At 36.4% G+C, this 128,868-nt stretch overlaps 4 protein-coding genes and 1 long non-coding RNA gene across 21 annotated transcripts; 3 read left to right on the top strand and 2 right to left on the bottom strand.

The window, feature by feature from the left end:
* Positions 1 to 13,016: 13,016 nt before the first annotated feature.
* On the bottom strand, positions 13,017 to 17,883 carry LOC119085042 (peroxiredoxin 1-like). Of its 4 annotated transcripts, none has more exons than XM_037195253.1 (5): positions 17,765 to 17,883; positions 17,580 to 17,645; positions 14,572 to 14,727; positions 13,461 to 13,808; positions 13,017 to 13,401 (listed from the first exon to the last, which is right to left on the bottom strand). In XM_037195253.1, the coding sequence occupies exons 3-5, from the start codon at positions 14,700 to 14,702 to the stop codon at positions 13,293 to 13,295; spliced, it is 588 nt and encodes a 195-aa protein (XP_037051148.1). In that variant the 5' UTR covers positions 14,703 to 14,727; positions 17,580 to 17,645; positions 17,765 to 17,883; the 3' UTR covers positions 13,017 to 13,292. The 4 variants fall into 4 exon arrangements, with proteins under 4 accessions (XP_037051148.1, XP_037051146.1, XP_037051147.1 ...); XM_037195251.1 differs by having other exon boundaries at positions 14,572 to 14,711; positions 17,765 to 17,882; XM_037195252.1 differs by having other exon boundaries at positions 14,572 to 14,711; positions 17,743 to 17,881.
* A 2,608-nt stretch (positions 17,884 to 20,491) lies between these two features.
* Positions 20,492 to 104,196, top strand: LOC119085040 (protein unc-13 homolog B). Of its 11 annotated transcripts, none has more exons than XM_037195248.1 (32): positions 20,493 to 22,463; positions 30,044 to 30,185; positions 30,254 to 30,495; positions 30,760 to 30,858; positions 33,921 to 34,191; positions 34,251 to 34,698; positions 34,993 to 36,676; positions 38,979 to 39,826; positions 62,908 to 62,948; positions 63,276 to 63,366; positions 67,741 to 67,749; positions 75,183 to 75,257; positions 75,579 to 75,798; positions 75,867 to 75,987; positions 76,312 to 76,418; positions 91,739 to 91,880; positions 91,950 to 92,274; positions 92,336 to 92,608; positions 92,743 to 92,901; positions 92,977 to 93,102; positions 93,524 to 93,691; positions 93,919 to 94,032; positions 96,186 to 96,353; positions 96,419 to 96,640; positions 96,706 to 96,872; positions 99,192 to 99,480; positions 99,546 to 99,903; positions 100,516 to 100,617; positions 103,061 to 103,156; positions 103,222 to 103,384; positions 103,452 to 103,578; positions 103,708 to 104,196. In XM_037195248.1, exons 1-32 carry the CDS (start codon positions 22,442 to 22,444, stop codon positions 103,870 to 103,872), a joined length of 7,584 nt encoding a protein of 2,527 aa, XP_037051143.1. In that variant the 5' UTR covers positions 20,493 to 22,441; the 3' UTR covers positions 103,873 to 104,196. The 11 variants fall into 11 exon arrangements, with proteins under 11 accessions (XP_037051144.1, XP_037051143.1, XP_037051142.1 ...); XM_037195247.1 differs by having other exon boundaries at positions 75,579 to 75,810; XM_037195249.1 differs by lacking the exons at positions 67,741 to 67,749; positions 76,312 to 76,418 and adding an exon at positions 82,505 to 82,611 and having other exon boundaries at positions 20,492 to 22,463.
* On the bottom strand, positions 37,123 to 38,519 carry LOC119085041. Its single transcript, XR_005089208.1, has 3 exons — positions 38,508 to 38,519; positions 38,112 to 38,113; positions 37,123 to 37,167 (listed from the first exon to the last, which is right to left on the bottom strand). It is a non-coding gene; the product is annotated as an uncharacterized LOC119085041 (long non-coding RNA).
* Positions 104,197 to 113,384: 9,188 nt separating the features above from the next.
* On the top strand, positions 113,385 to 122,874 carry LOC119085038 (dentin sialophosphoprotein-like). 4 transcript variants are annotated; one of them, XM_037195236.1, is made up of 3 exons: positions 113,433 to 113,940; positions 114,000 to 114,553; positions 122,824 to 122,874. In XM_037195236.1, exons 1-3 carry the CDS (start codon positions 113,579 to 113,581, stop codon positions 122,847 to 122,849), a joined length of 942 nt encoding a protein of 313 aa, XP_037051131.1. In that variant the 5' UTR covers positions 113,433 to 113,578; the 3' UTR covers positions 122,850 to 122,874. The 4 variants fall into 4 exon arrangements, with proteins under 4 accessions (XP_037051130.1, XP_037051131.1, XP_037051132.1 ...); XM_037195237.1 differs by having other exon boundaries at positions 113,433 to 113,942; positions 114,008 to 114,553; XM_037195235.1 differs by lacking the exon at positions 122,824 to 122,874 and having other exon boundaries at positions 113,385 to 113,942; positions 114,008 to 114,728.
* Positions 121,375 to 122,817, top strand: LOC119085039. Its single transcript, XM_037195238.1, has 4 exons — positions 121,375 to 121,777; positions 121,846 to 122,122; positions 122,189 to 122,452; positions 122,516 to 122,817. Exons 1-4 carry the CDS (start codon positions 121,623 to 121,625, stop codon positions 122,801 to 122,803), a joined length of 984 nt encoding a protein of 327 aa, XP_037051133.1. The 5' UTR covers positions 121,375 to 121,622; the 3' UTR covers positions 122,804 to 122,817.
* Positions 122,875 to 128,868: the final 5,994 nt, after the last annotated feature.

The raw sequence follows: 128,868 nt of genomic DNA, 5'->3' as shown, positions 1-128,868 counted from the left end.
ATTAGAATTGACTTTACGGGTAGCGTAAGGGGAACGTACCTGTGTTGCCTGTCCTAGAAGGAGAATTATATGGAAACTAGAATTGACAAGACGGTGCGTTCTGGGTAAAGGTGAAAAATGTGGAACTGAAGTGTGATTTTGCGGTAATTAGTGTAAAAGGAGTAACCCTATAGAACCTGCTAAAGGAAGGCCGATATGAGACCGTACAGTAAATGAAGATTTTCCTGGGCGCGGACATGTGAAGTTTTCCCCGCTAGATTTTAATGCTCAACGTTGTTTATATGCTTACCAATATCGTCCTATTTAGTGCAAAAGGAAGTAGAACATACTTGGAATGGATTGAAATACTGCGGAATGAGACCACTAAGCTACAAAGGGTGTAGGACTGTGAACAATCTGAAACATACGAGATGAGACTCAAGCTCCTGAAAGAAATGACATATCTGAAGAATGAATGATGTAAATGAAAAACAAAGGCAAGAATGAAATAATACAAAGCTTATATGAGAAGAATTGGACTCAAGTGATCACAAAAGGTATAAAGAACGACTGAAAATAAGGTAAGTACGAGAGTACAATTAATATAGCTATTTAATGAAGTGTCGATTCGAGGTGAGTGAATGACGAAAGCGAGATAGTAGAAAGTTGCGAGTTTAGAGAAGCGAAGCTTCATTTATTGAACGAATGTTGAATGATGATGTTGAGTGAGTAATGTCAAGACGGACCGCACTATTCTGATGAGTCTGTGTCTTCGGCATCGAAAGACTGAGTACAACGTGAGTTGTGAAAGCCTTTGTCGTGCAAGCCTGACTCCCAGTCTGTCTTGTCGATCCTTGAGCGCCGTATGCACCTGTCTAGTGAGTTGTGCCAAGTATAACAAGGACGCCCGTGTTTGAGCTTGCCTGTTGCACGATAGGCGAGAGCCCTGCGGAGGATATGATTAGCAGGTCGACGCATGATGTGTCCCCAATATCTTAGTCTGCCGACGCGGTGTGTCCGATCGATGGTGTGCCCCCGTAGTGCGGACATCGGAGTTCTTATGACTGGGGGATCCCGGGCCAATTTACATAGTTGCTCTACCATGTATTTTTCCATGCGTTGAGGGATTGCCGGTTCCGTTTTGTTAGTGTAGCGACTTTTAGGCCATATGTGACTGCAGGTATGATGACTGTAAGGTAAATCCGGCGCAACAAATCAAATGATAGCCGAATGGATTGGAAGAAAGGCAACAACATGTGAAATGAACGATGCGCTCCTTGTATGCGATGCGATACGGTGCTTCGGCGATCCAAGTCAGAAGAAATATAGATACCAAGATACTTCATGATATGCACGACGGGAACATTATGACCATTAATGATGACGAGATTGGATAACGGAATTTCTCTGCACAGCGGTCGCGTAATAACAAGCTACACTTGTTACTGTTTACTGCTAAACCAATACTGAGCAATTCAGTCTCGAGTTCCTTGAACATGTGACTTACGGAGTGCAAATTATCCGAAACCAGAACGATATCGTCGGCATACGCCAGGATGAAAGGCAACTGGAAGTTGGTCAGGTCCATGTCGATGTTTAAACGAGCACAAACTCTGCTGATGGCATAATGCATTACGATCACGAAAAGATAAGGAGAAATGGGACAGCCCTGCTTGATACCCATGTTCTTGCTGTATGTGTTAGTGCGCTTGCCTGACCAGAGAACGGAAGTACGATCTCGTATATTGCACCAATGATGCGGTTTATCAAGTAAGCGGGAACGTTGTATTCCAATAAAATGTGGCCAATCTTCTGAATGTTTACTGTGTCGAACGCTTTGCGGAGATCAATCGAAGCGATGTAAGTAGGCAATCCTCTCCTCCATCTCTCTTCGATTACTCTGCGTAGCACGAATATGTGGTCGTCAGTAGATCTGTTAGGTAAGAAACCGGCTTGGTAAGAAGGGATACTGACGTTGCAAGATCGGAGGCGCTGTAGTAGATATGTGGCATACACTTTATAAATGGTGTTTGTGATGGCCAGACGACGAAACTCGTCCACTGATTTTGGTGAACGCACTTTTGGTATGGGGACCTGAGTGGAATTGAGCCAACTGTCTGGTACGGAGTTTGTGACCCACACTTTTGATATCACGAGATGAATGAGTGATAACAACTCGGGAGGACCGCTCTTCAATAATTCGATGTTGATATGGTCTTGGCCTGCTGCGGTGCCGTTACGCATGCTACTGATGATGCTATGTATTTCCTCAACGCTCGGTGGAGGAGAAACTACCTCGTGGTCAGTCTCAGGGATATAAAGGGCCGGGGATCCAGTACAGTAATTTCTGAGCTCGGTGTCCCAGTTGTTGATTGAAATCTTTTGAGGCGCGCTGCTTGATGATTTCTTCTTCCGATAGCGCTTCAGGTGACGATACAGAAGTGACATACGCTTCTGTGGATGGGTGTTGCTGACCTGACTGAAGAATTCTTTGAACTGCTTCTCGGTGTGTTCCTGCTGGAGCCTCAAGTAGCTCTGATGATTAGCACTGACACTAGACTGGAGAGAATGGTCATGGGGTTTCTTACGTAGTGCAGCAACAGAGGCTCTCCATAAGGAATGAGCGCGCTTCCGAATAGGAGAAAGTGGTTCTATCTTGACTGGCAAAGTACTTGCAGCGCACAGTTTGATGGCTTTCTCGACTTTGGTCCAAAGAGATGAAACGTTACTGGATACAGCATTAACATCGTCTACAGATGCGAGAGAATGGATTGTGTTAGAAGCAATAGCCATCTGTTCATGATAAGCGCGTAGATGTTGCCCGTCGGACAGTAAAGAAGTATCCCAGCGTAGTGCTCGCTGACTGACGGAACTGGATTTTTTCGAAGGAGGACCCTGAATAGGATCGCCTTTGCGCTTGTGATTATGTGAGGCACTCATGTCGTCTAACAAGCGTAAGTTGGAAACAACCAACTTGTGATCGGATTTTATATTCTTTGCATTAACCCCGAACATGCCGCTGAACCGTACGGACGCTGAACCGTACGGACGCTGAATTGCATAAAATATGATCGATCTGGCTGTGAGATGTGGTGTTGGACCAAGTAGTAATAAGAGTCCTGGAACGAGACCAAGATGTACTTAAATGGAAATGTCCCAAATGCATCAACTGTTTCAGCTCGTCACCATTGTCGTTGCACACGCTATGATACAAATTGCTACCTATGAGCTTCTTATCATGACAAGTGAGGTCACGAAAACCGACGTGAGCATTAAAATCACCGAGTAAGATTATTGTAGAAGTAGGACTCTTGGAAATGTGACTCTTGAGTTCATTAAAGACGACTGGACCGCGATCGTCTTGAGGAATATGTACGTTTATGAAAGACACGTGACGCTTGTTCACTATCAGCTCACATAGCAATATGTCGTCAGCCAGAGGACGAACTGACTTGACGCTCAGCAAAACCCGTGTGGAAACAAGAAAAGCCAAACCTCTACCGTTACGATTATTGGAGCTAGATGAACCGAGAATCCATTTGTAATGACTTGTATCACGTACGCGACATGATAATTTGGTTTCTTGAATAGCCACAACGTCCATATCCAATGAACGAAGGAAATCGTCTATCTGGATCCGCTTAGAAAAATCATTACACCCACGAACGTTCCAAGTGCCGATACGCAGATGAATGTCAGAATTGAGAGATGAGGTAAAAACTTGGGAAAATTTGCTCTGTGACACTTGATGAGATGAAACGGCGGGCAGACCGGTGTCTGTGAAAAAAAGAAAAGAAAAAGAAAACGATCTAATATCTGAATCAACGAGATAAACTAAGATGAACAAATACCTGTGATGGAACTAGTCAAACAAGAACTATCTTGACTGGTAACAAGTCCCATGACACTGTCTGACACAGTAACCGTAGATTGATCCATGTGGGTACCGGTGATGTGGATAGGCGAACGAATGCTGTCCTGACTGGTAACGAGGTCCACGACGTTAGATCCAGAAGCAACTGGATGACTAAAGCTTGATACCATTGACCTGAAGCTGTCATAATGTATCCATCCGTTGCGAGAGCGCCTTAACACTAACTTGATGTTACGTCGAGAGGTGATAGCAGTACCACTTATGACAGTGGTCGGACCTTGCTCCCAATGGGTTACGATACTGCAGCTGAAGTAGTTCGCTAAGGCGGTGATACATTCGGTACCCCCCCAGGTACGAGGAGCTCTCAGCCTTTCCAAAACCAAAAGGAAAGAGTCCGTTAAGTTTGGTCGGACCAGCTCAGCAAAATCAGCTCTTAAACGATCGTCCAATAGGTTTTGGATGCGACGAACGCCTAGGTTCTCGCTCAAATACTGCACTGCTATTTCCCGGATGCGTAGAGTACTTTCGATGTGTTGACGCGATCCAATGACACATGGAAACAGTTGATGTGCAATCGATGCAAATAAACAATTACCATCGGGTTGAGTCCTAACTGCAGTACAAATTCCATCGCTGATATGCACGGTATCGAAAGGAAGGTGAACAGGAGAGTTGATGTCGATGGATCGGGCCTCCAAACTATCAAAACAGCGCCAACTACTATAATGATTCCAAGAACCATAAGGACCACTATAAATAAGACGTAAGGTCATTGCAGGAGGCACACAAGCTGCCTCGACGGTACTGGTGAAACCTCGTTCACGATGAATGATAATGTCACAATTGAAAATTCTGGATATTGCTAAACAGGACTCGGGTCCACCCCATGTTCCTTCCTGTGAGAGTGTGACAAGAAATGCATTCACACGATCAGCTGGACTTGAATGCATCAGAAATGAAAACTCATCCATCACTCTGGAAGTAATGGCGAACTGGACCTCGGCAACATCGCGATTATCTGACAAATACTTCACGACCATCTCACGAAGAACTAGCACCATGGCTTGATGCATGACACTACCGATAGCTAAATGAAACAACTGATGAGCAATTGATCCATACAAACAGTTGCCATCCCCTGGAACGACTTCAATGATACAGGCCTTGTCCTCGATCATTAAGATATCCAACGCGAGAGACGTATGCTATGACGAATATACAGATAATAGAATTGAACTAAGTTGAAATCACTGATGAACGTGTAAATACCTCAGACATTCTTGACAGAAACGTATGTCCACGAACAACTGCGTGAAAGTCTAGGAAGTACAACTGTGTATGAACGGAAGAAATGATAATTTAACAAAGTTCAAGTAAAATCCAAAGCACATTAAAGTACGGCTGACAACGAATAGAAATGAACACAGCAAATGACAAAATGCCAAGTGAACTAGATTATCAATGATGAAAAGACCTTACCCAGTAATAACAATAAAAGAAGAGAGTACGGCGAGGAATGATATATTTAAACAAACGGAAACTGAGCGCAAGTACGCAAAACTAACGAATGATATAAGAACAAAATGAAGTAAAATAACTGAAATGGCTGGTTTTGACTTGAGCCCAAACAAGCGAGGAGATGCGATGAAGTACGACTGACTAGCAATCGTACAAGAATTTCAATTCTTTCATGACCCTGTCATAGTCCTTCACCACCTCGTTAAAAGGACGGTCAGCATTGATGGTAAGGATCTGTGAATGTGAAATAACATTGATGCGTTACCAAGGTAAGGAAAATCAGACAAGAAAAATAGTACCGGAAGATCCTCCTCTTCAGCCATGTTGCGAGCCTGTAGACCACTTAACCATTCGTCGTGATATTGATCCAGCTCGGACAAGTACTCAAGGGTCACTCCACTCTCCTCTGACCGAGCACGTGAAAGCAAGCGACTGTATGAAACAGCTGGAGAAGCAGACAGATAAACTAAATCATGAAAAAAAAGTGGATAACGAGGACACTGATGAAAAGAAACAAACAAAGCTACCTATTATCTGAGGAATTGCTCTCCACTGATCACGGATAGTATCATGGAATTGGTTCAGGATCGCAGATGAAACGGAATCCAAATGACCATGTGCAAGCATACACCGCTGGAAACAATGACTAGAGAAACGTTTGATAAACATTGTGGTTACGGGAAATGTTGGCTGAAGGTTAGAAAGTAATTACCGAGCGCTCAACAGTGACCGCTCAACTAGCTTGATACGACGTGGTGAGATTCGCAGATAGCGATCAAGCAAAGTAATCATTACTTCCATTTGAAATGGGAATCCCCACTTCGCAGGATCCGAGTAAAATTGCTCCTGTAAAAGAGATAAAAAAGATGAGTGGTACAGGAGGAAGTAGAAAAGCTCTGTGTGACACGTACGAGCAAGTTGGTCCCACCGACATTAGACCAAGTGTCGACAGGCTCACTGAAAACGTCGAACGCTGGATCCTGTGAGCAGTAGGAGAGGAACGTGCTTTTCCCGCTTCCAACATTCCCCTCGACAGAAACGATTAGCTGGCCTCTGCTCTCGTAAGTTGGTTCGGCAATAACGGTGTCTACGGTCGACATACTGAATTGTGGGTATACGTGACAAGACGAAAATGGGAATAGAAAGTGTAGAATGCGTGGTGTGAGAAAAAGTGTACGATCTTAGTTTGAAGTAAATGTGAGAATGGCATGCTGATTGATAGTGGTAATGCGAACGTACCGGGTGTGATGAATGCTTACGCCTTGAGGTGTAAGGAGGATGATGAGTAATGCAGTAATAGAATAAGAATACTAAAATAAGAGTAACTTTAAAAGAAAAATGATGACGAAGCTAGTAAAAAGTCAAACCTAATCCTCCCCTTTTTACCACACTCAGAAAACAATACAAGTAATGAAGTGAACCATGGACGTAAAAATAAAGTAGATGACGAAGGAAGGACACTTGAAACAAAATGAATATGAAAGAACTAAAAAGGTACAGAGCGTGACAAAATAAGAAAAGGTAAAATCAAAGGGAAAAGGTAATTGATAAAAGATGATAAAGTAGCTAGTCCGACCACATAGATCGAGCGACGGTGGTTGAGTTAGTTACCACAGAAAGTACTCTGTGGTATATAAGAAAATAGTAAACCAGAGTGGTGTGCCCTACACTGATAGCATTCAGAACACACATTAAGTTCGAAAGGTGAAAGTTGAACGGGGAGAGTGGAGACATACTAATGTGTGCTTTGAATGTAATCAAGGAGAACGAAAAGGGGGGATTAGGGTCTGACTCACAATCAAACCAAAATCCTCACGTCCAATGTTCTCATGGGATCGCTCACAGGAGCACGTTTTGGTTACTCAAGTCAAGTCAAGTCAAGCGAATGGTTTGGAAAACTAGATCAGCTAATTTCAATTAATTGGCTGTGAAATTCAATTTTGCGTAACGACGCTGACAGCGTCACCTCTAGCGATATCACTTGTTTTAGAAGTTATCACACATATAGACTGTAGACTGCGTCCAACTTTGCTCTGAAAGAGTTTTTGCCGGGATATCAGTCGTTTTAGAAGTTAAGTCAGAAGTTGACGAAAGTTAGAGGTGTGTGCCGGTTTTAAAATAGTCGGCGGCGGTGCGCCGACTGGTAAGGGATGAGTTGCATAAAGTTGTTTTAGTAACACGCTAATACGTACCAATGATGAAATGGTCCATAATTGTGAACAAAAATAGTGTTGATAATCAAGGCTCCACATTTTGTCTCTTTTTATACACTTTAGGATATGCAAAAATTTCAAAAGTCTTTTTGTTACGCTAATTTTGCACATCTTTGATTTGAAATGTTTCAAGTATGTGCATGTTGTCAAAATTCGCAATAGTAAAGTCTACCTCTACACAGTAATCTTTGCATAAAATGCGTAATGTGCAGTGCCGCATCTAGTATACTCATACTCAGTGCTCCGGACCATTCTAACCTAGCGCACTAACGATCTATATCCATAGGATACCAATATTAGTTGTAAGACGCCGCTCAATGAAACCATATTTTACTTTGAAGTAAAAAAGTTGGTGCAATATTACGTCTTCTTGTGAAGATGTGACACTGTTAATTTTTTAAGTTATGGACTATGTATGCAAATGATTTTATTCTGCCGCTATTTTGAGCATAAAAATGTTTAGACTAATTATGCAAAAATAAAAGATATCAATAAATATCGTTTCATCTATAAATTGATTCATTACTTCATATGAAACCTTGAAATATGTTTATGAACATTGTAAGAGTAACATTTGAAGTCGTATTCCAAATTTTTATTAAAATCGTTGTAAATGTTGCACACATTACAAATGCAAATAATATGAAAACCTAAATTCTATATAACTTAACGTGTAGAAACGCTTTCATAGAAGAGAACATATACATTTTTAGCCAAACGTGGCCAACGTTTTGTCGTTAAGTTTGTATCATTGAGAAGGCGTCATTGATTCCGAATTGTAATGTAAGCTGTGTAGTGACCGCTATGTTGACTATTCCCTGAAAATTTGACGAAATTCGAAAATTTGACGAAATTTGAAAATTTGACAAAATTCGAAAATTTGACGAAATTTGAAAATTTGACGAAATTTGAAAATTTGACGAAAATCGAAAATTTGACGAAATTCGAAAATTTGACGAAATTCGAAAATTTGACGAAATTCGACGAAATTCGAAAATTTGACGAAATTTGACGAAATTCGAAAATTTGACGAAATTCGAAAATTTGACGAAATTTAAAAATTTAACGAAATTTGAAAATTTGACGAAATTCGAAAATTTGACGAAATTCGATTTGACGAAATTCGAAAATTTGACGAAATTTGAAAATTTGACGAAAATCGAAAATTTGACGAAAATCGAAAATTTGACGAAATTCGATTTGACGAAATTCGAAAATTTGACGAAATTTGAAAATTTGACGAAAATCGAAAATTTGACGAAAATCGAAAATTTGACGAAAATAAAAAAATTTGACGAAATTCGAAAATTTGACGAAATTTAACGAAAATCGAAAATTTGACGAAATTCGAAAATTTGAAGAAGAAAGTAATTCTCTATCTGCCATCATTCAAGAAATATCTCCAAAACCCCAATTGACCCACCCATTTCCAACTTTCGACATTTTTCGCAAATGCCCTTCTTTTCTACTCGTAAAACTCTGAGACTTTGCCGAAGAAAGTAACTCTCTATCTGCCACCATTCAAGAAATACCTCTAAAAACATAATTGACCCACCCATTTCCAACTTTCGACATTTTTCACATATGCCAATGTGTTCTACTCGTAAAACTCTGAGACTTTGCCGAAGAAAGTAAATCTCTATCTCTCATAAGCCAAAAAATATTAGTCCTTTCATCCTACGCTCGAGTAGCTCAAAATTTGGTCACTCTGACCACTCTAGCTCAACCAAATCTGCACCAATTTTTCTAATTATTTTTTTGTTCGATTCGTGTGGCGAATACCTTTCATTTGATGGGTCACACGCCCCTGCAGGTTTCAATACAGCTGAGCTACAGTTGAAAACGCGTTCCCGACCCTCGAAAACCACACTCAGAAACCACTTCGAGGCCAATAAAACAAAATTCTGGTTTTTCCTGGGGTAGTGGCGTATCACATTTTCATTTTTATGCCCACCCTGAGGTTCCTGCAAAATTTCATGGAGATTGGCTGACTAGTTTCCGAGATCGACCGTCGATAGATAGACAGATAGACAGATAGACAGATAGACAGATAGACAGATAGACAGATAGACAGATAGACAGATAGACAGATAGACAGATAGACAGATAGACAGATAGACAGATAGACAGATAGACAGATAGACAGATAGAAACATACAGAGTAAGTTGAAAGATTTTGATTGTTTGGAAAACGTTAATTTGGTGCATTTTCTATCAAAATGACCAACTTCAAAACGATGTATCTCCGGCAATTTAAAAGTTACATAGTCGAGTGATAGCTCGTTTTGCTCGTATTTGAAGCGCGAATAAGATAGAATAGGATTTGTGGTGATACAGGCCAAAGGAAAGAAACTTAAATTCTCGCCTATATATAGTTGCCGCGTCTCAAAAAATTTTCTTCGTTCTTTTTTTGGAAGTTAGACTGCGTCAAGTCCTCCGCTATCGCTCCGGACATGATTGCCGCGTCTCAAAAAACTTTCTTCGTTCTTTTTTTGGAAGTTAGACTGCGTCAAGTCCTCCGCTATCGCTCCGGACATGATGTTTTCATGCCTTGGGCTGGCAGATTTATATGCCGAAACATGACCCATTTTTCTTCATTTTTTAGTAGTGAGTCTAAACTGAAAGCTCGGAGCCTCTGTCTAAAAGATCTCATAGCAATTCGTAATTTTTCGTTTAGATTGTGTTACTTCTGCATGACGGTCTCAGGTTATTTAGTATAACAGAAAACAAGCTCAAACAACAAATATACAGTCTTCGACATTTCAAATGTCTCACTGTCACATTTTTCTGAGAATTTCATTGTGTCATTGCGAATTCACAATGACATTCTTTGAAAAAAAAGACAGTGAGACATTTGAAATGTTAAAGCCTGTAGTCATAAATTATTGCCAACAATTAACTAATTTTTTCTATTTTTCATCTTTTCTTAAGTTTGTTGTCAGAAGATGACGTATGACGTATAAATATTTGGCTTTAAAAGGTTTGACGTATAACACTAATACTTATAAGTTGGGAATTATTTGGGTAAACTGTCTAATAAAGCTGATAGACTTATAATTTACTTTAAATTTTCAAGATAGATTCTCTTTATGCAACTCAGACTCTGATACTCAGAGGCCTCGTGCCACAATTACACATCTATATTTTATAAATCAACTTATAAGTTGGAAATTATAAGTCACATCTTCCTTCATACAAGAAGTTCTAGAAGGTTACTTACGATTTCCTACTTATAAGTAGACGTATAATGTACCAGTCAACTTGTAAGTTAGAAATTATTATGTTGTCCAGAGTGAGGTGTTGTGCAGCTTCGGTACATACTCTTTCCTCGACTGTGTAATGTAAAATTAATTTTGGATTTTTCTTCGATCTATCGGTCTTGTCGAACGTAAACAAATTTATTGCGAGACGTTTCGCAGCTTATTGCTGCATCATCAGTCTTATCTAGAAACATACAAAATGAACTGTACAAGATCTAAATTTACAAATTTAGAGGCCAAAACTTACGAAAATGTTTATTTAATCAACACCGGTCCACCGACCACTGAGTGGCTGAGTGGCTCTAGGTCAAAAAAATAGTTATTTTGTCCGTTCGATATTTTTTTGGGGTTATTGTGCCGCAGGCCGTGTGTCATAATACGTAGACGTTAATTTCACCCATGAACAAGAACCACATTTTACAGAACACTTAATTTCAAAGCAATGAGCAAAAATCTATGTTATCAAATGTTAGAATATTTGGTAGTGCAAACCGGACGATCAACGAGTATCAATGTACAACTTCTGAATTTATGTTTTTAGTTACCTGTCCCATTAATTCGATTATTTTATCAACAATTGCTCTTTTAAATGCTCTAATTAAATATATATTCAGGCGAAGAATTCAGGCGAACTGTAAGACAAAGAACACCCTTTTGCCATCAGTTTTCAAGTTAAAAATTCTTCACAATTTACTCGTAAATTTAGAAGCAGCCAGCCCAAAATACTTAGATGTATTGTAGATAATTATGAAATGAATAGCTTGAATTGGATTGAAATGGCCAGTTCTTTTTCAGTTTCGATGGCTTTAGATATTGGCAGAGATCAATATCTCAATCCGAAGTTCGATGTATTCTTTGATATTTACTGTGTCTGAGGTAGACTTGATGCGTGTTAATTATTATTAAATGATGCGTGATAATACTACTCGTATCTAAAATAAACATTTTGGACGTTGGATCCCTCTAAAAAGTTTGAATCGCGCAGGCTGGCTACGTGCCTGTCTGTGTTCCCATTTTTTTATGATTTGGAGGATGATGGAAGTTAGGATCTTTCAGACTCAAAATTTTCTATTTCTATTTTTCCAAGGAAGCAATAACGAATTTGTTCGATTGATTTTGAACGTTCCTTTTTCTTTCCTTCAACACTGAGCTTATTATGCTGTCAATCGTTGTCTGTACGATAACAGGTGATTAACCGTATTTCAGTAATAATGATTTTCAATTGGAACTTCCTTATCATGTTTATGGTCTTTTTAATATTTTTTTTTTAAATTTGCTTCATAAAACTGTAATTTGTAACGAATATCAAACAAATTGGTAAATAATCTTCGCTTTTTGTCATCTCCAGTCCGTTTAGATAATAAATTGGAGTATAGTGTGCCATCTTCCAACAAAATAATTTCAAAAAAAAACTTCAGGCGAACACAAATCATTCACAATAAATTTTACCGTCATTCATTCTCTTTCCAAATATATCGCCAACAACTAGGCAATGTTAACCAGCTTACAATATTCCAGTTAAATAAATACAAAAATCAGACATAACTCGGAAACCGTGGAAGTTGTTATACAACCTATGCATTTATACGTTTCTGTCCGGAATAAATTCAAAGCGATGTGTTCGTCGATAATAATCAAAAAAAAATTCAGAAAGTTAAATTCATCTAAATTTCATGAATAGGGACGTCAAAAACAATTTAAATCCTGCTCATCTCTGTACTTACCTTTGCAAAAAGACACGGCAGTAGATGCATTTCGTCTCGGTGAGCTAGAGTATTACTTAGTGTTACATATGTTACCGATACCGACGACCAAAATAATGAAAAGCTCTGGATAATATAGTCCTTTATGTAGTAAAATGCATGTTAACAAAATTGAAGTACAAGATTTGAAATCAACCGATTAAAAATACTTTGATCGATGGAAGTAATAGACCAGATGTACTGGTCATATGCTTGCCGTCTGTAACAGGTTAAAACAAAATCTTGTATTTCATTAGTTTTAACATTCATTTGAGACCACATTTATCATAGACCATCGCTTCTGAAAGGTTACAGCCAAGAACTCGATGTACCGACTTAAATGTCGGATAGAGGATTGGTACATAATTTGCATAAATATTTGATAACTATTTCGATCATCGAATTAATTTGAATGAAACTTACATTTGGATCAAGGGGAAAACAAACATTTATTTGCCATTTAACTGATTGTTATGAGCCTGTTTTGGACACATTTTTTCTGAAATTTCTGTTAATTTCTATGCAAATTTAGAGAAATTTCAGTAAATTTCAACAACTTCATTCACCGAAAAAGGCTCTACAGATACACAAACGCACAATGTGGTTAATACTTCATCGATTGCTTTGCAAACAAAAAACAGGTAAATGATCAAAAAAAAGGGAATAATCAACAGGTGATGCGACAATGCCGATTAAGCCACGCAACTTAATTGGCCTGTCCAAAATATGCCTTAGACTTTTCCGGGTCAGGTATCATGGTCTTGCTGCCTGGCCTCCAATTGGCTGGACATACTTCTCCATGAACATCCGTGTACCTGTAATATCTCAGTTAAATATTCACTAGAAAAATTCAACTTAATCCAAATGCAATTACTGGAACGCCTGAACTAAGCGAAGAGTTTCATCCACACTGCGTCCGACAGGCAAATCGTTGACGGTAATTTGACGCAGGTTTTGTTCCTTATCAATGATGAATAGACCACGGAATGGTATTCCCGTTTCTTCATTCAAAACCCCGTAATTTCGGGCAATGTTCATATTTTTGTCGGCCAGCAGTGGATAGTTGAGTTTGCCTAATCCACCATTCTTGCGGTCAGTATTGATCCAGGCCAAATGAGTAAAGTGACTGTCGGTGGAACAACCGATCAATTGACAACCGATTGAAGCGAATTCAGCTGCTCGATCGGAATAGGCAATGATTTCAGTTGGACATACAAAGGTGCTGGAAGAGACAATGTTTTATGTAGTTCATGTTTATATTATGCATGGCCTAGCGCTAGTCATTTTCATCAGTGCCCGATTATCGTCTGTCAGTATCAGTAAACGTAAAATTTAAAACCTACAAACAAAACTAGACAAAAAACCCAACCGTTCCGCTATCATATCTCGCTTATTTGCTCATATTAAAAAAAAACCGCAAATCTATTGATCATCATTAACGTCAAATCAGACCTTTTAGCCCAACCACATCTATTTTAATCAAACAATGTCGTAACACTTGTTATAAAACTTATTTTGATTTTCCCGTTAGGAACACTGGAAATAGTTTTGTCTCTTATCTCTGACGTACTCGAGTGATACCGTGACCAGACCATACAGACGATTTCGAATCGTTCGACTTGTATAATTTGTATTTAAAGTAGAAAAGCACATTTAATAGTGACGATAAGATCTTAGGAAGTACGAATTGAAATTGTTATGACTAATTGATTTGAAGTTCAATAATTTTCGATAAGGCGTAATGGGCCGTTCATAATGTGTGTCGTGCACCTATATTTCATTGCCACACAGGACATCAATAATGTTAAAATGAATAAAATGTACACGCAAAGTCTATCCATTCAGCGATTCTTACCCCATACACACTGTCTTATTAAAGGTAGTCTTCATTATAACCATAAGAGCAAATAGTGAGTCTACTACTTCATTTGACTTGTGAATTTTGGTATGTATTTTCAAAAAGCTAGACTAATACTAATACTTACAAGTCCAATGGATAGAAAAATAGAACGACATATTGTCCAGCATAGTCTTTTAAGTCAATTGTCTTAAATTGTCCATCGACAACAGCTGTTCCAGCAAATCCTGGTGCTTTCTTTTGCAATTGTGGTGTCATCGTTTTAATCTAAAACCAATTAAAGCTGAATTTAGTTATCGTTTGGCTAAGCTATAAATTTGCGAATTCATAATATGAAGAACAAACACGCCTAGAAAGGGTCGACAAAGAAGTAACCAAAAATCAGGTTCAAATCCGACCCAGACTGCAGAGCCGCCAAATTTCAGCCGCCGAAAAACGGCGGCTAGGCCCAAAACGACCCGCCGCCGCCGCCGGAGATTTTGGTCGGCTAATTGCAGCTAGCCGCCGTTAGCCGCCGCCAGAGGTTTAAATTAAATTCATTTTTTGGGACAGTACCGTCACTTGAGAATGTACCCCTACTTTTAATGTCCCTTGCTATGTCTATCTTTAAGATATTTTCTACTTTGATTTTCGTAAGTTTTTTATTTTTTCTTCAAAACAACATTCCAAGAAAAATTGAGAAATTTAAGAAAATTTTCAAGAATTTGTAGAAAATATTGTCGATGGACATGGTCTTTTGTTTGTGAAAATCCCAAATTTTATGAAAATCGTAAAAATTCGTAAAAATTGGCCCAGTCGCCGCCTGAACTTTTTTAACGGCTAAGCCGTACTTAGCCGCCGCCGCCACACCTTTTTTGGGCGGCTAGACGCCGCCGGCGTTTATTTTTCGGCTCTCCACTCTGATCCGACCGCACAAAGACTTAAATATTTTCGTAATAATGGAAAAGTAACAATTTCTTGTGCTGATTTGTAAAACCATGCACGTGAGTTACGTGCGTCTTTATGTACGCGTCCATAAAGAATGTTCACAAGGATTTTTGTATTTTAGACTAATTTCTTCTCTACATCGACCCAAGCATTCGCAAACGGATCATAGATCCACTTGACTTCGTTGAAAATTTTTTAAATAAAACTTAACGAAGACATCATTAAGATGGAACGTAATTCTCCAAACCCCCGTGTAACTTTCACAAATGAACAATTTTTCTCATACACGATGATACGGCGATCATAATAGTCGCCGACACCATAATATTTTTGCAATATCATGCCTAAGAGTACCTATACATATTATCATCTAACAACTTAAATGTGAAACAAAAAAAAAAGATTTCGTTCACCACAGAGTTTTATGTGATTCACCACAACAATAGCAAAGAGCAATTTTTTGTTCAATTATTTTTGAATGAAAGGTTAACAAACTGTGGACGTTTTTTGTGGCTACACTTTCTTCAATAAATTCAAAAATTGCTGCGAGTTGCTTTGAAAACAATTTTGTCGGTTCAAATTTGAAATTTAGTTTCGGAGTTCTTACAGATGCCAAGGGTGTCGATTTTTACTGTTCGTTGATCCACTTAAATGTTTATGCCAAGTGCACCTGCCCTTTTGTAGGTGTATTTCGAAGATGTATGCCAAAACATTCTTTAACCAAAGTCACATTTCTATCGAACAAATTTACATTTGAGAGAAACACATGAGATCATACAACTAAGTTACACAAATACATCAACGGTTGCGCTATAAATTTCATTTTTTTTTTCTCTTCAATCAAAGACCCATATACAATTAACATTTGTGCCATGGATGGGCATCAGGTAAAAAAAGATGTAAGATGGTCGAATGAAAAAAAAATGGATTGGGTGATGAAGTAGGGAAAAAAAACAAATTCGAAAGTACAGCATATGTGCGTAGTGTTATTATGTACCTAAAAATTGTGTTCTGTTTGTATTGGTAAGTCAGGAATATTTGCAATTTCAACGGTTTTTTTTTAACGAACATCAGCACAATTAGGTTTCGGTGTGTTTATTACTGAAGCTTAACGATGATCGCACGTTGAAAGAAAAATTGATTACGTGCGCTTCATTCAAAGTAAGTTAAGTTTTATTGACGGCACAAATACAAAGGGCTTATCAGGCTGGTGAAAATCGAAAGTTTGATTGGTGAAGTATGCACTTGAAGAGATAATTACCAGACCCATTGACTGAGGGGTGTAACGCATATCACTATAATTCCACACCGAATTGGCGTTTAATTAGTTCCAAGCCAATTAAAGTGTTTATCTGAACAGAAGCTTTCTTAGCATGTAAGTTGGATATAAATTGTGATTGCGCCATTCATTGACAGTGTTGGCGATGTACAATCAATAAAATTGGGCGAGAAATGTTGAATTGTTTAGCATAATTCGTTAAATTATATCGAAAACAATGCGCTGGACTGTAGTATGTAGATCATACTCAGCTCATTATTTCGTTCGATTGTAAAATGTTATTCCCGACTAACAATTATTTTTCTAGCAACACAGCATAACAGACGGTCGAAATTACGAGAAGAAAATGTTTATGCTGCATAGTCATATCAACAACAACAATAAACTATTTACGTCCATAATATTCCAACATTTAAATTGCTGTTGAATAATATCGTGTTTCTCAAATTGAAAACGTTTTGTTTAATCCAGACTTTGTGAATAATTACTAAAACAATTTGGAAAATCTAATTGAACAATTGCATTGCGATTGATTGTTTGTACATTTTAAACGAATGATGAAATGAACAAGAAAAAAATATATTCCGGGACACGTCGATACAGCCTCAGTGTTAGGTAAATTGTTTTTTCGCAAATGATATTTCTGTACCACATCATCTTGAAGCACATGTCGCGAAACAGAACAGGAAACAACAAATAAAGGTAGCTCAATTAAACTGAATATTTAGCCGGCGTAACGCACACACTACAAAGGTAATAAAAATTGGTACGGAATTCGTTCATGTCACACAGATGTACGGATTGTGAAGGTCAAGAAATTTTTCAGACACAATTTTCATCAACAAATTCTTTCAATCATTCGTAATGAATTCAATTGTTTGAACACTCAACAGCTCCACCAAATGACTAATGAAATAATACAAAATTACCTTTCGCCTTCTTAAATCGATATTTTTAGACTATTGATTGAAACACCGTTCTTACGGGTAATGCACCTAAAATTGTGAAAAACAAAAGAAAATTAGAAAAACCACGCTAACTGTGACACCGAGTTTATCGGAATTTGTTTTTTTTTTACATTAATTCTAATACCTAACAAAAATGACAAACTTACAGAGATATCAATAAAATATGTAAATGAACACACGTAACCGGCGCAAAAACCCAATTGAAACTGAAAATATATCAACAACGAAACGAAAACGTACCGCTCAATATGAATTGCTTTTATAGCGTAAATATATATGTTGTTATAGTACAAGAGGAAACTCTAAAAACCTACCAATATTCTGATGTGCATATACGTACAAATATAAATATTGTGAATGAGAAAATTGTGTCTCTATAGTACGCTCTGAGCCGTCGTGTTACGTTATATCAATGTCGTTTCCCGTCAAGCATATTACGTGAATTTTGTTGTATGCGCGCGCTCCGAATCGTCCACATAAATCTCGTTTTATTGTGAATCACTTCCTTAGTCTTTTACAATACGCTCTCGATTTGTGAGTCACTACAGCAGCGTTAGATGTTCTCAGTTTCGGAAATCATCATATTGTTAACAAGGGCAAGATGATAGCTATTTAATATTAATACAATTCAAGCATTTAATGTACGATTAAACTACTTAATAATTAGTAACAGTGGCGCTGAGCATAAAGGGTATTGGTTTCCCATCGGAAAGTTTGTGAGACAATGCCACCCATCAAAATTGAAGGATATTTTTAACCTGCTACAGACGGCATGCATATGACCAGTATTATTATCTGGTCTATTACTTCCATCGATCAAAGTATTTTTAATCGGTTGATTTGAAATCTTGTACTTCAATTTTTGTTAACATGCATTTTACTATATAGGGGATCATAATTACCCTGCGATTGTCATTATTTTTTGTCGTCATGCCATCCATGGGAAAAATCACGCCTCCGCTCCGTTTAGGAACGTTTTTCCACAAGTTTTTTTCAAAGTTCTTCAAAACTCGAAACTCCACAAGCCAAAAGTTTGCTTGAGTTGTTGTGACTACTAGTGAGAAGTGCGTTCTACATTTTACTAAGAAACCGTTGAAAAATGTATCTCAAGTTTGTTTGCCACATTATGCTTACGATGTGTATTATGACACACGGCCTGTGTCCTCGTGTCATAAAAACACATTTAGAGCCTAATAAAGTACTTCGCACTCGATGTCATAAATAACTATTGAGTGAAATACATAGGTGAGCTATCTTGTCAAATTATGTAAATGGCTTCTTGTATGTTTACCGACCTCGGCCTTGGATCGGTACGCTTCGCAGAAGGAGCACTTTTACCTCCTCGAAATACTTCCCTAGTGGTTTTATGATTTTACGTGCCTAGGAATATAATATTCATTAACATGACAAAAGGTTAAAAGTTGAAAAGTCCAGTTTTTGCGTGAAGTTTATTGGTTACGCTACCCCAATATTTTCTCAAGCGAAAAATTCAGGGAAAAGGATACGCGAATACTGTATTTTCTGCATACTTCTCTATACTTTCATATACTTCCCATTCCATTGCTCACGTTGGTCGGCAAAAAATCGAAACAAGGATACCTCACTTTTCTTTATACTTTTCTCCCTAATTTCTATTTCTCTGTAGTGCTATTTATTAACCTATTAAAGACGGCAGTCATTTGGCCAGTATTATTATCGGGCCTATTACTTCTATCGATCAAAGTATTTTTAATCGGTTGATTTCAAATCTTGTACTTCAATTGTTTTAACCTGAATTTTACTTTATTTTACTTTTTTACCCAAAGCCTGCCATTATTTTTGTCGTCATTATCGATAACAGATGAATAATACAACATGATAACACCGTGTTAATACAACATACAGAACATTTTTGGACATTTTGATGGACTAAAGAAATTTGAAGAAAACATTTGTTGAGTCATCAATGAAGACAACCGAAACTTTCCTTGCGAAAAGACTATCAGAGAAACGATGACAAACACAAATGGAAACATTAAACACCCTCATTTATTTGCATAAAAGCATGAAAACGTTTTTAGTACACGAAATGCCTTTGTATGTTTTGCTATGAAAAATGAATAGACTTTTTTTCTCCAAAAATCGCATGCGTAACAAACCCTGCAACGTAATTTTATTATGATGTTTTCTGCGTATAGGGTAAACGAATGAGTTGTCGGTAGAATGAATTCTTACTCGAATGAATTTTTACTCGACTCCTTCATACCTCCTCAAAGTATTTATTTGATGAAGATTGAACGAATCCTTTGCACTGCACACAGTAATGTGGTTTCTATCACTCCCTCCCATTTAGCTTTTCTTTGACGTCGTTGATGTATTTTCTGTAAGATATGTCTTATGTAGAATTGACTCTTAATTTCAATGAGCTCTCATTTAAAACATGAAACTCTATTCGACGACTGGAAAACTTGAAGTACAAAAAAAGACATGGCAGTATGTTCTTGCGTACTGAAGGATTCTCGTGCGAGTATTTGTTCAATTGTCAAGCGAATGAGACATTGGTGAAATTCGTTTAGGTACAGCTTGCTTTACCTTATTATTCCTTTCACAATAATAATCTTCCAAGTTTTTACATCAAAAAATACATACAACGCAACTCCCAACATACTATCCATGCGCTGACACCAGCGATAAACGAACTCATACATTGAACGGAATTTCCACCCACCACTACATTTGCAAAAGAAAATTGCCCGATATAGGCATTGGTGGTGTCCTTTTCTCTTCCACACATTTCCCATACAAAACATAACAACAAAATGTTTCTGTAATGCTCACATTTTATCTGTATTTTATCTTATTTTATGTGCCGTGCATTTTATACATGACCATATATACACACAATATTTTCCGAGAACCCTAAGTGTCACTCACAGTGCCTCTTTCTAAAAATACGCGAAAATTCTATTTATAACAAAATGTTAATAATTTAGTCGAAACTATAACGAACAAATCGAAATGGAAGTGCGAATTCGTTAGCAAAATGCATCCCGGATTTGAATCGCGTTTCAAATTACACAATTAAACTTCTCGGTCAAGGATAATTTTTTGTGGAAAATCGTTTCACACTTTTTCCCATTTCGTTCGCATAGAAAATATGAAAATGTGACATTTTCCCAGTTTCATTTTATCGCGTCAATAAAAGACTGATAAGAAAATGTGAAAATTCGAAAAGTTTCGTTTTTCTGACTTTGATTTTCATCTGTGGACACTGGTTTCTGAGTTTATTTGGTTTGGAAAATGATAAGAGAGAAAAGAAGAAAAAAAAAAGTTGCCAGTGCATTGTGTGGGTTAAATGAAAAAGTGGATCAGTAGACCAACAATTTCCTTTCCCCTGCGTTGATCGTTATTCGCTTAAGAAATTTTCTATTTGCCAAATCGACTGAAACAAAATCGATGATTAACGCATCGGGATCAACCAGACGATGAGACGTGTAAATTGCCAGGCGAATATGGAAATGCCAGTGGTGGTGATTTAAACACGGAAATATGAAAACGCGTGTGATTGATATGACAAATGCCACAGTAAACATTCATTAAATATTCAATATGTTGTGCGAAAATGGTCAAACTAATTGCTGGCGTTAAATTAAAGCAAAGTGTATGACATCCGCGAACTTATTTCGAATAAATTTGGGAAATATAAAAACAGAATTTCCCATTCAATTTTCCGATTGATTGAAATCGACAAATCAATGAAAATATCAGAAATGTCTATCCGAATAGTAAGAATAGCATTTCGACTACTATAAGAACTATCGTGACATCGCAAAAAGGTTTTTTTTTCTATTCGGCATAAAGTGAAGTCGAGTTAAGTAACACAGCTAAAAAAAAACCTCCACCGAAGGCGGATGTGCTACTATATGCATCATCAAAACTGTGTTTATAGCAAATTATATGTGTATCTATGTAGTGTAGGATGTTATAACATTGTTGACGTATGTGAATAGCTATGATGAATATAATGTATGGCCGAACCGATATATAAATAACTATTACAGCATTGCAATATTGTAACCGAGAGTTTTTTGATATGACTATTTGAACAATGTATAAAGTTACGCAATGAATAATTCAACAAGGAAACGGTTTATTGAACGGAAAGCTCAACAATCTGTAATCGAAAACTAAAAATAATAAAAAAAGAAGAATAAGGAAAAAAAGAACAACCAACAGAAATACAATTCTCCGACATACACACGCTAAATGTCTACCGATATAAAATCGATTGAAGAACCTTTTCCAGATTTGTGTTCACTGATATTATGGCAGAGGACTTAAATATTCATAAAAGTTTTTATTCCGACTACAACCAAGTGTTGTGGATTGAATTAACAACGCACTTATTTCCGAAGAAGAAAATTAAATTTTCCCGTGTATGCAACATCGTTGGCGGATTGCTTGCAGGGGAATACTTAAATTTTTGGTTACAATCTTTAAATTAAATTCCAAAATCGTTTTTTTTTTTCTTTTCCTTTCGGTTCTCTCCTTTCGGAGTGTTTCGACACAATATATTCGAACGAAAATTCAGTGCTGGTAAAATATGAATATTAATCCGACATAAAAGGCCATACATGAACAATTAATATTGCCGCTCATTCAGTTTTTCGTATCGTAGCGTTATTTAAACAAACAAAAAAAAAAAAACAAACAAATTGTGAGTGCATTAGAAACTGATAAGCAATAAATTACAAAACATTTTCGCCGGAGTGATGAAAGAGTGGAACAACTCATTCGACAAATAGGAACACATTTGATTGAGAGCCGGATTTTTGAAGAAAATAATGTCCCTACTCAATGTTACAGGTTGGTATCGAACATTTTATTAAACATTTTGATTCTCCAGCAAACAGAGATTCTATTTCATGTGCCCTTCTATCATCAAGTCTAGTAGCAGGACTCAATTTTCGTCATTACAGTGAGAGGCAGTGAATTTTCAGCATGAATTTGCTTCAGCTGATCCACACTAACAATCAATACTGTTTATACGTGCTTATACGGTTTTACTACTATCACACGCAAGCTTATAGCAAGTATAAACAGTTTTGGTTTCATGCTGAAAATTCACTGTCAGTGCTAAAATTATATTAATTTTGACACTAGTGCTGAAATGATATCTGAAGAATTGGAAGGGTATAGGATGTTATATCCTATAAGTTACCATCTCATATTCTTTCCATTCTATACTTTTCTGCTCATTACCGCTGATAACCGGCGGTTATCTTTTAAATATATTCTAAAATGCTTCTCATACAGCGGTTATCCGAGGTAGTCAGCAGAAACGTGAAAATCTCGGCGGAAACAAAAACGAAATATGGAAAAGAACGTTATACCACAACAACACCGTTCACAGAACGTCTGAATTCGATCGTAATGTTTTATAATTCAATCAAAAGCCACAAACAGTCGAATCGAAATCGAAAAGTTTTCCTTTTTTTTTCATATTGTGTAAGGTCACTGGCCCTGAGGCATAAAATGGTGATTTACTTGTTCAGGATAATGATCTGTAATACAAAAAATGTTGATGATGTACACTCTAGGCGGAATAATATTGCTCGTTCTGCTGTCTCTGCAATTTCTTATGTGCTCTAATGCAAGCTCAGATAATTTTTCTAATTCGTTGGACGACACAAATAATCCTCAGTTTGGCATTCGCCTATTTCTTACAAATTGAACGTTTTCAAAATTAAAGTTGAGAATTTGACCAGTTCTCAGAAGGAAAGATACTAATTATGACTAGAGTAGAGAGTGAACATTTCGTAAACACCAGAAAAAAAGCTACATCCTAACCTGTCACATACGGCTATTCATCTGTTATCGATAACGACGACAAAAATAATGACAAGGTCTGGGTAATGTGGTTCTTTATATAGAAAATGCATGTTTAAAAAATTGAAGTACCAGATTTGAAATCAACCAATGAAAATCGATAGACCCGATAATAATACTGGTCAAATGTTTGCCGGCTGTAACAGGTTAAACCTAAGGCAAATGAAGTAACAGATTCAATGATATTATTCTGATACCCTTGTGAAACGTCTCAGGTTTCTTTTAAGATTCACTTCGATCTTCACGGATGGTTTATTTTTGGACATTTGAGGATTTGCAACTAAAAAAGTAATATTCCACTATCCAGTAATTCGCTTAAATCCAGGCTCAATAATCGCAGATTCGGTCTTACTGTCAGATTATATAAATGTGGCATTGTAGCAGTTATCGCATTTATCCATCGAAGACCTTAATGTTAGTTCGTTTTGCGTGTTTAAATTTCATGTCTTACTACTATTATTAGATTTAAATTACTTTTTTGTGCAAATGATTGGATTGTTATTGACAATGCAAACATTTTATACCTATGAAAGCGAATCAATTCATATTACTAGGCGAAATGATCTGATTTTCATGGTTAGCGAATGCAAAATCAGTACCTGACAATGAGTACCCATCACTTACCACTTATCTGTACTAATCTATTACTTCACTTCTTTAACGTAAGCCCTAGTGTTTGATAAAAACACGATTTCTTTGAAACATAAATCTTGCTATCCAAAGCTTATTTTCGTCATCGTCATCGATAAACCGATGACTCTGAAAGGTTAAAATGTCAAAATGTCTCGATTTGATTATCTCGTTTGTGTAAGGGCAGTCAGTGTGCACGTTACTTGAAAATGCAATTCGATATCTGTTCGGTTCCTACCGCCGTAGTAATAACGCTCATAATGCGTACGTTTAGTTTTGAACGTGATCACAACATCACTTGTTGCATGGCACCAACGAAAACCATTCCAAAATTATTGCAATCAATGCCACACCAATGTTAATATAATCCAAATTCCAAACATAAGCACATTTCCTGTATATGTACGTAAATTAGACAATGAAGTCCTCACCCGACATAATAATGGTATTTTCGTAGAAATTTTATCTGATACCGTTGTTATAAACATCGGTCATGAAATATGCCTCATGTGGTTGTATTATTTAAGTCGTTTCATTGTTTCATGCAAATTTTATTTTTCGTTTCGTTCAGTTTTGGGTGAAGTTAATGGTCTGGAATTAGCAAATAATATCACAAAGGGAACGTATTACCGGTGTTATCCTTTTAGAAACAACTAATCATCTGTTAGAGACAATGATTCCGGAAGTAAGCGAGGATAATCAATAGCTATTGTTACATTAACCTTTCACTGACGGCAACCATATCAGCAGTTTTACAGATCTATTTCTTCATTTGATCTAAATATTTTTAAGAGATTGACTTCAAATCTATTACTTCATTTTTTTAAACACACACTTTGCTTCATTACAGCGGTGCGCATTAGTTTATCCGTACGTAACAGGGTAAAACAGCTTAATTAATGAAGCACAAGATTCTTCATCTAGCACTAAAAAATAGTTTCAATAACGGAAGTAGCAGATTGATACTTTGTGATACTTTTTTCGTTTTTAAAAGGTTATTGAGAAATTTGAGGGTTCCGGCTGTCCAGAATAGTATAGAGTTGTATTAAGATGTCTGCTATTCGATCCACTTACTCGGATGCGTTTAATTTTCGATAACAGGCGTCCTGATACTGATATTAGCATACTAATGTATACATAAGGACATCTGGAGGCTCAATAGTATAAAAAAAACTATGAAAATCGACCTAATCCCGAACGCCACTTGTGCGGTCATATGACACAAATTTAATCCGCAGAATATCTGGGTAACTTTGTTCAGAAACTTTGTTATTACAGTCCGAATACCTCTACATATTTCTCATATTCCTGCATTTAATTGTAGTTTCGAATTGTTAGTACTTTGGTTGAATTACAAACATGTGACTCTATTGAGGAAAGTTTGCTCGTTTGAAGTTTTCAGTTCAGTTTAAAGAAATCTCCAGCTAATTCTGTGCAATAGGGTAAAAGTTAGACGTTCACAATAAATGTTAAATGCAGACCAGTGGGTATTTAGATTAAGCCCGACGGCCAATGTGTATGCTAAAATATTGCATCGCTGGTGGTCTAGTGTTCAAGAATTTAATTTTCGATTTCATGTTATATTCCATTGTCCTGTTTTATCTTCATACACATCAATTTCTGATAGTCAAATTCAGAAGGACACAAATTTTAATTGATGTCGAATTGAATCTTACTTTACATTATCTTGAAATTAAAGAAGAAAATTGAATTGTCGAGTCGACTGCATCTTTAAACAATCTATTTAATTCATGGAAGAGGGTTGTATTGCTCAGGGTTTATGCCAATTCAAATGAAAAAACTTAATTTCAAATAGCTCAGGACTGAACCATCTTCACTTCAGGGTCCTTATTCGAACAAAAAATAATCTTACATTGGTCGCTGTATTACAGCACTTATATCACTTGTATTTTACCAATACAATTCCTTATGAATGGAAAATCGTCAATTTTGATAAGTAGCGGGATCGCATGTAAACAGCGAATTTTCTTTTTTTTTATTTAATGTTGTTCAGACGGATTTCCGTTACTTCAAAAGAACTGTTGTTTTTCAACGACGCACAAAACTATTCTAAACATAAAGTTGACCATTTGTCAGCCACCAAAAGTTGGGCTAGACAGCATGCAGTCAGGAATTCCTGTTCACAATTTAAATCAATAAATTATCTTAATGTTTTGCACACGTAAACCCACTACTTTACCTAAGCTGTTCTTTCTCGTTTCTCCGATTTCTCTCGTTTGTCATTTAAAATTCGAAATCAGAGAAATGGAGAAGAACAGCAGTAAAAACTTTAATACAAAAGTGTGATTTTGTACGTGTGCAAAGCAGTAATGTCGTAGAAAATTAAAAATTCTTTGTCTATTTGGAAATGATGTTTTTAGGTGAATATCACATTGTAAAGTGATAGTCATTTGTGTACCTGTTTTGGACGATTGATTTTAGGCAATTTCGCGGATTGTTCAAGCGAAAGTGCCATAAATCAACGGTCCCAAACAAGTACACATGTGAATTTTCATGCAGAGGTCAGGAAACCCGAGAAAATTTGAAAAATTGCCCTCATCGTCGTTTGCTCCTTAATTCAGATCTATGAATCTCCATAAAAAAAATTGCTAACGCCGACCCGTACGAAACACCTATTTGTATCAAAAGCCTTTACTGTGAAACTCTTCATTACTTTTACTTCATTTTCTACTGAAAAGCTATTCGCCCTTTAAAATCACTTACATTATCCACTCTTTGCCTTGTTATCATATACAAATAAATTGCCGGAGGCAATATAGACAGCCCCGTACGAAGTCAACTTTCATAAATTCCTATTTAAACAGCTATATACCGCTATATTTACCTATATTTTCCTATAAATAAACATTTCACAGATAAATATATGCTATTATATAGCTCTATATGCCTGTATATAGCTGTATATGGGTATATATAGATGTCCATATATGTAATGCCTGAAGCACCCCACACACATAACAAATTATTTCCATGTTAACAGAAACTATCTAAGTACAAATTTTCCCACTTTATATCGTTTTTACTAAAATCCAATATGGCCGCCGGCAGCCATTTTGTTAGGAGACCGGAAATAGTACCGACGCTTTACATTCGTTAATACCTTTCAAACAAAAAACAATTCATGAAATTCGGTCAAAATTTACTCGAGATATTGACAAAATACTCCACGTTCACTGTACGGCCGAGTAGCCAGATAAGAGCTCACTCCAAGAGACCTAGCTCACGCTCCGGAGAACATAATTTCAAAAACTTTTTTTTCCCTGATTGGTACGGTCAATACCTATCTAATAAAGCTAAAACAGACGAAATATGTTCAAATGTGGCCGACCTACAAGCAAAAACTGCTTGCCGCCCTGTGCCTGTTTCACACCAAGCGGTCTAACTCACGAGTCGGTCATCCGATTTCCATAAACTTTTTTTTGTCGATCGGTATTGCAAATACCTTTTATTTGACGTATCATTTACAAGTGTAACGTTTTAATGTCCGGAGATATCTTCGAAAAACCGTAAAGCACTTATTGGGCCACAGCTCGGGAGGGGTCGATCCAAAATCACTCATCTTCCTGTCTTTTGACATTACGAAACGGGAAAAAAAAGAATTTTCAAAATCGGAAGCGTTTTACTCAAGTTATCGTGCAGACAGACGGACAGACGGACATTTTTTTTTCACTGATTTGGCATCTCTAGACAACCACAATAGGTTTCCCCTTACTCAGGGAGTCCAATTTGACGTGTTACAAACGTATGCGTAAACCTATAAGACCCCAGTACTTCGTACGGGTCTAAAAATTCATTATCGTTTGTTTTATCGTTAGCGTGTGCGGTCAATTATCGTCGGAAAAGCTAACGTTCTCTAATATAGGTCCTGTAGAGCCATACTTTTTTTGCTCAGAAGAATGTTATAACTACGTTCGATTAAAAACAGTGTGTCGAAATGCCCATCTTTAATTCATCAAATTATGGGAAACCATTCCTCTAGCTGATTAATACTGCATGACTGACACAGTTTTATTGCGCCAGATATGAGTTTCGAATTGAACAGTCTACCTACCTGGAAATGTGAATTATCCATGCTCATCTATGCGTATAAATATGGACTTGCGTAAAGTGCGCACGTTGTTTTTCACTGATAAAATTGCGTCGTCTTTTGTGGACAACCCCTTAGTAGTTATGCTATTTATATACAAACAAACTGAAAAACAATTTTCCTTCGTAGAACCGTTTCCATCACGTTTACGATAAAAATCCATTATATGCAAACTTATATGCACTATGAATGGGTATTGAAACTGCTCTGCTGGTGTTGTTCTATTATACGGTCGGTCATAAAGTTTAGATTTTTCTTTTCTCTTCCATAAAAATTGTGCTGTTCTGCCGCAGAGATTTCTTCAACATTGTGATATATATTGTCGATTGAGTGCATTCAGTTCCGGTGAAAACACAATCCAGCATCGTTTACATTTCCACTTTAGAAATTTATGGACTTTTTTATATTCGATATAGCTAATTGCTGGAAACCGGAAGCGGTGCAGAGTTTTTCAATAAAACCTTTGAAAGAAGGCTCCATAGATTACCGAGACAATGGGGACTAGTTGAGCCCGTAGGAAATCGGTGCGACATTAGCTCTGTACGAACACGTACACATATTCATATAGAGAGAATGTAAACGTGATGTTGTTCTAAATATAAAGCGACTCGTGTACCAAGGGCGAAACGCATACAGTCTATTCTATCCAAAGAGTACAAAGAGTGAAAATTGATTATTTGTTTTGTGATTGAAACGTTATTCTTGCTCGTAGAGTATATGACTTTCCGCACTCTCATCTTACAAATTCACAGTTTCATTTACATTGCAAATATCGAAAAACAAGAATAGACCGGCTAAAGCCTGGTGAGGTCTTTTTTTCTTTTTTTGTAGGCAAGGCGGAAGAATAGCTTCGTCAGTCGATATCCAGCTGTTGAAGAGTAAACATCTCCTCTAACGTTTGACCAATTTGGAATTCAACTACCAGTTTGGTAGTCAACTACCATAAATTAAACTCTAAATAGGCGAGCAGTTAGAATATTTTGTCAGTCGGTCCGTAGTTCTCGAATAGTAAACATCTTTCCCTCAAAAATTACGTTCAGTAGTCAATTATAACCTCGGTACTCAGCTACCAACTACCAAATTTTTGAATTGCAGTGTCAACTCTGAGCTATCGGTTATCAGATAACAAATAATTATTATTTGCCTGGTGTTGATATGCTCACGGTAGCTTTGCAATTTTGAATGTCAATCCAGCTCGCAACTACCATAACTACCAAAGCTACCGACTACTAAATTTCCGATTTATAAATAGCCGAGCATGTAGAATAATTTCGTCAGTCGGTGCGTAGTTCTCGAATAGTAAACATCTCTTCCCCAAAAATTACGTTTGGTAGTCAATTATAGCCTTGGTAGTCCAACTACCAACTACCAAATTTTCGAATTGTAATGTTAACTGTGATCTATCGGTGATCAGATAACAAATAATTATTATTTGCCTGGTGTCGATATGCTCATGGTGGCTTTGCAATTTTGAATGTCAATCCAGCTCGAAACTACCAACTACCAAAAATACCAACTACCGACTGAGAGCTACCAAAACTACCAACTACCGACTGAGAGCTACCAAAACTACCAAATTTGTGGAACAGACAGACGGACAGACAGACAGACAGACGGACAGACAGACAGACAGACAGACAGACAGACAGACAGACAGACAAACCGGCCATAATAGGGTATTTTTTCTAGAAGAAAAAAGACCTAAAAATTATGAAAACAGCACTCGAGGTACATGTAGATCTACTCTCACTCCAAGGGCTCCCTGTAGCTTTTGCTGTTGCTTGCGTCAACCGAAACTTCAACCATTTTCATTTTACAGTTAAACGAGCGAAATACATCGGTGTACAGGACATTCAAGCTGCTCAATTCAATACCTACGTCACACTCAAACTGCAACATGTCAAATCCACAACAGTAACAGTGAAAGGACCAGAGCCAGCATGGGAACAAGACTTTCTGTTGTAAGTGCTAATCGGAAAAGTGGCAAACTCATCAATTTAATGAATTTTCTCTTTAACTTTTGCTGCAGCGAAACTAACAATGTAAACAGCGGTTTACTGGTTGAGGTTTGGACGAAAGGAATGATCTGGGATCGAGCACTGGGTTATTGCTTAATAGCCTTGGACACAATATCGTATAATTCGGCAACATCACAGGAAAAATGGTATCAGTTAGATATGGAAGTAATATTAATGAATGGCGAAGTAGCTGGTACCAGAAATGCAACCGGTCATATGATATTGCTAGATTGTCGCTTCGAACTACCTTTCGGTGATTTTTCATTTGTAGTTTTATTTTGTAACATTTAGCAATTGACTAGTCATAATATCGTTTACATTAACACACACCATAGATCCGTCCAAACTGTAGTGACTAATTGTAATACCTCTTAAGTGTAAATGAAAAATTCCTCAATAATTCACCATATAAACACAACAATACGCAACGATAGTTTCGCCGAGACTTTTAAACTTGCCATTTAACTGTGTTGTTGAATTGTTGACATTCCACACTATAAAAGTATTTCTTGTTTAGATTCTGAAACTCAACCGGATTTACAGCGAAAACTTGAAATTCTTAATGGCATCATGACACATGATAGGCGTCATAGACAAGCTCAGTATTTTGGAAATTGTAAGTATTGCTGTCGAACGAGGGGATGGGGGGGATGTTTATCCGACGAAACGGGTTTATTATGTTGTTTATGCACTCCACGGTTCGATGCATAGTCAGGATAATAACGATCGAAATGTGATTGAGGGAACCAAATAGTCGCTTGATATTCGTTTATTAGGTCGATGTGACACCATAGTTGATGTTTTTCGTGCCATAATTGAATTGAGTCCTCCTTTCAAATCGAGAAAAACAAAATCTTTTTTCGGAATTTATATTTGTGTAACAGAGCCGGCACAATGTTTTTTTTTTATAAGTCCAATTGAGTCTATTGATCCTGTCCTTGATCCATCACCTCACCTCCTTTCATTCATTTCATTGTTAACGGTAAGTACGCTTAAGAATGTTAAGGAAATACGTCAACGTTACTCACGTTTGTTGCAATAATTACGCAGTAAAGGTATACTCAGTCCCGAGCTGGCCCATCCGGTGGTACAGTGAGACGAAACACGTGATCATACTGAAACATTCGAAGGGAAAACTGCTCCGGAGAAACATGGTACAGAGCCCAGACTTTGTAATACACGTAAAGTCACTGGCTCAGTTTGACTCTCAGCGTCATAAGAAGTCATGGTACAGTAGGGCGTATCGAATTTTTAGAATTTTAAGGGCCGCGATAGCCTGTGTGCGGAAAACGTAGATCATTGAAAACTAATTCCAGGCATATGGTTGATGGATCCGAAGGTGCCCGGGAAGAAGTCCCCCCGGACGACTTTAACTTTCAAATGGTCATAACTCGGAAAGTTGAGAGTATTTCTGAAAACAATGTTCTAGCAGGATGTAGAGCGTTAAAAACTCTACAAAACTGCCAAAGAAACCGATGGTCCAAAAGGTGTGTCTGTCGAGGTTTTCTAACATCGAAAGTTCGAAATTTTGGTTTTTGACTTTTATTTCCTGAGAGACAAATTATTAAGTTTAGCTTTTGGCATGAGGTTGTAGAGGAGGTCGAGTACTACCAGTACACTAGGCATTGTCCCGGTCGGCGATCCATCCGAAACCACTTTTTCAACATTAATGAATGAACTTTTTAAGTGTACCCACGTCGCCCACGAAGCCAGTGCAGACACTGTAACCGGTGTTGCTGAGTCGAGGTAACCTTGGCCAGTAAGTGCACATAATATTCCATAACAGTAGCTGAACTCTTTTTCAAAATATTTGGGATCTCGATGTAGCACATTATATTGACACGGTATACCACGAAGTTCAACCTTTTGTAAAAATATCGAAAAATGTGTATTTGCAACGAAATCGACTTCTTACTACTGTTCGTGGGTCAAATAACTAATTAAAACGATTATTTGTTGTTTTTCTCACAAATTTCACTTTCTCAGATTTTGTAGTACAAAATGTGCTACACCGAATTCTTAAATATTTTGTAAAAGAGTTCAGCTACTGTTATGGAATATGATGTGCACTTACTGGCCAAGGTTACCTCGACTCAGCAACACCGGTTACATTGTCTGCAATGGCTTCGTGGGCGACGTGGGTACACTTAAAAAGTCCATTCAAAAATGTTGAAAAAGTGGTTTCGGATGGATCGCCGACCGGGACAATGCCTAGTGTACTGGTAGTACTCGACCTCCTCTACAACCTCATGCCAAAAGCTAAAGTTAATAATTTGTCTCTCAGGAAATAAAAGTCAAAAACCAAAATGTCGAACTTTCGATGTTAGAAAACCTCGACAGACACACCTTTTGGACCATCGGTTTCTTTGGCAGTTTTGTAGAGTTTTTAACGCTCTACATCCTGCTAGAAAATTGTTTTCAAAAATACTCTTAACTTTCCGAGTTATGACCATTTGAAAGTTAAAGTCGTCCGGTGGGACTTCTTCCCGGTCACCTTCGGATCCATCAACCATATGCCTGGACTTAGTTTTCAATGATCTACGTTTTCCGCACACAGGCTATCGCGACCCTTAAAATTCTCAAAATTCGATACGCCCTATGGTACAGCGTTTTTCGAAGTAATTTTCCGCTCGGAAATACACTGACAAAAAATTGTTGAAAATCTTACCTGCAGCAGGTAGCTTTGTCTCCAGGTAATGTACATTATCTGCCACAGTTGTGTTTTTTGTATGAGGCACTACAGCTGTGGCAACTATTGTAGATTACCTGAAGGGAAAGTTACCTGCTACAGGTAAAATTTTCAACTCTTTTTTTTGTCGCTGTATTTCATCTCACACTCTCGCCCGATATGCCAGTCCGGAGCTGATTATACTCTGATATTGGTTCCGAATTCAGTCTGGTATCAAAATTCGTTTCATGTCAAAGTTTAGAAAAAGGCGAATTCTGTAATTCATAATATTGTCCAGCGTACTACATGACGCTTTTTAAGGTGTTCTAGAACTGTAAATGAAAAGAAAGAAAATGTTATGCCAAAGAGCAGTGCCTAATACTTCGCAGTACAATACTTCTGAACTCAACTCAACTCCACGTAGCCTGCAGCTACCTTCTGCATTTATAGCTCTAGAACTGAACTCAGGGAAGCTGGCTAGCACAGAGTTCAAAAGATATATGGTGCAAACGATTCGGTTCTGTTTCCATTTTTCGATGGCTTTGCCTTTCTTTTACAGTTTTACATGGACAAGTCAGTAATTAGCTGAAAAGGACCACGAGTTACAGTGTTCCCTAATATCCGCTTTTGTATACAAATTTTATTGACCAAACTAGAAATACAGAACTACTAATTCTACATGCACCCTCTGGTTTGGGTGCACCCAATGAAGGGTGTGACTGTGACACCCAACCGTATATTTTGGAATATTGTGTAAAATTGTGCAGTAAAACGAGACGTATATTCAACATGTAGATTAACTCTTTGAACAATAGAAAATCACTCAGAAAATTAACAAATTTTCTAGTTCTAAATACTCTGTGATGGCGAGCAAAAACGTCGTCAAATTAAATCTTTTTCCGATGTTTTTTTTTTGTATGTTCAAAGAGCTAGTCGTCGGTCAGTCGCTATGCTAATAAGAAATTGCTATCTGTCAATTCATGTTCAATAATTCGTTTCCATCTTTTCAGCTGGCTATTCCGAAGACAGTGACTACACGTCTGATCTCAACTATCCAATCGGACAAAATGCTAACTCATCTGCAAGCCAATATCGAAATCTCATGACGCCGCAACGATCGTTAGAAACGTCGCGAGAGAATTCATACGAAAAAGAGGATCGATATTATGATAGCTACGCTGTCGACCCAAAATCGAGTATTATGATGTACTCACCGATGGATGAATATCAGTACAAGGATGGCGAGAGTGATCCGTTGTCGTACAATAGTCGGCCGATGAAGTAGGTTTTGCTTTGAAATGTGCACTTAAGTATCACGTCTTGATCCCATACAATTTCAGCACCACATACGACACAAACTACGGTAACATTCTTCAAACCAATTTGGAGCGACAAGATACACTCTACGATGAGTACACTGATACGTATGCAACGGATCAACAGCAAATCTACTCCGAGGTGGATGATAAGTACAATTATTATGATGGCACCACAGATGGTCTGTCCGAAAATCGACAGTGGGACAGTGGGGGCAGAGGAACTTCAATGAGTAAAACATTGCCAAAAGTTCCCATTAAACATAGTTATAGTATTAGTGATGAGATTTACAATCGAGATGGAATTTCGTTACCGTCGACTCCGCCAAATGCTTCTAAAAAGACAAGATTGTTGCCACAACCACAGTCACGATCGCATGGAACTCCAGCGAGAATGTTACCAACGATGCCAATTAAATCGGGAAAATTCCGGTCACCGCTGAGACGCAGTGACACCGAATACAGTGATCAGGTAAAATACCAATGAGCTCACCTTTCCGATCATATCCGTACTTTAAAGGGGTGAAGGGATGGGGAATATTCTATGTAAAGTTCATCATGATTGACACAAAATTATCGTCAATTTTCGATTTTTCTGTTACAAAAACTAGAGCTAGATTTGAGACGCTAGTTGGCTAGTCACAGTCACAGTTCAGAAATTCGTCTTACACTTCCCATCATCAAACATTTTCAATTATTGTCTCTTCTTCGGAAGGGACATCGTCGAATGTCCACTCTTTTCAATGATTTTTTTATTATATTTTAGGACTCCCTCCACTCAGCGTATAGTTATCGGCCCGGTGCAGTATCAGCCATCCAATACAATGAGGACTACAATTATGCGTATCAAAGTACCGATAGTTTAAATCAAGCATTTTCGGATACTGGCCGTCGAAAAGGTGCGGCCCTTCCTTCCATTCCCGCCACCACCATGCCGAGACAGTATGCGGATATGATTCAGTCGATAGGTCCCGATTTCGATCAACTTGAACCGAACATTTCTCAAGATTTGTCAATGTACGATGACACATATGACTGCTACAGTGATCCATATGCCGCACAAGATGATTATTCATTGACAGAGATGTTTCAGCCGCCACCATCAAGAAAATCGAAGCGACTGCCAACGCCAGTTGTTGGTGGTAAAATTGGAGGAAGTAGACTTCCGCCAATTCCACAATCTACTGGGCTCAGTGACTTTGGTCAACGGAAACGACTTCCGTCAATTGTAAAAACGTCAGCAACGTCATCGCAATTCTATGGCGACCAGACTCCCTACGGTGGTTATGACGATACGTATTCGGATAGTAATTACTATCATTCGACAACAACCACAGCAGCTACGATAGCAACGTCCGATTTCAGTACAAAATACGTTAGTCCATATAGTTCGTATAGTTCTTATCCAACAACTTCAACTATAACTACAACAACCGCCACCACTTCATTTACATATTTCAATAATCAAGCAATACCGACAACTGCAATTGCCATCAGCAACACTTATAGTGATCATAGTTATACGAACAGCATTGCATCTAAATTAAGCAATAATCTACAACCGAAAAGTGTTCTATCATCAATATTGCCCTTAACCACCACATCGACGTCGTCACAAATGCACAGTTATGGATACGGCATAGGATCAACGATACAAACGGTCACAACGGCCCCAACCACAACCACACAATCGTCTGGGCTCGGCATCAATACAATAACCAAAACGTTGTCGTCGATATTCCAGTCGAAAACACCGCCGACAACGCAGTCGAAAACACAAGAACAATCTTCACTGAAATTCCAATTGCCAAATTTCACCGCGAAACTAACAACCCCAACCACAACAACAACAACATCATCATCAACCGTTCACAATAACGATTACGACAATAACTATTGTGATGATGCTTACTACAACAGTACACTACCACCAACAACAACCACAGTGCCATCCGTTACAGGTAGTGGCGTCGATGGCAGTGCAACAATAGCTAGTAATATTTACAATAATATCCATCAATTGACGAAAACCAATGATTACCCTTATGATGAGAAAATGACGACCACGACGGTAGATTATAGCAAAGATGATTACAAATATAATTATGACGACTTTAGCTACAGTGAGAATGATTATATCGCAACCGGTGATATCACGAACAATGTTCAAAATAATTATAATAATAATTACGACGATTACGCAGACGATGGTGGGCAGATGATCGACGACATTAATCATCTGCATCAGCAGACAAATGATAACGTTACAAATAATAAGAACTTTTATTGTGATAGTAGTTCTAATAGTTTATTGATAAATCAAGACAAGACTGGCGGTATGCATCATTTGAATCAGGAGCATGTTGCAAAGAACCAATTAGGACAGACGACTACGAGTAGTAACGGTGACTACGGTGTAACGATGACAACAACATCTGCTTCATCCATTGGTGAGTGTGGAGTGTGTTAATTTGGAATAATAATTTCGGAAGCCGGAAACCTGCTCACAGAACAGTGACACAACCTGAAACATTTGTCTAGTTTGGGAGATTTAGATTTAGGCAGGCGCGTCGACTTCAATATGTCGATTGGGACGATTGCCCCATACGAGTGAGTTCATATAGACCGAAGAACCTACGAGTAGACTACTGCCCTGCAGTAATTTGCATGAGGGACTTAGTGAAAAATGTAATTTTATTTTGTTTAAAAGTTTCACTAAGTCTCCTATGCAAATTACGGCATATTAGTACAGACACCTTTTGACCACGACTTTGCTGCATACGTCCTCTATTATTGATATAAATCACTATAAAAAGCAATAACCGCAATGGCCTAGAAATAGGTCCGGGTTGACTCGAAACGTGTTCTCGCCCTGAACCTGAAAATAAAATTTCATTTTCGGCATCGAATCTGAACCTGAAATGGTTTGACCTGAATCTGACTTGAACCTGAATCAAATATTTCGTGTTTGACCTGAACCCGAACTAAACCTGAATTAAGTCACCCTATTTGTTCTTCTTAATTTCCACTGTTGGCTATCCACGTTACATAATTTTCAAACTTTGATATCTTTAAATCCCAGCAGCTCCATCAGAGATTACACAACGTTTTTCATGCAACTCATATCTAAACAACATTTTAGAACATGAAAAAGCTCTAGGAAGCGAAGGAACAGAGAAAAACCTTGTGTGTGTTAGAGATGTGCGGGCCGCCCGAAAATGTCGGGCCGCCCGGGTTTTTATCCGGCCCGACCGGGCCTGAGCCGGGCGGGCTTCAAATCTGTCGGGCCGAGCTTGGACCGGACCTAAAAAATCAAATTTTTGGCCCGATTTTCAAAGTTTCGCGCACTTTTTTATATAAATTTGCTTTCGGGCCGCCCGAAAATGTCGGCCCGTCCGAGTTTTTATCCGGCCCGATCGGGCTTGGGCCGGACGGGCTATAAATACGTCGGGCCAGTTCGGGCCGGGCTTTAAAAATGAATTTCGGACCGGGCTTCGGGCCGGACGGGCTTCAAAAAAACATCGGCCCGCACACCTCTAGTGTGTGTACATCGTGAATTGCAATTTACACTTTTTGCTCTTATGGTCCTGCGACTCATGTACATGTCCTTGAAGGATTGTCCACTTTATACCAATCTCAGCTTTCGCACGCGGAAATTATGAGCTCCAAGATGAGGATCTACCATCATTAGATGTCAAGTGCCTTAATGACTTGTTATAGAAAACAGGGAAATTTCCCTGATAGAAGTAGTAAGATTAGGGAGTATGGAACAATGGACATTTGATCTGGGTTCCTGCTTCTTAATTGAAGAAGCCTCCCAAAAACTGTAATCTAAACTTGACATTCCTCAGGTCAGGTCAGGTACAGGTCAAATCCAAAATTAACAACTCAAATTCTGGTCAGGCTTAGGTCAGACATGGAATTCTAATTCAGTTTCAGTTTTCATTCAGGTCGAATCTGACATCGTAATTCAGGGTAAGATCAAAATCAGGTGGATTAAAATCAGGTTCGGTCTTTGGTCGGACTTGTTGCGAGCATCCAATGTGGTACTGTAAGGTAAAATGACAAACAATCCTGACCATACGCTTGCTGTTTCTAAAAGGTGAAGAGTGAAAGAAGCTGGTTGTGGTAAAAATTGTCAAACTTTTTGCCATCAGTAGACCAGCATTCGTTATTGTGGTAAGAGATCGAGATCCAAAATAGTTATTGAACATCTGATTCATTCAGATAGCTCAGTAAAATGTTTCAGGTTCTAGCGGTTCTAGTCAGGTTTTCTTTTACATTTTCGGGTAATCCTCACATCTCTATAGAACCAAAGACTCTTGAAGTCTTCTTACAGGGAGATAAAAGTGAAATTCGACATATTTTTTGATTGGGGAGATGCTGTGGTTTGTGTTGATTTCTCAAGAATTTCATTGAACAAATGAAAACCTAGATTTTAAATTCCTAAATTGTTGCGAGTACGCGTGCCTTCAAGAATAAAAAACTAAAAATAAAAAATCTAGATTTTCATTTGTTAAACAAATTTGTGTGGAATCATTTTTAAATCACAACAACTCCAGAATCAGAAAACATGTCGAATTTCACTTGGGTAAGAATTTCTCCCTAGGAAGAAAACCTTGCTGAGAATTTGTATTCCATAAGATCTGTTGGTATATGACTCATTAATAGGATTCAAATGTCTTCACATGTTCAACTCAATGAAAACTAAAATTCCTTCACAAAAACTCAATTTTCCATTTTGTCACGCAGGCGACAATCATCACTATATGGACTCAAACCTATCAGATCTGCCTACATCAACGGGTAAAATGAATGGCTACGGAAGTAATAAAGTGAAAAGTGGCTTACTGGTGAAACAACAAACGGAAATATACGAAGAAGACCTTGAAGACGAGGAATACAAGGAATACATTGAGGACGATCATTACAACAGCACTTCGAAATCGTCCATATTAACGACCACACATTCGACAGTGCCATCTTCCACAGTTACGACAACAGTTGATAACTACAATTCAAATGCAAATTCAAATTCGTCTTATTCATCATATCCACCAAATCAACCGTACTACAACTACCAGCACGACTACTTTGACGAAGAGGCCGAACTTGTGTATTTGGAAAATGAGCGCGAAGAAGCCGAAGAAGAAGAAGTGGAGGAGGAAGACGTTGTAGAAGAGGAGGAAGATGAATACGGCGATCAATTAGAAGAACTGCAAGATAACAGCAAATCGAAGTTGCTCAACAAAAAACCTAGACATTTAGCGGCCCAAGACTCAATCGACGATAATGAGTTTTTCCGAAAGCACAGCAAAAATATGCTGACCAGCAATAAACAGGACAGTATACAGGAGGAGGACGAAACCATTCAAACGCCTATTGATGAGCTCGGTTATCCGGTGGTGGGAAGTTCGACGAAAGGTAAGGATTTAGAGGGTAGTACGTTAGGCGGCGTTGGTGTGGAAGGTGGCGAGAAAGCAGACGATGACAAGAAGAAAGAAGAGACGGCGACGGGAATGTCTGCAACAAGGAAGAGTGAAATCACTGCCAAGCAAAGATGGAATTGGGCATACAATAAGATCATCATGCAGTTGAATGTGAGTACACCTACACCATTGATAAAATGTTACACAGGCTTATTTATGAGGCAAAAAAGTAGGTTGACCCATAATTTTCAAAGTTTTGATTTCATTCAAGTTAAGTCAGTTTATAAGAGAAACGAAGAATTTTAGAGGCAGACCGTAGAACGACCCTTTGCTTAGAATATTATTTTACAGGGGACGTCAGTTAAATAACGACATGGAAATGCTTCAGCTGTTTATCGGTTGGTCCACTAATCCAAACATAACTACTCACTCTAATCTGTACTATTTCATCCGTAGTGTTGTTTGTGCGATGAAAAACAGCTGAAGCAAATCCTAAGTCTAAATTTCAATGACGTCCCCTGTACACGTCGATCAAAAATAACTTGACGAAATTCCGGATTCCACATTGGTTATGAAGTGGAATGAACTAGTTATGACGAAAAAGAAGCCAAGGATCGTGAACTACTGTTTGTACTACTTCCTATTTGACTTGAGAAGCTTTTTAAGGTCTTATTACATACGCGAGATCACAAAGCCAAGCGAAACTTGCGTAACTTTAACCTTCTTGCTATTTCCATTTTAAATGATTCGCTGTCTTATAATCACATAATAACTGCGATTCAAATGTTTATTTTTAAATTTACAAACTTAACTGCTATTGCGCTGCTAACCTTACAGCGAAATAGTAAAACAAGAGACCCACATCGCCTCTTATCAACCATAATTTGCATAAAATATTTTTACATGACTGATAATGAACCCAGCTCATACACACGATGCATAACAACAATTTTTATACTATACCGTCAATGCATAGCAATGTACAAGGAAGGTCACCACTCGGTGTGTGTGCCTCAAAACAAAGAAAAAAAAAAATTGTGGAAAAATTTCAGAACCCCACAACATTCGATTTACAGTGGAAGCATCCGATATCCATGTGTGATACCATGCGACAATATTCGATTTAATCGAATTTTGCTTTTAGTGCCCGCTGAGCTATTCACTGTTAACAAATTGAAGAGAAGAGAAGAAGAAAAAAAATTATTGTTCAACTCTATTGATAAAATCTAAAAACTGGTGTGGTTGGGTTAGGGAAATAACAATTTTCAAATTATCCAATTTTCCATTGTTGTGTGTTTAAATTTAGCATTCGTGGTTGTCGATGGTGTGATGTGTTCGTAAGGACAGCGAAGAAATATCTTTGTGATTAGCATTTAGCTGGTGTCAGTAGACAGACGTTGTTGTTGAAAGGTTTTATCGAATAAATCGTGAAAATCGGTTATTGTGCTAGCAATAATTACACGTGTAATCGACATGGAAGCTGGGACTGCCGTTCGTAGGAAACCAATTACCTCGATTGAACGTACTAGAAAATTGAGCATACTATTGAGACATCAACGCCATGCAACGGTAAGACAGATTAATTTCAGTTAACAAGTTATGATCCAATCTCTGCCATCCAAAATGCCTCTTTTAGTCTTCAAATAAATTGTTTAAATTTCATGGTGTAATTAGTGCCTCACGATGAGACAGTATTTTAAGTTTTGTGAGACTTTTACCGAGAGGCCAATGGTGCGACTTTTTAGTGTTATTAAGCAAATGTTTCCTGTTTGAAGAAGTTTTCTTAAAAACTAAATTTCCTCTACAAAACCGTTAGTCCGTTTAAAAATTCATATTCACATTACGTTCTATAGGCTACATTGCGGCATCTAAAATTAACTTTTTTAACATACTGAGCACTGACGATACTACACTCTTGCTGACGACTGACACACTCTTGCTCTAAAAACTTTCTAAACTTTTTAAATGTTAATGCTAAATTGTTATTTTACCTTCTTCCGTCTGTGTGTAACAGTAAGAGCGCTCCTATTTGTTGAATTTATTTCTTATTTTATCTCTTTGTTCCATTGAGGTGTTCAATGTAACACGTTTCAGTCATCGAACGTGATTCTATTAAGGACCTTATTTAACCAATGAAAAAAAAAACGACACAACAACAGGAACTAACGTGTCTAACACACACTCGAAATGTGTTACTTAAGCAGATGTAGACGTAGAGTATTTTCAAATCTATTTTTCCATCAAAGAACGGGAGGTTGCAAAGAAAATTATATTTTATTGCTGCTCAGCTCACTTTTGAATTTTCTACCGACTCCGTTCCAAATTCCTAATATCGTACGACGTAGAACGGGCGACAAACACCGAAGTGGAGTAGGATCGACAAGATAGGAAGACATTACGACATCATAGACATTACGATAACAGTCAAGATAGAGAACGATGACAGGGTGGAAAGGCAGGAAAAATCAAACAGAAAACAAAGTAATTTTCCAACAAAAAAATTTCACTCTTTTATTGCGACAGTCTCTCAATAATGGCCGGTAAAAAATCGATCTTTTCAAAATTTGTATTACAAAAAAGGAAGCAAAAAATCTTCATCAACATTTTTTGTTTGTCTCATTTTTTCAGTACATTCGGTCCAAATGGTCCTGACGCCTCTACAATGCGATACCCTTTTTGTCTGCATATTTTTTAACGTTCCTTACCTCGCTCTCCATCATAAACCGAAATACGCCTGCCAGCTTTTGCAGGAGGAACGCGTGATGAGGAATTAATGCGCCGGTGCAATCGGGTACATTCGCTGTGTACGTAACTCCCATCGCTCGTCTGACAATTCCTTTCACCTTATCGGCCGTTGGTGTGCCACGACAATATATAAATGTCTGGTAGACACTAGAACAGATCATTTGATGTGCGGCAACCTTGCAATCTCGTACGCAACGGCATCCTTCTGTTTGTCCAATAAATTTGGGTCTGTTTATGCCACGATTGGCCTTATAGTTGGTTGCATATCTCACGATATTCATTTTTGTGGTAAAGTCAACCGTTGATGTCGTTGCGTACCATTTTTTTCGTATGGCACTACAACGATCTGTGCCACGTCCTTTGCATCACCATTATACCGCACAAATTGCACTTCATTTCCGACGGCTTCCCAGCAAACGAGTATGTTTTCGACCAAACGCTAATCCATGCGGGATGTAATGTGCTGATCCGAAGCGTCCTCATCGTCTGTCTCGTTGAACGAATCATAATAGTAGTCTCGATCGTACTCTCCAATGTAGAACGACTCCGCATCTCCTTCTTCATCCAGTGCACACCATTGCTGAACCGCTTCGTCCCATTCATTCTCGCCGTCATCACTAAAATCAAAATTGCCTAAACGTAGCGGGTTTCCTGTAGAATTTTAGAACAATTTAAACGTTAAAGTGTTATAACTGCGAGCAAAATCCTCTCTTCCTTTCGTCCACAATTTTGTGAATTTCTCTCACTCTCCTCGTTTTTTCGTTAAAGCTTTCATAGTAGTTCAAAAAGTCCTCGCAACTTCGCCCCAATATACATCGCGTAAAGGAAAATATTTCTACATTTTTGTGTGTTGCTCGTACAATTGATCAATATTTTGTATGTGATGCGCAAACGTCAGATATTCTTGTGTTTATTTTCCGTGTGTACTACATACACACTCTGTGTGTGTGTATAACAATGTAGGAACCGAATATGAAGCCATTGAATTGGTGTCGTACTTAGGACACAATTCTTGTCGGTAAATTTTTGATTTTTCAAATTATTTTTTTTAATGATTTCAGTGGCACTGAAAGACACAAAGCCATGGGTGGTACAGTTAAATCTTTCTGCTAATTAGCAAATTTCTCAGAAAATTTAATTTCCAATTGTCAAAATCGCTACGCCACCTCGTCCATACATTTTTTTTTTCATTCATATGGAAACGATAATCCGAATTACGACACTGCAAACAGTTTTCTTCATCATTGCAACGGTGTGAGTAAAATTTGCACACCATGAAAGCAGTATGTTGAATATTACACACAATTTGACTGAACAACTGACATTGGGTAGAAAAAGCACAAGAAAATTTGAACGAAGCTTTCCATATGCGCGTGACTGTGTTAAATGTGTGTTTAATCGGTATTTGTTCAGTGGGGCAATATGAAAATGCGAAGGCGCGGGAATATGTATATTCGGTTCAATGTGTGCTTATAAATAGATGTGTAATGGTTATAGCCGAACGTATTTCCCATATAAATGAATACATTGTGTACACATAGTATCGTTTATAGGACACTATGGTACATATCGTTGTACACAAGTAGAAAGTCTTTTTTTGGCGAGAAAAAAAATAATAATTGGAGAGCCGTACCTCCAGACAGTCTAGGAAAACAAGTGTAATACCGCGTACAACAGACATTTAACGGAATTATAAACCGCAAATCGTACCGTCTAAATGGACTAGCCGATTGTGTGAATCAGTTTCGAAAATATTTTGAACGGAAAAGAACCGACCATGATCTGAAGTGACTGAAAATTATTTTTTTTGATAAAAATCCTAACCCCAGAAAAATGGTCGTTTAGTGTGAGAATTTTCTTACCAAAATATATCTCGTGGGACAAAAATGTTAGTCGAAAGCTTCCCGAGAAAAGCTTCAATTGGTTTTTCGTTCAATATATATAAAGTTCAACTGAGAAAAGCCATCTCTCAAAACGGAAAAAATTTCAATGGCATTTTCTCATTCGATTGTGTGGTGTTGTTAAATGAAAAGTGTTTTCCAGGAATATAATCCTTGCGTGTTTTTTTTTCCTCCACAAAACCTTTTGAGAAAAATAGTTTTTTCTTTCACATTTTTACACACATTTTCCTCAGTGGCAACGTTTGCTGACATATAACAAAAAAAAAAGTTTTTCTTTTTCACTGTTTTACTACTATGTGTATACAAAGTTCTTTGACTTCTCTATCAATGATATGTAAATAGACTGTGTAAATATATAATTGTGGGTAAAAAGAATAATTGAATTCTTCTCCGGCAACATCCTATCAGGAATTAACAAAAATGGCGAATTTATAAATAAGTTAAAAGAAGAAAACTATAAAAAAAATCGAATCAAGCTGTGAGAACATTGAAAAGGAAGAAAAAAAAAGTTTTTTTTTCTCGTAAAAGCTCTATGGACTCCATTTACGAAACAAAATATTTGAAAATTACATTTTGCATAAATGAATGCTGAACTGCGTGTGTGAAATATTGATAAACTTTTTCCTATTCTTGTTCTTTTTTTCGTATATACACATATCACTCTCTCTCGGAATGAAATTCAAAACGGTATGAATTCTGTGTGCTAACGTTATATATACATATACTTATATATACGTTTAAAATCATTCTATAAACTTTTATCAACGGACAATCATGTCAAATAATGTTTTTTTCGAAATTACTTTATTTTGTGTTCTAACTTGAAACGATACTCGCATCAACTATCCATCTACATGTACAAGTGTTAAGTGTGGTAAAAAGGAAGAAGCAAACAAAAAAAAATGTAAAGAAACCGATAGTTGAAGTAGAGAATGCAAAAAAAAGGAAGATGATGAAGAAGAAAAAAAAAGTTTCACTAAAATATTGTGTTGATACCAAAAGAGTTTATTTTTTGTGCTGATTTAGCATTTTCTTCAGTTTTGTCCTTTTGTTCATTTTGTTTACTATGATCGAATATAGGAGCTTAATTGAGCTGACGAATGTTTACTATTCCAATATCTTGACTTCTCGTGTGTTAGTGGTTTATCGAGAGAAAACACACCCTAGCTAAAATGTAAGGCCTGAATAAAATAAAAAAAAAAAACTTTTATTCGATATTCGGATAAAAGGATGGGATGCTAAAAGGATAGGGAGAAATATTTTCTCTCCCGTAGAAAGATTTTCGGCTTTAAACTGAACTGAATTTATGGCACATTTATCATTAATTAAACAGAGGTTTATGTATTCCGTAATTAACAGAATCCCGTAATATTCCCATTGTCTGTTTAATGAAGGGCTGATTTAGTTTGCTAGAGGTAGATCAGTACGCAGATGGTCTCGTTTGTCGTAATTTATTTTCAGTAAAATTATCGAAAGGTTTTTTTGTGTTCGTTGTTCTCTCACTCCATTTTCATTACATGCCTCAATTGAAAATTGTTATGAAACATTCGCATACACTGTTGCTCGTTTCAATTTCTTTTGAGCTTTGAATCAACTCAAATTTATTGCAAGGATTTACGAAGATTGCAAAGATCGAAGAAGAAGACTAAAGAAGACAATAAAGCAGGAAATTGTGACGGATTTTTTTTATTGTTCCACAAATGGCGAAGATTTCTAACTTTTTGCATACACTTCACCCAATTTTAAACTTTGGTATTTACTCAAACCGATAATTCATTATATCAGGGACGAGCTGAGAGGAATAATAAATCCACCGTCTTCACAAATGTGTCCATATGTTTGGTATAGTACCCTTATCTGATTTCTTGTTTTTTTTCCTCTCCTCTGGGATCCATCTTGACAAACTTTTATTTTGTAACCGTACTCCATCGGTTTCGGGAGAATCCACACACCAACATAAAACGCTTTTACAAACCTAATACAACGTTTTTACTGCATGATAAAAACCATTGCAACTTCGTCGGCTATACCAATTGCTATTAACCAGGTTCTAAATGGATTTAAAGTTGCCAGCTTTGGCTCATTATTTATTTAAGAGCGGTGAAATTCATTAAAGGAAGTAGATTTGTGAGAATTGCACACAGCTTACAATATGATTACGACAAGTAGAAGCGCTGTGCAATGTATGAGCAGCACTTATGTTTCAAGAATTTAAATGCAGAATTTTTCAGAACTTTGCTGCTGGAGATGTGCGATAAGGAAACTCATCTTCTCGTTCATTTTATGTCTTATATACAGCCAGCGTATGTATGCTGTGTTGGAAAATCCTTGGCCGTCCTATATTCATAATCGCCGGTGTACCGACATTTTCCAACCTTTCTCTCAACAAAATTTCAACCATCTGCCAGTGCTACAGCACATATCGGAATAGAAATTATTTTCACTTATGTAATGGAGCTGCGTGTCAATTCAAGTTATTTGTGATGTTTAAACTAGTTCCATCATTCAGTCAATAGAAACAGGATAAAGACAATTTTCACGTCATGAACATCGTCGACAGATTTTCTTGTGATGTCATTTTTCGCACATAAAGCATTTGGCAATTGATTTGTCCGAATTAATATCCGTTCTATGCGAATGTAAATACGAAAACATCATCATAGACCGGGTCGTCGCTTACATCCTTTAAATAAATCAAATTTTCCGCGCAAAAAATAAGCTTTAACTTAGCACGCACAAGGACATTTAATCAAACATTTCCGTGGAAATTACAATTGATTGCCTTTCGACATCTTGATAGAATGCGAAATGTGAGTCTTCTTAAAATCACATTTTCATTCACCAAGGCATTTTACGGGTGTACATCCATCAATATATTGGATGAAATCGATAAAAAAAACCGACCTACATAGAGCTGTGTCTCTTAATTTACGATGTAATTGTACGCATGATATGTCTGCTTTTTCGATAAAGAAAAAGCTGCAAGAACCTTACATAATACCCACTAATACCCAAACTGTTTGCTAGTACAGTTAAGAAATCACGATGTTGATGTCACGTTGTAAAATTTTTTCCTCTCTCTTGTCTTGATATCGTTATTTATTATATCGATTCTAGATAAATAAAGTAGCCAGCAGCCACGTTTATGTGGTGTAGCCTGTGTGTGCCGAGTTATATGCTGTACGTATTCACATAATTGTTTGCTAACTGAATCAACAATTAGGATGATTCGACGTGGAGTCTCTTACAAAGTTTTTATTGGCATAGATTAATGGTGCAAATTCATTTATTGTGAGCTTGATAAAGACAAACTTAAAATGTTTGTACGTGGATTCCTATTTGTATTCTCGTAGCGTGGATTGTCTTTGCGGTGCATTTATTTCTGTACCTTGATTGAGAGTTTTTGTGTAGTGTAGGACATGCTATCTTAAACAATCGTTTCGATAAGAAGTCTCTACCAACATTCCAAGCATTCTGTGTCGATTGTAGACATAGGTGAAGGCTTTGCCAGTGAAGCTCTACATATTTTCTGTGTACAAGAACTAGTTGGCAGACAATGTTCTCAAAGTATCGTCTTCAAAAACGATATTTCCAACCCAACCCTCCCTCCCGTTCTCGTTGTCGCATTAAATTTTTTGAATTCTAATTTCTCACAATCAAAAGTCAAACTGTGTTTGTCACTTTAAAGAAAGGTCAAACGGAGACTAACGCAAATTCACACAACAATTTAGAGGTTTGTTAACCTTAAAGCATTTATGTTTGTATGAAAGATGGAAAATGAAATAACGAATTGAAGAAAATGGTACAATGAAACCTGGGGCAGTGTCTGTTCACAAAATTGTTTCATTCGTTAGATTGCATTAGAATCACTTGCCGCCAGTAAATTAGAATTTATTACAGCGTAGATGAACCCATAAAAATTGTCCCTTTGTAGCATAAAACGAGTGGGTGCTATTTCGTGCAGGAGGGTTTGTTCTCCGAAGGTCATTAGATTTGAATAGAATTAGGTAGTGGATAGATTCCTGTTTGGTCGGAAGACAAAATCTTCTGAAGTACTAATCTGTTAATGTAGACTACAAGATGGATGTTAAATCTGAACTTAACTGCAACAGTTTTGCTGCTAAAATTATTAAAAGCCCAGTCGAAATCAAATGGTTTCATCACAAACAACAACATTCCGATAGACAATTTCGATAAAATATCCTAACATTAACAGATTCTTCGTGTAAAGAAAAATAAAGGAGTTTTCTGACAGTCTGCAGAAAAAAAGGGTGGCATGGAAAGTCGCTGAAACGGACTGCTATCTTGGATGATAATGAACTTAATGTGGATGAATATTTAACTTAAACAACCGCACGCAAATTATCTTAATGAGAGATTTCTTGGTTTTCGTAAATGTTTTTGCGTAAATGGCTTGTTTACGAAAAGTATTATGAACAATTCCGAGAAGGAGTGTGACGCCTATTGTTTTTCGTGGACGTCAATAATTCCGTCAGCATTACACCCATCATCACCGGGGAACTGTTATTACAGCGAGCGAACTCGTTCGATTTTTCTTTTCCGAAAAGGACATTACATTGAAATGTAATCAACTAAAACATTTTCCCCATAATATTCAATTGTTGAAACCAGCTTATTATTTCGGATTTTTTGGTTCCAGAAATCAATAATTTCCATTTATACGTGTATAATATTCGTAGCGTGTGTAATGTGTATGTAGGGCGCGTGATTTTGTTTACAAACTTAGGTCGACAAAGAGAATGGAATGTGTGTACTTTTCCTCCATATACACCTATACGTACGTATATAAATCGGTGGATAAATATATCATTTGACACTAACTCGGTTCTTTCATATCAAATTTAGCAAAATCATGATATTTTGATATTTCCTCGGATATCTTTCTTTCTTCTTCGATTCTTTTTATATTTCGTTTGCTGTTCAATTATTATTGATTCATGTTATTCGATGTGCGTGTACACACATTTCGGAGACACTTGAAATTAATATGAAAATAGCGTATAACGTACATCGGTTGGATGGGAAAAGACTGAATGAACAGTCAAGCGAACAAACATGTTACCGATTTAACTGTGACATTTTCGTGGCTCAATTCCGACTTCTTTTCCTTTTCATCTAACTCAGATGATCTTAAGGGTCTTATTCACCAGTGTATCCAGGAAAAGATCAAAAGCAGTAAAAGATAGAGATGAGCAGGCTTCTCAAACTAAACCAGGACTGAGCTTAACCCAATCCACCCAACATTTACTTTTATCTCTGGGCTTATCTGGTCTCAAAAATTGGATTTCGGTCGGTTTCAGTTTCGTGGGGCTGCGGGTGACTCGACGTTCAGGTCAGGTAATTTCGTAGAGAAATGCCTGAGCCTGTACCCTAATTCTTAGGTTAATGTGTTTCAGATTAATTATCTGTCAAAATTGAAAGGATTTAGGCTAGTAGATAGTAGATAATGCAATCCCAAATGTATGCAGCAGGTCTTTTCCGCAAATTTGTTCGGAAACTAACAATAAGAATCATCTCCACCTACCTGTTCTTGTGGTCTGGTACCTGAGACCTGAGACTGATGTACATATATATATCTTTAGGGATTGTCACCTCTACACCAATCTCACGTTTCGCACCTTTTGGTATAATGAACTCCAAGAAACTGCGGAGGTTCTACCATCATCATTAGATGGCAAATGTCCCAAGTGTCTTAACGACTTCTTATCGAAAACATGGAAATTTCCCTGATAGAAGTAATACGGTCAAGGAGTAGGGAACAATTGAAGAAGCCTCCCAAAACTCTGATCTATCTGTCTAACAACGAACGATGAACGATATTTCAGTTTATATTTTATAAGACCGGCCATTTTAGTGGTCTGCATTCAATATTTTATGCTCGTTTCAGTGTGCAACAATTAACCGATGTAAAAATTGTCTGCTGGAAAATAATTCCTGAAATTTATATTCGAAAATTGTAACTTTTCTCGGAAGTTCTAAATTATTGCCTCTACATTGTGTATGAAAACTTCCCTGTTCTTTCAAAGTTTAAAATATTCATACCTTCAGTCACTGTGCTCTTTTTTTACCTTTATCCAAGCGATCACGAAGAACGAAAACATCCTCTCGTACATAAAATGTTCGTTCACCGTTCGCTGCATACGTGAAGCATACTGCGAGGGGCACACCAATCCATTTTCATCTCTTTTGTCAGCGCGCAACTCCGATGCAACTCTCTTTTGTGCAACTGAACTTTTTGATTTGGGTGACATACGAAGGGTCTTTTTTCACTGGAGGCTTCACTTTTTGTTACTCTGTCACCTAGTGACAAAAAGTAACTGGAGTCAACAGGCAGAAACTAATAAATTGATCGATAAAGAGAGGAATTTGTGAAGGGAGCGAAGCGAGATAAATGACTATTTAAACCGTGCAACTCTCTTTTTTCTCGCATTCAACTCTTTTGAGTAGTTTGCCCCCTCGATATACTGTAATGATACGGATATATATAGATACTAAATGTATGGATTACATTATAAAACGTTGACATTCATAACACTACAATTTGTGTATGATGTCAATATAAACCTAACACCGAGACAAGTCATTAAAAAGTTTTTGTTCGATCATAATGTACAAAATGGATTTTATTTGAAAGAAAAAAGTTTTTTTTTCTGAATTTTCATTTTTTTTTTTCGTTCAATTTTTAGCCTTTAACTTGTAATGCAATGAGTACAACGAATTTTGTTCAAAAGGAACCATTAAAATTCTGAGAATATATTAAGTGGACAGAAAACAAAACTTAAGAACCAAGACCAGATCCGTGAGAGGATATATTTATAGCAAATAATTCCAATTTTATCTAACAATCTCACAATAAGTGTGGTGTTCAAAGCAAAAAAAAAAGAAGAAGATTATTTTACGCAAACCAAGTAGAGTGAAATAACACTAAAAAATTTTTAAATTATTAAAGAAACAAAAAGTAAAAATTTAAAATTTCTATATTAAAACGTAGAACGTATATAAACTAATACTTATATACATTAAGTGTGGGTGTGTTATAATACTAATTACCAATAAAAACAAAAATTCCTAAGATTTATTCAAAAAAAGAATTAAAATTTAAAATAAAATTCATAAACGACCTATAACTAAGTGTAATTCTATTGCATAAAATAGATTAGAATCAAATTGTCGTCGCAAAAATAAACAAAACTAATCAATAAACATAAACATATCAAAGTAAAAAATAAAAATAAAAACTAAATCAACAATGGCCTCAGCAAACTATATGGGCCAGATGGCTAACAATAATAAACAATCCTCCGACAATGCAAAGACTCATTCACCGAAAATCCGAACGCACAGTCAAGTAGTGGCCGGCTCGTCGTCCAACCAACGCAGTCCACTAATGGCCAATCGTAATCAACATTCACAAGAACCGCCAAACTATCATCATATACAAAATCTTATGGGAACAAAAACATCATCGTCATCATCAATACAATCATCCATATCGGGAACAACGAATCCTCAACATCTGCAACAACAACAACAACAACAACAACTGCAACACAATCCTCCACCTCCATACAGTCATCATCAACAAATGATTTCATCTGAACGGTATGCATCCTCAGACAATAATTCGATCCATTCGCGTCAGCACGATATTATGGTGGATAGCAATTGTAGCAGTGATGGGAGTGTTATAACCAGTGCCACGGCCAGTGGTTTAAATAAAATTCATCCGGACGGTGGGTCAGTGAAGCACGAACAAGGAGCTGGTTTGACTAGTGTTAACAGCGAACAACAGCTCTGCATGATGTACAATGCTCAACAACATTCCGATTATATTATTTCGGACTACATGGACAAGATTGCCACACGAATCAATATACTGGAAACCGAATTGAAATTTGCTTGGCGCGCATTGGATTTATTGTCCAACGAGTACGGCAAAATGTGGAGTCGCTTGGAGAAGTTGGAGAATATAACGGTTGAACAACAGTCGGTCGTCGGCAACATAATGGAATTATATGGACGTGGCAGAGGAGCATCGGATCTGCTCAGCAACAATGGCAGCCAAATTGTTGTTGTTCATCCAGATGACGATCCTGCACACGTTGAAGCTTTGATGCAACAAAATTTTGACTATGACGAAGAGGACATTCAGCAAATGCAACAGATGCAACAAATGCAGCCTTTGGGTGTTGCACCACCATCGGCTCTTGAATTTAACGATATGCTCGAAGAACTGAAGAATGACGCTCTCGACACAAACTTATTGTTGATGGGAAGCTATTCTAAGATGATGGAACAGCAGCAGCAATCTAATCGCTCAAAATCTCCTGCTATCGTCGTCATAAATAACGAATTCAACAGAAACGATGGGTATGACGAAATTGCTGCTAGTGTCAACGAGGGAAATCTTATGGATTTTCGCAGAATGCGAGCGGCTGCAGCTGGTAAGGAATTCGAAGAGTTGATTCAGTACATGGAAAGAGATCAAAAAGGCAATGCTGTAATGATAAGAGAACTATTGGGTAATGGGGCCATTAAAGATGGACTTGAAGAAGGAATTGATCTCATGCAGCGCGAACGGTTACTGAAAATGTATCAAAATGACATGTACCAACGAATGAGTGGTAATATCGATCAACCGACTGCAGATGGAATTTTTAAAGCGCAAATAGACAACCGGATGCGTTCTGATACGGATTTTTTTCGGAGTGGCGAGCTAAACAGGGACATCTTTAGTAATATGTTCCAAACTAGGGACGTGCCAGGTGCCGGAAATGATGATTTTTTTCGGCAGACCACCGATAGCGGTGGAGGAGGAGGAGGAGGAGGAGGAGGAGGAAATGAAATGGCGATGATAGAAGGAAACGACGAAGAAATGAACGAAGAATTTTATCGTAGTTTGAATCAAGCATATCGTGACGATGGATTCAATAATGTATCGGCATCGAATGTGGAAATAATTCTGCCACACAAAGAATCTGGTGAGCATGTTGTACCATCGAGACCAGTTTCTTCACTGGGAATGATCTACGAAGACAACGAGGAGCTAGAACCGGATCATCAGAGTTCAGCTTCGGAAGTTGACGAATTTCTACATTTTGGCGAAGCAAATAAAAGACTTGAGCATAGCTCAAATGTATCAATAGCTCAAGGTATTTCTAGTCAAAGCGGCCAGTTAAACCAGTCGAAACATAAGCCTCGGCTGGAAAGTCATACCAAACGGTCGAAGAAAAAGAAGCACCACAAAAATGAAATGGAACTGTTGAATAATTTGAAAACAGCCATTGCCGGTGATCAAATCATCGATGGTGTAGCTACGTCGACATCGGCCCCTCAATCGGGAAACGAAAGCAGTAGCCCTCCGAAGCTAATGAGCAAAAATGAATTGATAGCCCATATAATGAGCGAAATAAATAAGGTGGAGGAGCTTACACAGTTCAGTCAGCAACAGTTCGATGACCTTCGAGCAATAATCGAACGGGAATATGGATTCTTTGAAAAGATTAAAAAAATTAACAAAAATCTCATCCTGTTGCTGCTGAATCCAATATCCAGATCAGATAGTTTTGATGACAGTGATCAGCGTTACAAACAACTGACTGAAAAGCTGCAGAAGAACATCGAAATTATTAAGAAATTATTGGGAAATGATTATCAAACGATGGGAGCAGTAGTTGATGCGAAGCCAACAACTGACATCGACTTAAATATTAAAAATGAAAATTTTTCTGAATTAGATAGTTTAAAGCAAAGATATGAAATGAAGAGCAACGTTGACAATGTTTACACCTCTGCTATATTCGATGGAAATAATAGCCGAAGTTCTAGCAATCGTAATCTGGCTCAACAAACAACCGACGATTATAGTCGCAATTTGCTGCAGAATAACAGTCAACTGAACGCTCAACTGAAGATACTTGAAAGCAAGGAACACGAAATCATTCGAAAGTCTCTTAGGAATATTAATCAAATGGACGAATATTATGCAATACAACAGCAGAAATCGTCCATCATTCCGCAGTTGGACAACATGTCTCGGAATAATTTGCTTGACAATTTCGACGAAAAGGCTATCATCAGTGAAAAGGTCATACTGGACGAAAAATTAGCGCAATTCAATCTTATCAATAACGACGAACGGAATGCTTTTTTAGGAGGAAATTTCGGCTCAGCCACCCATTACTCGAGTAACTCAAGTATTTACAGCAACGATGAGTATATCAAGTCGTTGAAGAAGTCCTTAGAACGTCACAATTCAATGCTGTTCCTATTACATTTGCAAAATCCTAACAATCGTGGTCCTGGTGGATCGACTGCAACCACTGAAGATTTTGCCATAGTCGATGATGATAGAATTAGTAACGGTTCGCACAGTCCTCCGCCGCCTGCTCCCAACGGTGAAGATCCGATGTCAAACGCTCAAAATCTACAGAAACAGCAGATTGTTAACCTACCCATGTCGGCAATGAATCCATTTCATGCCGATATAATGTCATTGAATGAGGAATTGCATCAACAACGATTAGATATAGAACATAATCAACAGCAAATGCTGCGCACTCACATCGAGTCATCGCCAAAGAAAACGAAAAGCGACTCTGGACTGTCGTCCATGAGTGGATTCTCAAGTTTAGAAAAATCACCGAATTCTCCAGGAAACAAGCAATTGCAACGGCAACAGCTGCACTACTCTAGTGGCAGTTGTACCGAGCTTCCGAAGCATATGGGATCAAATTTCAATGAAAATGACTTCATGTTTTCCGAGGAGAACTTGAACTACATTCGTGAGCTATCGAAAAATGTTCCGATCTGTTCCGTTTATGAGAACAAATCGATTTTCGATGAAGCCGAACATCAACGATCCCGTAAACACGGATCGTCATATCAACTGTCCTCGTCGACAGCAAGTCATTACGGTTCGCAAGGCAATTTTCCCGATCTCGTTCAAGATCAAAACAAGGACCTGAAATACTATGCGGATGGTCACAAAAGTCAGCAACTCGGTCCGTCTCCATCTCCATCACCTAGTCGACGTAGTTTGTCGCGCGGTCAATCGTACTACGATGAACCTCCGATCGAAGTGGATGATGAATACAAACGAACTCATTCGCACCAGCAAAAGCACAAGCAACTTACTGATCGGTTAGTTTTCTATCCGTCGTCTAGTAAGATCACCGACTATAATAGCAGCATGAATTTAGACTATACTGGTCGAATAGATGATATCAGAAGACATCAACAGCAGCAGCAGCAGCAGCAGCATCAACAGCAGTATAATCTGTCACAAGCCATGTCTCAGGATCCCAAAAATTTTACCAATTTAGATAGGCACCAACAAAATATTAAACATTACATGCAAACGCTGCAAACAATACAGGGCAGAAGCCAAGATTCACGTTCATATCCAAGAAATGGTGCCACAAATATGCGCTATGGATCTTTAGATAGTCAACAAGCGCCCGCATTACCTGCCCATCAAAATCAACAACATTCCTACATTCTGAACCAGTCCGGTTATGTCACCATCAGTTCCGATTTGAAGGAAAAAATGCAACCTCAACAATCCAATCATCATCAACAATCGGCGTCATTAACGTCGACCCACAATAACAGCAAATTGGTGAACAAATTTTCACATTGGCTTCCGGATTTAAAATTAAAGAAATTGAGCAAGAAACATCGATCCCATTCTCTGCCAGCCGGTGTTGAAATCGACGATGACTTACCTCAACCGAATGCCACCAGGCACCAATCAGCTACTTCAGCACAACAAAAATTACGAAAAGATTCGTCTTCCAGTTCGGGCGTGTCGACAAACGCATCGACGAAAAAGAAAAAGCGTTCGTTAGTTTCCACCATGTCCAACATAATGCAAAAAGCAAAATCAATAAATCGTCGTCACAGTTTCACGCATCATTCATTTACCAATCCATTCAGTCATCATAAACATGTGGGAGCTTACTCTAAACATCCACATTCGACCAGCCTATCGGATCCGGAAGGCGATGTTCATGGATTTTTCTCGGACAACGACGATACGACCAGTACTAGCGAATATGAGAAACAATCGCTACTGGATGAGTATGGAGGCTTCGGTGATTTGCAGCACGATCAGCAAGCTATGCTGTTTCCTACCATGAGTAACGTTCCTAAAATTAACGAACAAAAATCAGCTCCCGACCAGGCTCCTCGAGAATCACAAGCCAAAAAAGTGCAGCCACCACCCGTCTCAGATAGTGATGATAGTGGAGGTGAAATTTTCATAAATCCGATGTTTGCAACAGTTGGCGATGCAGTGAAACCCCACAGTGGCGGAGAGAACAGCGGAGAGGACAATGTTAATGAGCCGAAAGTAGCGACTGCCTCCATTACTGTTGTAACTCCATCACCGGATCCATCGTCTAGTAACACAACCAGTGGAGATCCGAACAATAAATTCATCTTCTCCAGCACTAGCATGGAATTTGCAGTAAGTCGTAAAATTGCGAAGTATCGCCAGAAAAATGTTAGTTCGGACGATATTAACGGACAAAAGCATAGTGACGATGGTGGAGAGGGTAGTGAACAACAGATTCCAGTTGCAGTGGTCGTTCCGCCTACGACAATGACAACACCAATCAGGCCTCCCGAACATCAAAAGTCAATATCTCACATAGGACAACTTCAAAAAACCCACTCCATTTTTGTCGAAGATGAGAACATCCCAGTCGAGAACTTTGGCAATGTACCAACATCTTCCGGATTCGATCTACAGCCTGCAACGCAAAGTATCAAAACGAATATCTTTGATACCATCCCATCCGAACCCGTGACCGTTCCATCTAGCAACGCAAGAAGTTTTAAATTTTCGCAAAAGAGTCAACAGAGCTTGGATATTCCATCGTCTCGCGATGATGAAGACAACCGTAGCCAACATTCGTATCGCACAATGTCATCGTCGCGACGGCAATCAACCGAAGATAGCATCGACACAGATGACGAGTATTTTGTCTATGAATTACGGAAATTGGAGGAGCTGGAACGGCGCAGTCATATGGAGTCGTCTACCTACTATGATGATGGAGTGCACGAAAGTGAACAATTACTAAATAAAATCGATCAACTGGCGATAGACGAAGATGACGAATATACTATGCTAAATGAACGTAAATCCTATCAGCCGGACGAGGATGTTAAAGAGAAAATGTCTTTCGTATTAAGCGAACTGAAAAATGTGGTTAAATTGCAGCCAGAGATTAAAGTGAACAACGTACGAAGGCGAAGTGAGGCAGAAAAGGGACAAGGGAAAAAGTCGAATGTCTACGAAAAGTTTTCCCATGCCAGCGACATATCCTGGCAGAATAAAACGTATGACGATGATGAGGAGAATTTCTTGGGTGAAATCGATCAGCTAGAAAAAGAAATTAAGAACCAGCGCTACGGCAAACAACAGAAACCTATAAAAATGCGGAAAAGGAGACGAAAAAGTCCTAACTACGGTGACTCCTACGACTCAGATGAACCCGATGAATATTCGTCAACACCATATTCGTCGGAAGAAGATGACAAAGACCCGAACAGACCACGTCCAATATCCAGAGACTCATCGGAAGCAACGTCTGGTCCGGATAGTCCATGTCATCTTACCGACGATGATTTGGATCATACGGAAGCTTTCCGAAAGATGGAAGACTACGATGACTTTAAGCAGCGCCAAAAAACTGAACTAACCGAGTCAAAAAACGACGTAGCTGTCTCCCCAAATGATGAAGTGATGCACGAAAGCGGTCAACTTGCCGTCGATTCGAACGATGAACGAAGAACATCAACGGATGAGAGAGAGTTGTCCGGCGATATGGGTGAATCGGATGTTGGGGAGATGGGTACGGAAATAATAAAATCAGTGCGTAAAATGCCAGGTGAAAAGATGCTGAGCCATGAATCGAGTCAGGATAGTCAAAATGGTGTCCTCGGTAGCAGTAAATGGAAGCTGCTGAAAACGTTGAAGGAGAAAAAGATCGAGGAGAAAAATAATCAGGAAAAGATAAAGGAAGAAGAGTGTACACAGAAAGACAAAGATAAGGTACGTTCCTCACATTTTGTACGGGATTAGAATGATCCCATAAATAATCGATTTATTGATGAGATAGAATTAAAAACTAGGTAAACTTGGGGGGGTCACAATGGACAGGACAGCTGTTATCTATTACTGTACTACTATTTGTCGTACGCGTCCTACTGTCCTACGAAGAATATAATTGTTTGATAGAAGACAGGCATGAGCGCCGCCGAAAATAAGCCGCCGATCAAGCCGCCGCCGGCCATTTTTGAGCAAGCCGCGCCGCAGCCGAGCCGGTGCCAAAAACACGGCTCAAGCCGGCTTGAAACGGCTGGAAAATGAAATAAAGATTTCGAAAGGTGAATGGGTGAAATAATTTTGAAAACCGAGATTCCTGTTGATCCTAAGCAGCTCAAGTACATTTTGAATTTTTTTTTTCAAAATTAAGAAAATTTTTAAAATTTTCTTGAATTTTCATGAATTTTCCAGAATGGTATATTACGTCCTCGCTTCTAAGTTTGTTGTTTTGGCAAGTATGACCTTTGCGGAACGAGCCGAAGGCGCACAATCAGTTAATTCACAAATTTGAGAAAACTTTATCGATCTTTGCGAATTTTCTCGATTTTTTTTCTTTTCAATTTTTACTTGATTTTCGTGAGCTTTCGATTTCTTCTCGAAAACCATTTTCTTAATGAGTTAAATGAGTGTACCGGAGCATGATTTTCCATTTAGTTCAAGTTTTGAGGCAATAAAACTTGACGTGTTAGTGAACCTTAGACTTAGAGACTTGCTTGTAACAAGACCAGTTCCACTTGCACTTTGAACAACCTAATCTACCTACATTTTCGCTTTCCGTACAATTTCATTTTCATGCTTACAGTTCATTTTCCATGAATTTATCTAAACGTTTTTATTTAAAAAAAAGTTAAAAGGAACCTCCAGCCGAGCCGTTTTAAGCCGGCTCAAGCCGATTTTTTCGCCGCCGCCGAGAAATTTTTTTCGGCTAGCCGCCGCCGAGGTTTCTCCGTCGGCGCTCATGCCTGATAGAAGAGAAGATTTGTTTTTCTTCGTAACATCATTCTGTGCAACCATTACTTTCACAAGCTACGAATCTTCGGAATCGCATGACATGATTTCGATTTTCAACAATTTTTTTTTGAGGTTTTCGAAGGATTTTTGTTTGAATTTCACTGAATAATATTCAGTGATTTTTCAAACACGATTTCCAAAGCCTCGTAATTTTAATGCAACATTCAGGCATCACTCTTGTTGTGAATGTAGCTGATTTAAGAGTACACTCCGTGAATTTGTGTTTTTTTAAAGAAATGCTGGGCCACCCAAACATTAGCTAGTTTTGCTTCAGTTCTCCAGATAGAACTCATACATACGTTGCACCAATTACTGCATAGAGTTATCCTCGAAACATCAATGTTAAATTTTCGTTCATCCAATCCAATCCCTTATCAATTTTCTCTGTTCCACTTCACCAACCACGACGTATGGAACAATATAATTTTGTGCGGCAGTAAATATCGGTTGCACATTACATTTGCATCATTAACCGATGACTAGAAGAAAACAAAATGATTAAAATTGAATGTAGTGGTGGCTTGTGAAAGTAGGGTAATAAATGCAACAGTAGAATACAATCAATAAGCATTCGTTTATTGAACGTAAAGTAAAACCTATAAAATTGTTTAAAAAAATTAAAATTTTATCAAAAGCAATGTGGAAGACAGATGCGCGCAAATGCATTACAAGCATCGCAGTAAAATGTTGGAAAAACATAAAATCATAGCAGCAACACTCATTAAATGAGTTTTTAATAAAAAATAAAACAAGGCATCAGAACAGGCGGAGCGTTTGCTGCGACTTAGCCCCGTACGACCTGTAATCCTATTTCGTCCGTAACCATAATACGAACGTAGCCGTAATACGCCCGGACCCCTAATACGTCTACAACCCTCTAATGCGTCTGTTACCAAAATGCAAGTCAAGTTGGGCATGGTCAAATTTACTGAAAGTGTTCATTTTTAAAATTGCGCTTAGCGCAATTACGAAAGCCCGTACGAAGTACCTCTCAAATAAAACCAACAATTTACGATATTATTTTAGAAACCCAAAATTTTTTGCCAACTTTCTATTGGGTATTCAATTACCTCTCAAATAAAACAAAAATTAGCAAAATCGGTTGAGATTTACTCGATTTATGTGCAAAGAGCACTTAGGGCCGAGTAGCGGCCTTAGTCCAAGGGCCCAAATTTAAAACTTTTTTCGTCATCATTCTATTCGACATTCAATTATCTCTCAAATGAAACAAAAACTAGCAAAATCGAATGAGATTTGCTCGAGTTATGTGCAAAAAACACTTAGGGCCGAGTAGCGGCCTTAGTCCAAGGGCCCAAATTTAAAACTTTTTTTGCCACCATTCTATTCGGCATTCAATTATCTCTCAAATAAAACAAAAACTAGCAAAATCGAATGAGATTTACTCAATTTATGTGCAAAAAACACTTAGGGCCGAGTAACGGCCTTAGACCAAGGGCCCAAATTTAAAACTTTTTTTTGCCACCATTCTATTCGGCATTCAATTATCTCTCAAATGAAACAAAAACTAGCAAAATCGGATGAGATTTACTCGATTTATGTGCAAAAAATACTTAGGGCCGAGTAGCGGCCTTAGTCCAAGGGCCCAAATTTAAAACTTTTTTTGCCACCATTCTATTCGGCATTCAATTATCTCTCAAATGAAACAAAAACTAGCAAAATCGGATGAGATTTACTCGATTTATGTGCAAAAAACACTTAGGGCCGAGTAGCGGCCTTAGTCCAAGGGCCCAAATTTGAAACTTTTTTCGACACGTTCTTTTCGGTATTCAATTACCTTCCATAAAAAACTAAATCTAGCAAAATCGGATGAGATTTACTCGATGTATGTGCAAAAAACACTTAGGGCCGAGTAACGACCTTTGAGCCCTCCCAACAAGCCCACGTTGCATCTTACCCAAAAAAAATGTTCAGCAACTTTGTTCTACTCGTCAGTACCTTTCATTTGATATATCACAAGCAGCTATTGCGTGCGTATTTCGGTAGATATCGTCGAAAGACTGAAAAACACCTATAGGGCCCTAGCTCTGGAAGGGCCGAGACCCTACCATGTCCATTTTCGAACTTGACCTTACTTTTGTCGATACCAATCGGGGAAAAAAAGAATTTTGAAAAAAGGTTGTGATTTACTCAAGCTAGAGGGGTCACGGACAGACGGACAGACGGACATTTTTTTTATTGCGGATTCGTTATCTATGAACATAGACAAATGCTTTGCCCTTACCGTCTGCTTCCAATTCAACATGTTACAAACGGCATATTAATCTTATAAGCCCCCAGTACTTCGTACGGGGCTAAAAAACAAAATCTAGGACAAGGATTCGATTACAATGCTTGTTACTTGTTTTTTTTTTCTGTATTGGTTCTGATGCAATCATATTTGCTTATAATTACCACGCATTCCAAACACATAGAAATTCATAGAATTGACTGGAGTTCCATGAATTGCAATTATATTTCATCAGTCGGCTTTTTATGTTTTGCAAATAAAATTTGATGATAAAGGATTTTGCCGTATGAATGGGATCCAATTTGCATTTTTCAAATATTTAATAACATTTCACTACATCTCGACGAACTACGCATATAGTAACGGAAAATGTACAAAAAAAATGAGGATAAATGACTTCGTATATTCATAATTCCATTTCACTTGAAAATGACTTCCGGAACACATTCAAAAGTTGAATAGTCAATCTTCCTTACCAAATGAACACAAAATGTTCCAATTAGTTGAAAATATATTCGAGAACTGCATTTGTGAAATTCACTCTCTGTTTATTATTCTAGTCATCCGAACTAGACCGGGCAGACATTGTAGTTGTTAAATATGTCATGTCATCGAATTGAATTTGCTGTGGTTTTACAGCACGACTTTCCAGAACTCTTTACATGCTTGCGGGTCGAAAATCGTTCTTTCGCCATTACAAAACTCGACTTTTCGTGTATCTATTTTCGGCTTCGCCTCGGATCAACACAATGCACAAGAAAACTGGATTTTTCAAAATGATGATCCCTTGTGATGTAAATGACTATTTTAGCATAAAAGTAGAGAACGACAGTCTCATTAGATAAGAGGATGTAAATAACAATGTTACAAAACTCAATTCATTAATTTTCAATTTTATTTACAAAAAAAAGCTTTCAACCGGATGATATTGCGTAACTTTTCATATAATTCAATTTCAATTCCATAAAATGCGAATTCACAAAACAGACGAAGACTTATGGTTGCCTTGAGTTTCATCGTAGGCCTTTTATATTTCTAAAGTATTCGGATATGGGATTTTTGTAGAAATAAAAATATAAAATCAAAGAAAACAAAGGAAATATTGAAATAACCGATGTAGACAGGATAATCTCGACCTACAATGCCTCATGAATAGCCAAAGTTCTGTAATTTCACATTCAAATCTCAATAAAAATTTATTTTTCCGCAGAATGGTACCGGTAATGGCGAAGGCAGCGGTAGAGGCAATGGGTAAGTAGATGTGAAAAATTGCTCTTATTTGCGTCTACAATGGTTACCAACCAATTTTACACTTTTCAATCCAATTCATCTTGCATGTGATGTCACCAGTACGTAATGAATGAATGAATGAACGTTGATAACACAGGTCGGATGAATTGTTGAGACGACCATTCAAAGATGGAACTTTGTTTGTGGCCATTGTAGATGAATTTATTTAAAAATATGACTGTAACCTTTCCGCTTTCATTAATTCGGAATTCTCTCATAACCCACATTATTAACGAAAAAAAAATAACAACGAAATTACAAAACAAACAATACACAAATTTTATATAGCCACCCTGGAGACAATCCATTCTATAGCAACATTGATAGCATGCCAGATATTCGACCCCGTCGGAAATCAATACCATTGGTATCTGAGCTCGTAAGTGTTTCGTTTTGTTTTTTATTCAATTTCTTTTTTTTTTTGTTGTTTTCATGTTGTTGGTCAGAGCAGAGCCAGATTGTATAAATGGCTGAGAAAATGACAAAATAATTGAAAATATTTCTGGCTCCGCTCTATTAATCATCCAACAGACAGGCATATAGTTTAGTGAATACTTATGTGATCCATGTTTTATTCCCTATCCTCAAAACAATATGTACCATTCATGAAATCATACTTTCGCAATGTTTACAGCGTCCATATGAAATGTCCACGGAATGTCAGTTGGCAGTCCTCACTGACCAACTTAACTGCTGATTTAGATAGCAATGCAAAGTTAACGAATTGAGTGTTAACGGAGAGCGTAGATCAATTAAATTTAAATGGCCTTGAGGGCAATGTCAACAATTTGTGAATGGAAAACAAATAGTAATTCAAGTAATTTTGTATGTATTTCGTCTCTCACATTGTCACTGCTATCAAGACCAGCTAAAGTGTAACTGAGCTAAAATCTCTCTCCGTTAACAGTCTTTAACTTCTTTTGTTTTCAACTATTTTCGCATCAAACGTCCAACTTGCATTTTCTGCTAAATTTTCACAATAGAAACTGTTACGATCAGATCGAGAAAGCCGAAGACCAGTTAATTATAACTAGCCTTGGGGAATATGTCATTGAATTTTGCATATATATTTTGACAGTCCCCTAAGGCAAGTTAATTTAACTTGTCTGAATTATATACAGTGTTAAAAGAGCGTAAAAACAGAGGAACAAGAATAGACCGGCTAAAGCCTGGTGAGGTCTTTTTTCTAATTTCTGTTTGGAACTACCAACTATCAACTATTTGACCTACCAAAACTACCACATTTTCGAATTGCAATGTTAACTGTGAACTATCGGTTATCAGATAATTATTATTTGCCTGGTGTTGATATGCTCATGGTGGCTTTGCAATTTTGAATGTCAATCCAGCTCACAACTACCAACTACCGAAGCTACCGACTACTAAATTTCCGATTTATAAATAGTCGAGCATGTAGAATAATATCGCCAGTCGGTGCGTAGTTGTCGAATAGTAAACATCTCTTCCCCAAAAATTACGTTTGGCAGTCAATTATAGCCTTGGTAGTCCAACTACCAACTACCAAATTTTCGAATTGCAATGTTAACTGTGAGCTATCGGTGATCAGATAACAAATAATTATTATTTGCCTGGTGTCGATATGCTCATGGTGGCTTTGTAATTTTGAATGTCAATCCATCTCGCAACTACCAACTACCAAAGCTACCGACTACCGACTGAGAGCTACCAAAACTACCAAATTTGTGGAACAGACAGACGGACAGACGGACAGACAGACAGACAGACAGACAGACAGACAGACAGACAGACAGACAGACAGACAGACAGACAGACAGACAGACAGACAGACAGACAGACAGACAGACAGACAGACAAACCGGCCATAATAGGGTATTTTTTCTAGAAGAAAAAAGACCTAAAAAGCCAGTTAATTCAACTGATCTCGATGGGAGATATGTCAAAATTTCGACTCTCTTTTAACACTGTATATCCTTCTCAATCATCATAACACTTTGTTGGAATGAAACAATCAAAGAAAATTGGTAGCAAATGCAAGTTTGACATTTTATGACAATGCGAGTAGAGCTGGAAACAAAAGGAATTTTTCGTTAAGTTTACATTGCTATGTAAATCGAGAGTTGACCAACTATTTGGCCTAAATAATTTCTTAAAAATGTAATATTTTTCCACCATCAACATTACATATGGATCGGAACAAATTGTAAAAAAAGTGAAAAGTTTGTCCGACTTATAATTTTGTACTACCATTTTCATGCCATCAAATCCATTAGAACCATTGAAATTCCTGTTAATTGTGTAAAATGTTCATCCAATTACGGTACATATGTGTCGAATCCATTAAACAATCAGATCGCAAAAAGAATGATTTCCTAATTGAGATGAATTAGACAAAATTAAGCAAAGCCAATTAATTATCGGCACATTTTTTCGGCCGCTTTTAACGTACCGAAATACATAAATTACAACAACAGCGTTTCTTTCCGACCCACTGTCGAAAGGTTTTGCCATTTCACCTTGGTTCTTTAAAAAGAGAAATGTTTTTCATCAATTAATTAATTAATTCCACCAAAATATCAGTTAAACGCGTCGATTACACGATATGGCTTAATTAAATTTTTTGTATTTGATTTGCTAAATTGCGTGTATGTGTTTCGCGAACAGCTCGAATATTAACATTTTTTTTGTTCGCTTCTCTCGCGGCAATATTGCTTTCACTTGACGCCTTTTTATGCGAATTATCCATAAAGCGTTGTCGATAAAAGTTTTCGAATTACGCTTTTCACACAAATAATAAATCGTTATCAACGTTCCGAAACATTTCGGTAACAAATTATGGAAATATTTCATTCTTTATGCGATCGACTCACTTGCCTATATAATGCGTTTCAAAGCCTCTGACTATATAAATAAAGGACATCCTCATATATATAAGCGAAAAAATCTCAATAAAGTTTTTAATAAAAATCGTTTATCGAATCATTCCATTTATGGGATATCCTATATTCAAATTGCAGCAGGAACATCATAAAATGTAAAAAAAATATTTTTTTTTTGTCAATTTGTATACGAAGACAGTATATATCTACTACCCCCCCCAATCATTAAATGGTTTTGTTTTTTAATTTACATTATGTAGAAGTTGACTTCAGTGTTGTTGTCTATTCTCTATTTTCTTCCAATCTACTTTCAACACCGGCAGATCTTCTATTCGACCTCCAAAGTTTTGATCCCCTGATTTTGTTTTTCTTTTTTTGGTTTTGTTTTGCGAACATTGTACATTGTACATACACAATGACTGTGTTGCACGTACGCCAATAATTGTACATTTTCATAAAGTGTGCAATCAAATAATTTGCTCCCCCAATAAATCCACACATTATGGAATGTTACTGGAAGAGTACCCACCGTCTGAAGAACCAACCCCGATTATACGGATCGCCGAAAGTGGTTTCACAGCATATAAAATTCCTGTTGATTCAATTTGTTTGCGGTTTAATCGGTTTAATGTAAACATATTTACTGCTTTTGAATCTTGTAATTAAAAATGTAATGAACCTTGCCCTAAGACACGTCAACATTCTCAACATTTCCATCCAGCCAGCCGGCGATATTAATCTCAAGAATGTTTAAAAGCGGATATAATGTAATGCGACCACCTCTCTCCGTTTTAATATCCCAAAACTGTACGTTCGGTCGTTACTTCTTCCTCATTTCCTCGGGAGCTGTATTAAAGAAAGATAAACATTAACTCTATAACGCCCGTGAATGTCGGGAATATCTTCTCTAATGACTTATTTATTGTGCTGCGGAAAGGTCGCTAAGGGTTTGTTATCTCATATTTGACGTCAATGTGATTGGAAAAGATTATCCGTGATTACGACAGGTTTCATTATACCTATTAAAGTGAATATAAATATTTTCTTGATACCATAACCAATACCGTTGCAAGCGATTTTCAATTTTTCAGTAATGGATCTTTGGATATTTGCCTGTACATTTATACGTACACATTCTGTATACTATGTGAATGGCTTGAATATAATGCCATGTTACATTGAATTGTAATCTGAAAATCAATCAATTGACGTCTCTTCGCTATTCCGGAAAGAAATATATCGGAACCATGTCAAGTGGATGTTTCACTTTGTTGATACATCATCGCTATCTCCTGTTATCCCTCCTCATTCCACATTCCTATTTAACCTTTTAGAAACGACGTTCAATCATTGAATCTGTTACTTCATTTGTCGACATTACTTTTCAGTGTTTGATAATCTGAATCTTTAAGTTCACTGACATACGTTCGGTTTATTTCAAGAGAACACAATGCAGCAGGGCCTCAAGTCTCATACGTTCATAACTTTGAGAATTCGTAACGTGACAGTTCTTATGAGATTTTATACACGCAACTGTCAAGTTACGAAAATATGAGAATCGTCGCCCAGAGTTAATTCACGCCATAATTGCGCCAAAAATTTAAATAGTTACAACTGACAGTTGGACAAATTACGCTGACGCCATATAATAAATGTCAAAAACTGAGCGTTAAATTGTTTTGAAATAAAACGCGCACTTACGGCATGAATTGCTTGTTTTTTTTGTCGTTGTTGTCGATAACAGATGACTACCCGTTTCTAAAAGGTTAATTTCATTCGCAGTTAATCATAATGTTGTAATTGTATTTAATCATTGTAATCATTCTCATCAAACTACATCCTAAAAATATTATAATTAATTGATTGTGTTTGTGTGTTTTTTCAATGGACCCAAGGTACTCAAGGTATACCCCAAAAATATTTTATCATTTTTTTTACAAATTAAGTTAGTTTTACTATGCTTTCGATTTGTTCACAAGCTATACAAATTTAGTATCTAATTAGCTTTGTAAAGTAAGCTTTTTTTCTGTTGCTTTGATTTTCGAAAATGAGGTAACGCTTACAGTTGGAGGCGTTTTTTCTCTCTAATCAAATGATTTACTACAAGTTTTAGATGCTTTGGTCGAAGTTATGAATTTCCTAGTTACTTTAACGTACAATTTACGTCGTACATACATGTTGTGTCAAAGTCGTCGGTTCTGTGGCACGAACTAATATTTTAGGTAACGTGTGTTTACGTACGTTAAATAACTAAGATATTGTAAATTCATAATTCCTATCTGCTAGCTGGGAGATAAAGTGCACAATCTGCAACTCCCAGCTTCATTAATACGATAAAACACGTACTCATACACAGAGTAGTACATTAAGCAGGTGAATGCTTCTGAATCACATGCTATGATTAGTAGGTAACCCTTGCCCTCGGCTCCTGTCACAAGCGTCTCACAAATGTTTTGAAGGAGACCCGTAATCTAGAATTAATTATTACGCCACGCGGTACACTAAGGATTTGGCTAAATTCAACTCGGTCCAAAAAAAATCGTTTTGTTTTTTGCTGATTTTCTCTTCGTAGACGAACAGACTGTGGTGTATTTACATACTTACACAGAAAACGAATTATTAATGTAGGGGAAATAAAAAAGTCAACATAAAATAGGAAAGGAAAACCCCACCACCTGTGGTATCAACCAAACGGATATTGTAGATCGGCATACAAGTTAAAGCACGCATATAACATGTTTCGTTAACCTGGAAGAACCTTTCCTCGAAAGGGCATATTGTTGTGTTTTGGTATCCGTTTTATACCGTCTCTACGTACTCAAAGGGCGACCGTTCCACTGTTGCCAAGTTTAAATGAAATTAGTTGTGAACGGAACATCTCGTTGTTCTTTCAAACCCCGGTTTCTCACCGAATTGGTATCCCATCCATTTTCGAAGAAAATCTAACGAGAATGTGTACATTAAGACGTAGTGTACGTTCATGTTGTACGAAATTACCGGAAGAATAATTAAAAGATTTTTTTTAGGTTACGCGAATGTGCTGTTAACCGTGTGTAGCGTGATCAAATGTAATAAAAGTCATTCGACGGTGTTTATATTTTGAGAAATTGAAGAAAATTTCGATTGTTTGAGAATGTTTTACACGGCGCTCAATTTTCTTTTCAATAATGAGTGGCAACATTTTCAATTAATAGATAGAATTCAGAGGTCACACCTGTCTTGAAATATTAGCAAATTATTCTAATTACATTGATGTGATGTCGTTGGATAAGAAGATGTAAAGAAAAATTAAAATATTTGTCGTAAATCAAAGGGCACGCAGGTTTTCCAGATTATGGTCCTTAAATTAGGTATAAAGTAGCGGTAGGTGTTTTATTGAAACAATGCCTGTACAGGGTTGCCATATTTTTACAGTCTAGAGTTACGACGTATCGAGAGTTATCGCTGCCCAAAATTTGTCGATTTTTTTATATCAAAAAACCGGAAAATTTCCATGAATTACAGAAGCAAGACAGGGAGTTGGAGACAATGGACCTTTAATCTTTGTTTCTGTTTCTCTAGTAAAAGCCTTCGCAAATTTCAAATCTAATCTAATCTATCGTCGTTCGAAACCTAATAGTTCTCGAGAGTTAAGAGGAATGTAGCCTACATTTAGGCTGAAAAATATTTTTTTGATTTCTTTGAATGAAGATCTTTTTTTGAAAAAGTAAAACCATTAAAGCACGAAAAAATGTGTGACTTTGACTTTTAAAGGAAAAATTGTTTGTCGGTGATAACGTATCCCACTTGGAGAAACCTGTGCGATTTACAAAAATTTATACAATCTGCAAAGGTTTTATACAAACAATTTTTTCTTCAAAAGAAACACATTTCAGCGCGCTTTAATAGTTTTACTTTTTCAAAAAAAAATATTTGAATCCAATAAATCATCAAAAAACGAATATTTTTCCGCCTAAATGTAGGCTACGAATTTGCAAGTGGTCTATTGCTCATATGAACCCTCAAGAACTTGAATTTGTAAAGAAATTTGCGTTTTACCATATTATTACAACGATCCTTACGGGTATAATTTAGCAGGCCATTTATCCATTTTCCGGCATTTTTCTTTTCATTTCTACTTTAATTATGCATAACCTTTTTAAGTAGGCTTTTTATTAGCTTTTAGTCCAAGAAACAATAAACAATATGATTAAATCACGTTAAGTTCTGCTCTACTCACACACATATACATGCATTCTATACACCAACAGTGTATAAAATACCTTACGATTATAGTAATGTGTGTAAACCTCATTCGATAGACATTTTTTCGTTCGTTTTCTTTTATTTGATTGAAACACAGAAACCATTAATTTGATTAATTAATTACACAAAAGCCTCAAAAGCTGGTAGAAAGCGCACGCTAAGTCAATATAATATTTATTTAAAGAGAAAAAAATGTATGAAAAAAAAACGAAACAATTTTTTTTAGAGAAACGTTCTTTATTCCAATATAGAGAGTGAATGTTATAGTTATATACTTATACTCACATCAAGAAATTACAATAACGTGCTATACAATAACGTTCAAAGCACACACCGTAGGAAATTGTAGGAAACTTTTTTTTTTAGAATTTTCATTTCTTAGAGCTATTTTACTTGTATAACTGTACAATCAACAGCTTTTAGCAAATTTTGCTACACAATTTGATTTTAATTGTTGCGTTGTTATGGCCTGAGTTCATCTTAATGCTCTTAATGTAGTTTTAGTACATTTTATAAAATCAATTTTTTCTTTTCTATAAAAATTATTTCATTTTTGTGAACAAAACATCAAAATTATGTGAACTCTACCCGAATCTATAACACATCGATCTGATACACAGTCGCACAGAGTGTATTGTATAATAAACATTGTTCATTACTCATGCAAATAAACATCATGTTTATGGATCAAAATTTTCGATATTATGTTAGCAGTTTGTGTAGACGAAAATGCTATTTTCAGCATCTGCCTGAATGGCAAATCGTAATTACTTTGAATAATTTATTTATTGATAAAAATGAAAACAGAAAGACATATTGGAATGTGTACGTGGTCTGCGTTTTTTTGTTTTATTTTATTTTATTTTAAATGAACTTGATAATTGGAGTACGTTGTTAGGTTGATAAATAAAAAGAAAAAAAAATTGATTCCTTTCAACGTAAACATTTTCTGGCCTCGAGGTATATTGTCAAAATAAAAATTCCAAAACAGAATATTCAACAGATAAGCGAATATCAAGGGTACGTATCCTATGATACGACATTTTAAATTCAAATCCATATCTCTGCGTATCGGGTATACAACATACACATGGAGAATTATCGTGTCATTGTACGCAATTCGGTTTCAAAGGAACTTTTTTTGGGGAAATTATTCATTTTTAACCATGCCATGCAGAGAAAACATCATAATTGTGTCATTGTTGATGAACATAAATTTTTCATACAAACCGTAATTATGATTTGTTATATCAGCTATTCAACGCACTTCATTAAAATGGACATTTTACCAAATTAGGAATTGAATACGTTCAAAAAAAGCTGAAGGAGCTGCGGGAATACGGTAAAAATTTATTCTTTTGTTAAATTGAAATTAGATAGTTCGTCGGTGTTAGCGAACCATTGTTGACATATCTTTAGCTTTAAAAAATGCTGATGGAGCTGCGGGAATTCGAAAAAAGTTGAATGCTTTGTGAAATTAGAGAGTTCGTCACTGTTTCGGAGCGATCCGTTAGCGAAGCATTTTCGACCAATCTTTTACTTCGTTTGAGTTATTGAATACGTACAAAAACAATCGGAGGGAGCTGCGGGAATACGGTAAAAATTCATTTTTTTGTTAAATTGAAATTAGATAGTTCGTCGGTGTTAGCGAACCATTGTTGACATATCTTTAGCTTTAAAAAATGCTGATGGAGCTGCGGGAATTCGAGAAAAGTTGAATGTTTTGTGAAATTAGAGAGTTCGTCACCGTTTAGGAGCGATCCGTTAGCGAAGCATTTTTGACCAATCTTTTACTTCGTTTGAGTTATTAAATACGTTCAAAAAAAGCTGAAGGAGCTGCGGGAATACGGTAAAAATTCATTTTTTTGTTAAATTGAAATTAGATAGTTCGTCGGTGTTAGCGAACCATTGTTGACATATCTTTAGCTTTAAAAAATGCTGATGGAGCTGCGGGAATTCGAAAAAAGTTGAATGCTTTGTGAAATTAGAGAGTTCGTCACTGTTTCGGAGCGATCCGTTAGCGAAGCATTTTCGACCAATCTTTTACTTCGTTTGAGTTATTGAATACGTACAAAAACAATCGGAGGGAGCTGCGGGAATACGGTAAAAATTCATTTTTTTGTTAAATTGAAATTAGATAGTTCGTCGGTGTTAGCGAACCATTGTTGACATATCTTTAGCTTTAAAAAATGCTGATGGAGCTGCGGGAATTCGAGAAAAGTTGAATGTTTTGTGAAATTAGAGAGTTCGTCACCGTTTAGGAGCGATCCGTTAGCGAAGCATTTTTGACCAATCTTTTACTTCGTTTGAGTTATTAAATACGTTCAAAAAAAGCTGAAGGAGCTGCGGGAATACGGTAAAAATTCATTTTTTTGTTAAATTGAAATTAGATAGTTCGTCGGTGTTAGCGAACCATTGTTGACATATCTTTAGCTTTAAAAAATGCTGATGGAGCTGCGGGAATTCGAGAAAAGTTGAATGTTTTGTGAAATTAGAGAGTTCGTCACTGTTTAGGAGCGATCCGTTAGCGAAGCATTTTCGACCAATCTTTTACTTCGTTTGAGTTATTGAATACGTACAAAAGCGATCGGAGGTAGCTGCGGGAATACGGTAAAAATTCATTTTTTTGTTAAATTGAAATTAGATAGTTCGTCGGTGTTAGCGAACCATTGTTGACATATCTTTAGCTTTAAAAAATGCTGATGGAGCTGCGGGAATTCGAAAAAAGTTGAATGCTTTGTGAAATTAGAGAGTTCGTCACTGTTTCGGAGCGATCCGTTAGCGAAGCATTTTCGACCAATCTTTTACTTCGTTTGAGTTATTGAATACGTACAAAAACAATCGGAGGGAGCTGCGGGAATACGGTAAAAATTCATTTTTTTGTTAAATTGAAATTAGATAGTTCGTCGGTGTTAGCGAACCATTGTTGACATATCTTTAGCTTTAAAAAATGCTGATGGAGCTGCGGGAATTCGAGAAAAGTTGAATGTTTTGTGAAATTAGAGAGTTCGTCACCGTTTAGGAGCGATCCGTTAGCGAAGCATTTTTGACCAATCTTTTACTTCGTTTGAGTTATTAAATACGTTCAAAAAAAGCTGAAGGAGCTGCGGGAATACGGTAAAAATTCATTTTTTTGTTAAATTGAAATTAGATAGTTCGTCGGTGTTAGCGAACCATTGTTGACATATCTTTAGCTTTAAAAAATGCTGATGGAGCTGCGGGAATTCGAGAAAAGTTGAATGTTTTGTGAAATTAGAGAGTTCGTCACTGTTTAGGAGCGATCCGTTAGCGAAGCATTTTCGACCAATCTTTTACTTCGTTTGAGTTATTGAATACGTACAAAAGCGATCGGAGGTAGCTGCGGGAATACGGTAAAAATTCAATTTTTTTTGTGAAATTAGAGAGTTCGTCAATGTTTAGAAGCGATGCGTTATCTAACCATTTTTGACAAATCTTTTACTTCCTTTGAGTGTTATTACTTAGTTATTGTATACATTTTGATGTATAAAAGCTCATTATTGTTGATTGTCTATGTGACAGACTGGTCTCCAACTTCAATTATTTAACTATCTCATCCATTGTAATAACGGTAATAAATTAGAGTTTATTTCCTTTGGTCCTTCAAAGCTTTTTAAATCGTTCATCGGGGAATTGCTAATTTAATTCATGAATAAAGTTGTTGATTCCATCTGTTCCGATAAAAAATAATCGCTGGAGCTTTAAAAACTACTTCCGCAGGCGATATTCGACAAAACGGTAATCCTCTAATTTCCAATTGCATGGGTTCATTACTTCCAATTATTTACCATTAATGTCGCTGTTCGTTTAAATCATTTTTTATAGCTGCTAGACAATCGTATTAACAACCCTTTTGAAGTAAATGAAACAATAATTTCAAATCAGAGAAAATTGTAACAAAATTTTCATTTTTTTTAATGCCAAGCTCTTGCTATAAAATGTGAATAACATTAATAATAATGGTTATTGCAAAACCAATTAGGGTCTTACTGTTAACCACAGCAGAAAATAATTAAATTTCAAATTTATATCAAATCGAATACGCTTGGAGGAAAAAAAAATAAAACTCCTGACCAACCGAGAACACTCTGTCGTTCCATATAATTTACTACTAAATGAACGCTGTTTACTATTCGATCGAAGCTATAACAATGTTTTAAGCTTGTTCATTACGTCAAATTCATTGAAACAAATGAAAGGATGTGTAATAGATGGACGACATTTAAAATTTGTTTCGATGGAATCTACTTGCAGCAGATTTAATGTTATAATCCCTCAGTCTTGATATCTAGAGTTTAACTCATTGACATCATGGTAGTTTATGTAAATGGAATTTTCGTGTTGAGGTCAGGTCAGTCCGCGGATTTTAGTTAACTTAGATGATATCGTGTTGGGGCATTCGAATATTTCCCTAACATTGTCCAAGGATTTCAGAGGATTTTTTACGAATTCACGAATTTTCTTCTTTTTATTTGATTTTCTTGAGAGTTTTAAAGTAATTTCAATGATTTGCTTGAGGATTTTCTATGTTTAAATTATGAAGAATTTTCCAAGGATTTTCTTTTGACTGATAAAAGATTTTCTGTGAATCTTTGCCCCTCGGGGCATTAGTGATACTATGTACAAAGAGTTAACAACAATTTTATAGTTGGAATGTAACGTACTATCGTACCGAGTGAGGTATGTAATGTAGGCCAGACCAGATGAATTTTGATTTTAAATAAAAAGAGGATGTGACCGTAGATCAGGGCCTATTTTAGGGAGAATTAAATGGTCAAAAATTCATCAATTTTTCTATCGGTTTTTGTCCTGTTCTCTAAAAACACGTACTGAACTGATTATGTCGGGATGGCCTTTTAATTCCATAAAATTGTCACTGCCCTAGACATATTTTGATGCAGTTTTGTTCACAGAATGAGTTTACACACCAAATATTTGCTAATGTAAAAAAAACAAAAAAAAAATTTAGAAAATTTATACAAATTGTAATGCAAAGCGTATTTCATCGCACCTTTTTTTACAATTTCCGACTTTAAACGGATTATTTTGTTAACATTTCGTTCATTCGTCCCAGACAATGGCCGCTACGAAACGTAATGCCGGATTAACTTCAGCCGTGCCGCGAGCAACTCTTAATGACGAAGAACTGGTATGTTAAGTGTGTCTAATAAACAATGTGTGTGGCGGGCTTTTGATTGACTTGACAGTGATTTCATTGACCATTTCATTAACCAAACCATTGTGTCATCGTAAGTTCATTAAATAAATTTTTACTTTTCGCTGGGAATGGAACAGGTAATGTAAAAAATAGTAATATTGAACCGACCAAGTCAATCAAAATGAACAAACCGCCGCACATCGCCTCGTTAACGTAATGACGAGAACAATCATTACATTGTTTAACAAAACCTTTAACACTCACAACTTAACAAAATGCTCATATCACGGCCGAACTATGTGTAATTGACAGAAAATGCATGTCTACAAGAAGTCGCTGCAAGCTCTTATCTATCCAATATCGTCCACAACGCCGCATAATTTTGTCCTATGGACAGCAACATCACCGACATACTGCTACGAATGTGAAGGTCTGCTATGGGGCATTGCCCGCCAGGGGGTCCGATGCACTGAGTGTGGCGTAAAATGTCACGAAAAGTGTAAAGACCTCTTGAACGCAGACTGCTTACAAAGTATGCTTTTAAGTAACGTAATCCATAGATTGTAATTACAATATTATTTTGTTTGACCTCAATTCTAGGGGCCGCCGAGAAAAGCAGCAAACATGGTGCCGAGGACAAGGCAAATTCAATTATAACAGCCATGAAAGAACGAATGAAACAGAGGGAACGTGAAAAGCCGGAAATTTTTGAACTAATCAGGTATGCCATTTGTGATAAAGAGAAATTGTTTTTTTTTTTGTTTTTAAATTGGACGAAAAACTAAACACCAAACTATAAAATTAAGAAACTTAAAATTAACAAAATGGAAATAAAATGTGTAGAATACCGACCGGTTGATTGTAAACGAAGAAATTGTCGTGAAAATGTACTGAGTACGTTGTACGTACCGAATAAGTTTACTTAGAGTTAGGCTTTATATTTGTAATGTTCGAAGAAAATGTTTTTTTTTTAAATGTTTTCGAAGAAAGGCTTGTGCAAAAATGAACTTTAAAATTATCCCTCGGGATCCCAAAAATGTTTTAGAGCGGTTTTCAGCGTCGAAGAGAAATCTCATTCAGGCCATATGAAGGCGATCAAACAGAGTGTATTGGATGGAACTAGCAAATGGTCGGCGAAAATTGCAATTACAGGTTTGCATTTATTCCAAAAAAAAAACAGAACAAAAACAAACAAATCACAAACCAAACGACCGATAAATCGTTTTAATATTTGTTGTGTTTACTCGATATTTTACATTTTAATTTGATTGTCGATCCAACATTTATTTACAAACTTTATATTATATCGATATTGTATTCGGACTGTGATTATATATATTTCAAAACATTTTTTAATGTGACACACATAGACAAGAGATATTTTTCATTTTGTTTTGTCGGATTTGTGCGACGTCTTTGATTTGGACGGGTTTTGTTATGCCACAACACCGACGAATGGTTTTTTTGTGTCATCGATGATTTAAATGGTGACCCTTCCATATATTGTGTGGATCAAGACGATTAGTTGAGCATGATTGTCCTGAAAATCACAAGAATAAAAGAAAAACGAACGAAAGGAGTGTCCCAGATCGTGCATTTGAGATTTATTTACGGAGGTTGTCGCTCGGAGAGCTATAAAAACTTTGTGCGACATTAAACCGCTTTCTGGTGTTACATGACACCTATAACGCTACTGATAGACTCAGTTCTCTCTGGTGACCACATCCTACAACTTTCAATTATTTTCAACCAAAACTGAATTACACTTTTCATACTGAAACGTCTGGAATGTACAGTAAAAGCCACACTTGTGTGGTCGAGTAGCAAACGCAGATTGGAGTGCCTTTATAAATGAAAAATTATAATTTTGCTTGCTGCACTCAAGAGCGTATTCTGTGAAATTGCATTCCGACAGGCCAGTGATTGTAGAACTTAGAAAGGAAGAAATAAACAGACTTATGAAAAAGAAAAACTTTTTATCGAAATCCAGACAATCAAGGCTATAAGCTCCAAACTGTCTTTTCCGTTTGGTGAGATTTTCCATGGCTTTCGTGTAAGTAAATTAAATTTATGAAAAATGCTGCAATTCATTCGCATCTCGCATTTACTTGGTGTGAATAATGAACGCGACATTATTTCATTTTTATTTCCATTTTAAAGACCGACCTCCATTTTAATAACGTCAGATGGAAAAAAAAGAACTCTTCCAGCTGTACCCTATAATTCACCATAATAGCCACAAAATGCATATTATATGCGCTACATAACAAACTATTCCAACCGGAATCACCAGCACAATTTTCTTTATATGTTGAACCATCTCGACGGTGTATAAAACTTTGGTAGTTAGAATTTGTGATTATGTTGCCATATTATGGAGTATCTTCTCGGAATATGTCTCGAAAGTGGGGCACATTATAGACGAAAAACTATATTAAGAGGAATCTACACATGGCTAAATTGTTGCCTACATTTCGGGGCAAAATTATTATTATTTTGATGATAATTTTGGACTCGCATTCTTTTCGGAAAAAGTACAACCATCGCTTGGTGTTAAAACGTGTTAGCTTTCAGTAAAAATTTAAATGTTTGTGGTGATGTAACCTCAGTCTGAGAAAACTCAATATTTCACGAAAATTTACACATATTTTGAGTTTTCTCGGAGTTAGGTTACATCGCCACAAGCATTTAAATTTTTACTGAAAGTTAACACAATTTAACACCGATGGTCGTACTTTTTCCAAAAAGAATGCGAGTCCAAAATTATCATCAAAATAATAATAATTTTGCCCCGAAAAGTAGGCAACAATTTAGTCATGTGTAGATTCGTCTTAAGGCCAGGTTCTGCGTCCTGACATATGTGCGATATATCGGACCATAACCTGGCGTTAAGGCCAGGTTCTGCGTCCTGACATATGTGCGATATATCGGACCATAACCTGGCGTTAAGGCCAGGTTCTGCGTCCTGACATATGTGCGATATATCGGACCATAACCTGGCGTTAAGGCCAGGTTCTGCGTCCTGACATATGTGCGATATATCGGACCATAACCTGGCGTTAAGGCCAGGTTCTGCGTCCTGACATATGTGCGATATATCGGACCATAACCTGGCGTTAAGGCCAGGTTCTGCGTCCTGACATATGTGCGATATATCGGACCATAACCTGGCCTTAAGAGCAATGGACCTTTTGCAAATTTGTAGTCTACATTTAGGCGAAAAAATTTGTTTGTTGATGATTTCTCTGAATCAAAATTTTTTTTTTTGAAAAAGTAAACAGAAAAGTTTGTTTGTGATAACCCATCTGCACCGGTTTCTCCAAGTGGTAAAGTAAGTTATGACTTACAAATCAATTTTTCCTTTAAAAGTCACACATTTTTGTGTCATCAAAAACGAATATTTTTCCGCCTGAATGTAAGCTAGAAACTTGCAAGTAGGGATGGGAGGCGTTCAAAATTATCGATAATATCAATCGAAAGAAATTATCGATAATCGATTAATCATATCGTTATCGATAATTTAATAATTATCGATAATTATCAAAATATCGAAATTCGATAATTATCAAAATATCTATATTTTGATATTTATCTGAAAATTCATTGATAAATCGGAATATATCGATAAATATCGGATTTTCGGACCGAAATATCGATATATCGAATTATCGATATCTTGATAATTATCAAAATATCAATAATTATCGATTACCGATATTTTTTTGATAATTTTCGATAAAAAAAGTCGATAATTATCGATTATCGATAATTGATAATTATCGATAATCATTTTCATTATCGCCCATGCCTACTTGCAAGAGGTCCGTTGCTCTTAAAATGAGATTTTGTTTGGTCAAATTTATAGAATTTCGTCGTGGCAATATGCATTCCATTCATTTCAACGGTCAATAAAATTAACTACACACAGTTTCGTTGACAGGCCATCGAAACCATTGCCGTCGCACAAAATTAAGTTCTTTTTATTGTTAATGTCGAAGATGAAAATGAAACGAGTAAAAAAAGAAACGATTTCGTGACAAAACATAATGATGCGCACACATTTTAACATATTATATAGCTAGGAACAATTGATACTCTTATTAAATGTTGTTTTTATGTTGCTAAATGTACAATCATTATGATTTTATATGTTTTTTTTTTTACTGATGATAATGACGCGTCGTCTTTCAAAATGGTACATTTTGGGTGGCGACACAACGGGAAATTAATGAACTAACAAGAACTGAATGATTCCGATTCGAAATGATTTTCCGATAAATTCATTGTACATATGTGTGTGGGCGGATCATTTGGAAAACTCACATTCTCTACTAAAAAGTAATTCGAAGAAATTTAACCGCAATAAAATGTACCATTTGGAAGGACTGTTTTTTTTTGGATACATTCACAGGAAACAAAAATTTCAGAAAATAATGAGACAACGAAAGTTTTCAATTAATTTTGATTTTCAACAATTTTTTTTTTCATTTTATACTTTGATTAAATGTGCATGAATTGATAATTTTTCCGTTCATTCATTTTATATATCTATAATAATGATGGGTAACAGGTGCGCTATATTTAAAATCAATTACATTTTTATCGAACATCGAAGAATAGCCCAGTCATTCGAATTAAATAAAAAAAAGAAGAGAAAAACGGTAGATAGAGGAATCGGAACAGTTGGTAATTAATGCATACATTGTTGTAGGAGTTTACATATCGACGTTGTTTATTTTCGTATCTAGAGTAATTGAAGGGAAGCTGATGCTACGAGGAGTTTCTTTTTTGTATCATGTTTATTTGCAACAGAAAAGAAACTTTAACCATTGACATAAAATGCTTAATGGCCACTGTAGTCACCAAAGTTTTTTGTTTTCTTGTTTTCTTCAAATTATTTAAACTATTTTCCAACGACGGATTGGAATAATTTTCGATTTAAATTTAAAATACTTAAAAAGACGACGTGAAGGAAACACACCAACTCTGTCGCCACTTTTCATACGAATTTAAACAACTACAAAGCTTAGGATTTGAACGAGTTTAAGTAATTTTATAAATGGAAATCCGGAAGAAGGAATAAAAAAAAAGTTTTTCTCAACAATATAAAGTTGGAAAATACACTTAAAAAGATAACGTTCTTCTACCTGAAAGTGCCATTTCTGTAAAAACTGAATGTTTTCAGTTAAATTTTATTGCCAAGAGAAATGATTTTCTAGTCAAAATTATTTTTTTTTATTATTAGCTGATTGGGCTACAGAACATACACACAATTTCATTATCCCAACATTCCGTCTACTTTACTGTTTATAGTTACAACAACCAACAAAAACAAAAACAAAAAAATCACCGCCATTAATACCCATTTACATTTTAAGTATAACGAACGAAAATGAGCGTCTACTAAAGTGGATTTAGATTGATTGAAAAATAGATACATATACTTATTGAATGGTTTTATCACAAACACTCGTATCGTACACTACCATCTATACAACACTACGGTATCATTGCATACATACCCCGAAACAAGGCTTAATAAATTATGCAAGTTCGTTTACAAGCTTCGTAAAATATGCATGGAAAATGATTGATTATTTGAATAAGAGAAATTCGTGCATATATACATCCAACGTCGCTATACATAGCAGATAACCAATTACTGTTCTGGCTAACTTTCTAACATTATTAGAATAACCGGTGTCACTTCTGATCTAGCTATCTGTAGACTTATTTATAGTCTGAATGGGGGACAGAGCAGTATTTGGAAGGGATATTCGAAAAAGATCGCGGTTTGGGTGGGGGCAGAGACGATTTTCGAGAAAATATTTTTCTGAGTCTTTCTCGATGTTTTTTCATTTTCACAAATTTTTGTGAATTTTGTCAGTTTTTCCGAGGAGAGGACAATTCAAATTTTTTGAGATTTTCTTTTTGATCGTTCGTAGTCACGCCAGAATGGCATATTGTCCGTTTCGCAATACGTTTCAAGGTTTTATTTCCAAAATTTTGAGTGTTGCGCAACGGACAATATGCCATTCTGGCGTGTCTATGAACGATGAACCTAAAAAACAGCCGAGTAGCCAGAAATTGATCTATAGAAAGTCCAATTTTTCAGAATTTTCTACATTTTCCCGATTTTTCAGAATTTTTGCAAATTTTCTCCCCAATTTTCTTGATTTTTCAGAATTTTCTCGATTTTCTGGAATTTTTGAGAATTTTCTGGAATTTTCTTTATTTTCTCGAAATCAAGAAAATATTTCCTCAGAAATAGGCTCTGACACAGAGTGGGACAATAGTATTTACAGGGATTTGGAAAATGTTCATTTACAGTTGTCGCCACACTTGTAACTACGACAATTACAATATTGATCAAATAGTAATTTCAGCCTTAATTGCCATGAATACCGAATTGGTGCACACGTTGTATTTGATTTTTGGGTCTCAAAAATTTACCAAGCGTTGAACTGCTTTTTGAATGTCACCTGAAACAGATGAAGCTATTATACTCCTTAATGAACATCACCTCATCGTTGAATAAATGTGGAATATTTTAAAATGGAAAATTTATCTTCAAATTGCATCGATCGTTCAGACATAGACCTCGTTATTTTACGTAACATCGAAAGTGAATTAAAATCGTAATGTGCTACAATAATTTATAATTTATAAAAAGTTAAGAGAGAACTTTGTATGGTGACGGACCATTTATCGTACTTTCATTTTGACCTCGACATTAATTTAATATCCATATTAAGTCGTCCATTTATAGTTGTATCTTCATTAAAAGCAATAACCACACGCTAAAATAGTTAAATCGCAAAGAAACCTTGAAATTTACATTTAATTTGATAGATGTAAATACGGAAGTTGTTTAGCCCCGTCGTGCACTTCTCCGTTCATCACTCCGTTAAGTATTTCTAATGGTAGAAATAATCACGTGAGAAATTTCAAAGCCGTGAGAATTAGTGCGATATGAGGAAAACGTACGTTGAACGGAAAGTAACAATTAATTTGTAAGAAATTTCGTATTTAATTTTGAACAAAACCAGGACAATTTTAATCCTGCCCCGTCCACGAGACGTACTGAAACCAAACTAAAACGAGAATTAAAATAAAATTTAAATTAAAAAACAAAAATTCGTTTCAACCGAGATCAGCACAAAAAGCATTTTACATTCACGTTAAGAATTTTGATTTTTTTTTTGTTAAAAACAATTATGGAACATGAATTTTTGAAGGATGACATTCGGTGTGGATCCGGACACACATATAGACTCATTAGAACAAGCCGAAGCAGCTACGGTTGAGGGAACATCAAAATGGTCATGCAAATTGACAATTACAGGTACAAAATAACAAATAAATGAAAATAACCAAAAAATCAATCAATCAGCAATCTCAAACGTACTAACTTGCTCTATTAAAAACTTACTACTTTTTCTATTAGTACCAAGTTTCCTATTTTAGAACTGTTTTTAAATAACTCATTTCTTCTTTCAAAATAGTTGAGTTGAATCAAAATTCAGTGAAAGAATCGTGGAGTTTATTTATTTGGTCAAAATTAGTTAATGTTTGATTTGCCTAAAACTTAAATGAACTGAATAGCTACGCCACACCATTTTGCAAAGTAAAATAATCTCTCGCTCTCTGATGCAACATCTCATTTTCAGTTTTCTTAGCAGGCACATTAGCACTCGTGTAGTAAAGGCATTCCATTAGCTGCCTGAAAGTAGGACGGAACGAGTACTAATCTTGCAACTACTCTGAGAATATATCGAGTTCTCAGGAAAACGCAAGAAAAGTGTCCGTTTCTATTTTCGGGAAAGTGAATACACCGTCGGTCCAATAGTCCCTAATAAAACTACAGTTTGAAACCTATGACATATCCTAGCACTACGGTTGGAATTATTCTTTTCAAGCTTTTTTGGCGAACCCTAAGGTACATCCTTCGTCAAACAGTAGCCTTCGTGTCACAATACGGTATAGGTTTCAAACCAAGTTCTCAACCTGTAAGTGATAGTCAGGAACTGTTTTTGATTTACAAATTTCCCATATTTTGGTCGGTTTTCCCAAATTTTTCCATATTTTCCACACAAAAAAAATTGTAGAAATTTTGGGAAAACAATTTTCCAAAAATAATCCCTGATGATAGCTCACCACACCACACTTTTAGTCTTTCATCACGCAACGTAGTTCCTATTAATGCAGGAAACACCTTAAACGAAAATCTTTCCTTCAGTAATTAATACTGTCCGTCATTTCTGTATATAAGCCAGAAAAACAACTCATTACCCGTAACATATCGAGTTTAAGTTGTGCCACATAAATTAAACGATTTCTTATTTATCACCTGCAGTGACAGTCGCTTAACAGCCACTCAGAAAACGGACATCGTGTTTGGTATTAATATTGCGTTCTATATGCGCATTTTAATTCATTTTACCGCTCAATTTCTACCGTGAAATTTTGCCGTTAAGACTTTCATGCGATACCGTAGTTCAGATATGATGTGAAACTGAAAAAAAAAAGAAAAAATCTAAAATGCAAATTCGGCGTGAACTTTCCCGTTCGGTCGAATAATGCAACATCGGTTTTCACTTCCACATTGAATATTGTTTACCTTTAATTTCGAGTGGAAGCCAAATGTATATTTATCGCCGAACAAAGCCCAGCAATCTAACTATGAAAAATCGAACGAAATCGATTAAAATTTATTTTTGGCAGGCCTATTATTCTAATATAATTATGCCCCAGAGAGACATGTCCGATTCTTTTTTGGGGGCTACGAGAATAATTTAGAGCAAAACAAACGCAACCGAAAGTTGCACAGGTTAGAGATTCATTGAAAAGCTAAATATAGGTGTCGTGCTTATACGGGCTATTATCGAGACTATTATTCGCTATTAACTGGATTGTTTAAGCGTTTTATTATCGCATAATCATCGGTGTGCTATGGCTTTCAAATATAATTTGTCTGACAACAACCAATTTTCGGTGGCATCATTTCCCTCTTTGGTGATTATCCCGCTAATCATTTCATTATTTTTTTGAATATTAACACGGAAAACGACAAATGTTAGCTAATTTTGATCGTCACAAAAACGTTCGATTTAATGAAAAGACGCTGCCAATCAATACATGACAGTGGAAATATTTATATTTTCTTCACAAAAAAAGCAAATTATGTAAATATTTAATATCGATTGCATCCGTATAACAATTAAAGCAGCGTTTTTACTTCTACAAGTGATATATATATCTATCTATCTAAACCATTATTCTTTCAATATTATATAACACACACGCGTTTTGTTTATTGAAACTGAAATGAAACTTCACCGCACTAACCGAAATAAACTTTTGCATCGAAAACTTTTACAATAAAGTTTGTCGAGTATACTTCAGCATTGTATATCAAAGATGAGATGTGTTTTTTCATGTAAATAAATCACAATTTAAATATAAATCCTGCCGCATCGAGGTCATGTATAGATTTATGTTACTTCTTATGGCGTATTATTACCCCATCTGGTTTAAAATTTCTACTTCAGTGTTCTCGAAGACTCATTGGCAAAATCATACAAATGAAGTTAATCTGGCTGGTATTTTATTGTAATAAAATAGAAGTCAAGCTTAAAGCGTCGAGCTGTATCTCGAATCACTGGCGTCACACATTACTGCTGTATGAAACTGTAAATTCATTTCTCAAGTGTGTGACTAATCAATAAAATTGTCGAGTGACTGATTATCTAAAACTTGCCATCTAACAAGCGCTTTTGTCGCTGAGGAGAAAGTTATTTTGCATCTGAAAAGGAATTCATTTATCGCACACAGAACACACAAAAAAATGTCTATTTGTGTGTGACGTGGTGAGAACGAAATTTCTCTCTTGAAAATTCGATTTTTATGCAGCTCATAAAACATTGCTTGCATTTTTGTGTGAAAACATTTTATTTTTTCATTTATTGGCTCGTGCAATATGAATTTACAGCCCTTTTCGATGTTATAGTGTTGTTTGTGCTAAAAATACTTTTCAGCCATATAGTGTGAAGTCTCTCTGTGTGTATACATAAAAAATGAAGCAGCGCCACCCCTCTCGATCCCACACGCATAATAAATTATTAAAATGTTCAATATGCATAAAACATTCGATTATTATGCTAAGCACATCAAAACAACACATAGTAGCACTTCATTAAAGTCTTTGAACACGCAATTGACCTACAAAAAAAAACGGTGGAAATTGCCAAATGGAGAACAGAGAGACGAAGAAGAAAAAAAAAATTGAAAAGAAGATGTGACAAAACAAATTAAATATTCATTTTTGTGACGCAAAACACTTAAAGCATTTCGTGTATTTTTTGACAGTTTTAACAACAACCAAAAAAAAAAATGCCAACGCTTTTGATGCATTTTTAAACGTTTTCACCCCGGCATACGTACACAATGTTAATATCAAAAATTATTTTTATTTTCATTGAGGGCATTTGCGTGTTAATATAAATTCCGGCATTAACCACCCCTAAATGGCTTACGAAATTGTTTTTAAGCCATTCCGAATCAAAATGAGATTTTTCTCTCTCTCGCATTTTTCTGGCATTTGATGATTCGCCTACAGGCAGCATATTACACATAAATGTAGTGTGACTGATTCTATTCGTATCACACGCGAACGAGTATATAGAGACATTTTATAGTCAAGACGAGCATTTATATATTGTGTTTCAAATGAATAGAAGTTCATATATTGTGAGCTGTCCTTAATTATTATCGGCTGAACATTTTTCGGAAATAATGAGATTACGTCGCGTCTCCGTGGTATGGATTTGTTCGCCCTTCATCTTTAATCTATTTTGAACGGTACAAGGCTCACCGTGAAAGTATTTAATCTGTTACTTCTTTTGTTTAAAGTCCTCGCTTAGCTGTTAAATACTCAAATTTTGTACTTCTTATCTTTAAGAGTCATATCGCCAAGACTTCAGGTGATTGGGGAACAAGCCGACTCCGATTTTAATGAGTGATAGCTCGTTGGATTCGTCTTTCAATTCTAGGAAACACGTATCTTTCACTTTTTCTAAAAAAAATTTGTTTTCTGTGAAAAGTGTTCAAAAGTGATCACATGTCAGAGAGTACCGAAAACAGTTTTTCGGCAATAACTCAAGAAAAAATTATTTTAAATTGTTGTAATGTTGTACGATTGTCGGCCTTGGAAAGACCTACAGATAGAGTATACGCACTGCTTGGTGCTAGTTGATCCACGAGAGCTATGACTTAAAATATAGTGAATGTTCGGAGAGTACTGCTTCTCTGCAGCTTCGTTGTTCCACGGAACTAAGTATGGGATGTTGTAGCTGGCCTCACCCACTATCGTTCCACACATAAATGAGCCCAGTACTTTTGTGCTGCAAGCCCACAGAAGTGTTAGAAATAATTTTTTCTTGAGTTATTGCCGAAAAACTGTTTTCGGTACTCTCTGACATGTGATCACTTTTGAACACTTTTCACAGAAAACAATTTTTTTTTAGAAAAAGTGAAAGATACGTGTTTCCTAGAATTGAAAGACGAATCCAACGAGCTATCACTCATTAAAATCGGAGTCGGCTTGTTCCCCAATCACCTGAAGTCTTGGCGATATGACTCTTAAGTAACGATATGCTCCCAAGTTGAACTGATCTTTTAATTTTTGTTGTTGTTTTCGATGATTACTTCTAGGCCACCAACAACTACAAAGAAGAAATCGTTAAGCTCTTCTGCAGGCCTGTTTTCTCTTTAAAAAAACATATTTTTCTATGAAAAACCTAACGAAAATGTGAAACATTTTGCATCCAATCGTCCAAGCAGCTTAGGTCAAAATAAGTGCCAGTCAAAAAAGAAAAATTCTTAGAAATTGTTCAAATGGCATACTAGAATCCTTGTTCGTAAAGTTGTGGAAATTCTTAAATTCCAGCCAATTAAAAATTTGAACCCACTGTATCCCTAGATTCCAATGGATCTGAGAATTAGCCTACTTCACGATATTTTTTAACAAAATTTTTATTAGAATGAAAAAGCTCTTTGTCTCTCTGTTGTTCAAACAAAATTGATTTTTTTTAGCGAAAATAATTGTTCGTACGGACTATGTTTCGTAATGGCCAAGTTATTAGCATCACGCTGTTGCGTCGCTATACAAGAATATGAAACTCTGAATAAAAAATAATCGAATTGATAAAGGACATTCGACCACGATTCGTGAATCGTGACTGGCCGTTTTACAGTATAGCAGCAATATCATTATCGATATTAATTGTGAATGGTGTGTCGATTCTCTGTGCTATAGACGAAGTTATTTTTAACCCTTTTCATGAAATAATTAATGGAACTTTTCTAAGAATAGCTTTAGTATAGCTCGTATGTATCCTAAAAAATGGAATGAAAATGATTTGAAACTATGACTATATATAGACGAAACTACAACGTTTTGCTACGAGTGAATGTTTCAGTCGAAGCTGACGACCGAAAAAAAAACGTAAATTGAAATCATTCTGCGAAAATTATAATTTTAATTTTTTTTAATTTATTTTGGTAATCAGACTTTGGATTGTGTGGGTTCATGTGTCTAATTGTAACAAAACCAAAAATTGTATGATAGAATTGTGCATGTGTGATGGAACTTAATTTAGTATTTTGTGCACTGCTTGATTTGCTGCAAGTTTTAACACTACACTTCTCTGTAATATTCATAGTTTGTTCTGTTTGATTGAAAATATTTCGCTTCTTCTTTACAACAAAAAATCACACACACACCCAAACACACCCACACGTACATACACACGATTTTAATTAAGAAACCGATGGACAAAAAGGTCCTTTTCACAATATTCACACACATCAACACAATGTCGATGTTCAATCTTACAATGAACCCTTTCGAAAATTTGGCACTTTAACACTTTCACAGCAATACTCAATTTACGAAAGGGTAACACACTAAATTTAACATAAAACTTATTTCATCAATTTGTGCGCTACTGTTCAAACGATTGGAAATCGGAAAAACATGAAAGTTTCTAATAATGTCCACCTTGACCTTACAATGGAGACGATATTTATAGTCCTAGAACATATCAAACAATTTAGAAGAATTTATGGGAGATGACTGCAAGAGTCATCTCATAATCAGCGACCTATACAAACCAAACAAACAAATGAAGTAAAAGGTTTTGAATGAAAATACTGAGATGAAAGGAAATTATTTTGGTGATATTTTGACGACGTCTGAGACAGGCATGAGCGCCGACGGAAAAACCTCGGCGGCGACTAGCCGAAAAAAATTCTCGGCGGCGGCGAAAAAATCGGCTTGAGCCGGCTTAAAACGGCTCGGCTGGAGGTTCCTTTTAACTTTTTTTCAAAATAAAAACGTTTAGATAAATTCATGGAAAATGAACTAGAAAGCATGAAAATGAAATTGTACGGAAAGCGAAAATGTAGGTAGATTAGGTTGTTCAAAGTGCAAGTGGAACTGGTCTTGTTACAAGCAAGTCTCTAAGTCTAAGGTTCACTAACACGTCAAGTTTTATTGCCTCAAAACTTGAACTAAATGGAAAATCATGCTCCGGTACACTCATTTAACTCATTAAGAAAATGGTTTTCGAGAAGAAATCGAAAGCTCACGAAAATCAAGTAAAAATTGAAAAGAAAAAAAATCGAGAAAATTCGCAAAGATCGATAAAGTTTTCTCAAATTTGTGAATTAACTGATTGTGCGCCTTCGGCTCGTTCCGCAAAGGTCATACTTGCCAAAACAACAAACTTAGAAGCGAGGACGTAATATACCATTCTGGAAAATTCATGAAAATTCAAGAAAATTTTCAAAATTTTCTTAATTTTGAAAAAAAAATTCAAAAAGTACTTGAGCTGCTTAGGATCAACAGGAATCTCGGTTTTCAAAATAATTTCACCTTTCGAAATCTTTATTTCATTTTCCAGCCGTTTCAAGCCGTGTTTTTGGCACCGGCTCGGCTGCGGCGCGGCTTGCTCAAAAATGGCCGGCGGCGGCTTGATCGGCGGCTTATTTTCGGCGGCGCTCATGCCTGGTCTGAGAAAGGCAACGAATGAAATACGGTCGGCGAAATAGATTTCTCTATCTTTACATGACATCATTTTCTTCGGATTATCAGGATATTTCAAGTGTACCCAGTTGTGTCGGACCAGGTCACAATCTCCGATAAACGCAGACAGGGTAATGTACGTTATCAATCAAAATAATGCAATTCTCTACGAAAACTTAAATTTCATTCTTAACTGCACACCAGAGTGCATTTAACTTTATTCTGATGAATGGCAATAGAATTCGGATCACTCACGAGAAATTCATAAAGTGTCCTTCAACATCCCTTCTTAATTATGAAGTTACACGGGGTAGAGGTGCATATTACTGTTTCATTCGCCCGAATACTCAAAACAATTTTCTCTGAGAAGTGATGAATGTGTTCGTGAAATAATTTTTTTATTTTTCACATCCAAACACTTGCTCTGAGTGGAAATGTTACGTTGAATATATAATACGTAATTGCTGTTGAACTTTCAATTCTGCGGATATTTCAAACTTTTACAGGGAAAAAATTGTTTGAACTAAAAAATTGTGTAACAGTGTACTTGTTGTAAATTTGCATCTAAACTATTACCAGAAAGAGGAGGAGAGTAAGCGTTTACAGAACAAGTTTTTCTTTTTGTCATGGACAATTTATTTTTATAAAGTTCATCCTATCTACCGTATAAATCCCAGGAGAAAATGTTTTCATTAAACGTGAGAACACAATTTCATTTGCATCTCTTTTCCAGTGGAGTTGCGGGAAGAAGAACAACTACATGGATAGTAAGACTAAAATTATTTGCTGTAGCATTTACGTGTACCGATTGTTCAATATTCAAAATTATATTTTAGCCAAAATAAGAAACATTTTTTCGCGATCATAAATCGAATGCGTAAATAAAATACCTCGAATTTAAACACTTATTGCTTAAAAAAGAAGCACTATGAGTGCCACTCAAGAATGGTAAGAACTTCTACAGTCACTGTCTTCCACGGAATTTTTATAAGAATTTGGATTCCTCAAAATTCTCAAAAAATTCTCAAATTTTTCAAAGTTTAAAACTGGGTTTAACAATGTAATTTTATGTGCAGACAGACATAAAAGTAACCAGATAACTCGTACAGTCGAAAAAGAGTAAGAAGAAGTAATTAAAGCCTTCGATATTCAGTTTTCAAGTATTTATCAAAACTAGCTGTCTAAATCAGTTCCAAAAACGTTTAAAATATTGTCTACATCGTCGTTACACATGAAACAAAGTTAATTTTCCTAAATTTTATTCAGAAGAATAAGAAAAATATTTTGTAAAATTTTGAGAAATTTAAAGAAATATTTCTCAAAGAATTCTCAAAATTCTCAAAAAATTTCTCAAAAATAGTCCCTGCTGTCTTCCCAGCAATTTGTTTTAATTCCACGCCTTCAAATGTCAAATATTTGAATCCAGCCCGCCTCGTTGTACTAACAAAAATACGCTTATTTAGTACATAATGCCATCACAGTTGCCAACGTGAGCCGTCAAATGTGTGTATACATTCTGTCGAAGTTGTTTTGGTTTATCAAGTTAAGGCCAGTTCATGGTCGCATATATCGCAAAAATGTATGCGAGCATGAACTGGCCTTAAAAACAAACAATTCGTTTCGAACATTAGCTCTGAACATTTTTAAAAGGCAAATTCACGAAATTATTAGCGTTTTTCTTTTCAAAAATGTTCAAATCTGCAAAATGTGTGTCCAAACCGCCGATATTGCCGAAGAAAGTCAACAAGTTAATTCAGAAATTACGCAAATCTGCCTCGAAATTAGGCCAATCTGTCTCGAAATTACGCAAACCTGCCTCGAAGTTTGCCCGTTGTTGCAAATTTGTACTGAAAAAGTGTTTCTTTTGGCGAAGATGTCGTAAAATTACGGTTATCGGTGAGTCATCCCCAGTTCGCTTCTGTATGAGTTTTGGTTTTAGTTGAATATTGAACAATTGGTACACGTCCCCTGCGAAAGGTGGACGGTCTGTCTGTCCCTTGCGAAAGTGATAATTTTCATAGTGGGAAAATTTGGAATGTTTTTTGTTTGTCTTACTATTCATGTAGTTGCTCTTCTTCCCGCAACTCCCTCGGACGTCGAACGTTACATACGTTACGTGTCGTAGAGTCAATATATTTTCTAAAGAAAGTTTTGCCCATATTATCGTTTGAACAATGGCGGACCACTTCACATACATTTCATTTCCTCATTACAATTCGGAGCCCATCCACTATTGATTGCTCATCTAAATTGTAATGAAGAAAATCCTGTAATCAAACTTGAATCTTAAGCTCCTAAATCTATTAGTCTAACGCATCTTTTTCTCTTCCCTCTCCACCTTTCTATTCTCTTCCATCAATGAAAAATCCACTTTCTACACATGCAGTGATATGCGCTCAAGGACTGATAGCAAAAGATAAAAGTGGCACCAGCGATCCATACGTTACTGTTCAAGTGAGCAAAGTGAAGAAACGTACCCGAACAATGCCACAGGAATTGAATCCCGTGTGGAATGAGAAATTCCATTTGTAAGTTATGCCCCGCCACATCCCATCCGCATTTTATTGCCCCAACAAATCGAATCAATTTTTTTTCAGCGAATGCCACAACTCATCGGATCGGATTAAAGTGCGTGTATGGGACGAAGATAATGATTTAAAATCAAAATTACGACAGAAATTGACCAGAGAGTCGGACGATTTTTTGGGTCAAACGATAATCGAAGTACGAACATTGTCGGGCGAAATGGATGTCTGGTATAATTTAGAAAAGCGTACCGATAAATCGGCTGTGTCTGGTGCGATTCGATTACACATTTCCGTAGAAATTAAGGGTGAAGAGAAAGTCGCCCCATATCACGTGCAATACACATGTTTGCATGAAAATTTATTTCATTATTTGTGCGAAGAAAATATTGGAATGGTAAGTGGATGAATTGGCGCTGGGTTGACCAAAACATTATTTAACTCAATGCATGTTGTAGGTGAAATTGCCTGCCTCCAAGGGGGATGAGGCGTGGAAAATATATTTCGAAGAACATCCCGAGGAGATTGTCGACGAGTTTGCAATGCGTTATGGTATTGAAAATATTTATCAAGCAATGACTCATTTCCATTGCTTGTCCACAAAGTACCTGTGTCCTGGTGTACCGGCTGTGATGAGCACACTTCTAGCTAATATAAATGCGTACTATGCACATACGACAGCATCGTCAGCTGTATCAGCTAGCGATCGATTTGCTGCTAGCAATTTCGGAGTAATTACAAAATCAGATAAATCTTTTCTGTCTCTATCCTATCACAATTCCTTCATTTATGGTTTTTTTGCTCCTTTACGATCGGTGGAATGATTCACTCGGTTTCTGATGTGTTTTTCGAAAATGATTTTCAGAAAGAAAAATTCGTCAAACTATTGGATCAATTGCACAATTCGTTGCGTATCGATTTGTCGATGTATCGAAACAATTTTCCCGCTTCTAGTCAAGAAAAACTGATGGACCTCAAATCAACCGTAGATTTACTGACCAGTATTACATTCTTTCGTATGAAGGTGGGCTGCGGTGAAAAAAATGGAGTGGCGTGACTCGTGCTAATCATTTTTTTTCTTCATTCCCTTCGGTTTCAGGTGCAAGAGCTTTCGAGTCCGCCGCGTGCCAGTACTGTCGTTAAGGATTGCGTGAAGGCCTGTCTTAGATCCACCTATCAATTCCTCTTCGAGAATTGCTATGAACTCTACAATCGGGAATTTCAGGTAATTTTGTCGATATCCGAGGTAACTAGTTTCTGCTTACTCACCGCTTATGTGCTTACGTTAAAGTACTGTGAAATTGCGATAAAAAAATGAAACAAAAGAGAAAGATGAAGCGATAATTACCGATCGCTTTCACACACACACACACAAAATCATAGAAAATAGTTAATCAAATAGTTGAACTAATCAGGTAACGTACGGTACAACTAATTGAACGCATCGGTCACAATGCATTAATCATCCTTCCACCTTCCCGACAAAAAAAAGAACCGACCATTTAGAATCCACTTAGCAAACGTAGCTGCCGTTTCGACTCTTTCATCAGAATGATTTTTATTGTTTAGAACACCGACTCAACCCTGTCGAATCAAATAATTCATTTTCCCCTTTCGTCCTTTCGCCATTCGATCATGTCATTTAGGTGGATCCAAACGAGGCTAAACGAGATCCTGACGACCACGGACCGAAATTGGACAACGTTGACTTTTGGCATAAGCTAATAGCATTGATTGTCTCCGTGATAGAAGAGGACAAGAATAGTTATGGGACTGTTCTCAATCAATTCCCGCAGGAGCTCAATATTGGCCAGGTAATTTGATCGAGTTTGGCAGAAAACATTTTTTTTATTTTTGTCTTCAGAAATCGCTTTCAGCTTAAGAAATTGGATTTATTTCGACGTGTTAACGAAAAAAAAAACTTTTAATTGGACAAAATGCTTAAAACTTTTTAGATTTTTTCATTAGATTTGCGTCTGTGCTGAGATCAAACAGACGCTGTGGTTGTTAAACAAAATTTAATAATTTTCGTCTCCTACAGCTTAGCGCAGCCACCATGTGGGGGTTGTTTGCCGTCGACATGAAATACGCATTGGAGGAGCATGAACAGCATCGCCTGTGCAAATCATCCGCTTACATGAACCTACACTTCAGGGTAAAATAATTTTCTTACAATTTTGCAACGATTTGACATTAATTTGAAGAAGACCTACATTCACAGCGGTTAGAGTACCCTTAAATCGTTCACAGACTTAGCATCTATTACAAGCATTGATTTATAGCAAATCTGTTACTTCCTTTCATTAAGTATTTTCAACAGATTTTCTGCTAAATCTTTTACTTCATTAGTTGTGACACACATTTTACTATAGTAGACCACATCAACCAGAGCTATCGCTTATTTTTCCCATAACTGTCTATCCCAACAAAAATCTCTTCGAGAAAAGTGTGACGCAGTCTTTGAAATACAATTTCTAAAATGAATGATATCGCTAGAGTTGACGCTTTCAGCTTCGTTATGCAAAAATTAAATTTTACACCCAATTAGTTCAAACAAGCTGGCTTAGGTTTTCTCATCATCTGCCAAATAATTTGGTTGTTTCCAGTCTAAATTTTTTTTTGTAAAAATTATTTGGCAGATGATGAGAAAACCTAAGCCAGCTTGTTTGAACTAAATTTGACGAAATTTGACGAAATTCGAAAATTTGACGAAATTCGAAAATTTGACGAAATTTGAAAATTTGACGAAATTTGAAAATTTGACGAAATTAGAAAATTTGACGAAATTAGAAAATTTGACGAAATTCGAAAATTTGACGAAATTTGAAAATTTGACGAAAATCGAAAATTTGTCGAAATTCCAAAATCTGACGAAATTCAGAAAATTTGACGAAAATCAAAAATTTGACGAAAGTAATTCTCTATCTGCCACCATTCAAGAAATATCTCCAAAGCCCCAATTGACCCACCCATTTCCAACTTTCGACATTTTTCACATATGCCCCTCTGTTCTACTCGTAAAACTCTGAGACTTTGCCGAAGAAAGTAACTCTCTATCTGTCACCATTCAAGAAATACCTCTAAAAACATAATTGACCCACCCATTTCCAACTTTCGACATTTTTCACATATGCCCCTCTGTTCTACTCGTAAAACTCTGAGACTTTGCCGAAGAAAGTAACTCTCTATCTGTCACCATTCAAGAAATACCTCTAAAAACATAATTGACCCACCCATTTCCAACTTTCGACATTTTTCACATATGCCCCTCTGTTCTACTCGTAAAACTCTGAGACTTTGCCGAAGAAAGTAATTCTCTATCTGTCATAACCCAAAAAAATATTAGTCCTTTCATCCTACGCTCGAGTAGCTCAAAATTTGGTCACTCTAATCACTCTAGCTCAAACGAATCTGCCCCGATTTTTTAAATTATTTTTTTGTTCGAATCGTGTTACGAATACCTTTCATTTGATGGGTCGCACGCCTCTGTAGGTTTCAATACAGCTAAGCTACAGCCGAAAACGCGTTCCCGACCGTCGAAAACCACACTCAGAAACCACTTCGAGGCCAATAAAACAAAATTCTGGTTTTTCCTGGGGTAATGGCGTATCACAATTTCATTTTTATGCCCACCCTGAGGTTCCTGCAAAATTTCATGGAGATTGGCTGACTAGTTTCCGAGATCGACCGTCGATAGATAGATAGACAGATAGATAGAAACATACAGAGTAAGTTGAAAGATTTTGATTGTTTGGAAAACGTTAATTTGGTGCATTTTCTATCAAAATGACCAACTTCAAAACGATGTATCTCCGGCAATTTTAAAGTTACATAGTCGAGTGATAGCTCGTTTTGCTCGTATTTGAAGCGCGAATAAGATAAAATAGGATTTGTGGTGATACAGGCAAAAGGAAAGAAACTTAAATTCTCGCCTAAATATAGTAGCTGCGTCTCAAAAAAAATTTCTTCGTTCTTTTTTGGAAGTTAGACTGCGTCAAGTCCTCCGCTATCGCTCCGGACATGATAACAGCTGTCACATCCAATAAAACAAAAACTTTCGACAATCGGTTCAGTAGGTAGAACGAAATCTGGGCATCAGCGGTAGAATGATTGGTACTTTACTAGTCCAAGATAGATTTTCCTTTATTTGGAAATGAAATGCCATTTCCAGAAAATCGTTTCTACTGAGTCTAGGGCGATAGGATTCCTGAAAATTACGGGCGTCGTATAGTGGCTGTGGCTGTGGGTCTTCAATATTTGTAGTAGAACATATGAAAAACATTTTTCACAATGCACAATTGGTTGCAGGTTAAATGGCTGTATACGAACTATGTGAAAGAAGTACCGCCGTACAAAGGCGCTGTTCCAGAATATCCAGCCTGGTTTGAGCCTTTCGTTATGCAGTGGCTCAACGAAAACGATGATGTTTCGTTAGAATATTTGCACGGTGCTTTCAATCGTGATAAAAAAGATGGGGTTCGTTTAGTCGCAATTATCCATTGTAACGGCTCTAATCCAACCATTTCGTTCGTTTCTTTCAGTTCCAAAAAAGTAGTGAACATTCGCTATTTTCGAATTCTGTCGTTGACGTATTCACGCAGCTCACTCAATGTTTTGATGTAGTCAGCAAACTAGAATGCCCCGATCCAGAAATCTGGAAGCGCTATATGCGGAGGTTCGCTAAGACCATAGTCAAGGTGCTAATAGCTTATGCCGACATTGTCAAAAAAGACTTTCCGGAGCATATGAAAGATGAGCGCATAGTAAGTTTGGATGCAATCACATTGATTGTTCGGTTTGTCGGACTGTAACATCCATCTCTGTGCAGGCTTGCATTCTTATGAACAACATCCAGCAGCTGCGTGTTCAGTTGGAAAAGATGTTTGAATCAATGGGTGGCGATAAATTGGAAGAAGATGCGGCGAATATCTTGAAAGAACTGCAACAGAATCTGAACACGGCACTGGACGATTTGGCATCGCTGTTTGCTGACAGGTATGAATTGAATTCTTTTAGTCGTCAACTTCCTTACAAAGTATGTGTTGTTGCCACTTCTATCCAGATTGTCTCTGGAAAGAGTTTTACTATCCTCGTTTTGGAGAAATTTATTTTCGTTTCCCTTCTATCAGCGAAATTAAGTTTTTGGTTTTTTCTATGTCACTCACAACTTTTTCCTCCAAAAGCAAAATTAGAATTACGTGACCATAGGGAAGACACTCAATTAGAATTTTGAGGCAACGAATGAGGCATGAACCTTTGGCTAACAAAAATTTGCATCGACTTTGGGTGGCGGGTAGTTCGATGTTGTGAACGATGGGGATGATTTTTGTTTTTCGAAAATTTTATTTTCAAAAATTGGAGAGATATATCGGCTGAACACGCCTCTAATGTGAGCTGAAACATCAACATTTTTTATAATGTCACTCTGCGTGCAGAACCAATTTTTTTTTTTGTGTTTATAAGTGTGGAATCGCTTGAGATTCAACTCAAGTGAATCAGCGGTTGAATTTGATGTTCTAAGATCAGCTCTCAGACCCAGGACTCTTGTGAGAAAAGTGATAGCTAATCAGCCGACCAATTGTGTCTGACATTATACTGGCATTACGGCCAGGAAAAGCAACATAAAATAATCTTTTAAGGTTTTAACTGCTTCCTCATATAAACAATGCGCTTAAAGTAGTAAACGAATAGACCATAAGCCTATCTTCATTTTGTAATCTCGAACTAATTGAAGATGTCACGTGAATGAACGGTAGAGAAACTCAAACGAATTATTGCTCGAACTGTTCGAATCTGATGAACATCATGGTTCTATATGGAAATTCACTTTTCGAACGAATAATTCGGTTATTTCTGGTAGTCTCCTCATTTGAAGACCGAGACATCTGCCCAGGACTGCACATTTGTGAGCTTTCCGTCATACAATTCAAATAATTTTATTTTTCGCTGATATCCCATTCAATTAGTTCCAGGTTAAAATGATGGCTAGACTTTTTTGATTAGATTTTGTTACGAGCATAATAGATTTTCGCTTCAAAAAATTCATATTTTTTATACACCGAATTGGATAAATAAGCTTCTTTCAAGGCTTGCAACAATATTAAAATGTTACTCCAGCCGAACCGAACAGTCTTAACAACTAGAGAAATATTCTTTTCGAAAAAAACTTTTTTTATTTAGTGAATTTTGCTTGAAGTTAAATTTAGATTCAAACCATTTTTTGTTGATCTTTTTTATGGGCAATATTTACATTGCTGAAATGTAGGCTATATGGGACGGCGATGAATTAGTCTATTTTCGTTAATTACGATTTGCAAGACATCCTTTTTACGAACACTGTAACGACAGTTCTCTTCGAAAATATTTTTACGACCTGTCCCTTGCAAAAGTTGACCATTACATTGCAATTTACCCTCTGCGAAAATGATCCATTACATGTGGACATGGGACAGGTAGTCAACCAGAATGCATTGGATGCTGTTTACGTAGTTCGTCACTTCGGCAATAATTTTGTGATGTAAACTCATTAGAGTGTTTTTGAGCAACTTTCTTCGGAAATGGTTTTTCGACAAGTCTAGTTGTATATCACGCCTTCGGCTCGGATATACTACCTCTACTCTTGCTGAAAAGGCAGTTACTTAAGCTTGTTGCTCGAAAACACTCGAGTGAGTTTACTTTCATCACAAAATTGACACTTCATGTAATGAATTACTTTTGCAAAGTTCAACTGTTCTAGGAACGGCGAGCGGGCAGATTAGCACAACCTGTTCACCGTTCTTAGTGTAAGAGTTAAGATTGGTCGAAAAAAATCGTTTATTTTTTGGAAAAGAATTGTCGGTTCAGTTTACGGCTAGCTTGGTCTGCCCGATGTAGTCATCATCGAAAATAGACTATTTCAACGCACAAGTTTAGGTTACATTTCACGATTGTACCGATTGCTCTTGATGAAAAGAAGAATACCTGCGTGTTCACCACACTGTTTAGGCATAATTACGTTTTTGGTTTTCGTTTTAAATAATTTGAGAGATGAATTTCGTTGCACGTAATCTTTAGATTTTTTTTATCTGTTTAAAGTGATAAAATATCCTTCTCTCACATAACCATGCACTCACTTAAATTTCTTTCGTTTTTTATGGTTTTCGTCTTCTTTTTCGTTATACAAATTGAATATTTAGACGAATTGCTACGACAAATGCCATTCTCAATTCGAAATCTTTAACAATTTGTTTTTCTCTTTATCCCTTTCACATCGAAATAAAATAAAATCCAAAAAAAAATCGACGAAATATCACACGACCCCAAAAAAATGCTCAGCTTGGAACCGAGAATCACACAGAGCGTTCGTGAATTGGGTGACTTATTGGTTGGCATTAAGGGTGGCGGCAATTTGGGCGCTCAAAACCAAGCGGCACAACGTAATGCCGTTGCGGTTGAAGCGGACGAAGTGTTGCGTCCATTGATGGACCTGCTGGACGGATCATTAACACTGTATGCCCAATCGTGCGAGAAAACCGTACTCAAACGATTGCTGAAAGAATTGTGGAAGATTGTGATGCGAATATTGGAGAAGACCATTGTCCTGCCACCGATGACCGATAAAACGGTACTGAACGATTCGAATCGATACTTTCAGTTTTCTAAAATTTGTTCCCTTTTGTCTCAAAACAGATGATGTTCACTAAGCTCACCGACAACGCTAAGAATCTAGCGGCAAATGCGAAAATCGAAGATATGGGCAGACTGTTCAAAAATCATATGGCCGGCAAGCAGGACGTCAAAATCGCTTTAAGTGGTGTAATGGACATATCAAAGGAAGTGGAAAAGAATCTGTCACCGAAACAGTGTGCCGTACTCGACGTCGCATTGGACACAATCAAACAGTACTTCCATGCTGGTGGAAATGGTCTAAAGAAAACATTCCTGGAAAAGTCGCCCGAATTACAGAGCTTACGTTATGCGCTCAGCTTATACACGCAAACGACCGATACGCTAATCAAAACATTCATTACTAGCCAGGTGCATGAAGGTAAGCTTTTGCGTTCGGACACGATTCGGAATTACTGTATTATACGGGACATACTTTCTACCTCTTGTATTGATTGGACTAAATTTGTGTGTAATCGAAATCTATTTATTTTACCCTTTCTGTTTGTGTTGTGAAAGAATGTGTGTGTGCACACTTTACGTATTTATTTGTGAATCATTCAAAAAAAACGCAGTGAAATTTAATGGAAATTTCCGGTTTCGATGGTCATTGTCGTGATTGGCGTTCAAAGACGCGACTCCGAGTTGTTACTTCATTAAAAATGCATCAACCGTAACTAGCTACTCCACATTTAAAACACAATTACATGATAGCCACATGCATACATTCCGGTGGTGTTAATCAATAAGCGTTGACCCATTAAACTACTACTGAAATGACTATCGAAACGGAAAATCAAATTATTAAACGGCCGGCCATTCATAATTAAAATATAAAACGCAACGAAGAATTGCATGTCGGAAACATTATTTAAAAAAAAAAAAATGTTACACTCACACCACACACCACACACACCCCTCTTAACAGTTGACACCGTTGACTACACAGATTTTCGTATAATTTTCACAAATTGAAATTTTTCCGTTTTTAAAGTGAAACGTCGCAGTCTTACCGTTGATGAAGTCGAAGGATTAGAAATTGATCCCAATTTGGAGGAACCGCTTAAAGCGAAATTACGACGTGAATCTCGACAAGGTTTTTGTTTCAGTTTTTATCGTTCAAAACAAATTTAAGTTTTTAGAAAATTATGTTCATATATTCGATGATTGGTTACTCAGAAGCCACTGCCGGATCACACGGGAACTCACTCACTAGGTTTTATTCAGTCAATTTATACTAAAACGAAGGAAATAGAGACATAAGATGAATTGTGAGAGATTCCTGAGTGATCCTACTTGCTTCTAAATTAGCTCAGTCGCAGGTTTACATCCGAAAAGGAGTCTCTTGTTGTAGTAATTAACATCCACCACATCCCTTAAAAATACTTCCTCACCCATCCTATCTTTTTTGACAAAAATAGTCGAACGAAATCCCGTTATTGGCTTTGCATCTTGTATCTGTGAATAGTTTTCCCGTTTTATTTTACAATAAATTACCGCAACTACCGCTCGATCGAATTCAATTCTATCCAGAGAACATTGGTATTCAAACAATTTATGATTTGTGGTCTGTGTGCATTGTTCGCAGGCAAACATCACCGGAAATTTGTACAGAATGTTTCGGAAAGAGAAAAACAAAAATTTTAAATCCCACAAGATACTCCTTTCAAACGAATAAAGCTATAGCGAGAGTTAAAACAAAAAAGAAAATCTTAAATCACTTTTTAGTCAAACACCAAACCATTTAACATATTTTAGGATTGCGTTAACAAATTTCATATTTTGTTTTCGGTTCAAAATATCCATAGCCTTTGAATTGAACACATAACACCCATATATATACTAGCGAACCCTACGGTTCTGTTTTGTTGCCTTTCCTTTGTAAATTCTATTGAACTGGACTTTCATTCATCGCATATTTTCGGTACCATGAGTGAAAGTTCACCATTTGCTGCTTCTATTGTCGCTTCAAATTATTGTTTCCATTTCGTTTTAAGTCAATTGGTTTTACGGCGGATTTTTGTAGAATTAACAAAATGTCGGATAGGCATTCTAATGGAGGATTTACTAGTTCTTACATTTTTGTTTGCACATCAAATTGTCTAAAAGTCTTCACCTCGTAATCAGCTAAGAAGTAACATTGGCGATTTCTTTTACGAACAACCAGTACATTTAGGCTCAGCATTTCTCGTGCGGCATAATTTAAGTGTTTCGCTTTCTTGTCCAAATTCTCAACGAAAGAAGAATCTTTAGAGACTATTCCATCAAACAATATTCCATGACAGTAGCTGAACTCTTTCACAAAATATTTGTTATTTCGATGTGAAAAAGTTCAGCTACTGTCGTGGAGTATTATGCATACTTACTGGCCAAGGTGTCCTCGACTCAACAGCACCGGTTGCAGTGTCTGCACTTGCTTCGTGGGCGACGTGGCCACTCTTAAAAATTCTATTCACAAATGTTATAAAAGTGATTTCAAGAGTATATCCGATCGGGACATGCCTAGTGTACTGGAAGTGCTCGACCTCCTCTACCACCTCATACCACAGGCTAAAAAAAATCATTTGTCTCTCAGGAAATATAAGTCAAAAACCAAAAGGTCACATTTTCGATGTTAATCAATCTTGGCAATGGCACCTTTTGGACCATCGGTTTCTTCGGTAGATTTGTAGAGTTTTCAAAGCTCTACATTCCGCTAGAACATTGTTTTCAAAAATACTCTCAACTTTCCGAATTATGACCATCGGAAACTTAAAGCCGCCCGGGGGGACTTCTTTCATGGCTCCATCGGATTCATCAACCACATGCCCGGACACAGTTTTCAATGATCTACGTTTTCCGCACACAGGCTATCGTGGTCCTTAATATTTGCAAAATTCGATACGCCCTAACGGCTATTCATCTGTTATCGATAACGACGACAAAAATAATGACAAGCTCTGGATAATATGGTCCGTTTATATAGTAAAATGCATGTTCAACAAATTCAAGTACAAGGTTTGATCGATGGAAGTAGTAGACCCGACAATAATACTAGCATATGCTTGTCGTCTGTAACAGGTTAACTTTCACTCTCCAGTATTCGTAGCGAAATATTTTAGGTTGCTGACCTTAAATCTGGAACGGGACATTCATTATTTACGTTAGCTTTCATATTGAACTTATAGACCCACCATTAGAACAAAAGAAAGGTCCCTTTACACACTAGAGTTCATAGTTCCCTCTCCCACTTAGAAACTTGACGTGATTAATGGATGTCCGCTAAGTGAAACAAATGCTTTTTAGTTTTAAGTTGCAGTTCAACTTTTCAACATCTAACAGTTTTCTATTGAACAGTTCTTTCTCAGTGGAATTGCATGCCGTCAGGGCTTTGTATTGTATTGCTTTTTGCTTTCAATTAGTTCGACTAAAGTTGCAGTTGGTCTATATAGATTGTAGACAAGATTTCGTTGGGTTAGCCACCAAAACAAATTTGCTAAGCAAATGCGCGACACCACAAAACTGATGTGACTGCTAAACTATTATCTTGATCTCGTTAGATTCACAAAATCCAGAAGAGAGCGTTGGTGAAATATCCGTACAGATCGACTTGTTCACACATCCTGGAACTGGCGAACACAAAGTCACGGTCAAAGGTAAGTCTTAACCGAAATCAGGAAAATTTAAAAAAAAAAATGATTTCTCAATGATCCCTCCACAGTCGTGGCAGCTAACGATTTGAAATGGGTGATACAATCGGGAATGTTTCGTCCATTCGTCGAGGCGAATCTGATTGGACCACATTTGCAGGACAAAAAGCGCAAACATGCGACCAAATCGAAATCGAATAATTGGTCACCCAAATACAATGAAACCTTCCATTTGTAAGATTTGCTGTTGGAATATTGTGTCGCAATTTGCCGTTTAATTTGAAAAATTTATAATTTTCAGTATGATCGGAAACGAAGAGCAGTTGGACTACTTTGAGTTGCACATTTGCGTCAAAGATTATTGTTTCGCTAGGGACGATCGACTGGTTGGAGTTGCTGTGTTACAATTGAAAGACATTGTGGAACAGGTTGGTTTTGATTTGATTTTCTAACAAAGTTTTTGGTCAAATTGCCGTGTTGGGGGCGGAGTTGTTTTAATCATGGGTTCCGTTGAAAACTTTCTTTTTCCCAATACAAATGCCAATTTATCCATTCAGGGTTCATGTGCCTGTTGGCTAGCTCTGGCTAAACGCATCCAAATGGATGAGACTGGTTGGACAATATTACGTATCTTATCACAACGTAATAATGACGAAGTTGCCAAAGAATTTGTTAAGCTGAAATCGGAAATACGTCAAGAACCACTGATACCGAATCCATAGGAGTGTAGAATGTAAACAAACGACAAAATGTAACAAGAGTGGAAGTTCGTCAAATCGAAATGAATTCCGAACGATCCAACAAACATTTAGTATGAAAGTAAGAAAACAATAAAAACAAACAATTTTCTATGTCAAACTTGTAACGTAATAGTATCTGTAGAAACATGTGAATGTTACTCAAAATTTTGATGGATAAAAACCGTGAAAGATATCACACAATTAATTGGTTTATGTCGATAAATGTACATATGATGCCATGGAATCAAATGGGATCATTTTTAATGTCATTACAATGTTTTATATGAAGGTAACCTTCCGACCTAATGCAATCTAATACCTGATGTACTGCCATTCAAGTAGAACCGTTAGTAAGTTTTGCTTTGTTTCGATTAATTTTCATTGTTTGATTTGCCACTTAAAGCCTATTAGGATGCGTATGTTGAATCAAGCACACTTGTCGACCGAGAATGAGAAGCGAAAATTCCTTGGGTAAGAATAGGCTCACTTTCAGTCAGTGCTTGCTATCTCGATTCTCGCTTCTACTTTTGTATCGTTACATCTGCCTGTTAAATAGGATAATACCACAATGGGCGCTCGTGCGCGTTCGTCTACTCGTAGATGAACAACTATCCTTAGTATAAATGGGATAATGAATTTAAGCAAGAGCTTAGCGAACAGTTTGATCTGTCTATAAACCGTCACAATATTTCTAAAAATTCTCAAGTTATCTTGCTCTCATTACAACTATGTAATCGATTACCACCCTCAAAACCGAGGTTTTCAAGCAAAAAACGAGAATTCCAAACAAGTCATGGTTTCAGTAATCAGGTAACATTCAGCACGCAGCTGAGTTGTTTGATAATAAATTGGAATAAGTCTGTTTGCCAGGAGAGGGATTTCGGCATCAATTCTTTTTTCTCAATTCTACGTCAACTCTGCCGGTTGAGAACGATTCACAGATTTCACTAAAAGATGTCGCTGCAACAAAACCAATGTCAACAGAAAAATAATTAATTTTACTCGTCGGATTTTAGTCAAATAATATAGCACCTCAGGACTCCCGAGCAGTAATCAGTTCTTCAATCGGTCCTATATTTTCTTGGCGATAAGGGTTTGAAAAAACGTTTGCTATCGCCAAGCCGAGACTCTTTGAAAACTATTTACTGTTCCAGAGTCCTGACGTTGTTGTGCCAATGAGTAGAAGTTGCAGTCGACTCAAGGTTTTTGAGTTGACACATTTCTAAAATAATATTCCCACAAGGGTTGTTTTTCTGTTTTTCTGTTTTTCTGATCAGCAGCTTAACAGTGAATTTCTGTTGGAAAATAATTTTTTTTCCGCTTTCAATTGTTCGTTGGTGTTTTACCTTTCTTGCATCCATGCGACTAATCAACATAATCAAAAATTTCTGTGACATTTTTATGTGTGTAATAAATTGAAGAAAATGCTGGGACGTTGAAAGGACTCTCTGAATAACAGAAAAAAAAAATTAATGGAAATCATGCAGAGAATGGAATAATTTTTGAACTTTCAATAAAAACTAAAATGGAAAATTAAAAGACTTAAATAATTGTAAAGAAAATGAAAATTAAAAATTAAAATGAAAATCCAGAGAAATAAGGGAAAGAGAGTAAATTGTAACTGTTGAACACATAAAAACAAAGTAAAAAAATAATTATTTAAATTAAATCTCATTAGTAAATTTAAAATAATTTCTAGTTTCTAGTAAATGCGCGGTGATGAAACAAACAAAAATTTATTTACTTGTAAACATTCTAACTAAAAGAAAAAAAAACAAATTTGAAAATATAAAAAATTGACAAAAAAACCAACAGAAATTATTTAATAAATTTATAGATGTAAATAAATTCTATTCTATTCTACTATTAATAATAAAATAATAATGATGATTGCGCGGCGTGATGATATAAAATGACGATGATAAATAATGACACACACATTTATATATAAATGGGTGATGATGATATAACATATACAACACTACCACGAAAAAGCATTAAAATATACATATTAAAATCTAAATGAAAAATGGAAAATAAAAACTTAAATTTAAATAATAAAAAGAAAATGGAAAATGGAAAAAATACTTTAAAACGTGGAAAAATGATAATAATATTAACAAAATGAAATCTTACACAAATTATTATTAGTAAAAGAAAGAGGAAATGGGAGATCAACATTTAAACGTAATATAAATTGAAAGTAAAGAAATTAAAAATAAGAAAAATCATAATTCGCTGCGTGTAGATAAATCAATTTATTTATGAATTCAAACAATTTGGAGTTTATTTTCATTCTATGTTCGAAGCTTCTTTTCGCTGTTTCGTTTGTCAAGGAGTTGCCCAACAAAAAATCAAATCAAAATGTTTCAGGAATGTTAATGGATTTCGACGCTGCACATCGTTAGAGTTCCTGCATTGGTATTCGACATGCGCTTGGAAATAGGTCAAAACCTGATCGGATTGTTATGTAAAATGTAGTTTCCAAGGGACTGTCTCAAACTGAGAGCATAGTCCATCTCAGCTCCTCATAAGACTTTGGTCTGAAATCTTTTGCCAATTATAGCCAGTCTTGCATTTAGCTTCTTAGCGCCACAAATGTTCTTTCTTGACGCCAAGTATGGAAAAGTCGTCACTGATTGCAACATTAACCAAAGACGAAACATGTTAAACATGTCATGTTTCTTCTGGCATTTACGACTTTTTAGCCATATAAAGGTTAGTACAGGAGTGTGTTTCAGTCAACTCGTCGTAGAGAAACCAAGTGAAATGAAGTTGGTGTATTTGTGTCCCTTTAGGTTTTAAAATGAAATATTGGTTGAAATGTCCGGTAAAATCAATTTTTTTTTAAACACGATTACCTGATTGGGCATTATAGACTGACTGGCTTTGGAACCTCTCAGAAATCGTTAACCCAGAAGCCGAAACAAACGTTTTTCGTCTAAGGTAGCATACCAATGTAACAGTCAAACCATACATCATTTTCATTACCTTGTAAACGTCAGACACGATCCCACCTGTCAGACATGTCGAAAAATATCGAATGAATTGAACGAACGATTTTCATGTAAAAACCAGTAAATTGAACGAAGTTAACGTCAATTAGTTGAGGTTAGGGACTACTCGACGAAAAATTAAGTGGGGCTACGTTGACGAGTACCGTATAATGAAAATGATCTATTGTCTTTATGCTCACTCGTCGTTACTGATCCAGGCCTCAGGCCGAAGTAATTCACTCTTAAATTTTAGTGAAAACTTACGATAAATTAAAAAGTTTGCTTTAAAACGACATCTAACTTTGCCATAAAAAGAACTTTAACACTGTGTCCGCATATGGAGATTACACTGCCCGTCTACAGGAATAAACAAAAGTCTTAGAATCGACGAGTCGGTATCGTTAATCCGATGAGAGTTTTCGATAAGATCCGTTTTCATTCTCAGTGAACTGTGTGAAGCTATTGTTGGGAAGTCCTTTTAGAAGCGGCTAGGCATCTGTTATCAACAGCGTCGACCAATAGCCAAACGTTAACAATCTATACTGAAGTAAAAGATTTCGCAACAAACTTTTGAAGATACTTTAAACAGATTCATTTGACGCAACAGGGAATTCAATTTCGTTATTTTTATTTTCGAATAATGCCCGACCCGATACCGGTAACAGAAATAAATCAGCAGATTAGTAGTACAGACAGACACACTACACACATACACACACATCACACAAACTTATAAATGTATAATCATTGAAAGTATATAAAATATGAAGAGAATAATTTTTATGTAAATAATGCAAAATATCATTTCATATCACTAAAATTATGAAGAAAAAATTATTAATTGTTATTACATCAAAGAGAATACAAACAGAAAATATTGAAATTAAACTTTAAAAGATTTATATGGAAGCGTTTTTTGTCGTATCAAATAAGCGAAAAGAGAAATATTAATTCCCAAAATAAAACGAAAATTCTAACGATGAAACGGACCGAACGAAAATCTTTTGTCGGCGTAAAACGGACGTAAAATGGACGTAAAATTCCGAGTGTCTTCCCAAACTTAAGTGATAGCGCGCTTTTCTCACGATTGGATTTTTTGTTTTTATCCCGAAGTAGAATCACAATTTCTAACGATTTCAATGCATTCCATTCCATTCATTCAACGTTTTACCATTTACCATGCGCATTGTGTAAATGATCCACATGTGGAATGAATAGAGTGAATGAAATGCGGAAGATTAGTTGCAAATCGTTCGATGTACAATAAAACGGAGTTCGTCTAAATCAAATCGAGTATACGAGAGTGTTTGCATTCACCAATTCATCCATCACGCATAGAAAATGAACGGGACATCTTCTTCCCACTCAATACGCTAGTCTCTCATTGGTTAGAGAATTTACGCTTCGAATTTTTGTGCTTATTTGATAACAAAAATAAATTCTGTGTGCATCCGATAGAGTTCGATGGAACCGGACAACTCACACAAAAAAGTCATTCAAATGAAATAAAAAAAGGAAAATTTATATTAATGAGAGAATTGTTGACTTTTGTTACATAAAAAATGATTAAAATGAAAAAATTTAAATTTAAAAAGAATTTATTCTCGGTTTAAGTAGTTAAAAGTGAAATTGAAAAATGAAAATCAATAAACACAACAACAAATGAACACAAATTGTTAAAATAAAAAACAAATTTTTGTATGCAGCCACGATTCAAATTTTTTAACAAATAACCAACAATCCGACGGAAGTTATAAAAAAAACGACAAATTTTTATTGTGATTTTCTCAGAAAAATAAGTGAAACAAAAAACATTAATAAAATTCATAGAAGAAAAATTATACAAAAAACATTTATGGCATTAACTTTAGAGTATAGAAAGCGAATTCATTGGATTTAATTTAACAAAATAAATTTGAAAAAAAAAATTGTTTTCGATTGTTAGTTGCGTTAGTTGAAAAGAAGAAAATTTATTTGCGTTTTGTTTCATTTATCTCAATTTTTAACAAAAAATAGATAGGAATTTTTAAGATATCGATCTGAACATATAATAATAACAAAAAAATATTTAAATACAAAAAAAAACAGAAAAATTACATTTCTCAACCATCCTTTTATGATAAACACACTGGTCCACGATGATAAAAAATAATAATTTTTATTTCGATTAGCCTCCACCCACAACCCCCATCTAACCATTTAATACAAAAACCAAACAAAAAATAATTAATCCACAAACAAATCTGAAATAAAGTTTAAATGAAAAGAAAAAAATCCTAAAAATATTATTAAATTTAACAACACTCACTTAAGAAAAGTTTACCAATGACCAATGTACGTATTAACACGCTAAATAAATAAAGAATGAAAGAAAAACAATGGAAAAGGACAAAAAATAATGATTAATTAAAAATGTATAAATACAATATTATAAAATGAAACTAAAACAATAAAGAAAATAAAAAATCGAATTAATTTTTACTCATTTTTCCTGTTGCATGGGCCGGATCCCCTGACTGTATGAATTTCGCAATAGTTTGTACAGGGCCTACTTTTTAGAAACTTTTAGAGAAAATCAAGAAACTTTGAGAAAATCAAGAAACTTCGAGAAATTCAAGAAACTTCGAGAAATATTTCTTGAATTTCTCAAAGTTTCTTGATTTTCTCGAATTAGAGAAATTTCATGAAAATCCAGAAAATTCAAGAAATTCGAGAAACTTCGAGAAATTTAAGAAATTTCAAGAAACTAATTTCTCGAGGAATTTTAAGAAATTCGAGAAATTTCGAGAAATTCAAGAAATTAATTTCCAAAAAGTAGGGCCTGGAATGATTGATTTATTTCAATAAAATATAATTTTGATGGCCACCAGAAAACATAACTAGAAATGGAACTACTAGAACGATCTTAGTCTCTCGTTGATCTTGTGAGTTTACCGACCTCGACTACGCCTCGGTCGGCAAATTTCACACAAGAAGTACCATTTCAATCATTTGTCCCATGTCCCATTGATAAGTAATGTACTATTGTATGCATAGCCTAATATTTGGGAATCGTTTTTGGGAATTTTTGGGAATTTTTGGGAATTTTTGGGAATTTTTGGGAATTTTAGAGAATTTAAGGAATTTTTGGGAATTAATTCCCAAAAATTCCCAAAAAATTCCAAAATTTCTTTTTTTTGCAATTTTATAATTAAGTACATGGCTAAATTGCTGCCTACATTTTGGGACAAAGTTATAATTATTTTAATGATAATTTTGGACTAGGATTCTTTTTAGAAAACGAACGACCATCGTTTGGTGTTAAAATGTGCTAGCTTTTAGTAAAAATTTAAATGTCTCTCAGTCCGAGTTTTGAGTTTTCTCGGAGGTAGGTTGCATCACCGCAAACATTTATATTTTTGCTGAAAGCTAACACATTTTAACACCAAACGATGGTCGTACGTTTTCTAAAAAGAATCCTAGTCCAAAATTATCATCAAAATAATAATAATTTTGCCCCGAAATGTAGGCAACAATTTAGCCATGTGTATGTTCCTCTTAAATGCTCGTAAAACATCAGGAAAAGTTCAAAAACCTTTAAAAACTATGAACAAGCAAAGAAAAATATTTGAGAACTTTTTTTTTGTAATTTTAGGGAACTTTTGATAATTATTTCCTAAATACTTGGCTCTGAAGAGTATAATTCTCGTGGATGTTCTCGCACCAGTCAGGGGTGAGCAATTTTTAGTTATTTTTTCCATTTTTGTAGGCCTCTTTAAAGCTGACATCAGTACAACATTACAATAAGTTAAAATAATTATTCTTGGGTTTTCGGGACCCTCTGACATGCTTTCAACTTTGAACGCTTTAACCGAAAATTGAAAAAAAATATTCGAAAAAAATGAAAGATACGATTCTCTAGAATTGAAAGACCAATCTAACGAGCCATCACTCCTTAAAATCGGAGACTACTTGTTCCCCTGTCACTATCACCTGCAGTTTTGGCGATATACTGCTTAAGATGTATTTACTGAATATATTATTTTCAATATATTTTGAAATATTTGTTGTTGTTTTTTTGGAATTTTAGGGAATTTTAGGGAATTTTTGGGAATTTAGGGAATTTTAGGGAATTTTTGGGAATTTTGGGAATTTAGAGAATTAATTCCCAAATATTAGGCTCTGATTGTATGCTTGCTAAGAGGATCGAAAGTAAAGATGTCAATTCAAACTTAACACGTTGCCGGTTATTGTGACTTGTCAACTTTAGGCACACCGGAAAGTGCTAAGGTAGTCGGGGAATACCTCCAAATAAATTTCTAAAAATCAAAAATTTGACTTTTGATTTTTATAAATTTAGTTGGAGATATTCCTCGACCCCCCTAGCACTTTCTGGTGTGCCTAAAGTGCCTGCTCGAGCATTATCCTCTACGTATTTACGTAACTCTTTCGGCCTCCTCAATCGATACGTAAATAACTATTACATGCTGCCTCTACTGGGGACGAAAGTTGAAAAAAGTAAATCCAAGGACCGAAAGTGACAAAAATATGTAAGTTAAAGCCGCTCTTATTTGAATGTACAATATTGGGTCTTGTCGCTCTTATTTGAATTTCGTTGTTTATTGAAACCAAGTTAATGTTAACGTAACGCGTCAATTGTTAGCAATTGTTTGCAGTATCTGTATGCTAGTCTTGTATTAATGATGAAAATGATGAGAAGATAGATTATTCTGTTTGAATCGCTCTAAGAAGCAACAACCAACCAACCAACCAACCAACCAACCAACAACATCCAACCAACCAACCAATTTTTAAACCGATCAAATTGTTAATAAAGAAATTAAATCAAATATTAAAATTCTAGGATTTTAAACAGGGCGAAAGCGAAATGTTAAATGTTTAATGCATTTGTATGAGATTTTTAAACGTGGATGGCATTTTTAAATGTATGTAAATCTATGTAAAAAAATCATCAACTGTGCTGTTCCTATGACCCACGCATGAATATAAATGGTTGAATTGAATCATCTCTCATCCCAAAAGAACCAACCTTGGAACACCTTACTTATATCGAAAATTACCCAAATCCATCGAAAAATCCGATGGAAGTTAGGAAGTGCCAGAGGAGTCACCTGTCATTCCAAAATTTAGGAACCGACCTAGTGGAAGTTAATACTTAATCAGTCAAAAACACTCAAAAGAGTAAAAGTGACGCAAGTCCCTGTGCATACTTCCAAAACAACTGATATCGCTGGAGGTGACGCATTCTCCGCTGGTACGCAAAAACTGTAACAGCAAAAATTTGACCAAAGAAATTCTAGAAACAAAATTTTACCAAAAAAAATTTTGCGTCACAAAGTGGCAGATGATTCGGACGTATTAGGACGTATTCTTGCCTATTTTAAAAAAATTCCTAAAAGTACTTTCCTCAACATCTGCCACTTGTGACGCAAAATTTCTTTTGGTAAAATTTTGTTTCTAGAATTTCTTTGGTCAAATTTTTGCTGTTACAGTTCCAAATATTCCAAATTGGGGGTCGTTGGAGTTAAGGGGGAGAAGTAAAAAAGTTGCTGTAAATATGCTCCGCCGTCCTCAAAAAAATTTTGTTAAAACATTTTTGGTAGTGGACTTGCGTCACGCCCGCTAACTAACGTGAGGGCATGATGATCCCAACAACTCCCTACAAGAAATACATCCCAAAACAACACACACCATTCACCACATTACCATCCATATCATGCAACAAAATATACAACACACACACACATACAAATTGGCTTTTATATGACATTTGTATGGAGACTTTGGGAAGCTAAAACTCCCAAGATATGAGTTTTTTCCAACTTTTGAAAAATCCATTCTTATTTTTGGGCCATTATTAGCCTATAACCAAAATTTCAGGAAAATCTATAGAAACGTTCTGGATCCACTTTTCCATAGAAACTAACTAACTAACGCAGGCGATTTCAGTTATCTGAAAAAACTAAATTTTGCTTATTTTCATACAAAAATCAATATTTCGAAGTTCAATATCTCGGCCAATTTTGAAGCTGTTGTAGATACCAGATATCCTAGTTTTAGGGTCGTTGGAGTTAAGAAAGAGAAATCAAAAAGTTGCTGTAAATATGCTCCGCCGTCCTCTTGTTAAAACATTTTTGGTAGTGGACTTGCGTCACGCCCGCTTACTAACGTGCGGGCATGATTCACTTTTTGAACGAATAATTCATAGAGTTACACTCGAGAGATGTCAAGGTAGCGCTGTTATTATTTCAACATGTCAGGTTTCCCACATATTTTTGTGGTTTCCTTTGATCGACAGCGCCACCATGCCACCTCTCGAGTATAACTCTATGGAATAATTCGATTATTTCTGATTTGAAGACTTCGATTCCTATGCTCCGCAATGTCGTCAACAGACTGATTAAAATTATTTCTGAAGTGCATTTGATGTTCCAGAATTTGAAACGAAACCGCTGTACGAAAGCTTACAACATACATTTGTAACAGTGTCAGACAAGAACCTTTTGTCAGGCGGCGTCTCTTATCATTTTAGATACCACTACAGGGTCACATTTCTCTTTTTGCCACTTTGTTAGAACACACTCACATAACGTGTTCTGCTAAACTAACGTGCTCAACCTAAAGTTTTTTTTTCTTCAATTTTACATTTTCTAATTAAAGTCTCGATTATAAGTTTCGTTCAGCTGGCAAAGATGGGTGGTTTTCTGAACAAAATGTTAGATTGCATGGCATCAACCCATTTGGGTCAATTCGCCATCAAAAAAATTGATTTAGTGTTATGGTCGTTGGAGAAGCCAGCGCGATATTCTGCGGATGGTGAATACAAAAAGGATAGCCTGAATTTGCCATGGCCAATATTCATGACCATTCTCGTCAACATGCAAATATTGCGGATTATTTGCTCAACGGTTTCGGTGCATTTCAACAAAGGTTCCATTGAGCCAAAGGACATTGTCAAAGGTCTTCAAAAATGGCGGAGAACATTGCGTTCCATTCGGTTCAGAGGCCTACGAGTCATGAGGGAAAGTCAGTGCGGAAAGTTAAGGCCGAAGAACGGTGAGATGTTCGACGATCGGTAGGCAGTAAAGCAATGAGAATGAAAATGAAAATTTTATTTTCAGTCCCTACCAGTCCATCTCTAAAGGATCAAGGTAAAAAACGTAACCACGATGAGATGTTGGAGCACGACCTACTCGACGACTTGATGAACCGCACATTTTCCGACACTGATAACACCGATTCAACCTTTATGATCAGCAAGTTTGGAGACATTTCCACAAATGGTTCGTCGAACGATGGACATAGTCTTTCGGAGGATTTCCAGTCACCGTTCAAATCAAAGCATTCGTTAGACTCATCGCTTCAAGACACTCTACCGATTTCCGCTAGCGAGTCAGAACATCAGGAACCGAATATGTCAACCAAATCAAATGAAGGGACGTTCGTATCAACGGTTGATGATACCGAAGAATCGGCATTTGCATTGACTGAAGAAGAATCCGGCCAATCGCCGAACGACAACTCGAAGCACAGCGAACGTAACGGATCGCGGTCTACTGAATCAACTGTTCAAACGAATGGAAACTCGAAAGTGAGCAAAGAATCGTTGAACGCTCCCGTCGATCCGCTTGATGCTATGATGTTCAAGTTGGTGGAAATGGAAAGTAGTGAATGGAAAATAAATAATTCTAAGAAATCTGGAAAGAATCGTCATGGCAACAAGAAGAAGCGTAATTATTCGTTAACATCTAGTCAAGAGAACGTCAATAGTCAGTCTTCCATGAAGGCGAGTAAAAGTCAAGAGGCGATAAATAAGCTTTAGATTAGCAATGCAAAATGTATGCAAGGTGGCAATGGTCCACCATTTATTTGGATTTGTTTTCGCTTCTTTTTTCAATATTGTTTTTCTCGTAGTTTATTTCAAAGTTTTGTAATTCTTATATTTCTAAATAAAAAAGATTCATTCTCACTTCGCCCAACGCTGCATTCATTACCGGACTCAAAACTACAAGTTTTGCAGTTCTGAAAATATTTTCATTTGTAACTTCACCCTATTCTCCAAACTTCCATTCTTTACTAAAAAGTGGCTGATAATTTTAGTCATTTTGTCTGCCGGTTTAACAAGAAATTCCTCTTTACATGCATGCACGTATTTCGAGCTCATTTGAAATGTTAAAAAAAATGGTTAATTTTGAGTGACACTCTCTAAGAATGACCCCCTAGATAGTCTTGAACTTAGTTAGAGAGATGCAACATTACAGCTCGCATTAAATATTTTAAGATGGAGGAATTTCCCAAATTTAACGTTGGTCTTATAGGAGAATGGAGTTTAGAAACTAAGGGCAAAATCTATTACAATTTAGTACTTTTCTTCATCAAAAGTCTGCTGTCACTGAATTATTTTTTCATGAACAAACTTCACTGCTGTGACATTTCTTGGGAATGAATCAATGTGAAGTTGTTACACAAAAAAATAGTACAGTGAGAATGAAGTACTATAAAAAAAATGTGGCGCCTCTACAGGCCAACCGACTAGGCGAATATCTACTTTGATAAAATCTATTTGGTATTGAGTCGCTCGCTTTTCCAGTAAATTTGATGGAATATCTTTGAGCTATCGATCACTAACAAAAAAGAGTGGAAAATCTTACCTGCTGCAGGTAACTTTGTCTCCAGGTAATCTACAATAGCTGCCACAGTGCTGCTCTCCATACAAAAACAAGGCATCAGAACAGTCGGAGCGTTTGCTGCGACTTAGCCCCGTACGACCCGTAACCATAATACGCCCGTAGCCGTAATACGCCCGGAACCCTAATACGTCTACAACCCTCTAATGCGTCTGTTACCAAAATGCAAGTCAAGTTGGGCATGGTCAAATTTACTGAAAGTGTTCATTTTTAAAATTGCGCATAGCGCAATTACGAAAGCCCGTACGAAGTACCTCTCAAATAAAACCAACAATTTACGATATTATTTTAGAAACCCAAACTTTTTTGCCAACTTTCCATTGCCTTAGTCCAAGGGCCCAAATTTGAAACTTTTTTGCCATCATTCTATTCGGCATTCAATTATCTCTCAAATGAAACAAAAACTAGCAAAATCGGATGAGATTTACTCGATTCATGTGCAAAAAACACTTAGGGCCGAGTAGTGGCCTTAGTCCAAGGGCCCAAATTTGAAACTTTTTTCGCCATCATTCTATTCGGCATTCAATTACCTTCCAGAAAAAACTAAATCTAGCAAAATCGTATGAGATTTACTCGATTTATGTGCAAAAAACACTTAGGGCCGAGTAGCGGCCTTAGTCCAAGGGCCCAAATTTGAAACTTTTTTTGCCATCATTCTATTCGGCATTCAATTATCTCTCAAATGAAACAAAATCTAGCAAAATCGGATGAGATTTACTCGATTTATGTGCAAAAAACACTTAGGGCCGAGTAGCGGCCTTAGTCCAAGGGCCCAAATTTGAAACTTTTTTTGCCATCATTCTATTCGGCATTCAATCTCTCAAATGAAACAAAATCTAGCAAAATCGTATGAGATTTACTCGATTTATGTGCAAAAAACACTTAGGGCCGAGTAGCGGCCTTAGTCCAAGGGCCCAAATTTGAAACTTTTTTCGACACGTTCTTTTCGGTATTCAATTACCTTCCATAAAAAACTAAATCTGGCAAAATCGGATGAAATTTACTCGATTTATGTGGAAAAAACACTTAGGGCCGAGTAACGACCTTTGAGCCCTCCCAACAAGCTCTGGAAGGGCCGACCCTACCATGCCCATTTTCGAACTTGACCTTACTTTTGTCGATACCAATCGGGGAAAAAAGAATTTTGAAAAAAGGTTGTGATTTGCTCAAGCTAGAGGGGTCACAGACGGACGGACGGACGGACGGACATTTTTTTTATTGCGGATTCGTCATCTATGAACATAACCAAATGCTTTGCCCTTACTGTCTGCTTCCAATTCGACGTGTTACAAATGGCATATTAATCTTATAAGCCCCCAGTACTTCGTACGGGGCTAAAAACAGCAGTCAAGATAGATTACCTGGAGACAAAGTAACCTGCAACAGGTAAGATTTTCAACTCTTTTTTGTCAGTGCTGGAAAGCTATAAAGAAACGACCCAAAAATGTTGAACCTGAATTTTTTGATGAATTGACCGACAATTTTAAGAAGATAGAGTCACCGAACTGTTATAAATGATGAGGGTGAAGATGGCAAGCCTGGAGTATATACGTTTCGGGCACTGTACATTTTTAAATATGCTGGTGTCTCAAAAAACCGCCTAACGTTTGGATACTATCTCTGTTGTGATTTACTTCAGCTTCCCAATGATGTCCGAGACACATCTGGAGGGACAGTATAAGTGTACGTTGGGAGTGTAAATACATCACAACTCTCAGGGGCGATTACCCTATGGGAAATTCGAGACCGTGCCCATGGCGCTGGAAAAATTTGGCGCTGAGTTCAGTCACTAAATTGACAATTATTTTCTGAGTAGAAATTGTTTATTAGTTTCAAACTGAAATTTAAAAAAATTTTGCCTGCGGCGCTCGTAATCTATCACAAAACTGTAGAGTGTTTGCTGATGCCTAATCTCGTAAAGCACAGTACGCACGGAGTTCCAAATTTTTATTCTGGCGAGTGCATGAGTTCACGGGTTAAAATTGAAAATTTCATTTCGCATGTCATAGTATTCAGTCCGAACATTTACAAAAAAGAAATTATCTTGCCGGGAAGCATGAATGGTGAAGTCTAAAACAATAGTCCTTTACATAATGGAAAGTGGCAAAAAAGAAGGAAACCGCTCCTCTTCGATCTCTCAAACTAGTTCAGAATGGATGCCTCGAAAAAGGAAAGCTCGACCATTGAATTAGCGTAAAAACTACGAATTGTGATGTGGTCTTCATGAACTAAAATTTGTAACTTTTAGCTCATACCAGTACTATGCCAATAATCAAAACAGCATTTTCTTGTGGTTTCAGAATTTCTCTAGTGATGTCTGTTTTTGAAAATTTTCTTGCTCGCTGCGCTCGCAATTACATTTCTTCCACACTACAATCCATTTCAATGGTCTCCGAAATGTACGTATCTAACAAGCAGTAATTTTCATTATTATCACCTTGTTTGTAAGATATTCATATAGGAAAATTAGCGCTGAAAACCTTAATCCGCCCCTGACAACTCTAGTCTGCTCGCAAAATCCTGAATATGGAAAAAATCTGATTTGCTGCCTTGATGGCGTCCGGAAGAGCATAACTCTGATTTAAAGCGGATGTAAAAGTAAAATTCTCCATTTTCTTTTAAGAACAAAGTTGAGGAAATTCGGGTTGTTACCGAATTGTTTTCCATATAAGGATATGATGCATGTCATAATTCAGCAGTGATGCCTACCGTGAGGCTTTCAAAAGAAAATATCACCTCAGCCGCAATTCGTAATAGTTATTTATGACATCGAGTGCAAAGTACTTTATTAGGCTCCAGTCTCAAGTTGTGGTATTATGATACCATGCCGTTATTTTCCTAACGCATGCTGAAACATTTTTTTAGCGAATGAGAGGTGTCCAGCGCGAACCGGCCGCGCGTCTGAATGGCATTACCTCCTCACTATATTTACCTTGGTTTTTTTAGTCATTAAAATTAAGTCTTAATGTTCAATTAATAAATATAATTAAATTTACGTTTCTTCCATTTGATCTACTGAAGGTAGTGACTTTACGTTCATAAAAATCTTTCTCATTTTCTTTTGTTTTTTTTTTTGTTTTTGTTTTTAGTTTTAGCATTTAGCCCCGTTTTGTGTATGTGATGTGGTGATTGAATGGTTTTTGTGGATGTTTTTTCTTTCAAAAATAGAAATACTAAATAAACGTACGGATAATCTCGATCACTACGAGCATTGCCAGTACGAGAAATCGCATAAAATCCTAAATTAGTTAGATCATCATCATAATTTTAAGTCACTAATACCATTTTTTTTTTCATTTTTACTATTTTTGTTTCGTTACTACAAATACAATCGTTTTTCAACTGTGTTTTATCATCTTCATTTTCTTCTTCTTCTTTTGTTTGTTTGTTTTTATCGTATAACATTATTTATCATTTTAGAGTAAAGTTAACCAGGCAGGAGCGCTGTTTTGACTAGGGACCTGAATAATCTAGTAGTCCTATATTTTTTGCGAATAAAATTTTTCAATTTATGTCAATGTTCATTTCAGTTCATTTTCTTACAGTGTGTTAGGTCCCTTATTTGACGTTTCGAAAATGAACCGCTCCTGCCTGGTTTATTTTACTCTGCCGTGTCATAATCATAATAATAATTCAGTTACACCCTAAAATTAACCTAAAAAGTTATAAGTTTTTTTTCTTCTGAGTTTCAGTGTTAGTTTTTCACTTATTTTTGTTGTTTTTTTAAATGTACGTGTCCACTCTCAAGTACATTCTTTCCCATTTTGTTGTAAATTAATTTATTTCTCTTTTATAATTTATTTTTACATGTTTATCCGCATTCACTTAAAAAAGTATTTTTTTTTTTTCGTTCATTTTTAGTTCGATTTCATACTTTTTCGGTTGTCTTTTTTGTTTGTTTTTAGTTTAATACGTTGTCACCTCAAACTATACGCTATACTAGGACCCTAATTTCTTCTTTCCTTTTCCGTCTTCAATTTTAAAACAAAAGTCCATCGAATTATGATTCCAAAACCGAAAAAAATTCCAACAAGAATTTTGAAATCATCCGGAAACTTTTATTTAAATAAAAAATAATCAAAATCTTTTCGGCTCAAAACTTAAAAAGAAAAAGAAAATAATTTTTTGTTCAACAGCAAAAAGAAAAGAGTTGAGGTTCTGTTAGCGTAAAATTATACAAATTGCTCACCGTTGACACCAACTGGGACACATATTAAAATATAGAAATTTATTGAATGTAACTAAAGTAACTAATATTATTAATGAAGCACAGTTCGGTGGTCGCAGTGTGCGGCTGTTGTTGCTGAATGTAAGCTCTTCGTTTTTTACCACTTCGTTGGGATGCTTATCGTATTCGTGAGAACAGGAAAAAAATGGATTGAAAATTGAGGTGATTCAACGCACTTCACGCAAAAGTGCTATTAATGACAGCTGCCAAATAGAGTACTATTTTGTATGAAATTTTATCCCCACTCTTTTTACAGTGTAAAATTATGTATGGAGCACTGTCAAGTTTCAGTACCCTATTTAGAGTACCACTTTTGCTGAAGTGCGTTGGGTGAAGGCAAAAAGGTTAATAAAAAAATAAAAAATCTGGAAAATTAAGATGAGTGAAAACTGGGAGTAATGGAAACCCAACTGGGAGTAAAAGGACACCACTTTGAGGGAGATTTGAGTGAGCGCAACGCAAAGGTTTACTCGAAATGAAAGGGCATACCAGATTTCTGTTCCTACAGCACAAGACTAGGTCCGAAAAAAAATTCCATTGAAGTCGGTAGCTACCATTATTTTGAATGTTAGAAAAGCCCAAACCCGAAACTGTTTCCCACAAACTTTTAACGCAAACCCACTTAGTGACATATTTTTTGCCGCGACATTCTTCAAGCCTTTTTCGTCATGAAGCCATAATGACTCTTTTTTGTGCAAAAATAATGAAATGTAGAAGACATCCTTCATCTACATCTTTGAATATCTGCACAAAAATAAGCCATTATGGCTTCATGACAAAAAAGGCTTGAAAAATATCGCGGCAAAAAATGTTTCAGAGAGATTCTTTTCAAAACCAGTTCGAAGAAAAAATGATAACCAGTGAATAACGATGAACGATGTTGATGAGCACCGAAAACCAGGGCTGGATTAAGACTTCGGGCGCCACTAGGCTATTTCGTTTCCAACGCTAAATGTAGATGTATCTTTAAAATTTCCAGTGCCAGTTTTATCCAGCGCCAGGGGGCTTAGAGATGTTGAATCAGTGTGAAATGATCTCGAGAGAAATACACAGAGGATATTCAATGCTAGTTGCTAGTCATAAGTTTTCATTTCATTTATACCAACGCACTGTCTAGCGACAGTGCTTTGTTTATACTCGTCGCTTTTCAAAGAATATCATCTACTGTGTTCATTGATTGTCATTTACGAGGTAAATATAGTGAGGAGGTAATGCCATATATAACCGAATCAGATGTGCGGTGGCACGAAAGTTCGATACAAACGCCATCTCATCCCTTCGTTGAAAGCAAAAAATGTAATAGAAAGTCGGGACATCTGTAGTCAGATAGTGAAAATATTTTTGTGAAATACAAGTAAATCGTAGTCAACTATTTTAAAAAAAGATGTCATTGGCATCGAACTTATGTGCTAGGCCGCGCGTCTGAATGGCATTACCTCCTCACTATACTTACCTTGGTCATTTATTGACATTGCAAGTTTTGCGGACTGGGATTTAAAATGTGTTCACTTTATTGTAAACATTTTCTGCGTCAAAGTTTGTCTTAAAAATTCTGGATAAATATGACACTGATAACAACTAAGGGTGTAAATAGTAAACAAGAATTATTGTTTTTTTTATTTCTCTCACTCGTAGTGATAATAGTAATTCAAAGATACGACGAGAAATTAAAACATTGCTACATCAAATTCGTTTGGAACGGCGTGCTTGATTTGGTGTCACAACAAAGAGCCAACAACCTGCTACATCAAATTCGTTTGGAACGGTGTGCTTGATTTGGTGTCACAACAAAGAGCCAATAATCCATCTGAACGTTTCATTATGTCCGATTCGGACATCGATATATTTGCAACGTTCATTGCCAATAGTGAAGACAAAAAGCTGGTTAGTCTCGAGCCAATCGCTGAACAAATTGGTCTACGATCACCAAGCTACACGAAACCAACATTGTCTTTGTTAAATGTGGAATCATTCAAGTATAACATTGAAATTAAAGCTTCAAAATTATTTTCTCAAATGTTCTTAATCATCCGTTGTAAATTAGGTCAATCGATGCAGTTATTCTCCGGAATTTTTTAAGAAATTATTCGGACAGTGAAGACTTTCCGTTAAATGGACTAAAGACGTTCTTCCGAATTATAAATAGGGCTGATCCTAACGGCCACATTCTTAAAATCATGATGATTCACTTAACCGAGGCAAATGTGTCGGTTGCTAATGCAGTGACATTGTACACCCAAGTGGAAAAATTGGTTGTTTTACCGGATGAAGAGAAGTTAGGCTGGAAAATTCTAGCTGAACAGACGATTATGCATCCGCAGGTATAGAGTGACAGTATTAATCAACAGACAGAGCATGTAAATTTCAAGTTTTGAGAAATTTCTTAGATTATCGAGACAGTCACGAAACTAATTGTAGCCAACACCGAAAAGATTCAGAATACCGAGCTCAAGCACATATCGGTTAAATTCGTGCACATACCATCTTACTCGATTCGAGGATTTTCTGGCATAAACGAAATTTACATTAACAGCAAACACTTTGAGGACAACGCCAAGGAATATGCCTCCGATACACGAGCTCAAAGTATTACGCAAATCGATGTTGTGTGTATTGCTATGCATGAGAACGCTCAAGTGCGTCTACGCCAGGTAAAATAACACTCGTTACTCGTAAACAGTTTAAGATTTGCTGATTCATTTTTGTGTTTCCAGGCCCGGGACAATTTCAATTTAAGCTCTCCATTTGTCCTCACGAAGTGTGATGATATGAACGAGTTGCAATTCGGCCGAATGGTCGAAAAGGAATTCTTTTACGGCCAAGTTGCTTGGTGGCGTTCAATGGAAGCTCTCAATATGGAGAACATTAAATCATTCTTAACAGCCATAGCGACTGGCACTCAATTACCGAAATTTGACGACAAACCCAAACCAGTTTATCGACCACCATCTGTGGTCTCAGGTATAGATATAACTGATGAAAAGTTATATTGCTTTTGTTAGAGCTAGTGTAAAGGAAGGAGATGAATGGAAAAGTAGGCAATTCTAAGAAATCTGCAAAGAATCGTCATGGCAACAAGAAGAAGCTTAATGTTTCGTTAACATCTCGTCAAGAGAACGTCAATAGTCAGTCTTCCATGAAGGCGAGCAAAAGTCAAGAGGCGGTAAAGAAGCTTTAGATTAGCAATGCAAAATGTATACAAGGTAGCAATGGTCCACCATTTCTTTGGATTTGTTTTCGCTTCTTTTTTCAATATTGTTTTTCTCGTAGTTTATTTCAAAGTTTTTAGACCCGTACGAAGTACTGTGGTCTTATAGGTTTACGCATACGTTTGTAACACGTCGAATTGGACTCCCTGAGTAAGGGGAAACCTATTGTGGTTGTCTAAAGATGCCAAATCCGCGAAAAAAAAATGTCCGTCTGTCCGTCGGTCCGTCTGTCCGTCTGTCTGTCTGCACGATAACTTGAGTAAAACGCATCCGATTTTCAAAATTCTTTTTTTTCCCGTTTGGTAACGTCAAAAGACAGGCTAAGTTCGAAGATGAGTGATTTTGGATCGACCCCTCCCGAGCTGTGGCCCAATAAGTGCTTTACGGTTTTTCGAAGATATCTCCGGACATTTAAACGTTAAACTTGTAAGTGATACGTCAAATAAAAGGTATTTACAATACCGATCGACAAAAAAAAAGTTTATGGAAATCGGATGACCGACTCGTGAGTTAGACCCCTTGGTGTGGAACAGGCACAGGGCGGCAAGCAGTTTTTGCTTGTAGGTCGGCCAAATTTGAACATATTTCGTTCGTTTTAGCATTATTAGATAGGTATTGACCGTACCAATCAGGGAAAACATTTTTTATGAAATTATGTTCACCGGAGCGTGAGCTAGGTCTCTTGGAGTGAGCTCTTATCTGGCTACTCGGCCGTACAGTGAACGTGGAGTATTTTGTCAATATCTCGAGTAAATTTTGACCGAATTTCATGAATTTTAGTTTGTTTGAAAGGTATTAACGAATGTAAAGCGTCGGTAAAATTTCCGGTCTCCTAACAAAATGGCTGCCGGCGGCCATATTGGATTTTATTAAAAGTGATATAAAGTTGGAAAAATGGTACTTAGAGAGTTTCTGTTAACATGGAAATAATTTGTTATGTGTGTGGGGTTTCAGGGATTCCATATACGGACATCTATATATACCTATATACAGATATATTGAGCTATATACAGGCATATAGAGCTATATAATAGCATATTCCTCTGTGAAATGTTTATTTACAGTGAAATATAGGTAAATAGCTGTTTAAATAGGAATTTATGAAATTTGTCTTCGTACGGGGCTGTCTATATTGCCTCCGGCAATTTAGTTGTATATGATAACAAGGCAAAGAGTGGATAATGTAAGTGATTTTAAAGGGAGAATAGTTTTTCAGCAGAGAAGAAAATGAAGTAAGAGAAATGAAGAGTTTCACATTAAAGGCTTTTGATACGAATAGGTGTTTCGTACGGGTCGGCGTTAGCTATGTTTTTTTTGTAATTCTTAAATTTTCTAAATAAAAAATGATTCACTCTCACCACGCCCAACGCTGTATTTTTTACTGGACTTTAAACTACAAGCTTTGCAGTTCTGAAAACATTTTCAGATGTAACTTCACCCTATTCTCCAAACTTCCATTCTTCACAAAGAAGTGGCCACGGTGTGCCTGAACCAAATTTAAACAAAAATTTTTGCACCTCTGATTTTTCTTCTTATTTCTTTTTTTTGGGTCATAACAAACAACTTTTGTTCGAAGGGTAGGTTGGCGCAGCGGGCGCTTTTCGAAAAAATTGCGAAAACGTCATCTGAAGTCCATTATTTGGCCGTTTCCAGCACTTTTAATAACTGTTGTGGGCTGAATGACTTGTTATATAAATTTTGGTAAGTCATCTGATCATTGAAAGTGATCAAGAATACTGTGAACTAGTTACAGGAACTTAATGTGCCACTAAATGTGACAATTATGATGGTATTCTTCGATATATGTGAGCAGCGCTCCAAAATTTCGGAGTAGCTGTACGTAACAGCATTGTAGGACCATTAAGAGTTTAATATGACTACAGTTTCCTAATGTTAGTATCTTTTCGATGTCTTCGAAGTATATAAAAACGATTCTCTATTTAAATTATATATTTTTCGTTACGAAAGTGTCGGCTGATGTTGATGGAAGCACAACGATCGAGATAACTTGGTAGACGATAATTGCTGTCTCTTCTCACTGTTCTTCTCAATGCGAATTTTTTCTGGATTGACTCTATCTTCATAATATGAGACATTTGATGAGGGTGCCAAACGACTGAAGCATATTCCAATTCCAAGTACGAACGAACGTGAGCAAAGTATACACTTTTAAGAGCCTGAATGTTGGTGAACTGCTTACAAATCCTCTTGACAAATCCCAACATTGAGTAAGCCTTAGACGTAATAAATTCAATATGTCGATCAAAGGTAAGTCGTTCGTCCATCCAAACACCAAGATCTTGTATAACTTTCACTCGAGACAATACCATCGATCGAGTATTGAAAATTAATCGGCGAGCGAATCCTGAAGAATGTTATAACATTGCATTTCTCAATATTTAGATCCAAACGGTTCTGTTTACACCAGTTGGAGAGAGCGTCTAAGTCCATTTGAAGTTGAATGGCATCAGAAATCTTTCGTACTTTTCCACATTTCATAGTTACTATCTATGCTAGTTGTGATTTACTTCAGCTTGCCAATGATGTCCGAGACACATCTGGAGTGACAGTACAAGTATACGGTTGGAGTGTAAATATATCACAATTCTGGTCTGCTCGCAAAATCTTTAATATGGAAAAAATCTGATTTGCTGTTCTGATGGAGGCTGGTGATTTGCATTTTTGGAATAGGCTAAAATTAGCCCGGAACAGTAGATATAACTCTGACTTAAAGCGGATGTAAAAGTAAAATTCTCCATTTTCTTTTACAAAGTTCAGGAAATTCGAGCTGTTTTCGAACGGTTTTCCATGTAAGTATTTTACGCTTGCCATAATTCACCTTGAGGCACTCATAGCAAAAGAAAGTATCACTCGGACCAAAATATTGGGAGGGTTATCTCAGCCGCAATCCGTATAATGGTTATTTATGACATCGAGAGCAAACTACTTTACTAGGCTCTAGGTATGACACGAGGGAGGCCGCAGTTCCGTTATTTTCGTAACGCATGTTGAATGACTAAGGCAATATTTAGCGAATGAGAGGTTTCCAGCACCGAGCTCTGGAATTAAATTCGCTAAAGACTAGGCTTTCAGCATGCCAGAATTATGCACTATTTCAACACTATTTAGGAAACCCACTTTTTAGGGCTCATGATATCGAGTCTAGATTCACTTTTTCATATTCCGCGACTGGCGACATCACCTTATTTTCATAGACCCATGTGAATATATTGATCAACAATGTTCCACTCAATAGAGCAGTGTGTAAGTCTAGACTTCACCATTAATTATTGGATGGCCAGTTGTGGGTTCAAAACTCAACCGCAACACAAATAATTCGTTTCATCAGGTTGTTGTCCACAATAATGACATCTGATTGAATTGGTTATTAGGTTGCGTCTTGGATTTAGTAGTGATATCGTTTCTTTGTGTTACATGTTCATGAATTGTTCGTTCGTAATGGCATGTTGTGCTGTCTTTTGATTCAACATAGAACTAGCGAATTTTTGCGAGTGGCACCATCTATGATTTCATATAAAACTATTCTCAACCCTACATACATAGGTAGTGTACGGAAGCGAAAGTGGACTAAAATTAGTAATTACTTTTGGTTCTTTTGATTTAAAATTTATTTGATCTGAATCTGAAAATTTCAGATTAAATCTGAATTCAAACTGAAATCTGAAAATCTGAAATTTTTCAGATTGATCTGAAAATTTATGAAATTTTCATACAAATATTTCAGATAAACAGATCAAATCAGTTTTTATCTGAACTGAATCTGAAATTAAGTGATCTGAAATTTCATATTCAGCTCAGATTGAATTCAATAGTAATCTGATCTGAATCTGAAAATTTCAGATCTAATTTTTCAGATTCAGTTTAGTTCAGATCTGATCTGAAAATTTATCAATTTGGTCTGAAAATTTTCAGATTAGTCTGATCTGTTCCGAGCTTTATTTGACAGCAAAAGAAAAATTTCAATGAGGAAAATTATAGGCGTCGTGTCGTGCAGCTCAGGCCTCAGGGCCTATTTCAGGTGAATTAGACGTTTTATTTTACCTATTCGTTCCTAAAGGCTACATATTGTGGATCTGTTGATTATTAGTAGTTTTCGATGTTCGGTAAGCCGGCCAATTAATTTTATAAGTCTCAAGATTTAGCAGAGCCTAAAATAACATACATCGTTGGGGGAAAAGTGCACCAGACGCCCTTTGAGGTGCTCCAACGCCTTTTCCTGTCCTCTGGCGGAGGACGACTCTTATTTCCTGTCAAAAAATATTTAGAAAAAAATACCTCAAAAGAAATATTTTTGAGACCAGAAAAAAAATGAAAACCATTATGATTGCTTATTTCAAATAAATTGCTTTTAAATTGTTGACCAAATCATCGCGTTATTACTTAGATTTTTATGTTTTACATTTTAAAATGAAACGTAAAAGTGGTGCATATTACAAAAAATTGACAAAAATAAGAGACGGATCGCACTACCTGGACAATTGACAATCAGTAATATTCAGTGCAAAGTGTGAGAAAAATACAAACTACGATTCAAATGAAAAAGACCACAGACCATGCATATTAGATAACACCGATTTTAGATAACACGGAAAATTAATGATTGGGTTTTCTACCTCGCTTTTATAGCAAAACTGCGCTCACCTTTACATTTTCACACTCGAAACTTGCAATATCTAACGGTAGTGGATATATCGCTCTAAAACTAAAACTCTCATTGCGAGTTGAATCAAAAATTTCTACGGTTGAAAATTACTCGAGTTAAGGTGTCGACGAGATACAAGATCTTTCAAAAATAATGGATCCATTCACGAACTTATCCTGTAAATTTTTTTGGAAAGTAGAGATCTACACAGGGACTGAAATAAGGATATCTGTGCAGGTGGGAAACTTTTCAACGGGGCGCCTAAAAACGAAATCTTGGGCGCCAAAGTAACAATTTTTTATGCCAAAGTAATATCATGACCGTAAGTCTGGAGAGGGATTGCGGAATCAGTTCTCTTTCTCAATTCTATCAAAACTCTACTGATGATCTACAGGAAAATGATTCTGCTAGATAATTCTTGCACTTCTACTTCAGGAGCTCGGTAATAGATGATCAGTTTAGATTTATTCATGTTACCGTGTAGAACATTTTTCTACATTTGTCGTAAATTTTTGAAAAGCTACTATACATTCTTACAGTAGTACACGAAATTCTGAGTATCAGACTGACACTCCATTTCGTAAAATTGTTTTTTCCATTAGCTTTATAACACCATGATCCATACGATACCATACCACCATCTATTATTCTTCATTATTTTCATTTAATTACCGAAATTTAATAATGGTGCAAAATTTTCGCTCGCTCCGCTCGCAGTTCTTTTCTTTTCTGATCTTAAATAAATGATCATTTTTTAGACTTCCAACCTCCATAAGATTCCTTATGTTAGTCCCTGTCTCTATCTTCACTTTTCTTAGTGTTATTGTCAGTGTTTTATGACTGTGAGGCAAATTTCACGAATTTAAGTCGCTCGACCGACGTTTACAGGGCATTAAAGTCGTGGTGCTATTATATGGTAAATGGAAGGCATACACCCTGAAGTTAAAAAATGTGACTTTGTTATTTCAGAACCGAAACCTCAGTGTATGGGAAAATATTCTTTTTTTAAACATATACTCCATTTCCGTTAAATGTATGCGCCTTTTCCGTTTAGAAAATGCGCCTTTTAGCGAAAAGTGCACCCCAGTCGAAAATCCTTACTTTAGGCTCTGATTTAGAGTCAAATAAAATTTAGGAATTTTAAGAAATTTAAGGAATTGGATTCCCTTAAAATAGGCTGGTAGCTGCATGTAAG

This window comes from Bradysia coprophila, unplaced genomic scaffold (genome assembly GCF_014529535.1).
Source record: "Bradysia coprophila strain Holo2 unplaced genomic scaffold, BU_Bcop_v1 contig_94, whole genome shotgun sequence".
NCBI lineage: Eukaryota > Metazoa > Arthropoda > Insecta > Diptera > Sciaridae > Bradysia > Bradysia coprophila.
This window is presented reverse-complemented; position numbering and strand designations above follow the sequence as displayed.

Bases quoted from the DNA above. Each gene is read 5' to 3' on its own strand.
- LOC119085038 (XM_037195234.1), top strand. From the start codon at position 113,579: ATGGGTGGTTTTCTGAACAAAATGTTAGATTGCATGGCATCAACCCAT. The intron at 113,941-113,999 runs CGGTGAGATGTT...AATGAAAATTTT, and splicing joins GGAAAGTTAAGGCCGAAGAA to ATTTTCAGTCCCTACCAGTC.
- LOC119085042 (XM_037195253.1), bottom strand. From the start codon at position 14,702: ATGACACCACAATTGCAAAAGAAAGCACCAGGATTTGCTGGAACAGCT. The intron at 13,809-14,571 runs GTAAGTATTAGT...TGTCTCTTCCAG, and splicing joins TTTTTCTATCCATTGGACTT to CACCTTTGTATGTCCAACTG. The intron at 13,402-13,460 runs GTAATTGCATTT...GAGATATTACAG, and splicing joins CGCTTAGTTCAGGCGTTCCA to GTACACGGATGTTCATGGAG.
- LOC119085039 (XM_037195238.1), top strand. From the start codon at position 121,623: ATGTCCGATTCGGACATCGATATATTTGCAACGTTCATTGCCAATAGT. The intron at 122,123-122,188 runs GTATAGAGTGAC...GAAATTTCTTAG, and splicing joins AGACGATTATGCATCCGCAG to ATTATCGAGACAGTCACGAA. The intron at 122,453-122,515 runs GTAAAATAACAC...TTGTGTTTCCAG, and splicing joins CTCAAGTGCGTCTACGCCAG to GCCCGGGACAATTTCAATTT.
- LOC119085040 (XM_037195240.1), top strand. From the start codon at position 51,572: ATGGCCTCAGCAAACTATATGGGCCAGATGGCTAACAATAATAAACAA. The intron at 75,258-75,578 runs GTATGTTAAGTG...TGTAATTGACAG, and splicing joins CTCTTAATGACGAAGAACTG to AAAATGCATGTCTACAAGAA. The intron at 75,988-82,504 runs GTATGCCATTTG...GAATTTTTGAAG, and splicing joins GAAATTTTTGAACTAATCAG to GATGACATTCGGTGTGGATC.